This window comes from Dipteris shenzhenensis, chromosome 26 (genome assembly GCF_047967505.1).
Source record: "Dipteris shenzhenensis isolate YYH24624 ecotype China chromosome 26, Dip_SZ_1.0, whole genome shotgun sequence".
NCBI lineage: Eukaryota > Viridiplantae > Streptophyta > Polypodiopsida > Gleicheniales > Dipteridaceae > Dipteris > Dipteris shenzhenensis.
In genome coordinates this window covers 39,432,542-39,576,720 of record NC_141621.1, presented here as the reverse complement: position 1 = coordinate 39,576,720, position 144,179 = coordinate 39,432,542, and the positions used below count along the sequence as shown (strand labels likewise).

At 44.4% G+C, this 144,179-nt stretch overlaps 2 protein-coding genes across 5 annotated transcripts; both read right to left on the bottom strand.

The window, feature by feature from the left end:
- Positions 1-4,956: 4,956 nt before the first annotated feature.
- On the bottom strand, positions 4,957-7,497 carry LOC147885055 (uncharacterized). The gene is made up of 4 exons (XM_087397258.1): positions 7,337-7,497; positions 6,930-7,226; positions 6,035-6,419; positions 4,957-5,475 (listed from the first exon to the last, which is right to left on the bottom strand). The coding sequence occupies exons 1-4, from the start codon at positions 7,495-7,497 to the stop codon at positions 4,957-4,959; spliced, it is 1,362 nt and encodes a 453-aa protein (XP_087253384.1).
- Positions 7,498-44,101: 36,604 nt separating this feature from the next.
- Positions 44,102-136,420, bottom strand: LOC147885054 (Transcriptional coactivator/pterin dehydratase). 4 transcript variants are annotated; one of them, XM_087397738.1, is made up of 6 exons: positions 136,134-136,403; positions 130,144-130,258; positions 98,273-98,370; positions 90,728-90,851; positions 63,872-63,940; positions 44,106-44,371 (listed from the first exon to the last, which is right to left on the bottom strand). In XM_087397738.1, exons 1-6 carry the CDS (start codon positions 136,179-136,181, stop codon positions 44,265-44,267), a joined length of 561 nt encoding a protein of 186 aa, XP_087253864.1. In that variant the 5' UTR covers positions 136,182-136,403; the 3' UTR covers positions 44,106-44,264. The 4 variants fall into 4 exon arrangements, with proteins under 4 accessions (XP_087253865.1, XP_087253864.1, XP_087253863.1 ...); XM_087397737.1 differs by lacking the exon at positions 44,106-44,371 and adding an exon at positions 44,484-44,824 and having other exon boundaries at positions 136,134-136,420; XM_087397739.1 differs by lacking the exon at positions 63,872-63,940 and having other exon boundaries at positions 44,102-44,371; positions 136,134-136,413.
- Between the last annotated feature and the right edge of the window lie 7,759 nt (positions 136,421-144,179).

Sequence of the window (144,179 nt, the reverse complement as noted above, 5' to 3'; positions counted from 1 at the left end):
ACCACTTTCATCAGTTTTGCAGATCTGCCCGTGTGAGGCAAAAGCTGTGTTTCTTACAGTGACAGAATATTTTGCCGTGTTCTATAATGGCGTCTGATTCTCTTTCACAGATTGTCACTGAAAAGCTTGACAAGAACAACTTCCAGGCATGGAAGTTTAGAATGACGAATTTCCTTATGGGAAAAGGCTATTGGGAGTTCATTATAGGAAATGAAGAAGAACCAGTTCTTCCTAATGTTCCCAATCAACAAGAAATGTAGGCATTTAAAGGATGGCATGAGAGAGCCAGAAAAGTTATGTACTGGCTGTCTATCAGTATTTCGGATTCTATGATTGTGCATATTCAGGATGCAAGTACGCCAAAGGAGGCATGGGATACTTTGGCAAAAATGTACAGCACAAATACGCAAGCCAGGAAAATGCAGCTCAAATAGGAGTTGCACAATGTGCAGAGAGAAAATATGAGCATCAATGACTACCACATGAAGGTGAAGAAAATTGCAGATGCACTTGCTTCCATTGGGTCGCCAGTGGAAGATGATGATCTAGTTTCTGTGACCTTGAATGGTCTAGGAAAGGATTATGCACAGTTTCGGACATCCATTGCCGTCCGTGAAAAATTTTCTGATTTTGAAGAGTTGTTTGCTCTTCTAATTTCTGAAGGGCAGAGAAATGGGGGTGCATCTTCTTCAGGAGGAACTTCAAAAGAAACTGTCTTCTACTCAAATGTTGGAAGAGGTAGAGGCAGAGGTAGAGGAGGCCGAGATTTGCAGGCCGTGGTAGAAATCAGAAAATGCAACAAACTCAAGAAAACCAGTCCTATGGAGGAGGATGTACTCTAGAGACAGGGGGAGCCAAAGAGGCCGTGGTGGATGGCAGAGAGACCAAAATGCAAACAACAATGTTGAATGCTACTACTATGGTAAAATGGGTCATATGGCTAAGGACTGCTACAAAAAGCAGAATGACATTATGAATGGAAAATTGCAGCAAGGCAATTATGCATCTTCTAGTAGACAGGGTGATGACAAAAATGAGCATCTATTTATGGTGCAGCACACGACCAATTCTGTGACAAGTGCAGAAGAACGAAATGATGTGTGGTATGTTGACTCAGGTGCATCAAACCACATGACAGGTCATGCAGAATGGATGTAGGATGCAAGGAAAATGGAAAAACAGGATTTGTGGAGACTGGTGATGATACTGCACATCCTATTGTGCAGATTGGTAAAATTCCTTTGTCTATGCAGGATGGGAAAAAGAAATACCTGTCTGATGTATTTCATGTCCCGAACATCACCAAGAACCTGGTTTCTGTTGGTCAAATGGTTGAGCAAGGCTTGCAGGTCAGATTTAATCCTCATGGATGCTTTGTTGAGGATATGAAAAATAACAGTCGCTTGATAGCAAAAGGAAAGAAGAAGGGCAGGATGTTTACATTGGATGCAGACATGCTTGAATTGAGTGTAGCAATGTTTGCACATGGGACCGGTGTAGTTGCAGATATAGATATCTGGCATAAACGCATTGGTCATGTTAATATACAGCGACTTAAATCAATGCAAGCCCAAAATATTGTTGCAGGATTGCCTAAATTCAAGGTTGCAGAAATGCATAAGGTTTGTGAAGCCTGTCAATTTGGAAAACACGCAAGGAAACCATTTCCTAGGCATGTTCAAGAGAGTAAAAAGCCATTGGAATTAATCCTCTTTGATGTGTGGACTACTAAAGCTGCATCTATTGGAGGCTGTCACTATTTTATCACTTTTATTGATGAATTCAGCAGAAAAGTTTGGGTGTATTTTATGAAAAAGAAAAGTGAAGTGTTTGGGCACTTCAAAGCTTTTAAAGCTATGGTTGAAAAAGAAACAGGCCTGCAAATAAAATGCCTAAGGTCAGATGGAGGGGGAGAGTACCTCTCAAATGAGTTTGCAAGGTTCCTGCAGGAGCATGGCATAAAGCATCAATATTCATGCAGTCATACCCCACAGCAAAATGGACTTGCAGAAAGGAAAAACAGGCATATTGGAGAGGTATCTCGGGCCATGCTAAATGAAAAAGATCTACCAGATTATTATTGGGCTGAAGCAGTTGCTACAGCAGTTTACATAATGAACAGGACTCCCACTATAGCAATACATGGCATGATGCTAGAGGAGATGTATACTGGTAGGAAACCAGACATTTCTCATTTGAAAATTTTTGGTTGCATTGCCTATGTTCATGTGCCAGATGAGTTGAGGTCCAAGTTGGATCCAAAAGCTGAGAAATGCATCTTTATTGGTTATTCTCTGCAGCAGAATGGGTATAGATGCTATAACCCTTCTACTCGTAAGTTTACAGTGAGTAGAGATGTTGTTTTTGAATAGATGAGCAGCTGGTATAAACCAATAAATGTGATGATTGATGTAGATGCACAAAATGGTAATGCTGCACAGAATTCACAGCAGCAATCACAAAATATCAGTGGACCTGTAGTGTCCTCTAGCAGTGGTCCACATACTTCGCCATGGACAAGCAGATTGAGATCAGGAGAATGTCCTCAAAGCAATGTAGATAGTGGTACGCAGGTATCACGAAAAGGAAAAGAGAAGGTAGATCAACCCATGTTTGATGTGAATGCAGGTCACTCTTATGTGGATGGTGAATCGAGTGGCTCAAAACAGAGCATTGATGATGAGTTGGGTATTCCTTCTGTTGTTACACCTGGAGTAAGGAAGACCAGGGATGTTCTGAGAGCACCTGGAAGTGAGCCTATTTTGCGCAGGTCTACCAGAGCTAGGTATCCTGTGGATAGGTTGAAATATGATGGATTTACAGCCATTCACTATGCCTATATGGTCAAAGTGATATAGGAACCAGAACCCACTTCTTTTGAGTAAGCCATGGGAAATGAAAAATGGGAGAAAGCCATGGATGAAGAAATGGATGCCTTGGAAGCAAATGCTACATGGGAATTGGTGCCTTTGCCTAAAGACAAGAATGCAATTGGCTGTAAGTGGGTTTATAAGATCAAGCACAATGCAGATGGTTCTGTGAAGAGATACAAGGCAAGATTAGTTGTCAAGGGGTATGCACAGACATATGGCATTGATTATGAAGAAACATTCAATCCAGTTGCAAGGATGGCAACTGTAAGAGTAGTCATTGCGATGGCTGCATCAAAGGGATGGTCTTTACATTAGATGGATGTAAAGAATGCCTTCTTGCATGGTGATTTGCAAGAAGAGGTCTTTATGGAGCAGCCACCAGGTTATGTTCATGCTATTCATCCTGAGTTTGTTTGCAGGTTGAAGAAAGCCTTGTATGGCTTGAATCAAGCACCTAGAGCATGGTCTGACAAGATAGGCCAGTATCTTGTCACTATTGGCTTTTAGATTTCCAAGGCAGATTTCTCACTCTATGTGAGAAAAACAGAGAAAGGTATTATGATGCTTGTCATTTATGTTGATGATTTGATCATCACAGGTGATAGTGATGAAGATATCCTTCATGTGAAAATGCTATTGAAGCAGAAGTTTGAGATGAAGGATTTGGGAGAGCTGCATTATTTCTTGGGCATTGAGGTGATTAGATCACCAAGTGGGATACAGCTCTTGCAGAGGCAGAATGGATTGGACATGTTGTCCAAATATGGGATGACAGGCTGTAAGCCTATTTCAGTTCCTTTGGAGCAGAATGTGAAGCTGAGCACAGATGCAGGTGAGCTTTTGGAAGACCCTACTATGTACAGACACATAGTAGGAAGTTTGATTTATATGACTATTACTAGGCCAGATTCAAGCTATGCTGTTGGATTGGTAAGTCAGTTTATGCAGGCTCCAAGGAAACCGCATTTGGATGCGGCTAGATGCATACTCAGGTATGTGAAGTCCACATTGCAGTATGGACTATTTTATGAGGCTGGGGTTCAGATACAATTGCATGGATACACTGATGCTGATTGGGCTAGTAGTAGTTCTGATAGACAATCTACCAATGGATATGTGTTCTCTTTTGGGAGTGTTGCAGTCACCTGGAGCAGTAAGAAATAGCCTACAGTTGCCTTGTCAAGCACAGAGGCTAAGTACAGGGGTGCAGCAATGGCTGCATGTGAGGCAGCTTGGTTGCATAAGCTACTCTATGATATGCATCAGTCTACAGATGGGCCAGTTGTCATTTATTGTGACAACATGAGCAGTATATACTTGGCAAATAACCCAGTCTATCATGCTAGAACAAAGCACATTGAGGTGCATTATCACTATGTGCGGGAGAAGGTTTTACTAGGTCTTACTGATCTAGTTTATGTCAGCACAGAGGATCAGGTAGCTGACATATTCATGAAGGCATTGGACGCAGAGAAGCTGCGCAAGTTCAGAGACCTGCTTGGTGTGCAAGAATTGGGATTGAGCTCGAGGGGGAGTGTTGAGATATCGAGCTCCACTCGTGATATGCCAGGGTGACCGTTGTGCATTTATGTCACCGACTTGTTAGCTGCAGATGCGGTTGGTACACCGCCCATGAATAATAGCTGGATGATAGCTATCCTTATCTACTCTAGTTCGTGGCTCAGTTAGTATGCCACCTTAGTTAGTTGAGTTTGGTTTGAGACCCACATATAGGGTTCTTCTATTTCTTTGTACTAGAGTTCTTTTGGCTTTCACAACTAAGAAGAGGAAAAACTGTTTTCAGCCTCCACCTGTGTGTGTATTCCCCCATTGTGTATGTGAGAAAGCCGCAAGTGAGACTCCTTCCCTCTCTCCCACTATCTTCACAATGCTCGATTGGCGTAATTGCTTCTAGCCCAAATGCCAACTTGAAAGGAATCAACCTAGTCGCCACCTTGAACGATGTGCGGTAAGGCCATAATGTTGCCAGCAACTTATCATCCCAATCTGTGTAGTGCTCATTTACTAACAGTGAAATAATCCGCTTGAATGCATGATTTGTAGATTCAACCAATCCATTAGCCTACGAATAGTAGGGGGAAGACTTCTTGTGAATCACCATATAGAAGGAATTCATCTGCTTAATGACCTTGTTGACAAAGTGAGTCCCCCTGTCGCTGACAATTTCAATTGGGCAACCAAACCGCATGAACGCATCACGGTATAGGCATTTTGCAACCGAATTTTTGGTATTATCCCACAAAGCACAGGCTTCCACCCATTTGGTATAGTAGTCAGGTGCTACCAGTGTGTAATAGTTCTGTGTGCAGGCAGCAGCAGCAGCTAGCTTGAATAGACCCATGAAGTCCAGACCCCACTTCTGAAATGGCTCTAGTGGTGGTAAAATGGGGTTAAGCGGCATTCGATCATGATCTATGGGTTGGCCCAATGGCTGGCATAGGTTGCAACTCTTTGCAAACCACCTAGCATCGTTCTGCATAGTTGGCCACCATAAGCCTGCTTGCAATATTTTCTTTATGGTTATATCCCCTACAAAATGACCACCTAAAACCCCACAATGGGCTTCCATCAGCATTGCCACCTGCTCATGAGGTTGAACACACCATAGGAGGGCCTCCATCAGATGTTGCTGGTACAGCTGGCCTAAGACTGCTTCAAAAGATCGACTCCATAGTGCTAATCATTTCCTTTGATCTCTATTCATGTACTTGGGTATTATGCCAATAGTCAGGAATGAGAGCATCTCATTATACCATGACCATGGGCCTTTCGGAACCACTTCGAACTCCACCTCAATCAGATCCGCCCAAAAAATAGCCGCCAGCTCCGCATCAGGGAGCTCATCTTCCACTCCCGTTGGAAGCTCCCTAGACTCTAGTCAAGATAAGTAATCTGCTACCATATGCTACGAGCCCGGCTGATAAATAACATCAAAGTCATATTCCTACAATAACAACACCTATTGTGCCAATTGACCCATAAGACTTTGTTGTTTTACTAAGTACAACAATGCGGAATGATCAACATGGAACACAAACACGCCAGAATTTTTTGACTGAATAAATCATGCCCAGTCCTTCTCTTTCCGTGACAAAGTAATTGTTTTCGACAGTTGAGAGCCGTCGGCTTGCATAGTATACTAGACGATACCATTTATCTGCATCTTCCTGCATCAGGACAGTACCAATAGCCCTATCTGTAGCATCAACAAATACATGAAAATTTTTATCCCGATCCAAAGACATCAGCACTGGTGTTGTGGAAAGCTGAATTTTGAGTTGCCAGTAAGCTTGGTCACACTCCGTGGTCCACAAAAATGCCTTTAGTTCCACATGAGCATGTGCATTCAAGGGAATCGCCATATGAGCTAGGAACCACAAATGTTTGCCACGCCAACAAATTTGAATCAGAAAGCACAAGCAATCGTCAGGCATTGTTGGAGCAGGTGCTTGCATAATCACTACCACTTTGTTTGGATCCACCGCAATTCCTTCTGCCAAGATTGCATGACCTAGGAGTCGGCCGCTACATACTCCAAATGCACATTTCATAGGATTCAAGCTGAAGGATACCTCCCTGCATCATTAGAAGCACTTGCAAATGCTCCAAGTGCTCGGTGAATGTTCCGAACACACTGTGAAGTCTATCAAGTACGAGCCAAAAATCTCCTGCATTGCTCGTTGAAAAGTAGAGGGGGAATTCCGTAATCCAAACCACATGACTATATAGACATAGCCTCCCCATGATGTGATGAATGTTGTCTTGGGCTGATGTTCTAGAGGCATCCTGATTTGATTGTAACCACTATATTCATCCAAGAATGAGTATACCTCATGCCCTGCCACTTCATCTAGCATGGACGGTAGAGGAAAGGGATTTGGTACCATGGCCGCATTCAACTTCTGGTAATCTACACAAATTTGTAATTTCTTATTCTTCTTTGGCACGATGACAATAGGTGAAATCCATTCCGAGTTCTCGATTGGTGCAATGAATCCCATCCGCAGCAAGTGCTCCAGCTCCTCTCGCACTTACTTGGCCACATGCGGATTCATGCGATAGCATTGTATCTTTGTCACAGTCACATCCAGCTTTAGGTTAACCCAATGCTGGGAAAATTTTGGATCCAATCCTTTCATGTCAGCATAGTCCCATGCGAACACATTAGAGAAATCCCTCAGTAGGGCTATCCGTTTGCTGTAGAAATCAGGCGTCAACAACGTGCTAAGTTTGATTGACTTAGATGCACCATCATCCCCCAGGTATACTGTATCCAGAGCATCTTCTTGCACCTGCATGATTTGGCTCATGCGTTCCTCGAACTCTCTCTTGCTGCAAAAGATCTCGCAGAACCATATTTGCCTACTGCTGCTTGTTACTGAGGCTCAATCACCTCTAGAACTGTGCTGATGGAACCTGCCAGAAGATTTTGATGTAGGTACCTCTTCGTAATGCCTTCCATATTGATGGTGAATATCAGATTCAGCTCTGGATTTGCTTTGAGAAAGGATTCCTCCTCATCATCCTTTAGTCTGTCTGCCATGTTCACCGTCTTGGCCAACATGAGTCGTATCGGATCTACCAAGGGTGTCGCCACTCCCATTGTGACCCACACTTTTTTCTTGCCTCTATAGAGATGATGTTATGCTCCTAGTTATGCTTGACCATTGCTTGCTACAACCGGGGCCTGCTCAAGAGTACACTATACTCTGGTGTCGGGGCTTCCATATTGAGCACCACAAATGAGACCACGAATGAGATGCCCGCCACCTCCAAGATTACTACTCGTAAGATTCCGAGTGATCGAACTCAGCGTTGATTAGCCATGTGGACTAAGAATGGCACCGGTTCCTAGGACATCCATCCCATTTCTTGGCAGGTCTTCAAGGTGACTATATTGACCCTAGAACCTCCATCCACTAGAACTTGTGCAAAAATATGACCTTGTGCTTTTGCTAATATCACCAGAATTCTCATGTCAGAGGGACCGCCGGTATTGGAGAGGAATCAGCTTGGCACAGATCCACCTCTTCTAGCTCCGACTCTGTGTGGAGGGAGTGCAACAATTGCCAGTGGAATCCCCGAACCAAGATGAGTAATCTACCTAGCAAAATCTAGATTGGTGCTTCTATAATGCATTCCAACCCAGGCACCCTTTGTGGATAATTTGCTCGCTTCATGGCTTGGTTAGCCACTAACAAGGGAGCTCTTCGGGCCGTTCCCCAGTAAGTGAAGCGTGAACTTGTTGCCTTATGCTATCTTCGACTCTGATTGGACAACCGGCTCCGTGAACTGCACCTTGCATGCCCCAATGGGCGCCTTTGTGGACTCTGCCAGTTGCATCAAGGGTGGCTCCTCCATCACCAAATCACAGACTTGTCGTTGTACTTGTTCTTGTACTAGTCCATCCATCAGCTTGTCACCTTTCTTAAGGTTCGGCCCCTGCACCTTTGTACCCGCACGGGTGATTATACTAATCTTCGAGCACACCAATGGGTCATCCTCAACAATGTGCACCATGGAAGTGTTGGGCATTTTCCCCGTATACTTTTGTTGCTCTGCTCGTTGCCAATCCCATTCTTGAGCATCCAAGCATTCGTTTTGCCAATGGCCTTCACCCAAGCAGAACAAGCAAGTTTTTGGTCAATTTTGACCATGACCTCCACCTCCACATCCGCATCTATGGCTCCCGTCACCACCACCTCGTTGGAATGACTGTTGTGCTTGCTCCTCTTACACAAAAGGTGCACCCAAATCCTGTTGTTGACCAACTTCTCTTTGGCCATGCCCATTATAGTGGCATCCCACCATGTTGTGGGTATTTGTCAAGCAAATTGCGCACCAATTTGCATTAAGGGCACACTTGACTACAGAATGACAAGGATTGCGACAGTGAGTGCACCATATACCTTTCAACCCTTTGGGGGCTGATCCTTCTCCGGAAGCCACTAGAGTGCCCTTACCTCCTTTAGAGGCTCACCAGGACTTTGTCTCCACTTTCGAGTTGGATTCCTCTGAGCTGGTTTCTTCAGAGCTTTCATCAAAGCTGGCAACATCCGAACCTTCATCACTATCATCCAACTTCTTAGAATTTGCCAATTTCTTCTTGGTTTTGCTTTTTGAGGATTTGCAGTTCTTGGCTATCCTGTCGTGCAGAGACTCCCCTACTCACACTGCTTGTGCCATAATCACCGTGAGCATCGTTTGTGTTCGATTCACTATGGCCAACGCCATCCGCAGATCTCGAGACAGCCCTAAAATGAAGTAGCCGTTCAGCACCACCTGAAGCAAGACAATTCGCTTGTGGCACATGTTGCATGAGTAAGTTGAATTTGGATGCATAATCCTCCACATCCTGATCTCCCTAATCCAACCGTCTGCAATCTATCCAGAGTTTGTGGAATCATTTTTTCCTTATGAAACCATCTCAAGAATGCGTCGCGGACTAGATCATATGTGGCGAATTGATCCACCGCATACTCTGCAAGCCACCTTAATGCCTTGCCTACTAAGGTTGACTCGAAAATTGCCTCATGTCGCAGTGGTACCATGGGTAGCGGATTATTGACCGCATACACGTTCTCAAACTGTCGGACATAAGCATCCGGGTCATCAGATGTTTTTCTTGAAAACTTGGCATACTTGACTTGGCCCGCCATCGCAGCGCCTCCAATGTTTGGTGCTCCTTCTCTTGATGGTACTCCTTGCCCAAAGAGGTTGCCAGAAGCCGACAAAACTGCTGTTGGAAACAAGGATGCACTCAACACCTTGCATCCATCCAATGAGACCCGCACCTGCTACCTTGACCGTAGCCATGGCAATGAAAGTGAATGAGAAGGCATCCCTTGACACTAGTCAACCCCTCCCAGAGAGCCTTGGGGCATGAGGTCTCCATGCTCGAGATAACTCCTCCATCGCCGTAACCGTATCGTTGGTATCAAAGGGTTACGAGGGCCTTGCGAGCGTGTGCGCATGCATGCCTATTGGAAAGATAGCAACTGTAGAATGCATTGCCAAGACCACCAGATGAGATTCTTCATTGGGATTTCCACACTTGATCGACCGTAAGTAGGGTGCTGGGGATCAGTTCGCATCCTCTAGAGTTCATCTTGAAAGCCATGGATTTGACACCTCACCGCTACAATCTCCTCCTGAATCTCCATCGGAGTGCGTGCCACTACGTGCAAACCTCCATGTGAAGTGCCTCCCTAGTGACAGCAAGGAGTGGACCACATGAGCTTGCCAAAACACCTTGTCTAAAGCCAATCAATCGCCAGATCGCGAATCCCTTTTGTGATAGTAAGAATGTGCATCATGATCGCCAATTTGTAGCATCATAACTCAGCGCAAACGCTACAAGAAATAGAGATAAAACGATATGCACAACATCTACAAATAGAATACAGAGAATGCGAATAGAGGGACACAACACTATAGAACTTTGTATTCCTGGAGCAAGAGCTCTCTCAACAACTGCGTAAAGAACAGAGACGGAATGCTAGTAATAGCATGCGCACAAGAATCGACTGTCAATTAGAGACCATTGAAGACTCAACCGCCAATCGTTACGACTAACCTACCCTTGCACACTCGTCATAGTCACTACTGCTAACCCGCATGGTTATCCAATAACAACTACTCATAGAAAGATAATGAACTAGAGAGATATGGACTCAAGAGCCATTATAAGAGGATATGTACAAGAGGGAGAGAGAAGACTCATGGAAGAGGCTTGAGGAGACTAGAGCTATAGCAACATGAGGCTTAATGGTGGAAGAGATGTTGAATAAGGGAGAGGAGGGCTCCTTTTATGATATTGTCACGCTCCTTTACCCATTTACAATTGATGCATATAGATTCCTTTTCCCATCAATCACATAAGCTCGTATGTCACCATCGATGTCCTTTTTGGCTACTATTGACATGTGTCCCATCAAAATATGCTCATGAGCCTTAAAATATTGAGAGAGTCAAGGGTCTTCTCACATGGAGCCCATAGGCACCTTCTCTATTTCATATGTCCACATCCTCCTTATTACACATAGGAATTCTAGAAGGATTTCTCTTGACTCCACACACCTCCACATGCCTTCCACATGCTTGGCATGTGATCTCTCTTACATTATTGGAACACATGGACATGAGACCCACCTCTTTATATGACTCGCTCTTCCTATTTTCTAAAAACCCCACAATATCCCATACACAAATATCTCTCCCCCATATCAAGGTATTTATCATTCATACACATGGTATTTACAATGATCAATTCCATTCATCCTCTCAATTCTGCACAATATCTTAGAGAATGGAAATAAGTGAGCCACTAGGCTATCACTTGATACTCACACTCTTATCAAACATAGAGAAAAGCAACACCAAGGCCAAATAAAAGATATCAATTTTTGGCGTCACAATATTCGTACATAAGCATGAATAGACTAACCAAAAGCCATATGATTAACACTCTTATAAGAAAATTCTACCATATTGAGAGATTCTTTTCCCAATTAGATAGCCTTATGGAGACATATGCTCAAAGGAGGCTCAAAGCATATCTTTTATGATCTGATTTACCCCCTCTATTTTTCCTTCAGACTAAGGATGATAAATGAAACTCATACTTGAAGTTTTTCCCAATTTTGGAAATAATTCTTGCTAGAAGTACCAAGAGAACTTTGGGTCTTTGTCACTAACTATGTCACAAGGCAATCCATATAATTTGAACAATAACTTAACCTGGTGAGCCAATAAAGTATTAACCTTGATGACACTGCTTGATCCCTGCCTCTCCTACGATGCCTTCCCCTCCCTTTTCCATTTTTTTTTGCTTCTCTCGCCTACGATCTTGCCTCCCTCTCCTCTTTGATGCCATCTGGAGCAAGATTTTCCCTTACCATCCTTGTTTTCTTTGTCACAAGTAGGGTGGGGACTATGTGTAGGGCAATTGCTCGTTCATGGCTCACCTGGGAGCACATCTTATGGTAGTGGGCACCTTGCATTGCCTCTTTTCAATAGGTTATGGTCCTCTAAGTGCCTCTCTAGTAGGTGTAGTAAGGGGTTCTGAGAATGTAGACAATGATCGAAACTGCCATTGCCATGGTGGGTATGCCAAAACCCAGGGCCCAACTCACGGATTAGTACTATTTTGGACTGACATTGGCAGCTCAATGTGTTGGGCTTCAAGTTCACAGCTCAGTTAGGGAGTTGCCTCACAATTCGGACTTCCCAACAAGTGATATTGGCTATTCATATGTTGGGGCGGGACCTTGTTGTTAATTTTCTCAAGCTTTGAGTTTTTTGGCGCGGCTTTCTAGGTACCTTTTGGCAAGTATTGCAAAGGTTGGTGGGTCTAGGACCTTGGCTTGAGATTGGGCTTTTTGGCATGTTTAGGAAGAAGCTAGTCAAGATGGGTTCTTTTGTGGTTGAGTTCGTGGCAAGGCATTCATGGAAAGCTGCTTGGTCCCTTAGCTTTCCATAGCATGCTTTCTTTTTTAGGCTTCAAGGTTGACGTTCCACCTTGAAGAGTGCTTTTGGTCCCTGTTGTACGGTCGTCTTTGCTGAGTTTTTTGGGCTCTTTTTTCCCCTTAGTGAAGAACTAACAAGCTAGAGGCTCTAGCAGGTGTTGAGGTTTCTTTTGGCAGCTTCCCTCCTCCTTCCCCTTCTTTTTCACTTTCTTTCTTTCTTGGCTTGAGGGTTGGTGCCATCTGTCCTTTTCCAAGTGCTTTTCCCCTTTCTCTTTTCCTTCCTTTCCTCATCGCGCAAGCACAATTTTTAAGTTTGATGGTGAACTTTGTTCTGGCTAGAGAGGCTCTATGGCAGCACCCTCGATTCCCCCAACCGTTAAGGTTCTCCTCTCTCCAAATCATAAGAAATAGGTGGAGCACACAATACAATCACTCAAGGACGGGACAGTAGTGGGAAGAATAGTATGTTTCACACCCACAAGGAGATAGGTGCGACACTCGATTCAGGCAAGCTTGGCACTAGAAGGGAACCACATCTAGGAGGTCACCGACTACTATGGGAGAGGTCTTCCTCCTCTAGCTAGGCTCCTCCGACACCACCCTGCCACTTGTGGAGTAGATTCTCATCCTCCTTGGCCCCCACCTAGTGTATCTCTTCCCTTGGTACCATGTGTTCACATTGGAGGACATGGACTCTCGACCCATCATGTTCCTCATCTTCTAGTGATGCTTTATTTCTTGCCTCCCATAAAAGTACAAAGTCATCCTTCTGGCCATAGGTTGAGCCTTTGCTACCATGCTGGAGTCCCCCACATGGACTATAGCTTTGGTTGTGCAAGATGATGGTGTCCCCTAGCTCAAGATGGTCATAGAGGACCATCTTGAGCTAGGGGACCACATCTAGGAGGTCACCAACACTATGGGAGGGGTCTTCCTCCTCCAGCTAGGCTCCTCCGACACCACCTTGGCACTTGTGGAGTAGATTCTCATCCTCCTTGGCCCCCACCTGGTGTATCTCTTCCCTTGGTACCATGTCTTCACATTGGAGGACATGGACTTTCGACCCATCATGTTCCTCATCTTCTAGTGATGCTTTATTTCTTGCCTCCCATAAAAGTACAAAGTCATCCTTCCCGCCATAGGTTGAGCCTTTGCTACCATGCTGGAGTCCCCCACATGGACTATAGCTTTGGTTGTGCAAGATGATGGTGTCCCCTAGCTCAAGATGGTCATAGAGGACCCAACATCTCTTTCGATGAGACCCTTGAGGGGGGAATGCTCCAATAGAGGCTAGAGGTATTTGTGCTATGAGGTCAATGTCTACATTGCAGGCAAATGGGCCACCTTGGACCAGAGGTTAAGGTTGGGGTGGGACCCCTCCTCCTTCTCAGCAGTAGGGTAGACAGAGACAATAGAGGGAGCCTCAATAGTAGGATGAATAATGACAATAGAGGGAGCTTCAAGTGGACAAGATCTAGTGGCCCTACCAACATCAACAATAGGAGTCCTAGACCCTTGGGTGGAGCCCTCTAAGAAAGATGGACTAAGGTGAAAAGAATAAAAATAAATCAAGTGTAGAAACACGTGGGATAGAATAGATGCATCTTGGAAGAGGAGTGAGAGCACAAGATGTAACCAAAAATGTTGTTCACTATTGATTGTGAGAGAGGTGACTCTCTCTTATAGAAATGGGGAGAAGGTGGCCTAGATCAAAGGAACCTTCCCTACATCAGTGGCAATCAGTGGGACTGGCCTAAATCAAAGGAACCTCCCATGTGGGGGCCTTTGGCTTACATCATCACTTAGGTCACACATTAGACACATCATAGCACTTGATGTGCCTCTACAATAGACACACACACACACACACACACATGTGACTCCCTTAGATGCACACATGTACCATAGAGCAAGCCCTTGATCACACTTATCCCAACATACCCCCCCTCAAGGGCTTGCCTCTTGTAATGTCAAGGATACATCTAGTCTCATAGTTTCTCATGCCATCTCATGGTGGTCAAGGATAAATCTATGGCTAGGATCTCATGCTAGCAAGGGTTCCCAAGGGTGTGAGGTTCACAAAAATGGGATAGACAAAACACATATCACATGGCCTACATCATATGGTGACTAGAGGTGATTTACAAAAGACAAAACATATGACATTATTTTTGGAGTACTACTCCAGGCAGAGAACCTCAAAATTTGACCAAGTGATGATAAACAAAAATTCAAAAGACAAAGTGCTCAAAAAGCATAGTCTTTATCTTCTACCACCAAGTTTGATTCTTCATTTGCTGATGGAGTTCTTCCTTCAGCCAGATTTGCTTTGTTGTTGAAGTAGCCCTTCTTCACAAGAAATGCTTCATTCTCTTTGGAGTTGTTCTTCTTCATGGAATAACACATTCCCTTTTCCAATTGTAGCCAAAGGAACTTAATAAGCAAGATATATTTGAAGCATTTCCCTTGTGCACCAAATACTGTGTGAAGATGATCCCAAGCTTCATGTGAAGTTTCAAAGCCATCAATGTGGTGAATGTATGAGTCACTTAATCCCAAAGCAATGATAGCAAGAGCCTTCTTGTCTTTGATCAACCAATTAGCTTCTTCTTTTGTAGGCTTCTTTTCGTTTCCATTCACAGCATTCCATATCCCCTTTTTCATAAGCACAAACTTAGCTTTTGTTTGCCAAGTATGGAAACTAGTTCCATCAAACTTCTCTACTTGCTCGGGCTTAGTCATGTTTACAATTCAAGTACTCATCAATCATGGTCAAAGAAAATCACATAGTCATCATTCTAAATGCAAAGAATAAGGACACTCATGAGCTCCATGACTGAGTTCTACTACTCAAGTACAATCAAAACAATGAAAATTTGCAGTAAATAATAGAAGCCCCAAACTTATGGTGATTAGTCAACACCCTTGGCCAAAATATGAAGAATTCTGTCAGCAAAGACCAAGGTAGATTGGAGGCCACAATTTGCATAGCTCGTAGCTCTATTCAAGGGGATTTTTATGCAGAAATAAAGGCCTTATACCAGAGAAGGTCCTCAACCAAGGAAGTGCGCAATGTTGTGCCAGGTCGCCATAGCTAAGCTTAGTAAGTTTGACTAGTTTTTCATATGTTTCTCCTCCAATACTTGACCAAACAGGCTCAAAATACACCAGCAGCTTTCTTGTAGCGTTGCCCAACTCGTGCTTAGAGGAATTTGGAAATGAGTGAACACAGAGGCAGAATTACGCGATACATCGACGGACTATTTTCTTGTTGGCAGAGGCGATGGAGGCGCAATTTCACGACAAGCTTCGAGTTGAAGGTGCACCTGACAGAGATTGTTCTATAGCACAAAGGGCTTGGAGAATGGTGAAACGATAAGGGAGAACAAGCTCTCACAAATTTGGGGAAGAAATGGTGAAGATGGTAGAAGCTTAAAAAAGTCTAAGAATTCCTACTAGGGAGCATCTAATGCTAGGCTAAGCTAGATTTAGAACCTAAAGCTCTGATACCAAATGTAGAAACACGTGGGATAGAATAGATGCATCTTGGAAGAGGAGTGAGAGCACAAGATGTAACCAAAAATGTTGTTCATTATTGATTGTGAGAGAGGTGACTCTCTCTTATAGAAATGGGGAGAAGGTGGCCTAGATCAAAGGCACCTTCCCTACATCAGTGGCAATCAACCCCTACATCAGTGGGACTGGCCTAAATCAAAGGAACCTCCCATGTGGGGGCCTTTGGCTTACATCATCACTTAGGTCACACACTAGACACATCATAGCACTTGATGTGCCTCTACAACACACACACACACATGTGACTCCCCTAGATGCACACATGCACCATAGAGCAAGCCCTTGATCACACTTATTTCAACATCAAGTTGGTGGGATGAAAAGAGTTGTAGGTAGCAGGAAAACTACAAGAGGAGAGAGCAGGGAGCCTCCCACTCCCAAGAGGAGCAGATAGGATCCCGACCAGTAGGTGGCCCATTTCCTTGAAAGGTGGGATGTCTTCCTCTCTAGAAGCCTCCATCAGGAAAGGAGGCATGAGCATCCAGGCACCCATGTAGTAGCAGCAAGTTTTAGGAGTGGTTGAGGACTCAGAGGCTCCAAGTACCAAGACCTCTGGCATCCAATGTTGCACAACACTACGCATTTTCTAAGGAGAATGTCTTTGGAGGACTGGCTTCTCTTGTCCACCCTTCCACCATTTGAGAGGAGAAGGTCCAAAGTTCCTAGGCACCCCCACAGCAACAAGCCTCCTCTTCAATGATTGGTGGACATTCTCCTTGCCCTCAACCCTTTCTCTAAATCCCTCCCCCCTTCCTAGCAATCCCTCACCTCCTACTCCGTACTCTCCTCACCCCCCTCCTTGCCCCCCCTATTGTCATCACCCTAGTCATCGGTTCCCCGCCCCCCCTTCCCTAGTGCCCCCACCCCACCTGCCACGACAGGCTCACCCATTCCTTAGGCCTCTTGCACATCTTTAGGCCCTAGTCCTAGTTCCCATCCCTAGTCAAGTGCAAGGCTGTACCCTCTCCCCCTGCCTCTTCCTCGATTCAGCAACCCCCTTCCCCTCCCTTATGGGACTCAGCCTCTTCACAAGGGCCAGGGGAAGGGGATTCATCCTCTCATATCTCCCCTCCGAGTTGATGTGCTAGGCTTCCATTTGTCGAGGGGCTCGATCCATGGAACTATCTTGACATTCCAGACTTGTATCCCATGCCTCTAGAGTTGGTCTTGGTACTACAGCCCCTTCAAGAGGAGTTCACCTCCATACGTATGGAGAAGTGGACACCAACAATGTCAGATGCTATGATGGGATGCTTAGTTACATCAAATGATGGATGGGCCCGTATGGGGCTTCTGCTTATATGGATGATTGGATGGGCCCGTATGGGGTGGATCTCTGGCTTAAGTAAGGGGATTCTACTTACGTTTAGCTTGCTCCAAAGAGGCCGGGCTCTAGTTTGGCAGTAGGAGTGATTTGCTTGCCATTGTAGGTAGCACTCACACAACTACATTACTGGACACTATATAGTGCATTGAGATTTTTGAGATAGATATCTCTTTCATGGTGCAGTGGGCATAGTAGGTTGGCATAGAGACATTCGTGACCTTGGTTTGCATGCACACAAACACGGGTTACTTCCCCTACAAACACCCTCCCAAATCACAGAGATCTGACTCTTAGAAGTAGGCTCCTAGGCACAAGTGAGCCTTGCTCTCCACCACCCCCTCCTCATGAGTTGGACTGTGGTCAGTTAGATGGTCTTCGTGACCGTGCACTTACATTAGGGGAGAAATGGGGTCTCAAAAGTGCCTCATAAGGAATGGATTAAGAAATGGATTAGTCCTAATGAAAGGGCCATAGTAGGGCCCAAAAAGTCCTAACCCCCCCTCACCTAGGTGGGTTAAGCCCACAAGTGGCCACACCTCTTACACAACTCTTACTCCTAGGTGGGAACCAACAAATTCAAAATTCAAATTTTGAATTTTTATTCCCTCCCTCCTCTCTCCTCCCTCCCTCCCTCCCTCCCTCACCCTCCCCCCTCCCCCTCGCCCTCCCCCTCCTCACTCCCTCCCTCCTCCACGCCTACCCCTCCTTCCCTCCCCCTCCCTCCTCCATGCCTGCTCCTCCTCCCCCCTCCCTCCTGCTCCTTCCTCCCTCCTCCTCTATGCCTACTTCTCCTCACTCTCCACACCTGCTGGTCCTCCCACCTTCCCTCCCCCTTCATCTCTCCTCTTCAACTACTGGTCCTCCCTTCTCCGTCCCTCCTCCTCCTTGCCCTCCCCCTTCTTGCATGTTGCTCCTTCAAGCCTGCTTCTCCACACCTTCTCCTTCTCTACACTCTTTTACTCATGTCACCATTCAAGGACGTCTCCACAACAAGTGCGAGGTTCACTAAGAGTTGGAGGCTGAATATGCAAGCACACGTAGTCTGGGATTGAGGAGACCTTCCAAGATCCATAGTCTATGATTCAAGGAAAGAAGCATCTCGACCTTTGGGTAGAAGGATCTTTGTATCCTTTAGATCCTGCCAACCAAAAGAGCCCTCCTTTTCATACAATGCATGAGCTAGTTCAGTTTGTTGGAAATGGACATGCAGGTTTGCTTGGTTATTACAATCGGTTAAATAATGCTCATATAATGGCTATGCAAGCAAGCGATATGCATACAGTCTAAGCAGAGTAGCTAGCACATTTAGAAATAGCACCATTATTACAATTCATAACTCTATGCTGGAGATTCAAAGGTAGAACAAGGATCTTCAAGGGATATTCATGATTAAGCCAAAGCATTGGACTTGGAGTGACATAAATTACAAGAGTCACTCTATAAGGTAGCTGAAACCAAAAAAGGCTTGGAAAGATCTGTATACAATCAAGTTCAATGCGCCATAGAGAAGGAATGAGAGAAGGCAGAAGAACAAGTGCAAAAGATGAAAGAAACACCTTTGGGATTGAAGGATAGAAAAAGAAGGTTCTTACATAGCATGGATGCATTGGCACCCACTGGGGGTGCAAGAAAGAGGAGAATCTAGGCTACAAGGTTGGTTATCAAATGTTCCAATGACAATTACACTCTTTTGTGCTACACTATTTGTGACCGAGTTTTGCTCGTGTTCTTCTTTTAAAACTTTATGGAAGATGTGATGGGAAGAATGGACGGAGATGATATTGACTGTTCATATGCTCTAACAGGTTTATTGAAGTCAAGTGATATCATTGGGATACTAAGGGACCCAAGACACAAGCACCTATATGTGCAAGTTGTTGAAGAGGTGATGAAGGACTTCAAGGACATTGTGGATGCAAAGGAGATGCTTGCATCTTGTGATACTGCTGGTGTAGGTCGTGAAGCTTACACATCTGTTTTTAAAATTTTCAAGTCTGCTATCTTGAAAAAGTATAAGAGGTCTATGGTGCCCCTACCCCACCTTGGTCTGTGAGATGTGCACAACAAGAAACAAACCAACGTGCAGAAGTAAATGCTTGGAGGGTACCATTGCGTAAGAGGCACAATGACTTGGAAGAGTAAAAAGAAATCTGGTTTGCAAACCTTTGAGATGAATGCTTTCAACAATGTCTACTTAGATGTTGAGAAACTACAACAAGCAATGGTCAAATTCTATGGCATGAGAGAAGATAGTAAGAGGAAATCCATTATAGCATTGCACTTTACTTAGTTCATTTCCTATATCGTGTATATCCTAACGATTTCTCTCTTTTGTTGTATAGAATGCAATGGCAAGCTCATATTTGTCATCAAACTGGATGAAGCTCAATTGGTGAAAGAACACAAATTAGAGAGAGTGAGCATCTGCATTATGAATAAAGCCTTAACCTTTGTTCAAGGGAACGAGGAAGTAGAGTAATATTTCTCAATACAATTAGAGAAGGATATATGTTGGCTTGCAACATTTGAGACTCTGAAAGAGTGCCATAAGACATTGAAGTGGGTTCTAGATAGAACAGATTTCCCATCAACAATTTGAAAACAAGAGGAAGGAAAAACACTGACAATAGATGGCCATGGAACACTTCGAGCTGAATGGCATCTTGCTGGTGATTTGAAGACCCTCAAGTGCTTGCATGGTTATGATACAGGTGCAAATGCAATGTTCACATGCCTTTATTTCATGTGTTCTCAACATAAGCAAAAGGCTAGATTACAATGGGAGAATGGCATTCTATCTTGTAGCCAAACGCAAGCTCCCAATCATGACCAGAAGGATCCAAAGTGGGATCCCATCTTGACCATCCCACTAGAGAGAGTACACATATGTACTTTACACACAGAACTGTGCGTACTTGATAAGTTATTGTATTTGCATCTTATTTATTCTTGGAATTTAATTCCGCAAGAAGTATCCACACGGTGCATTGCAAAAGCTGAGAAGTTGCTCTCAAAGATGGGATTTCATGGAGGACATGTCAAACTTAATGAGGATAAGAAAAATTCTGAGGCAATATAAAATCTTCCTGCCAAAGTGTCCATGGGTGGAGCGAAGGCAAGAGATTCCTATCTAACCACAATCTTGACAAAGACAAACATACATTCTCCATCAATGATGAGGGGGGACAAGGACCATAAGTCTGCTTCTGGGTCAATGGTCTTCAATGCAAATTCTTGCTCTACTCTTGTTGGGGGCTCTTGAAGTAGGCTCAATGCTTGAGCTGCTTCCATCTCCTCTCTTGCATGGTCAAGACTCTCTTCCATGTACATGTTAGAGTCTAGTCTGCGGACAAGGATATCAGCAGTTATACTAGCGGGGGTGCCGGACGATGAGGCTTATTCCTCTAAATTTTCTTCTCTGAGAAGAAAGATGAATTTCATCTCCCATGAAAGGAATTTAGTGCATGTATTTCCCATGATCCCCACTTCTAGGATGTCTTTCATTGCTACCATCCTAAACCCTTCCTCTGTAAGATTATCGCAAAAGCAGGCCAAGCGCTTCACAAACTTGGGTTCATCTAGGAATAGATACTTGTTGTAATATACTGGAACCCATCTCTTTGAAGATTCGTCAAGTGTATATGCAAAATCAATGAAATTCACTTGCATGTAGTGGATGATCTATGAAATCATCCTTGGTTCACATATGTGTGCCCAGGACATCTAAAGTTCTATCAAACACAAAAAACAGCTCTTCCTTGTGACCTGCAAATGCAGTTTGTGAGATGAAATCATCAAACCTAGCTCTAGCTAAATCCATGGCAAATAGCGATGATGTGACTGATGGAGTTAGTTTTGAGGGTGGGAGTTTCTATGGCTCTCTGAAAGTGAAAGTGAGAATGTAAGGTAAAAATGGCTCTTACCCCTTTATATATATCAAAACCCTAAGAATTAAAACAAATCATAAAATCCCCAAATTTTTTGAAAAACATTTACCATGAACTCAAAGGGAAAAAACATCAAAAGAAATAACACATCAATTTAATTGTCCATCATCTTTTGAAACAAGAACTAGGATTTGGCAAAAAATTTAAATGCTGCACTAGTCAAACACATTGTTAACAATCTTCAAAGTTGTAGGAGGAACTATGCATACACTTCTCCACACGTCGGCTGATCTTTCCACCATGTAAGATAAATTTGATCTCTGACATGCCATCCTTCATGACCAATTAGTGTTCTCGCACATCCCTTAGAGTCCATTGCGATGTGACATTCACATTCTTGACATCTCCCTCATCAACATGAATAGACAAACTTACCCCCGTACTATCTTCATCATTAGAGTATAGGGGAAGCCACCGGCCATTTTTTTTCTTCTAGCACCTGTACTAAAAAGCTAAATACATATGGTATATAATAAGAGAGAGAGAGAGAGAGAGAGAGAGAGAGAGAGAGGAGTTGCAGCAAGTAGGCCATAGCAGGAGGGAGCAGAGAAAGAGGGGGAAGAGGACAAATGCAAGGAAGGGTAGCCTCGCATTTCAAAAATGGAGGGAATGGTAGGCTGGACCAGAATAGTGGGGGCAAAGACCCAAGAAAGAGGGAGGGGGGAAGAAACATTTTCCACAAGGGGCCCACCATGTCATTGAAAGTGGATTTGGGCTCATGTGGGGGAGGTGCACCTGGGAGGAGGGTCAAACATGGGTTAAGGGGGGGAGGAGGGGGATGGTTTGGGTGGTCCCTAGTGTAAGGGGAACAACTAATAGGGGCTCTCTGTAGGCCTGCCCACCCTCCACCTCAACATACCATTGCCCCACACCTTCTAGCACTCTCATTAGTACACATCAAATCCCTCTCTAATCCCTTGAAATTAGGAAACACTAATTGGAGGCCTTTTTGAGACCCCATTTCTCCCTGCAGCACCTAATACTATGGCACAAGTTGCAAAGAGTAGTGGTTGAATGGGTGGCAGATTTTCTTCTAATTCAAGAGCACACGTTCTCAGGAATAGACGTTGGACCTTGGCATCACCTCCTCCCATGGAGGAGCCTTGAGGTTTGGTCCTTGGCAGTACGTAGAAGTGGTGGGGTCTGTATCTCAGCCTCTCACGTAGTAGCCTTGGAGGTCTACGATCAGGGTGAGCTCATCACCATCCAAGAAATTTGGATCTGTAGTCACCGACATTGACTCACGCCTGGGGCGCCAACTCAATATGTATTATGTTACTATCCTCATCCAAAATCTAGGGTATGGGGGAACAAGGTCCATATATAATAATATGCATGGATTTCTTACAAAAGTTTTAAATATGCAAGGGAAAAATATGAAAATCTCTAGTCCTCCCTACCACAAAGCATAAGGATTATACTTCAAAAAATATGAAAGATTTTAAGATTTGTACATATTTTTCATAAGATGCAAGAACCAAAGGGGGGATCTTCTGGATGAGAGGGGTTAAAACAAAAAATACACTAAATTATAAAAACCCAACTTCTTTCAAAATCATGTAACTTTTCCATGTGTTACCCAAATTTCAAGATGTAAAGACATCATTGAAGCTCTTTTAGTGTCTAAAACAATCATGCTAATTTGACTAATTTTACTCATGGCATATTGCTAAATTCATCTCATACTCAAAATTTCATAGGTATTAGTAATAAAGTGAGTTGGCGCCCCAGGGACTCACGAGGGAAGGGGATCTTGGAGGAATGCCAAGGGAACTCTCCACTTCCTACTACTCCTTGTGGGAGCAATGCAAGCCCATGCAATCCATAGTATCACTTCAATGATTCCGGAGTTATAGCATTGTGAATCCTCAAGAGGGAAGGGAGAGAATGAGAGAGATGAAGAAAGGGGAGGGGTGAGGGGGAGAGAGAAGGGGATGAATGGAAGGATAAGGGGAAAGGTGGTGACAGGCATTCACAAGGCCAAGAGCATGAGAAACATAGACAATACCACTTGAAAAGAAGGAAGTCTTCTATTCCTCAAACTTGCATACTTACAACTGAAGACCAAAAGTCAACTTTCTAGCTTTGATACATAGCATCTTTTGAAGGGAGGGCCAACCCTACTCCTCCTCAACACTCTTCCTATTTCTTACTCTACAACCACTTGGCCATGCTAAGGTGAGAATGCCTTCCTATTCTAACATTCTTCTACTCTTGCTCTTGTGGTGTAACATGCCCCTCCCCTTCCAAAAGTCATTGCGAGATTTGGTGGAAATTTGGGCTCCCAAAAGTGTGTCATGCATGTCCTGGAATGTGCAGATGTGGTTCGCATCATGGAGATTGTGTACTTGGAGGTACATGCGAATGACTTGTTTAAAGGTGGGCACTTCATCCATGTTGAAGATTATTTCGTGGTGGATTTGCAAATTGCGTTCTTCGAGCATGGGATGGTGCTCTGGACCATCGCATAACAAAATAATGAGGTGGAAGTAACGGATGGAAGCAACTATGGTGGGATCAGGGACTTCTGTGAACCGATCGATGTAGTCCTGCATCTGTGAGATAAGGCCGTATGTTGTGCTGATGGGAGAAAAGTTAAAGCGGGGAAAGTGAAAGCGAGGAAAGTTGTATATGACATTAGAGTCATTATCCTGAATGGCCCAAAAGATAGACCACTTCCATCGGCGGGGCACTGGCATATATGTGGGTTGTATATGGTAGGAGTGGCAAGCATTGCAGTCATGTATCTAAAATTTTTGCTTCTTCAAGAAGGGTACCCTCCAAGTAGGTTGAATCCCGGCCGCTTTCTCATTAATGGGGGCACCATCGAGGGGTCCGACTCAACGTAGCCACCTATGTCCTCGAGTCGATGCATTGCTTCCCAATTATGGTAAGTCTGGCCGATGAAGGCTGTAAGTGCTTGGACTTCTATTATATTAAAGACCTTGAGGTCATAGCTCTATAGTTTTCCTTTCCACAAGCTTAGATTAGTCAAGTCCTTGAAGGGTCGGCACTTGTGGAGGACATGATATCACCTAGGATTTGCGGTTGGTATGTCTTTGATATGATCCTCGCTATTGTCTGGAAAGTAGTTGGAGCTAATGGAAGGCCGCTGCTGGCAGAAGGTCTTGAGGAGGTGTGAATGCAGGTCATTAGATTTTCTGGACCTATTCTAGCATGAGGTCACTAGGAGGGTTCTATGATGATTTGATAGATGCATTGGCCAACCCCATGTGTGTGGTAGTGGAGGGATGGGAAGAAGAGGGTTGTGTGGCAGAAGGCTATGTAGATGGGGTGGATGTGGTGGGGTGAGAAAAATTGAGATAAGTGTTAAGGGGGGAAGCAACGAGGCAGTTGGGATTAGTTGGTGGATGGGGAAGACGTATTATGTCGGCGTGGACTATGGAGTTGAAGATGGAAATGGCTATATTAGTTTCTAAATCAGTTAGGGAGTTGGGATAGGTGACATGATCCATTTCAAAATGGCTGAAGCCTTCGTCTAGCCTGTGCTGCATGGCTCTTAATACCCTATTATATAGTTGGAGTATTCTAAGGTAATTGTACCACTCCACATGCCAAAAGATATTTGTGGGTCTTATGTGCCTCCTCTTGACCATGTTTGCACATCGACCCGAGGCCTTTGGCCACAAATGTGGGGTGCATGCCTAGGTGGGGAGGCCATTAGGCTTAGAGAGTTCTATAATTTTAGAGTCTACGAGAAAAATTGAGGACTTGAGTAAGCATCTCCACCAACTATACAAAAATTGAGGCGAATGGGATGCAGAGGGAGATGACAGATGTCATGGCCCTCTTGGAATTGAAGGTCACCACTAAAAAAGGCCACGGCTAAGATTAGATGTGCGTGGATAGAATGGCGGCGGAGACATCAAAAATGTATGTGGGCGGAAGGGGGTGAGGGAGATCTAGGTGATGTTGAATGGAGGATATTTTAGGAATGTTAAGGTGAAAGTGGAAGGTGTCTTCCACTGTGCAGGGCTCAAGAGCATGGGTGTTGAGGTGGGCCAATGCTTCTACTATCTGTTCATATGCTTCCTCACTCTGACTATCCATTTCGACTTCCTCTATGGGCTGGATCCATGTGAGCTCCAATTGATGGTACAGTTGGTCATATTTCTCCAATGGTTCTCAATTGGAGGCGTGCCGTGACGATCCTTGATTTGGCAATGAATGGCCTGCTCTAACCTCTCTGCGTGCTGCTGTCAGTATTGCTCAAGGGTGAGCTCTGCTTCGTTCATCTAAAGGAAGTTGGTATCGGTCCAGGTTGTTTCTGGCCGCCGATAGTTCTTATTCGAGGGCCTCATTCCGTTCTTGTAATGTTGTAGCTAGCTCTCAAGATTTGCATGCTGCTTCCTCCGAGGTCTCACCCACTGCTTGCAGACTAATGATGCAACTATGGGCTAATTGGATCTCCTCGGTCAGCCTTCGGATCTGCTCTTTCTCTTGTGCCCACATTGTTAAGGCTTCCGCATGGATTTATTGCCACCTTTTATAAATGTTGTGTGCAATGTTGACCCTGTGGACTAGGAAGTCCATGAATCTATCCTCCATAAGGTCAAAATGTGCGGGGTGCCTGTTCCCTTAACTATTTATACTCTGACAGGGGGCCATAGGCTGGGGTTGGCGTAGTGACCTAAAGCTTCTTAAACGTCTATCCAACTGGTAGCAGATGGGCTTGCTGCTGCTCCAATGGTCTGCTTGCCCTTGAGAAACGCGAGGAGGGAGGCAATGTGCCTTGACAAGTCAGAGATGTGGGCTACTGGGACCGAGATGTGTGGCCAGAACCTGGGTCATCAAAATTTATTAGATCTAGTCCCTGTTTAGTTGTCCCCTTGCTTCTTCTCTTCTTGGTCCTACTGTTGGCCTTGGGGCGTTGTGGCCATAATGGAGCACGTAATTGACTGGGTGGAATTGTGACTCCCTTGCTTGGCCCATGCCCATGGTCTTTTGCTGCGTTCTTTCCTTCATGATTTGCTACCATTGTGAGGCTGCCCTTGCCTCCTCCTCCTGTTTGCACCTTTGTGCCTCTTCTTGTACCGAGAATGCTTGTGGAGCTAGGGCTGGCGGGATTCCCCGTATGGTTGGGTGTGCGGTTCCAAAGTGCCCCACTGGCCAGTTGGGTGGTCTTCATCACATCCTAAATTATAGGCATGAAGAGCGTAGGGTTTCCTATTTTCTATTGCGGCTTGTGGGACTGCACTTCTAGCTCTTTATAGAAGTAGTCCACCTAGTTTGTCTTCAATTGTACTGGCTCAAGAAGTCAGAGCAGGAGATTGGCGTGGTCTGACATTTTGACCTTAGTAAGAATTCTAAGTACTTGGGACGGCTTGATAGAGGCGGGGTTCTTTATGTCATCCAATGGAATAACCCCCTTGTGGCAAAAAACGAGCATCATAGTTGACCCATTTTACACGCTTCTCCTCCATCTACTAGACCTTGACGAAGGGCTGGAAAAAATTAGGAATCCATAGATTACCCTGATGGCATTGAGTCTAAGATAGAAGTGGTGGGTGATCCCTCGTTCATTGGTGAAAGACGTCAGCCTTGTGGATGGAGTGTAGTTGTCGATGAACTAGGTCACCAAATTGAGGTCCAAGTAGCAGGGGAGTTTTTGGACCAGCGACATTAGGCCAATGGCTTCAAGGTAGGGCTAAACTTTGGGGTTAGGGTAGGTTTCATAGTAGGTATAAGCGTGATAGGAGAGGTAGAAGTCCAGGTTGGGCTTGGAACAGAAGGAATCAAAGGCCTCTTCTTCACAGAACCTTCGACAAGCCGTAACTTCCAATCCAAGAAGAATTTGCATGTGCTCCAAAAAAAAAAAAATTGTCTTTTTGAGCTCTATGTATCAGTCAAGTTAGAACCATTGTATGCAATTAGAAACTTCCAATATTGAAAGAAATCAATTGGTAAAATTTTTGCAACAAATGACAAATCAAAGAATGAATGCACACATCGTTGTCATAAGCATGCCAAAAGAACAAGTGCATGAGATGACCAAACATAGAACATGGCATCCACACATAAAGCATTAAAGCACATGGAAGAACAAAGCATCATGCATCAAGCTACATCAAGCAAAGTAGAGAATGCCATCGACAACATGTATTGAGAAGCAAAAACCTTGCCACCTTTAGCCCACACGTTTGTAAATCAAGCCTGACCATGTGAGAGTAGCTATGAAAGCACCCAGGGGAGGTATTTAGATGTAGAAACCAAACTTGACCACCTTAAGTAGCAATGTATGCACTAAGGGGAGGTGATGGAATGTAAACTCACATCTGACCATCTTGCGGTAGCCAATGGATCATGGCACCAAGGGGAGGTGTTGAGATATGGTGCCATGAGCACATAGATTAAAGGCTAAGGTATGGTATAGGAAAGATTAAAAGTAGCCACCCTAGGATGTGGACTACTTGATGTGGAGATGTGGATCAAGGATATCCAGAAGGAGAGATGTGGATCAAAGGATCCCACAAGTGTTGACTATTCTAAGGGAACTCTCTATATAAGAGGCCTATCAAGGGTGCCAATGAAAAGCGTGGAGAGTTGCGTCATTGGAACCTGAGCGGATTTAAACTTCTAAGGGATCAGCATACCTAGCATATTTGATTAGGGCACCGGTGAAAAGCGTGGAGAGCTGCGTCCTTGGAATTTGCATACGTAGTGTTGATGTGTCGATATCAAATTGCTCCTGTCAAGCACCTTTTTCTATTGGCGGTAGGACTACTTGAAGTTCATTATAAACATGAGAAATCCACCGATCCTATGTAGTCCTTACAAGAGAATTGGTGCCTTGTTCTGATGCCCGTGGCGTAGAAGCAATAGTAGGTTCTTGTGGGTCTGTATCCTGTTTGAAAACAGGTTCTTGTGGATGGACTATGCTCATTGTTGAGGCTGAGGCTGAGGTCGAGGCTCGGCTCGATGGGAGGTCCTTTTTCCACAGCAGGTTCTTGTGTAACTGCCACGGTTGCTTGTATAGCTAATTCTTAAAGTAGGATCACACCAAGATAAGGGAGTTTCTTGTGGTCGTACCTTGGCTGTATTTGTCCTTGAAGTTCTCGCAGTAGGTTCTTATGGTGTTACCTCATTTTTTGAGGTAGGTTGTTTTCACCGTTGGGTGGTCTTGCGAGTGGAGCCCTGGTGGGTACCTCAATGGTGGGTCAAGTGGGGAGGTTAGGGGCCTTAGGCACCCAAATACACCTTCGTAGTAACCTTGGGCTTGGAGTAGCCATTTGGAGATCCATCAGGGATGATTTTTCTATTTTTGGCTCATTGACGTTCATTGTGTTGCTTGAGATGTCCTTGGTCTTGCAGATTGCGGGAGAGGCGGTGTGGGAAGCAAGGGGGGAAGTGAAGCTGCACTTAGGGAGTGAACCCTAGATACAGTGGGCTTTCACTTTCTTTGGGGGGAAAACAAAAGGAAGGGATACGAATGCAGAGGGTATGGTCGGGAGTATGGTTCTTGCACTGGAAGACACAAATTTGGACTTGATAGCCGTAGAAGTGGACAAGGAAGCCTTGGTTGTATTGAAGGGGATGGCTACCTTGCTGCCTTGGCTAGCATGGGACTGTATTTGTCAGTTGCCACTAGACCTCAAATACCAGAGCCAATCGAGACAATCGAGGTGCGACCCTCATTCATCAGTGTTGCTATGTGTTCATGCCAGTCAATTTGCCATTGAACGTCGAGCACCAAGTTCTACCGAGAATGATCCGTTCATTCATGGCACCTACAGGCATGATATAACATCTACTTGCCACATGGCATGGTTATTTACTGATATGGGTAATTGTATGCAGCCTATTGCAGGTGAGATCCTTCCATTCACAGTGCATACCATGACAGGAGTGGGCTACAAGGTTACCTCAATTCCTTGAGTTGGGTGCACATTTTGTAGGATGTAAGGTTGAGGCTCGCTCCAAGGTTGGTGAAGGCCTCTGCTGATCAAATTATCACCCTGCACAATAGAAAATCCACTTGTACCCTAGCAAGGGCAATGGTGACATCATCCAGGGGGTTTACCCTTCTACAGAAGCCTTACAAATTGTTGTTAACTTTGAGTTCTTTGCTTTAGCATGCCAAGCCCTAGCTTCCTCTATCGCTTGTCGCTTCATACGAGTGACTTCCTTCTTTAGCCCCTTTTCACGATGGATTGCGTGCAGTGTCTATAGGGTCAAGGGACCATAACAATGTCTAATCCTGCTGCCATTGAAATAACCATCCATCTCAGTACCTTCCAAGGTCGCAATTCTACATGACCCTTGTGGTGTTATTTCCATGACCCAATAAGGACCCATTTCTCGATATTTCAATTTGCATTTTGTGTTTCTCACGTTGTATAGTAGCATGAAATCACCTTCCTTGACATCCTTGTTTTGTGGATTACGATCAAATTACCTTTTGCGGTATAATTTCTCAACTTTTATGCCATAGGCCACTCTTAATCTTGTTACATCCAGCTTTTCTAGATCAATTAGCCTTTCGGGAATCACGTCCTCGGATAATCGATCACTAATCGCAACTCTGAGGCTTGGAACAACAAACTCCATTGGCATGACCACCTCCACCCCAAATGCTAGACTGAAGGGCGTGTAGTTAGTGGAGACCTTATATGCCGTCCAATAAGCCCATAGTGCCGTAGTAAGCTTATGCTCCTAGTCGTTATGACTACCCTCAACCGTGCATGTCATCATGCGGCTCAAGATCTTTTTTGAGCTCTCAGCTTGGCCATTTGCTCTGGGGTAATAGGATGTGGACTTTTTATGAATGATGAAAAACTCGCTCATTAAAATGTGGATTGTATCCTTAATAAAATTGTTCCTCGATCGCTTACTATTTCTAGTGGGAGGCTTAAGTGCGATATCACATTCTCATACAGGAACTTGGCGGTTGTTCATAAATCCACCTTCATGGTGGCCTAGGCCTCTACCCACTTAGTGAACTAGTCTATGGCCACGATTATGTATCAAGCCCGAGTCCCCTTGGCTGCCGGATTTATTGGTCCCACGAAATCAATGCCCCAGTTTTTGAAGGGCTGATCTCCTAATTTTTTGGAATGGAGGCCCATTGGCAAGGATCACAACATTTGACAAACTCGACCGTGTCGGCAAAGAGGGTTAGCCACCATAATCCTGCTTGCAGCACCTTACAAACTGTAAGTTCTCCAGCAAAGTGACCACCTCCGATGCCCGAATGGGATTCGTCTATTACCTCCACAAATTCATCCTCATAGACGCAGCAGCAGTGCATTATGTTGTCCTTGCCCATGCAATAGAGCTGGCCGGCTATCAATTGATAAGGATCCACATCCTTGATGAGTTTCTTGGCCTGATCTTTATTAAGGGCCTTGTCTTGAGGAAATCCATTGGCCAGGAAGTGTCCGATCTCCTGTTCCCATTTTGGTATTAGGTCAATAAAGAATAGTGGGGCATCTAAAAGATCATCTCCCACTCCCGTAGCCATTGGCGGTACAGGACATGTGATCTGCCATGAAGCGTGTGCATCCTTTCCACAACGATGATGAAATTGAACTCTAAAAGAATAAGCATCCACCGTGTCATGTGTTCAGTCATGCATGGTTATTGACCAAGTAAAGGAGTGCCTCGTGATCTACAAAGAAGACAAACTTGTTTGTGCCAACAAGTAATGTCTGAACTTTTTGATCGCATACACCATGGCGAGTCCTTCTCGCTCCATCATCGTATAATTCATTTTGGCCTCATTTAGTTGGCGGCTTGCAAAATATATAGGGTAGTCCAAGTTGTACTCGCTTGGTTGCGCCAACACACACCCTATCGCAAATTTCAAAGCATCGATATGGACATGGAAGACTAGGTCCCAATTAGGTGCTCGCAAGATTAGAGCTGAGGCCAGGACAAGCTTGAGGGTTTCATAGGAGGATTGGCACTCTTCCATCCAGTAGAAGAGGACCAATAGTTTGTACAATGGGCGGTCAATCTGGGCATAATTGTATATGAATGAATCTATGATAGGAGCCAGTGTGCCCAGTAAGCCTTTGTACACCCTTTGCATTGGTGGATGGGGGTAACTCCAATTTTATTATTATCTATGGAGATCAAACTTCTTCAACACTACATGTCCTAAGATGACCCCGTGTTTAACCCAAAACTAGCACTTTAAGGGATTGAGGAAAATCCAATAGATATGGCGCCTTTTGAACTCCAGTCTCAGGTACTTGAGATGGTCATCCCACTTGGAATGAATACACAAGTTATCTAGGAAACCCTCTAAGGAGGTCCCTCAGGTATTCCTTGAATGCCGTAATCATAAGCCTTTGGAATGTAGCGGGGGCATTAGTGAGCCCAAAAAGCATCACCTTTGAAGTATAAACTCCCCACCATTCCATGGCAAGTCCTGCGGCTGAATCCTGCGTCGATCAATTTTTGTATCTCCTCCCGAACGGTACTCGCGTACTTTGGATTCATAGGGTAAGGTCTTTGCCGCATTAGACTTATGTCATCCAACATGGGGATGGTATGTTGTACATCCTCAGGTGGCACACTCTTCATGTCGGTATATTTCCAAGTGAAGTAATCTTGAAACTCCTACAGGAGGGTAACCAAATCATCCTCTTGCTTACGGGAGAGGTCACCAGCTATATAGGCTGGCTTAGGGTCTCCATCGTCTGATGCAAGGTCCACTTCCTTGACCTTAGCCGAACCGTCATACCCTTGATGCTCTCCTTCTGCAGTTCGCTTGGCCTGCTCAAGAAGTATCTTGTGGTCTTGGATTGTATATGCCTTGAAGTGATTGGGGACTTGACGCAGATCAATCTCCTCTTCCTCCCCATCTTCCAAGACTTTTGGTGAGGGTTGCTTCTTTGTGGAAGGAGTCTGGGGGGTTTTGGCTTTTGGAGACTTACCCTCCGCGGTGGACCAACTTCCGGTGGGGGCTCAACTCCTATGCTTTTAAGGATCCTAGGGGAGCCTTGATTCTATCCAGCCTAGCTCCCCAATTGGTCGAGAACTCGTGGTGTGAGGTGATAGCACCCACATACCTCAACCAATGCAGATCCATCTTCACTTTCCACACCTCTTGGACCTCTTCTGGTGCCTTGAGGATGTTAATCATATTTAAGGGGACTATTTTTCTAGGCACCTAGGGATCTTGGGCTGCCATTTTTGTCCCTGTCCTTTCAACCGCATCTATTGTAGTGAGGACATGCATCCAGTTCTATGAAAACTCACGCTTTGGCAGCGGAGCATACTAGTGCTCGTCTCAATCCTCGCCCGGGTCCTTGTCTTTACATGCTAGGAATACATTCACGGATTGATTCTCTAAGTAGTATCCGACTCAGCGGCGACAAATAAGTTGCCGATCAGGGGTTGGGCCTTCCATGACTGGAGGTCGACGACCCATACGATTTGATCATCCTTGCACAAATAGATCCTATTTAAGGACCAGTCATGGACCAATCCTGCCGCACGCATGAAGGGTCTTTCCAATATAACATCGTAGCCATCTAGCTATCCATAGAGATCCATTACCACAAACCAGACACAATAGGTGAGGCTGGAGGTTTTGATCTTCATGTCCCTCCACGCCCCTGTCAATTGGGCGGTTGCTCCATCGACTAATTTGACAACTCGGTTGGTGTTTTTGAGGTCAAGCTTTTCCCATTTAGCCGAGCATTGTTTAGTGATGATGCTGACACTAGCGCCTCCGTCCAAGATTACTGTGGCATTCTTGCTTTGGTAGGTAATTGGTAGCACATCATTGGTGTCGTCGCTCTGGAAGTATCAGCCCAGTTTATTAATCGGGATCTTCAGTAGGCATGGTGCCTCTGTGGTGACTTCCACTACCTTGGTAGCCATCTCTTGGGGTATGACCATCTGCCTATTCATCTAGTCGAATAGGTCTCTCCTGAGGATAGGATTCCCCCTCAATAGGGCTGCTGCACCTCTGTGGACAAGAAGGTGGCGAGCCCTGCTACATCAAGGGGTTGGGTGATGGGTTCTCGGCCTTCCAATTGCAGTTCCTTAAAGTCATAAAAGGATGTGGGGTCCTCTTCTGTAGCCTAATGCCACCTAGTGGGGTAAGGCATGTGGTTTATACCTTTCCAATTACTTTTTTCCAAAGAAAAGAAACTTCTATTTATGCTTGAAAAACAACCCATAAAATTTAGCAATCCAAAAGCTTATGGTCATGGGAAATAAAACAAAACTAACTTGGTGGTCAAAAAGAGATTGGCCTATTTTCAAAGAGCCTAGTTGACTGCATAGGGAATGTTTGGAACATGGGATTACAACCAAGGTGGCAAATTGTACATCCAACAAATACCTCTTGGGGAGAGGGAATTAAAAACAAAATCCTTGCAAAACCAATCTCACCTTTTGGTGGTCATTCTAGAATCGATGTCTCGTGGTCCTAGATGGCATATAGGGTGTAAATAACATCTTGTAAGATGGTGTTCCTGGGCTAGTTGCCTTGCTAGCATAAGACACTTCTATAGGAGTGACAGGGAAGTTTACGAGTTGGTCCTTATCCTTTATATTGTCATCCAAGAGTACAACAATCTTGCTGCACAACTCGAACGATGTGGGTCCTATCCGTACAACAATCTTGCTGCACAACTCGAACGATGTGGGGTTAAGGGTGAGCAAATGGTCATACAATTTTGCCGCCCTTAACCCAAGAAGGAATAGAGGTAGGAGCCGTTCATTCTCTCATGAGGCTCGTAGCGAGAATTCATATGTTTAATCTTGGCAATGTATTCCCGTGGGGTTTCTTACTACTTTTGCTTAACCTCGTACAACTGGTTGATCAGATTCCATTTTGGGCTAATGGGAGCAAATCCCACTATAAAGGCCTTCCTTAACGTCTCCCAATTGATTAATTTGTCAGCTCCTAAAGCCATGTACCATTGGCCCACCTTACCGTCAAGGCTCAACCCAAATGCATTCACGTTGTCCAGGTCACTAATGTCTCCATAGGTCTCACAAATCTACTTGAACCTTTCCACGTGGGAGACAAGATTTCCTTCTCTTAGAAACTCGAACCCTTCCACGTGGGAGACAAGATTTCCTTCTCTTAGAAACTTAGTGATAAGCTTGGAGATGGTAACCAAACAACTTCATGAAGCGTTGACATCCCTCCCCTTAACTACTTGCGGCGCGACCCCCTTCCTAATGCTTGCACTAGGATCCTCATCGGGTAGTATTGTCTGTGGCACAAGCGGAGGTGCTTGGGAGACTGGCACAATACCATAGTTGGGTGGTCCTTGAGGTGGATTATAATAGTTTTTCGACCGAATAGGAACTATGTTTTCTAGTCCTGGTCTCATAAGACCTGGAACCGACACGTGTGGTGAGCTCAGGTTTACTAGCCTCATCGGAATGGGCCTTGGCATTGGTATGTTTACGTTAGGTGCCGGCCTACAAGGTGTAGCCATGGAGAAGGGAGTACCCTCTGGAGCTCCTCCCCAAGCCACATTCAGATTAGGTCGAGGGACCAACAGATGAGGCAAGTTGCTCTCCCCAAAGTTCATTTGATCAATACCCTACCCTTCGAGACTTGGTGTCTAGAACCTGGGTACCCAAGGCTCAGAATTTCTCGTAAAGGAGGCTTCACCCTCATAGAACTGAACTCAAGGCCATGAAGGCTCTTCAGTTGAGGCTAACAAGGGACTTCGTTGAGCATTACCTGATGCAGATCTTCGCGAAAAGTCTTGCTACTCTTTGATCATTCGAGTCTACCTAGCGAAGGGATTGACAAGGTCAAGATCAGTCAAGCTGAACCGTCCCATAATATTGGAGAATGTCTGCCTTAGACGCATGGCTGTAGTGGAGGGGGTGGGGGATTGGGGCCTAACCGAGCTGGAGTTGGGAGCCATAGGACCTCCCAGATTTGGGTTCTCCCCTATTTTGGCGTCGAAACTCATTAAGTCTTCCGAACTTGGAAGTGTCATCCTGTGGTGGACCATGTACCAAGTAGGAGCTAGGGACCAAGATTCCTAATGAGGCTAATACTAAGGTGATTCCTTGTGCGTGGAGTAGTTTTGACTCCTATTTTGGGCAAGATTTAGTCATTAATTATGCCACCTGTCAGAGATTATGTCAAGTGTGCGTTATCAAACCAAGTCAGAAGGTGTCAGAAATGTCAATAGTCCTAACCCAACGGAGTCAACGCTATCTCGACAAAGTCAAAGTTAACTTGATAGAGTCAACGATATCATGGCATGGTCAACACTATCTTGGCGGATTTTAACTCAACGTAGGTTAACCTAGCGCCTCTCTAGAACACTCTGGCCGACAAAATTTTTGGGATTCTCTGAGCTTCTTGGGTCTCTGTGTAATGTTTGGAGTGTGTAAGGACTAGTTTCCTAGCTAAACTACCTACTAAACAACAAGAAGCAACCAAAAAGGAGTCAAAAATAGCAAAAAACAAGCAAGTTTGGACTAAAATGGAAGGTTTCCTTCCCAAGATGGATTGTTTGTCATTCCCAAGACCTTGAAACTTCAACCCATTCATCACTTTTCAACTTTTCCAATGGGGTGGGACTTGATCCAAGGTTTAGCAATGATTCAAAACACTCCCTCCTAGATTTTGAGACCTCCAATGCACACAAACTACAACAAACCACTCAAAAACTTTCAAAAAACAACTCGAGTCTTTTCTCTCTTCCTTCTCGCTCACCTTTCTAGCTCTATCCCTACACTAAACTCCACAACCAAGCTTCATGGCAATGGGAATTAATGGAAGAAGCATGTGCAAGTAAAAGCATACATCTATCTCCTCGACAACAGCGTCAAAAATGTGGTCTTCAACGGTGACTCACAAGGGAAAGAGATCTTGGAAGAATGGCGAGGGAACTCTCCACCTCCTACTACTCCTTGCCAAAGCAATGCAAGCCCATGTGTTCCATAGTGTCACTTCAATAGCTTCTGGAGTTACAACAATGTGAATCCTCAAGAGGGAAGGGAGAGAGTGAGAGAGATGAAGAAAGGGGAAGGGTGAGTCGGAGGGAGCAATGCAAGCCCATGCGTTCCATAGTGTCACTTCAATAGCTTCCGAAGTTATAGCAATGTGAATCCTCAAGAGGGAAGGAAGAGAGTGAGAGAGATGAAGAAAGGGGAGGGGTGAGTCGGAGGGAAGGGGGATGCATCGAAGGAGAAGGGGAAAGAGGGTGAGAGGCATTCACAAGGGCAAGAGCATGAGAACCATAGACAACACCACTTGAAAAGAAGGAAGTCTTTTATTCCTCAAACTTGCACTTACAACTGAAGACCATAAGTCAACTTTCTAGCTTATATATATAGCAGCTTTTGAAGGGAGGGCCAACCCTACTCACCACTCTTCCTATTTCTTATGTTGCAACCACTTGGCCATGCCAAGGCAAGAATCCCATCCTATTTTAACCTTTCTTCCGCTCTTGCTCTTGGGGTGTAACAGGATCAGTCTTCGGGCAAGTGAGTCTAGGATCAGGATCCTCCCACTTGTAGGCAGCAACCCCCTACTTTTTACAGACATCTGACAAATTGTCTTCAAGGTGTGGACTCTTGGAATGTTGGAGGTGATTTCAACAATCTCCATAGACGACAAGCAAGGTGGAGCCTCCTTTGCCAAGATGCAAGCAACAGAGAGCACTTGGGTGCAGTGTATTTTCATGGCCAGTGGTAGAGAACCGTAGAGGGAGGTGGATTTTACTAGGCTCCCTGACAGCCTCCTTTTTTCTTTTGGACAAAGGAGACATGACGGCATGTTGAAGCACCTAGATAGATTTTATGTTGGGGACTAGGCGCTACACAAGGCCCCACCAGCATCTTAGCAAGTACAACGATGTCAAATCACTCTCCAATCGTCCTCCACCTAGAGTAGTCGTCGAGGACTTCCCAATGGGGGTTTTGCATTCTAGACGATCTCTTATAGGAGGCGGAGGTTCAACAGGCACTAGTTGAGATATTGAGGCAGCCAATTGAAATCAACGAAGTAGCCAAGAGTTGCAGTCCCAAGGCTTCGGCGGAGACATGCTCTAGCAAAAAGAGAGAGCAGTACGACAAGATCTGGAATCCATTGAGAGGCTTAGAGAGAATGACCCAAGTTTTTGACTCAAGTTCGAGGAGTTGTAGCCTCTTGCCATCCTTCTCTTGGATTTTGAGAAGGCATATGACAGAGTTGGAACTGGTTCTTTTTGGAGGGCACCATGTAGAGACTAGGATTCTCAAAGAGGTGGATCAGAGCAGAGGAGTCTTAGCTCTATATGCAGGGAGCTCTAGCCAGGTGATCATTGGGGGGCACACGGGTGAGGCCGCCTCTGTTCTCGCAAAATTCGACAAAGATGCCCGGCGTTGGCCTATTTTCTTCACTCTCAGGAGACTGGTCTCACAGGGATGAGGTTGCCGATCCGAAAACAAGAGGAGTTACTAAATTTAGAGTTTGCCGATGACAACATTGTATGTGGAGAGCTCAGTAGCGAGCCTTGAGTCGATCGGGGGAGGCTTGGCTATCTACTATGAGGCCTCTGGAGCCTGCATTAACTAGACCAAATCTATTGTCTTCTTCACAAACATAAAGGAGGTTGAGGACGTCCGAGACTGGGGGGTTGCTTGTGGTTTTTATTGGATACCGTTTGGACAGACAAGGTACTTTTGCTGCTAGGTTTAGCACAGCAACAAATTGTCATGTTCTAGAGAGTGTTTGGTGCAAGCTCTTTGTATTGGAGCTCAACCAAACTTTCCTTCACGAGTAGAGCATTGGTAGTCAATCGGGTCCTTGCTATGACCCGATACATAACCTCCTAATGGTGTTTTCACCCGAGATGCAAACATTGGTGCACAAGTACCTTTGAGCAGGTTCAGATGGCAAGATCGAGTGGCATGGTAGATTCTGATGATGTCGCAAACAGGAGGAGGTTTTAGCATCACTAATTCAGAGATTCAGAGCAGAGCCCTTGGGCAAGCTCCTGGTATGTGGTCTCACCCAAGGCGGGGAGCCTTGGAAGCTCCTCCTTCACCAGGGGCTCCTAGGGAACACTCCTCGCATAGTTGGATAGTGGTAGAAGTCCCACAGGTGGATCTTTTATGTGCCCCCCCCTCATGATGAGCCTTTTTCAAGGTCTGGCAGCAACTAGCTAGGGAGTTCATCTGGGCCAGCCCCTCATGCAGGGAGAGTTCGAGAGGCAACTGATCATTCGGCACCTGAAGGTTCAAGATACATAGGGATGTAAGCTAGGCCAACAGACACATATTGGATGGGCACAGTGGGACTATGGCCCGACCAAATCTTTTGGAGTTTGGCATTGACTTCCTAGGGATGAAGTGACTAGAGGACAAGCCCTTTCGCATTTGAGGGGGACAAGTACACGGATAGCATAGATTGATGCATCGATTCTCACCTCTTAGCGGGAAGGGCTACGCAGTCCTTAGACTCTCCATAGCTAGTCTAGACAATTCTCACGGACAGAGGTGCCTCTCAAGGTTCCCTTTTTTCGAAGACCCTTGTTTGGAGGTTTGTTGTAGGTTGAGATAGGTAGGGATGATCTAGATGAGGTAGCCCTGAATGTTTTGGAGGCGCAATTGATCAAGGTGGTGGGCCACTTAGGCAAGGGATGACACATCGATCCGGAGAGTCTTGTCAATCCCGGAGGGAGCAGTTTGGCGTTTTTGGCTCTAGGAGAACCGACCCCTCCGCGATATTCAGTGGGAATCAAGGGCACGGTTTTGGTCAACCAAAGTAGGACACGCGAGCAAGGTAGAGCAGGTGCCCTTCTCGTACACGACTCGCATAGGCCGTTGTCTTTAACAGGAGACAATGGCTTGAAAACCCTCAAGGAAGCACTACTGGGTCGAGCAGGAGGTTCCTCGAGAGATCGTCTCTCGGTTCAAGCCTCATCTTTGGACTAGCATGAGACCATGGACGATATCCTATTTCTTTTGGTTGTTAGTCCATGGGGGATTTCCTATCATCCCCCTAGAGAAGGTTCGTGGAGATACTGAGGTCTGATGACAAGATCGTGCTCTGAGACCCTCAGAAAGTGGTCATGGTAGAACTAGATCTTGGTGGAGAACTTCTCTCCCCCCCAAACCCTAGATGCATAGAGCTAGAGGAGGCCACCCATATGATACGGTTGATCTCATCTCGTGTGATCATCTCAAGTGGTGCATCTAAACTATACTTAAAGGAAGAAAGTATGTCCATTTGAATGCCGTGACTACCAAACCGCGTGGATATCCGTGCATACCATGCCGTATCAACACCGCTCTCCGCTAGTTGCCTGCAGGACTCTAATGCTAACCTCGCTAATCTTCACTGGGATACGGCCCAAACTCTATGGAGGAACGTGACTCCGAACGATGGCATCAACCTGAAGAGGGGTCATGGCAAACTCTACCTATATAATTTGATGGGGGACTGAGGGTTTATTCCGAATCATCCTAGATCCCGTAGTCACCTATAGCCTCTCAAATCACCTCCACTCTGTCACTGAAATATCACTCCCCTAGAAGGGTGTTGCATACATGGCAGTCAATTTCACCAGCATGTCAAAAAGCCAACCTTTCATCGGAGGATCTTGGAAGTATGCTTGGAAGCATCGCCTCTCTAGTCGGGCCAGAGCACCCTGTCCTCGTGTGAGTCGTGTTGTACCCACATGGATCATCGTGAAACCTGGTCCGATGAACACTATCCCCAAATATGTGTCAGATTGCACTATCTTCACAAGCTCGTCATAGTATGTAAAGCTATGGCGACGAGACATTGCTCGCGAGGTATTGAAGATCATAATCTTGATTTTCCCAAAGTAAACCGTCAAGTCGCTCTCTCTGCAAAACATGAGTCTCTACATGTTTCTGTAGTCTCTCTATTGAGGATGATATGAGGACTACGTAATTGGCGTACAACAATATTTGTACCATCAGATCAACCAGAAGCGAACCCTCCCCTCCTAAACGATCGACAAAAGAAGTAATCTCATCGATATAGAGCCTAAAAAGCATCGGTGATAGCGGGTTTAACTCCGATAGTGCTCTCAACCCTGTCTGATAGGTCTCCTCGAGCACGTATCCTCCCTCTAACAGAGTCATACAGAGTCATGACTCCCCAAATCATGATCTCTATGATCATGCAAGTCTTGTAACCTCCTAATCAAGCGAGAGCATGCGACAGTATCAAATGCCTTGCGAAAGTCCACAAAGCAAGTGTAGACTTTCTGATGCCTCGACTTCGCCTCCTCAATAATAGCCCTCAGGGTGAAAATGTGATCTAGGGTGAAGTGATGTCTCCGAAAACATGCCAACCTAAGTGCCCGCTCTCCGTGACCCTCTGTGTGGCTACAAATCTCTCTCTAGTACCGACCCATATATCTTAGCCAAAGTGTGGCCAATCATAAGAGTGCAATAGTTCCCAGTGTCCATGGGATCACCTATCTTGTGTATCAGTACTATGGTGGTGGTGCTCTAGGTAGGTGGGAAGCCATGGCCTACGGCATGGTTAAACAGCTGTGCTAGGATTGGGATCAAGATCTCTTGCCCATGCGCAAAATGCTCAATGTGTAGTCCCGCATGATCTAGTGATCTCTGGTTATGAAGCCGAAGGACAGCTCGTACATTTTGCGCAGTAAACAAATGACACGTAGTGGGTCTAGGCATAGACATATCAAGTGGTGCCTGACCTGGGACATCATACAGAGAGCATGCATATGTATGCCAAACTGCTGGATCTCTAATGGGGATGGCCAACTTCCCCTACAACAAGAGCCCCCACCCCGTAGTCATCATTATGTGCATGAGAAAAGCCTACTTCTTACACTGTGTCACTCAACGTGAGATCCATTGTGCCTCTAGTAAAGTCAAGTGTCCCAGTGCTCGCTCACGTGTAAGGTGGGCTCTCATCTCTCTGCACTCATCATCAAACCAGGGGTTTTGGGGAATCTACCCATTTGAAACACGTGCAAATCATGTTGTGGGAAAGGATCTGGTGGCAACATCATGCATCACTCAGATAAGGGTGTCTGATACATGTGCAAGGTCCATCCCCTCTCCAAGTAGCACTAGAAGCTCAGAAGCCAAGTGGCTCACGTACACCAGGTCAAGAGTATGATCAGAATGGATTTGAACACAAGTCGGTGGCAGGGGGGCCTCTTCATGGCTGGCATGGCGACCGATATACAAAAGATAAGGTATGAGTGGTCGGCTCCGAGTGAAGGAGACACAGTAAAATCATGTATCCATGGGACAAAGGCTAGTGGACCAAGCAAGTAGTCGACCATACTACTCCCCCCTCCATGTGGGAAACAAGTGAGCCCGCCAGATGATGGCCATCTTCGGAGACCGCTATATATGATCAAGTCATGTATAGCCCTCAACCCGAGTAGATGCCTCCCATAGGCTATCACTAATGCATCTGCACATCTGCCCATTGCCTCACGATCCCCAGCTCTGCTGCCTTCATCTCCGATACTCTGAGGAAATCCTCATCGAAATCTAACAGGCCCACCTGTCTGTTCCCAGTACGTGTATTGAAGTCACCAAGGAGAAGTGTCCCCGTGTCTGGAGAACTCAATGATGTCATCATAGATAGTCTCATATGGGTTGTGCCCGTCAGTGGTGACCTCTCGTACATAAGATGATGTGCCCGGGGGAAAGTAACACACTACAATGAAGATCAGTCATGCATCCGGTAAGTGAACACGAATCCACATGTGCCATGCGTGCTCCTCCCTACTTATCACAGAGCGGAGTGGCCTCAGAGGTGATCTAAAGAGAATAACCACACCTTTAGATCCTTGTACCCCACTATCCCTCCTTAGTTCCCTCCTATGAGCAGACTCCATGTGTATCCTATCATTATGGATAGCCTTCTCTCTAAGCTCTCGTGTGTCTCAGTGTAGAAGATCATGTCTCTGTTACTGTATGTCTCCAAGAGCCCCCCCAGGTCAAACCAGAGGGTGCCATTACAATTCCACACTGCCATTCTCAATTTGTTTTGCATACTCGCCCCATTGTTCAGACACCATCATGTGTTGTCCCCTTCTACTGCATCTTGTACTTATTTTTTTAACCCCTCTTTCCTTCTATGCTCCTGCTATAGGAGTGTGAGATCTTCATCCAGAAAGATCTTGGTCCCCTTCAGTGTTACCCGTGTACTCATGAGGGTGGATCTATCTGTGGTTGATCGTAGCTTTACAACCAAGGGCCTCGTCGGTGCATCTACTTTACTCACTCTCCAGGCTAATTCACAAGTAAGGTTGACTCCCATCTTGTCAAAAAGAGTTTTGGCATCTGACATGGGACTATCACCTACTGTAAGACCTCTGACCAGCACTTTCAGAGTCTTGCTGCCCCGTCATTTTTCTTCTTCAAGTGTTTTAGAGATGATCTTCCTTTCCTTTGGTGTTGTGGCTTTCTTTAGTACATCTCCTCTATCTCAACCTCCTGTGTGTCACATAATGTGCATAGGCGCCTCTCCCTTGGTAGACCCTCTGCTTTGCCACTCTTGATACGGAATCTATGTGAAGAGATCCGAAACCGCCCAATAGAGATCCTCATTGAGTGGGGTAAGTGGATCTATGTGTATCCTAGTGGATCAATGAAACCCTTATATGTGACATGCAGGCAGTGATTCCCATAGAAGCTGAGCTTCATTGAAAGCCCAAACAGGTCCGGAATGTGTGTAGCTATAAGAGATCCTCACGGATGACCTAGGTGACCTCGTGTGACAAGACGGGAGAAAACGGAGCATCCATACTATACTGAAAGGGGAGTCTATCCATGTGAAGCCCCAGTCGCTCGAACCATCTCTCTGTGCATGCATACGAGCATCTCTGGTCACCTCCTGCTGAAAGAGCCATAGAGAAGAACAATGCTAGCCATGGTAGCCTGCTACGCGCCAAAGTATAATCCCCATACTCCCTGACTCGGTACAGATACGTGATGACCTGAAATGCAGCATCTAGCTGTAATGGAGATGACCCAAATGATCTGGTGAGGAACGGATGGCTTACCGCGAATCATCCGTGATAACATGAGAACCTGTAGCCGCTCCACACGAGCCCACTCTATATCTGACAACAAGTCTGACCCCCAACAAAGACTGCCATACATCCCCGTTGGGCACACCAACGAGTCAAAAAGCAACCCCTTGGTCCATGGATCCTGCAAGTGTGAGCGGAAGCACTGCCTCTCTAGCCTGGCCAATGAAGCGTATCCTTTGTCCAAGCGAGTCTGCATCGCGGGTCTCATAGTGAAGATGGATCCAAAGAAGACAACCCCAAGATACATGTATGATGAAACTATCTCAACAGGTGACCCATCAAACGTGAACTGCTCCTGGCACATGACGACGACTCGAGATGTGTTGAAGATCATAACCTTGGTTTTACCCAGGTTGACCTTCAAATCATGACTCACAAAAGGACTGAAGTACGTCAAGGTGTCTCTGGAGCCCCTCTAAGGAAGACAAAAGAGCCACGCCATCTGCAAACAACAATATCCGGATCAACGTGTTCATCTCCCCTTGTGCCTGCATCACTGTCTCAAGCTCGTCTATGTAGGGGCCAAACAAGGTAGGTGATAAAGAACACCCTTGTTTGACCCCAATAGTGCTCATAATCTCGTCTGTCCACCCAAATCCTGCCCGGACTCCGCCTAAGACTCTCGTAAAGTGCCATGACAGCCTAAATGATCCCCTGCAAGAGAGAGAGAGAGAGAGAGAGAGAGAGAGAGAGTTTCTTACATCATAGCATCTTTTGCAAATACTACAAATAAGAAGCACACACCCACACTTTCTTTACACCCAACGAGCTAACCATCCCACCCTCGTAAGAGATGGCAGAAGATTTGTCTCGGACATGATTTATAACACACACACAAATGGGTGAGGTGTTGGGGGGGGGAAGGGGGGGGGGGGGGGGGGGGGGCGCTTAAAGACTGCACAGATTCTCAACCATTGTCAAAATTATGCATTCTTATCATCTATGACTTTTAATAAAAACTTCCTAATACACTTCAAGTCAAAACTCTCGGGTCTAAAGCACCACTTCAGGATTCCTCTGCTACAGTCTCTGTGGATCACAAAGGTTCATGAAACTGATAAGCTTCCTCGAGTTACAGTCTTCCTAAATAGACCTTCTACTTTAAGGGCATTTATCTTGGAAGCAAGAATGAAGTCATTTTCGGTGAGACCCCCTGCTCCAGAAAAAAAATAACCAATAAGAAGAATATGCGTAGATTAGAGAGCATACATGAATTTACATTGCAATATCAAACACACAAAAATTCAAAAGAATGCAGGGGAAAATTTGAGGCCCTCTAAGGTCAAAGTTAACATCTCACATGCCTTTACCCTGAGATATTGTGAGCATTTTCATTCCATTGACCGTAACATTCAAGCCTTCGTATGGCCTTCTCGACATATATGACCACCTCTCTTTGATACACAACAATCCAATTGGATTGACAAGATGTCTACTTCGAGGGAAAACCTGACCACTCGTACAAAATGGGAAAAAAATGCTGGACCCTTCAAAAGAATGTTATTTACTACAACTAGAAAATTCACTGACATAGAAGGTAGCAGCTTCTGCCCTAGAGATTTCATTCTCCTTTCTCGTACAGAAGTGTTGGATCTAGAGAAAAACCCTGAACAGAAGAATTTGCTGAGCAACTATTTGAGAGATCAAGCCAAGAATAAGAGGCAATTAGTATTATATAATGGATTCAAGAAGATGCTATCGATAATCATAATCTAAGCTTGAAAACCTCAGTTACGAGGATCATAGAAAATAGAATGTGAAATATATTACATCTTCAAAAAAGTAAAAGCATAAAAGCTTTTCTAGACCTAAACATATGCATCATGTGGGAAAACAAACCAATTTCACCCTTCTATAAGGATTTTGAAGACTAGAAAATTATACGGAGACATTGTACATAATCAATCAGCATTCTTACTTTGTTGCAGGGAATGCCTCATCCCCAAAGGAGGGGAGGGGGGAAGCACTGGCAGTGAAATCCCTGACTCTCTTGGACACAGCCTACAAGACCCAAGACCTTACTCCCGGTGATCCTTCCGGACTTGATCCACAAGAGGCAGAATGGGTTTGTCAAAGCCCGGAGAATCCTAGAAGATAACTTCACCTCTTCAAAGGAAATAGAATGACAATAGCAATATCAGCCTCTTTGTGCCCTTCTTTTCTGACTTTGAGAAGACCTATGATCGACACAGCTGGCACTTATTTGAGGCATGATAAGCACGATGGACTCCTCAAAGAGATGAATTCATGGAGCATTAATGCTATACATACGGCTCTCAATCCACGTGCTCATTATTGGAGAGGCCTTCCCACTAACAAGACACTCCGACAGGACTGCCTCATTACCCTATTCTGCTGTCGTGTTGCAGATGAGGCCTTGGGCTACTACTTATAATCTTGTAGCTCCAAATTTGGTTGTGCATGAGCTCCAGACACCGAGTTGGTAAATGATATTGTTGTGTATGTGGAAGGGACAGCCAAGAGTCTACTGCTTGTTCATTCACTCCTCAACCCGTATTGGATCGCATATTGGAGGGCATATAAGTCTTCCAAGTTCCTCTTGTCCATGACAAAGTCCCGAGCATATTGGGAAACGAAAAACTGCAAGGTATCAAGGTTGTCATACCTCAGGTTTGACAGCTCTGTACAACAACAGGTCACCCCAGAATGGGAAAGAATCTGGCATAAGCTCTCTTTTAGAGAACTCCAACCTCTCATATACAGGAAGAGTTTTGGTGGTGAGCTAGATCTTGTTGGCCATGGCATGGTATGAGTTTTATTTGTTGATGCTTCCATATAGGATGCATTAAATAATTTAACCTATGTGACAAACCTATTGTATTCCAAGGATATCCACCTCTATTCTCCTCAATTTGTGCACATGCTTATTGGTCACACACCTAAGTTTCTATGTGAGTTCTTTCAAGACTTCACACATCAGCTAGTTATCTTGAACAAAGGAGCTCATAGCGCACTTCTATGGCAACATGTGAAGTGTCAAATTTTAGACTACTTTCCTAATTACATGCCACCTATGGGCAACTCTGGAGTCTTCGAACCACTTGGTCATGTGGGTGATCTCCTGGTTGCTTGCGAAGCTCCATATTGCTTGGTCTTGAATCCCTCTTGGTACCTGCAATAGCGCACAATCACGACACCCATTAGTGGTCATCGCTTTGCATGAAAATAATAATATGTGGACTAATCCTAGCCATTGTGGGCGCCCCCACCAAGCAAACATGTGCACATAACATAAAACAATTTCTCTACTCGATCAAGGTCGACCCTCTTGATCATAATTAAGGGGATTGACTGACAGTCGAAGCGCCTTAATTATGGCCAAGTCTCTCCAATCGAGGTTGGCACATCTTGGTTAACTTTAGTCAACCCTCTTGGCGTAAGCCAAGTCTCGTTAACCGAAGTCAACACTCTTTGACCGAAGCCAACTATGTGGTTCTTTGATTAACCATAGTTAACCCTCTTGGGCCTAAGCCAAGTCTTTCTAACCGCGGTTAGGCTTACTTAACCAGAGTTAAGTATCTTTGACCGTAGTCAATACTTTGACCAATAAAAGATACATTTTTGAACATAATTAAATAAATGAAAGACTCTTTAATTATGATCAAATAAATGGTCAATTAGAACTTTGCCTTGGAGTATTTACAACTTGGTGACATCCCCTCGGCTTCTATTTAGTTGACCTCAACTGAAAAGCTTATATTCAAGAGCTGTGGATGATTAAACAACATGTCTTCATCCATCCACTTGGCATTCAATGATGAATAATTCTTGAATATGGTTCACAATATGCTCTAACTAAAGGACCTCCTCCAGCTCATCCACTTCCGGTGGAACCTAGGCTCCGGTCCCTGATATTTCTTTAGAAGACTCACATGAAATGCATTGTGAATCCTCCAATGCTCTTGCAGTGCCAATCTATATGCAACCTCATTAATCTCATCTGTGACCCTGAAAGGGCCATAATGCCTGAGAGAGAACTTTGCATACACTTTTTCTTTGCCCTTAAGCTTGCGGAGCCTAGCTTTTTCGAACTTCACAAACCCCACGCTTGAGATCTAGCTGTCTCATGTGTTTGTATGCGGCCTTCTTATGCTTTTCTCGAGACCTTTCTACGCTTGCCCAAACCTAGCTGAAAGCTGTCTAGAGGTCTCTGACATATTGATCATCTGCAAATATCTCGTCTTTAGTCCTCAAGATAGGTGGTAGAATCACCTTTCCATAAATGACCTCAAAGGGGGCCTTCCCTGTGGAGCTGTGAGTAGTATTATTATATGCAAACTCCACCAGTGTAAGGTGCATTTTTATATCTGAATTTTGGTCAGCAATGTAGCATTTCAATAAATCCAATACTGTTGAATTTGCTACTTCTCTTCGACCATCTATCTGGGGATGGAAAGAAGAAAAGAAATTCAGATTCGTCCCCATATTATCAAAAAGGGCTGTCCATAATAGACTGGTCATTCTAGGATCTCAGTCAATGACAATGGACTTTGGCATACCATGGTGCTTAAAGATCTGTGCCATGAAAACCTTAGTCATATGATATGTCTTTATAGTTTTGTGTACTGGAATGAAATGAGCGAGCTTGCTGAATCTATCAATGATAAATCCTATCATTCCGTGATTTTGATCTTGGCAAAGTCCATTGCAATACTTTCCCATGGTGCTTGAGGCACGGGAAGAGGCATAAGTAGACTAGGTGCCTTCCACTTGTCATATTTGACCTTTTGACAAGTGAGGCATCTGAAAAAACTGATGTCCATCCTTCCGCATAGCTGGCCAATAAAAAATACCTCTCTAAAGCCTGAGTGGTAGCTGCAATTCTTGTACGCCGAGCATATGGAGGTGCATGGCATTCCTCCAGAAGCTTTTGCCTCACCTCTCAGGTGATGCATAAGCAGTCATCTTTTATTAGATACCCATCTTTCAAGGAATAGTGACTGGTGGACTGCCCCTCTTGCACTTGCTGCAAAATCTCACCAAAATCTACATCATTGGCATATTGCTCTCTCATGTCTTCCAGATCCCTATGATAGCCAATACTTACATTATTCACCTAAGGTCTTCGAGACAGCATCTAACACTCTATTATGTGCTCCTTGAGTATGGACAATCTGAAAATGATACATGGAAAGCATATTTGCCCATTTCATGTCCGCTCCTAGAGCTTAGTCTGAGTCAAGAAATATCTCAGACTTTGATGATCAGTCTTTACAGTAAAGTCTGCACCCAAAAGATAGTGTTTCCATGTATGGAGGGCATGAATCACAGCCACAAACAACTCTTTCTCGTAGATTCCCACATATCTCTCGGCATCCCCTAGTCTCCAGCTTTCGTAAGCCACTACATGACCATACTGGTGCAATGCAGCCCCAACACACTCTCCACAGGCATCAAAAGGCTGATACAAGAACAATCAAAATTGGCTCTGTGGTCAGCTTCTCTTTGAGTGAAGTGAATGCTTTCTTCTATGGAGTGCCCCATCTAAAAGCTGCATTTTTCTTGGTCAAGTCATGGAGTGGAGCGGAGATATCTGCAAAATGCCTTATAAATCTTCTATAGTATGAACACGGGCCTAGGAAACTACGGAATTGATGCACAGTTTCAACTCTAGCCATTCCTGGATGGCTTGGATCTTTGTCGGATCCATCCGTATTCCTTCCCTGGATATTATATGCCCCAAATAGGGAATCTCTTCCACGAATTCACTTTTCTTGCTATTTGCATAGAGCTGGTGATTTTGCAACTCTTGGAAAATAGTAACAAGATGCACCTTATACTCTTCTTCGGACTTAGAGAAGATGATTACATCATCGAAGAAGGTACCTATGAATTGTCACTTTGCCAGAGATATTCCCCATTTGCTGCCCTTTATTAGTCCATCGTTGACTCTTCTAGCCGCAGAGAAGTCCTTCTAGTGGGGGACTTCAACACGAGGACAAGGGCCCGTCAGGTACCACTTCTTGATTTCAGAGATGATTCCACTCTACTGGCAGATGTTGACCTTGAGGAGGCAGGTATGCTACGGGTTTCCACTCACAGGTGAGGTCCATTCTCATCCTATGGACGGGCCCTATTAGACCTAGGCAGGATACATGATCTCATTATCTATAATGGTCTTGACAGATGGCCCGCTTCAGGTGGTTTCACATGCTTTCCAAATGGGGGGGGCTCCAGTGTTGTTGATTACATCATGGGATCCCCTGTCTTCACATCTCGCATTACTGACTTCACTATAGCACCTCTCCCCCCAGGGGCTGATCATACATACCTTTTCTTTCGCATCTCCACCTCCCTTCGCACAACACCTTCCACCCCACTCAGTGCTTACTCCACCTACCACGATATACGCTTTGATCGGGATCACTCACCTTCTTACTCTGGCCGTCTGTACATACTTCTCACTTATATTGACTTCATACCCCTTTTAGAAATTCGTGCTGTCCTTGTCACCCGCTCACTACACAAGGCTGCCATTCACGCTTTTTCCCACACCACCCACTCCACCCGCCCACCACCCCCTGAAACTGTACCCTGTAATAGTTGGTACGATGATGAGTGTAAGGCCTTACGCCATCAACTCAGATTCGACAGACGAGATCATGAGTACCATCGGGGTCAAACAAGGGTGTCCTTTGTCGCCTACCTTGTTTGGCCTCTACATTGACGAGCTTGAGACAGTGATGCAAACACAGGGGGGTGTAGGTTCTCTCTTGCGGGCACGCTGATCCAAATTTTGCTCTATGCAGATGACGTGGCTCTCTTGTCTTCCTCAACAGACGGGGTTCAGAGACACCTAGACGCACTACCGTTCTTTTGTGAGTCTCATGATTTGAAGGTCAACCTGGATAAAACCAAGGTCATGATCTTCAATACATCTCGAGCCATCATGTGTCAGGAGCAGTTCACATTTGCGGGGTCATCTGTTGAGATAGTTTCATCATACACTTATCTTGGGGTTATCTTCTCCGGACCACGCTTCACTATGAGACCCGCGATGCAGGCACGCTTGAGTAGAGGGTATGCCTCATTGGCCAGGCTAGAGAGGCAGTGCTTCCGCTCACACTTTCAGGATCCACGCACCAAGGGGTTGCTTTTTGACTCCTTGGCTCGCCCAGCGAGGATATACGGCAACCCTTGTTGGGGGCCAAACTTGTCGGATACAGAGTGGGCCCGTGTGGAGCGGCTACAGGTTCTCATGCTATCACGAATGATTCGTGGTAAGTCATCCGTTCCTCACCAGATCATTCAGGCTGAGTTTGGGTCACCCCCTTTACAGCTAGATGCTGCATTTCAGGTCATCACATATATGTATCGAGTTAGGGAATATGGGGATTATACCTCGGGGCATAGCAGGCTACCATGGATAGCTCTATCCTCTTCTATGGCACTTGCAGCAGGAGGAGATCAGAGGTGTTGGTATGCACGTACAGAGAGATGGTTTGAGCGACTGGGGCTCCACATGGATAGACTACCTCCCTTCCCCTATAGCATGGATGCTCCGTTCTCTCCCCTCTTATCACACGAGGTCAACCAGGTTATCCGTGAGGATCTACTACAGCTACACACTTTTCGGACCTGGTTGGAACCGAGTGAACTCCCAGTGAAGCTTAGCTTCTACAGAGATCACTTCTTACATATCACAGCGGAGGGTTTCATTGACCCACCAAGATACACACAGATTCACCTACCCCACTCGATGAGGATCTCTCTTGGGCAATTCCGGGTCTCTTCAAACAGACTTCGCATCGAGAGCGGCAGAGCAGAGCGACTACCCAGGGAGCGGCGCATATGCACACTATGTGACATACAGGAGGTTGAGACAGAGGAGCATTTCATCTTCAGGTGTCCTGTGTACTATGAGATCCAAGGACGTTTCCACTGCCTCTTCAGAGATAGTTATGGGATTTTAGCCCATTTCCTCTCCTACCCAGACCAACGGTGTTTGGTAGGTTTCATTCATGAGACACTTAGACACCGCGAGAGGATACTCCGAGCATGGAGACAGGAGCAGACTTCTTCCTCGGTTGATCCCTCTCAAAGCTCTATCACGGAGTTCTTTCAGCTAGATCACATGGACCCCAACGAGACGAGGCCTTGACATGACCGTGACCCGGAGCCCGTGACCCGATAGCTCAGACCGAGGGTCGACACACAGATCACACTTGGAGACATCCCCTCCTTGTTTAGAGTCAGAGCCCGACCGACGGGGGTCACAGTAGCCCTGGTTAGACGCAGAGCTACGACCAAGAGACGTGCCAGGACCGCACCTCTGAGTGGCCGACATCACTCTATTGCCGACTTCATGCCTCCACTGCCTCATCCATTCTGATATCTTATTGTTGCTAGGGATGATGATGATATTGATGATGCTGCTAAATTGATATATATAGTCGACCATCGACATGACTATGTTGTACTTAGGACTTAGTACTGCCATTCTGCATTTTTGCATTTTTTGCATTTTGCATTGGTACGGACGCTCATTCAGTAGCTCCACTACCACAGCTCGTTGTATCAGGATTTTCACAATCTCATAGACCCATCAGTCTTCCCAAGACTTTAATAAACTTTCTTTCTTTCTTTCTTTCTTTCTATAAGGTCAAGAGATACGATCCATCGTTTTGTTTTAGCCCAAAAGGCATCACAAACTCATACAGCCCAAAAGTAGTGTGGAATGTTGTCTTATGCACTGCCTGTGGCTATATTCTAACTTGATGATAACCACTCTTCAAATCTATCTTGCTGAAACTAAGCTCCATTGAGCTGGCCCATCATTGATGCGCGGAATTGGGAATCTGTTAGCACTTAGCCTTGGTATGTGCCTTGTAGGTCATATGGTTGACTTGGGGGCCATATAGGCCAGGCCTTTGTACTTTCTCTTTATCCAATTGAGCAGTACTACGTTTTGCTCTAGCTTGTTGTTTGCTTCCCACACTCCACTCCCGTTCCATTGCTTCCTGCACCCAACAGTGGTATTAGAGCATCTAGATCCCGACCTTTCTATTTCCCTTGCTAGACCCTTCCTTTTGGCGTTCGCTCGTTGTTGGAACAACTCGACATTCAAATGCTTGATGTTTCCATCTACTGGTCACTGCATTCATCGTCAACAACATCAACGTCCAACTCTACGCCAATCTACAGTAGTCGTCCGTACACAACGACCTGCTTGCCGTAAGTGTGTCATCTGCCATACCAAAGTCTGTACATTGATGTACAGCCAGGCGCCAGACGCCCGTACAGGCGTCCATACATCTACAAGTCAACATCCGTACAACCAGACGCCAGCTTTTGTACATCCGTACAAGTCCATACTTGCAAAACTCTCGTACACTCATGACGTCCGTATGCACACATACATTTACATCGTACACACATATCTTCGGTACCTGTCCGTACATGCAGATCTTTTGTGCGCCGTACGTTGTACACTTTACACTTGCACCGTACAATCTACCCATAAAATTTGTTTGCCGATTTCGCAACTAGATTTGGACATTGTAGATATTTGGGGCTTTCTTGGATTTTGTCCTCTTTTGCTGCAATTTTCCCTTTAGAAATTGGGGCTTTTTACATTGAGCTTCAATTTTGCAAAGGACTTGAGGCCTTTGGCAGATATGCAAGTACTTTTTCCCTCAATTTGAGTGAGAGAGCCTTACATTTGCTATCTCTAGCAGTCAGATTGGTCTATTTTGGCATTTTTGCAGGACATTGCAGTCACGTTGCAGGACATTTTGTCTCATTTTCTATATTTCAGCAAAATTTGGGACTTTTGGTCATTTGCCCCAATTTTGACATTTTTGCCCTTCCGAAAATTGGGGCCTTTGTCAATTTTGTTAAAATTTGTAGTGGCATTGGCTTGGTACAACCAATTTTGGGCATTTGGCAGACAATGCATGCAGGAACATTGACATTGGCTTGGAATCGCAGCACATTGAGTCACATTTGCAACCTGCAGCACAATTTGGGGATTTTCCCAATCTGCCCTCTTTTTGGCATATTTTCCCTCTCAGAATTTGGGGCTTTTACCAGATTTGCTGTCTATTGCAGTGGCATTTGCTTTATTCAGCTAAATTTGGGTGTATTATGCATTTGCCCCTTGATTTGGGCTTGTTGTCCTCTCAGATTTGAGGCACACAGCCTCCATCTCGGACATTTACAGCTCAATCGATCATTGGATACATTTGCAGACATTTGCCCCTTGTTTTGGGCTGATATTTTTGCAGGACAACTATCTTTGGCAGGGGGGTCCTTTGAACGAACTGCAAGTCATATTTTTGGGGACAGCACGTGCATTTAGCTCATTGTTTGAGCAGTCAATTTGCTGTCATTTTTGGACAGCCAGCTCATTTTGTAGTGAAAGCCTTGAGGCTACTCTTGAGCACGCATTTTTCCTTCAGGGATTTTTTTTTGCAATGGGAAGCAACGATTGGATGGTTATGTTCTCCGCTGAGGACAAGCTCAATGGACCCTTATCCCATGTGGTCATACACGGTGAAACATTTGCTAATTGCCAAAAAATTTTGGGGTATTGTCTCAGGATCGGACCTTTGACCTCCCTCTATGGCTTCCACTCCAGCTGCTGCTACAGCTAGTGCAGCTCTTACAGCCACCTCTGGATCTACTCACTCTTCTCCTACTACTCCAGCCCCTCCTCCCACACCCGACTAGGCTAGATGGGATGGTAAAGATGCCCAAGCACATTCTATCATTGCTTTTTGTCAATAGACACATCATTCCTCATGAAATTATTCCATATGCTCAGGTAGTGTCCACAACATCAATGGACTTCCTGAGTCCTACCAGCGATTTGCTACTACATTAAGGTTGGTTGACATGGCCAATCCCAACACTTCTACTTTCGGCCAGCTTGTTTCCCTTCTCCTGCAGGAGGAGCAGAGTCGCACAAATCGTACTACCTCTCAAATTGCAAATCAGGCTCTTGTCACTAATCACAAAAATAAGGGAAAGAACGGGCAAAATTACAGCAAACCAAAGCCATCTGGAGGCTCATCTACTACTGGACACTCATCTAATTCTGCCCCGTCTGATGCAAAGAAGAAAAATAGCAAACGTTGTAATTATTGCAGGAAGCCAGGACATGACATTTCTAAATGTCGCAAGCGCATGGCTTATGACTAGAAAAAACAGCAAAAGCGACTTGCTGTCAATACTACTGTTGCTGCCCCCGATCATGGTCAAGAGGCAGCAAACATTGCTCACCATGAGTGGGCTTTCACGGTGACATGCCAGTGCCATCTAGCGAAGCATGCTACAGCCTTGTTTGTCTTAGATTCTGAGTCAGATTGGTGCTTCAACCGTGGTGCTTCCAAGCACATCACTCTTTCAAACATTGGGGGCTGCTCCACATGGTGGCACAGTTATCCCGTGAAAGGGATTGGCCAGGTCGAGGTCACTTCAGTTTCACGTGATACGATCACGCTCATGGACGTTTTGTTTGTCCCAAGAATCAAGAAGAACCTCATCTCCATTGCAACCATATCCTTGAATGGCTTTCGGGTTCTCTTTGATGGTTATCGATGTGCCGTGTATGACAACCGGTATGATGAAAGCATAGTACTTACTAGGTCACTTTCTTCTGGGCTATATCATCTTGATGTTTATGAAAACAGCCTACTATAGAGGCAAATTTGGTGGCTGAATCTGTAATTTGAGATTCCCACTTATGGCATGCGAGGTTGGGTCACCTCAACTACAGAAGCTTGATTAAAATGCATTCACAGGACATGGTGGTTGCTCTCCCACCCATGCATGCACCGGTTAAACATGTTTGTGAGGGATGCTTGTTTGGCAAAATGCACCGTTTCTCATTTCCAAAGGATGGGACACTTGGTGCATCCAGGAAGCTTCACCTTGTGCATAGTGACGTGTGCGGGCCAATGCGGACAGCATCCATTGCTACCTTTACTTTTGTACCTTTGTGGATTACTACAACAGATTCACTTGGATATATGGCATGAAGGCCAAATCTGATGTGTTCTCATGCTTCAGACATTGGCTTGCAATGGCTGAAAATGACTCCGGGAACAAGCTCCTTGCTCTACGCACTGACAGGGGCGGGAGTACATGTCCCATGAATTCTCTGATTTTTTGGCAGCTCCGGACATTATTCATACTATGCCTTATACTCCGCAGCAAAATGGGCTCGCACAGAGGGAAAATCAGTCAGAGATGGAAATGAGATGGTGCATGCTCAAAGGGAAGTCTTTGCCAAATAAGTTTTGGTTGGATGTTGTCATGTGCTCCAACTATGTGCTCAATCGGGTACCCACAAAGGCATTGAAGACTATCACACCTTACGAGGCATGGCACGGCCGCAAACCTGAAATTTCTCATATGCAGGTGTTCGGGTCATTGGCTTAGCTCATGTGCCATCTCAGCTCAAGCATAAGCTTGAAGACAAAGCTCTAAAATGCATATTCATTGGTTACAACGCAGAGAGCAAGGGATATAGGTTGTATCAGCCTAGCACGAGCAAGGTCATTGTCAGTAGGGATGTTATATTCGCTGAAATTGTGCTTTTACCTTCGCTGGAATGCAAAAGAAAGCCTACTGTTGATGCCTCATATGTCTTTGATACATTGTTGCCTCTCTCTCAGTCGCCCACAGATGCAGAGCAGCAGTGCAGAGTGTTCTGCCATACAATTCTAGCAGTGCCCATCCTCTACCAGTAGCTCCTGCTCAGCCTGATATGTCTTTAGTTGATGACCATGCTATATGAGCAGGCAGTTGCACAAAAGAGTGTTGTCATCAGACAGCAAAAATCAGTCCCGAGATGGCTTTTAGACACACTCAAGGACAGCAAACAAGCTGAGCCTTTGCCAGCCCGCACCAGAGGTGCACATAAACAAATGCATGGCAACTATTTGGCTGTAGCTTTGGTTGCTACTACTTGCGAGGAACCTTTATGTCACAAGGATGCCTTTGGCAGCAAGGAATGGATGGATGCCATGAAGGTTGAGCTTGAATCCATTCATGCAAACAACGCTTGGGATTGGTGTGACTTGCCAGCTGGCAAGCATGTCATAGGCACAAAGTGCGTCTACAAGGTGAAAAGGAAAGTTGATGGCAGTGTTGACCGCCACAAAGCTAGCATGGTTGCAAAGGGCTATGCACAGGAGCACGGCATTGACTTTGAGGATACCTTTGCTCCCACACCACACATCACTACTATCAGGTGTGTTATTGCTATGGCATCTAATCGGCATTGGGAGGTTCATCAGCTAGACATCAAGACCGCCTTCCTTCATGGTGATCTTCAAGAAGAGGTCTATGTCACGCAGCCACCTGGCTTTGAATAATTGGGTTCTGAAAATATGGTTTGCCGGCTTAGAAAAGCCCTCTATGGATTGAAGCAGGCACCCCGGGCATGGTATGTGAAGATACATGCATTTTTGACAGCCCGTGGCTTTCAAAACAGCCCAACCGAGGCCACTCTTTATGTCCGAAAGAGTGCATCAGAATTTTTAATTTTGATTTTATATGTGGGTGACATGCTTATCACTAGGCCAAATATGGAAACAATTGCAGATTTCAAAGCTGATTTACAGCAGTCTTTTGCCATGACACATATGGGCCGGTTGCACTATTATTTGGGCATACATCTTGCATATGTTGAGGGTCAATCCTGTAGGATATCTCATGGGCTATCCATAGATGCCACTTATACCTTCGTATGAGCCTTGTAGGCATAGTTATAGTCTGTTAGGACTATTGGTACAGTTAGTTTATGTACCATCTAGGTCAGTTAGGACACTTAGTCCAGTTAGGACAATTAGCCCTAGGGTTTTGTTATGTTGGCTCTCCCTTGAGCCTCCACACTTCAATTTTGCAGCAATGTATTACAGCATCTCGTTTTTCTCCATTGTGCTTCCATTTTGGAGCTTCCATTGCTTCCAACACCCAACAGTGGTAACAGAGCAGGTCGGGAATCCATTCCCTCAACCATTGACAGCTTTCCCAAGCTGTTTGGCAGCCTTTGGAGCTCTCATTCTTGCTGGTCTTGCTGGTTTTCACACTCCCACGAGTGTTTGAGACCTTTCCAAGCACTTCTGTCGCGAAAAACCTCATTTTGTCGCGAGAAGACTGCACTTTGGAGCAACTCTCGCGAAGGGAACTGTTTTTCGGTGCATTTTCCAACCTGCTGTAGCAAAAAACGACCACACGCGAGCATTTACAGCATCTGTACCGAATTTTGAACCTGTCACACAAAACAGAAAATCCGTACATGCGTCAAAAATTGTACGAAAATCCGTACATGCGTCAGAAATTGTACGGAAATCCGTACATCTGTCAAAAATTGTACGAAAATTCGTACATCTATCAGAAATTTCCATACTTCTGTCCGGTTTGTCAGAATTTCAGTACATTCACTGCAGTACGGGCTGCCTCGAGGTGCGTGCCAATCATTTCTCAAAATTTTCCAGCATTTCGAAGCTGTCTCGAGCTGCACGCCAGCATTTTGGAGCTGCCTCGAGCTGCGTGCCAGCATTTTGGAGCTGCCTCGAGCTGTGTGCCGACGTTTGGAGCCATTTGGAGCTGCTGAATTGATCTGGAGACTTCTCTTTGAGCCCTTCCCTCCTCATTTGGCATCCCTTTGCCTCAGGCTGCGAGCTTCTCTCCATTGGATCTCTTTCTCTCCATTTCTTCGTGCTCTCCTCCCGTGAGAGCACTTCTTTTGCTGTAATTCTTATTTCCAACCCTCATTTGCTCAATTTCAAAGCCTGTCACTGCTGTTCATCATTGGGTAAGCCATTGTTTTATTGGCTTTTTCCAATTTCTGCTTCATTTGCATTTTGGAAAGGCCTCATGTTGCCTTGGAACGCCTCTTGTTGCCTTTGGGGATTTTTCTTGCAACAGGTACACGTTGGGACAGCAGAGTCTTTTGCAAACATAAGCTTTGAAGCTTGGGCAGTTTTTTGGCACTTGATTCTGAGAGGTTGCCTTTCTCTCATTTGCTTTGCCAGTTGGTGCATTTGCCTTGTATTTCAACACCATGTCTGATGGCAAAGATGATTTGTTTGGGCTGATTGGGGCCGATGACAAGATTGATGGCACCAATTACCCATGTGGTCATACATGATGGGACATGTTTTGGTTGCCAAGAATCTATGGCATATTGTTTCAGGTTCTGAGACCAGGCCTACACGCACTATTACTGGTGCTACATCTGCAGCCTCTGCTTCTTCATGTGATGGTTCTACTGCTACAGCCAAGACTCCTGCACCTCCTACTCCAAGTGCTTTGCCTCCTTCACAGGAGCGAATTCAGTGGGATGGTCGTGATGCCAAAGCACATGCCTTGATTGCTCTTTCAATGAAACGGGTTATTATCCCTCATATTCGGTCTTGCAAGACAACTAAGCAACCATGGGATCAGCTTGCATCTTTGTATCAGGTGCGGAATGAGGCGAGGGTTGCCTATCTCCACAGGCAATTGAAAGATTTAAAGCTTGATGAGGGTGGTAACATGGATGCCTATCTCACAAGTGTGAAGGATTTGAAAGAGCAGTTGGCCAACATTGATGAGATTATGCCTAATTCTCAGCTGGTTTCTAATACCCTTGATGGGTTGCCTAATTCATATCAAGGCTTTGCTACTATATTGAGGTTGATTGCAGGGGGTGATGCCAATCATTTCTCATTTGACCAGCTTGTTGCTCTTCTTCTTCAGGAGGAGCAAAGTCGTGTGAATCGCAATGCTCGGCAGTTTGGAGCCTGTCTTGTTGACTGTACCTTTACGCTTTTTTCGTACACAAAGGTAAAGGCAAGGTTTCAGCTAGAAAGCCCTCTCATTCCCATGTTGATCATTCACATGGTGCCTCTTCTTCAGGGAATCACAAAAAGAAGAGATGCAACTATTACAGGAAACCTAGGCATGATATTTCTGAATGCAGGAAGTGCATAGCATCTGGAAAGAAAAAGAAAGAGTCTGGTCTTGCAGTATTTGGTTCTAGTAGTGCAGAAGATCGACATGAGTCTGCTAATTTCGCACAAGACCACCATTGGGCTTTCTTGGTTACATGTCAGTATAATCCTGATGTTCATGATGCTTTTATGGCAGTTTCAACTGTTCATGATGCCTGGTTCTTTGATAGTAGTGCTAGCAAGCACATCACTTCCTACAGGAAGTTATTTAGCTCATTGGAGCTTACATCTAAGGGGGGCAGTGTCACATGTGCCAATAATGCATCATATACTGTGAAAGGTATTGGACAAGTTGCTCTTACTTCTGTCTCTGGTGGTATTGTCACTCTAGATCACGTGCTTTATGTTCTAGGCATTCGTAAGAACCTCATTTCTATTTCAGCCATTGCTACATGTGGCTTTCAGGTTATTTTTGATGATGTGAGATGTGCAGTGTATGATGTTACACATGCCTCTACCCTGGTTTTGACTGGCACATTGTCTAGCGGTCTTTACATACTTGATGCTTATGACAGATGTTTAGATGATGGTGCTGCACTTGCCAATGCAAATGCCTTTGCTATTGATTCTACCATGGCAGAAACTCATTTGTGGCATGAGAGGTTTGGACACCTCAATTTTGGAGCCCTGGTGAAGTTATATAAGGAAGATATGATTGTGGATTTTCCCAAAATGCATATGCCTACCAAACATGTTTGTGAACCATGCTTACTTGGTAAGATGCACCGTGCTGCATTTCCCAAGGATGGGAGAGTTGGTGCTTCACATAAGCTTTATCTAGTTCATAGTGATGTTTGTGGACCCATAAGGGTTGCAGCTCTTGGGAGGTTCTACTATTTTGTTACTTTTATTGATGATTTCACTAGATACACTTGGATTTTCGCATTGAAATCCAAGTCTGATGTTTCTTCATGCTTCAAGCACTTTATTGCCTTGGCTGAGAATGAGAGTGGGCTGCACAATGCTCACATTAATACAAACAGGGGAGTGAATACATGTCGAAGGAGTTTGCTGTTTTTTCGGCTTCCCATGGCTGGTCATTAACAGTCGGTTACAGTCATTGTGGAATGCTTGGATACTTTTACAGTTGGTCATGGACAAATGGTGAATGCCTTAGCTTTGCCTTGGCACTTGGGTGCTAGTGAGTGCACTAGGATGGAATGCAGGTTATAGCCAAGGTTTGGCTTGGACAGTGGAATTGCCTGTGGGGCAAAGCACAAGGGAGAGCCCTTGTTGTATGTACCAATTTCATTCCTAAAGAAATAAATAAATACCGGAAGGGGCGCCAAGTGTTTGGGGCCAGTGTGGTGTCTTGTACTTGGTTTCATTGAGCAGGGGCACTCTAGCCTCCATCTAGTTATTTCTCAAGTTGTTTCTAAGTGGTATTGTTTAAAGTTAAGTGGTTGGAAATGATGCAATGTGGCTGTGAATAATGAATATGCAATGCAAGTTATGGTCATCTGCCCTTTAGGAGACTTAAGGCCGGTTATAATATTGACCCCGATCCTCTTCTCCTTGCGCTAGGGTCTTGGAGACTCTCGTTATATGGTGGTTCCCCTATTAGGTTCTTGCAGTGGGACCCAGGGGAGTGGAAATGGATTGATGAGGGGCACCGAGAGAAGAGCTTCCCCTTCTTTCGCTATACAGTCAAAAATGCCTGGAGGTTTCAGCTTAGCAGTAGAGGTTGGAGGCCCTCCAAGGTGCCTCATTGGGATAGTTTTCAGATTTCCGTAGTTGTGCGAAAAAACTTTTGACGTAGGCTCTAGAAATCCCTCAGGAATAGAAAGATCACTCTTTTCTTTTGGCTTTCTATTCATGGAGGGATTGCAGTGAACCTGTGGAGATCAAGGTTCGGGGCTGACCCTACCTGTCCTCGTTGTCACATTGCAGTTGAGTTAGTACATCATTGCCTTTGGGAGTGCAAACAGGCGAGGACGATCTGGAAAGGTGTTGCTAGGATTTTCAGCATCTTTCATACAGCACCTTTCTATATGGCCTAGGGTTCAGTGGCTTGGTTCTCTCTTACTGGCTCTCAGGTGTTTCTCGAGCGACATGATCTAGATCCAATTCTCATTGTACAGCGACACTCAGTGGAGCCTTGTTCCCCAAAAAATGTTCCCTTCACTATTTTCAAAGCTGCTCATGCCTCAGTAGACACGTCTTGGGAGATTCTGGAGCTTGGAATATTTGGAGAGCCAGGTGCACAGAGGCGATGGAGGGTATCCAAGTTCACCCTTCCCAGGCTATGGCCAATATTTGGACCGACACAATACACACTCTAATGGCCATATGGGCGAGCATGCATGGATCCTCCAGAGCAGCCACTGCCAAGAGAGTTACTTTTTTCAAAGTTTGGAGAGGATCTCCTTTCTTCTCTGAGTCTCCCTCAGTGTTAAGGTGGCATTTTCAGCCTCCGCCTTGGTTTTTTATTAACTCCTTTTGAGCTGTTTTTTTTTTCCTCATGCATTGCATGACGTACTCCCGCATTTGAGCTTGCTCTCACAGTTTTCATTCATACTTCCTTTTTTTTTTTTTAATTAAATTTTCTTGAAAAAAAAAACTGCTATGTACACAAATGGTTACCATATAGAAAGAAAGTTTATTACAAGTTTTCGAAAGGCCGAAGTGCCTATGAGACTTGAAGAACTAGATACACTGTGGTGAATGGGTGGAGCCTCTAATCAGGCATCAACACCAAGACAAATATAATATAATCATGGAAACACTAATACATAAAAATATATGAGTTCATGGAGAGGATGGAAACTATGGTGTGGCATCATTGCGATGATCCTCTGGAAGCTGGCGGACAGGTCAACAATCCCAAGGAGGAGCCCAGTGTTATACGAGAATGTGGTGGCATTAAACTTTTGATAGAGGGCTAGCGGCAGTAGGTGTGTGTGGTCCACTATGGTCTCCTAGTTGTGCATCTACGTTAGACAAGTGCCAATGCCACCCCTGTCGATCATGTCTCCAATCTAGTGCACATGGAGGAAAGATTACCAAGCTTGATCGATGCCCAACCCATTGTTAGTCTATCATGTATCTCGCTCTCTAGACTTCGGCTCTGCCGTCTCCCTAGGACCTACTGGACCATGCTGTCTTGTTGGAACAACTCAGTGATCATGCTCCGAGTAGAGACAGGGTTGTACACCTTGACCTCGCCTATGGCCTATGTGTCTTGAGCAGATTCTCTCTACGTCAAACAGCCTCATGAATGAAAGTCACCAAGCATCTCTAATTTGGGTAAGATAGGAAACCAGAGAGGGGTCCAAAACCATCCCGGAAGAGACAATGGTAACGACCTCAGATCTCATAGTAGATAGGGCATCTAAAAGCAAAGTACTCCTCTTACTCGATCTCCTGTTGATCACATATTCAGCCAGCCCACTCTCAATGCGTAGTCAGTGTGATGAGACACTGAACTGTCCACTTGATATCCTCAAGGAATGGGGGACATGGATCCGTGTATAGCTTGGTGGGTCAATGAATCCCTCCTTCGATATTTGTAAGCAATGGTCCCTATATAAGCTGATCTCAAAGGAAGCTTACTAGGTGCCAACTGGCACCTGAGTGTGTAAATGTAAGAGATCCTCCCGAATAACCTGATTGACCTCATGATAGGTGAACAAGAAAGATGTACCTGGAATGCCACATCAAGTTGTAGTGGGAATGCTCCGAACTTGGCCTGAACTATTTGATGTTACCATCAATGACAACAAGAGAACCTAAAGCCTCCCCACTCGAGCCCAATATGCATCTGATATATCAAGCTCCCGAGAAGGATTGCCATACATACCCGTTGGGCGGACCAAGGAGTCAAAGTGAAGCAACTTGGTCCGAGGATCTTGGAAATGAGAGTGAAAGCACCGCCGCTCAAGTCAAGCAAGTGTGACGCATCCCCTGCTCAGTCTGGCCTACATTGCTAGGTCACATCGTGAAAAGAACCCCCAAGTTTGTGATGCGATGACCACCATCGGTAATCTATCGTACATGAAATGATGTCTGCACATGGCCGCTTGGGATGTGTTGAAGATCATGATTTTGACCCTACCAAATTTAACGTTCAAATCATGTGCCAAGCACAAGGTATGAAGTGCATCCAAGTGACGTTGAAGGCCTGTGCTGAGAGTAAGGCCGCATCATCTGCGTATAGGAGGATTTGAATCAAGGAGCCGACGAGAGAGCAGCCTGTTGCCCCTAGTGTCCCAATGAAAGTCTCCATCTCGTCTATATAGAGACCAAACAAGGTTGGTGATAATGGATAATCTTCTTGACTCCGACCCCAATAGTGCTCATGATCTCCTCTATCCACCCTGCACCCATCCAAACCCTACCTGAGACCCTCTCATAGAGCAAAACAGGTACGATTCCTTGGATGCTAATCCAATCCATGCATGCATGTAAATGATCGCACAAGTGAATAAGCTTGCACTTGAGGATAGAAAAGAAACAAAAATAACAAAAAACAGTTTGGAACAGCAACAAATGCGTAGCATGAGCAAGAGAATTCTCACATAAATATGATTCACATATAAATCAGCAAATAAGTAAATGTGCTTCATTTAAGGCAAGAAAATGAGATCGAGCCAACAGAAATTAATATGGGACAGCAAAGTTTAACCCAAAAAAGTGTAGCATACAACAACAAGAATATATTTTCTTTGAGGAAAAGATTTCATTACCAATAGCATGAGTCCATATCTCGACATTGACATCATTCCAGTCGACCAAATGAAGGTTGGGATGATGACCTTTGCCACATTCAAAAGACCCAAAAATCTGTTAATTGAGTGAATTAAAATCTTGTCCATAGTAACACAAAATATTGCATACCAAAACATTAAATTATTTATACCATTAATTGTTCAAACAATGCAAGTACTAGATTGACTCTAAACATAGATCTATAGACTATAAACTTTTCTTTAACAAGTGTCACACAGGATCAAAGACCCTAAAGATGACCATCATTAGCAATCACGAAGACTATTGTCATCCGTGGCCTTGAAGAGGATCATCATCACAAGAAGAGAGAATTGAGGACTGGGTATGGCAAGAGCCCATGGGTACGGATGAATTCATGGGACCTACGAAATCAAACACCAAGTCCACCGATTGGAGGCGAGTAGAGCATCTCAGAGGCATCGACTAGGGATGACATTAACGATAGGGAGTAGGGGAATATTGTTCATAGCCAAGAGAGAAAGAGAGAGAGAGAGAGAGAGAGAGAGAGAGAGAGAGAGAGAGAGAGAGGCTTAATCTATGACCCTACCAAAGTGAGTGAAAGGAGTTTTAGAGTGTGACCTTGGCCCATCTAGGAAGTAGTCTTGGTGTATGGTGATTGAATGTGAACATGGAAACTAGTGTTGTCTACAAAGATCTATTACGTTCACTTTTTCTTTCTTTTACGTTTGTGGGTTGCACTAGGTAGTACAAAGACACTTGTTCCACAGTAGTATGAAGACGTATGGCTGCATAAGTACAACCATCGACACCTTGCACCAATTGTTACGCTCTAGCCGAGGTAGCATGACCTCGGAAGAATCAGTCGACATTTCCCTTATAGGATCTATCTCTGTAATATATGTGTTTGCGCTTCATGTAAATGATCGGGAGGGATTTAATGTCAAGGTCCTAGGTGAGGGCTGATAGCACCAGACTAGATAGATCCGAGACCAAGGGCCTAGTGCAAAGATTGTGCCTAGGGGCAAGGAACTAAATGCATCCCAAGAGAGGGGTGAAATGTTGCATTAGGAAGGCCCTATATGGATGACATGTGGCATCTAGATCTATCTAGGGATTTGGGGTTTGCTAAGGCTAGAGAGAGATGAGAAGAAACGGATTCACGTGAATTTGAATGTTAGATCTCTGTCTCGCTTGGAGGCCTTAGCAGAATTGGCTGGGAGGAGAATCCTGGTGCTACTCCCGTGATATGCAACAGAGGTTAGTTTAGAGAAATTTGGTGACAATTGGTATCAGAGCACAAGGCTTGGAATGAGAGAATGGACGAACGCTGGTTTACGTAGCTGTCGCAGAGCGCAAGAAAGAAAAGAATCGACGTTAGTTAGCGGAAAGTCCAAGGGGAGACACCGATTGGATGCAACGGCCCGTGAGCGGCGAAATTGAAGGCTGGCTGGCCGACGAGCAGTAACGGGCTAACGGCGCATGCAAGAGCTCACAAGCTGGATCTTTGACAATTGCCCAAGGATCAGCCTTGGCCCGTCGCGTGGGCAGGGATCCATCTGAAGGTCGCGTGAGCTGTGGAGGACCTGGTATGCATGTCGTCCGGGGGCTTGGCCAGAACTGTCGATGCACAGGTTGGTGGCTTGGAGGCATATTTCATCACGGACTCTGCCGCTCGTCAATTGTGTCTTGGTTGGAGAGGGGCTGCGCCTTGGCGCCTGGCTTTCTTGACATGTGAGCTCGGTTGGAGAGGGCAGAGGGTTCCAAGTGACTCTTCCTACTGGTTAGTCACAAGGCCCTTGCTGGGCCACGTGTGGTGTTTCGGGAGTGCCATACATGAATGTTGGGCTCCACCCGCTGGTGGAGGACTGACTGATAGAGCTGGCGTGAGGCGAACAGTGTTCAGTGTTGCAAGTGATTCGACTGCTGGTTGTGTTCGGTAATCGTTGGTAGAAGTCAGAGTACGGATGATTGGTGAGAGCTGAGAGCAGCAGGCCGTACGTGCAAGCTGCGGGATTCGAATTCCAGGGAGCACTTTATCTATTTTCCCTTCTGGTTTTCATTATTCCTGTTTTGTCGGAAGCAGTTAGACTTTTGTGGTTTTAGCAGAGGTCGCAGTTTATGATGCTATAGCAAGAACAAATTATGCTTGAGCAGATGCCTGTGTGCTTCAGTTAGAATTAGACTGCAGGAATTTCCCTAGTATAGGGAAAAGCGCCATCTGTGATATATGCCTGTATTAAATGCTTGATCAGTGTGAATGTGGGATTGCAGGTATTCCCTAGTATAGGGAATTATGTTCAGAGTGTTAGTACTGTTGGAGTACTGAAAGGAGAGAGTAGAGTTGACACAAAATCAGAATACTTTCATATAGAATGAAGAAGAAAGAGGTCCTTAAGTAGGCACCTCATACAAGGTCACTGACATCACTGATGACCTCAAAGCTCCTCAATCATCTCCTCTCCTAGATTCACTCAATCATCCTATGTGGCTTTTCCACCACCTAACTGTGCCTCTAGCACTCACACATAGAAACATAAGGTGTGCCTGAGGCATACACCTTGAGATATCCCAACAAACCCCCCCTCAAGGAGATGCCACAGGCTATGTCAAGGATACATCTAGTCTCATAGTTTCTCATGCCATCTCATGGTGGTCAAGGATAAATCTATGGCTAGGTTCTCATGCTAGCAAGGGTTTCCTTGGGTGTAAGGTAAACAGAAAGGGATACAAAAAGACCTTCCAATGGTTATCTCCCCTGCATGTACATGCACACAATGTCTGCAGGAGGTACCATGGAACAAAACATACACATGGCCTACATCATAAGGTGACCAGAGGTGTTTACAAAACACACACAACACAACACACAATAATTTATTTTCATTCATTTTGGAGGACTATCCAGGCTGAGTACCTTGACATAAAAAGAGTGATCTGGAGCATACATAGAGATGATTTAAAATGCATAATCTTCATGGGATGCCTCATCTTGTGGAGGCAAATTCACTGTAAGTAGATTTGCATTTTCTGTCTTTGCTTTGTCTCTGCAGAACTTCTCACTATGGTTGTTTTTGCCACAGTGCTTACATGGATTAACTTTGAAGCAGTCCTTTGAAAGGTGATTTGTCTTTCCACAGTGATTGCAAGGAGAGTACTTGCCCTTCTGGAATTTCATAACATAAGCAGTGTCATTGCCTTTCCTTAACTCCATGTGTCTTTCTTCTTCTTGGAGAGCTGAGATAATGCCTTCAAGGTTTGGATTGGGAAGATTCTTCAAAGTGCTTACAATGTGATCAAAGCTTTCAGGCATACTCTTAAGTAGTACTGCCATAGCATCATCAGGGGTGATAGGAGAGTTGATAGAAGCTAACTGAGTCATAAGACTCCGCATATAGTTGACATGGGCAGCTAAAGTAGTATCACTTGCCATCTTTAATTCAAAGAAAGAGATTTTAAGTGATAGTTTAGAAATATGAGAGCTTGCACCAAAAATCAAATCTAGCTTCTGCCATGCTTCCGATGGAGACTCCAAGTCAGATATATGATGTATGTAATCATCACCCAACGCGAAAGCAATTATACCATATGCTTTTTCTTCTCTTGCTGGATCCCTTGCCGGTCGTGTCGGAGCTGAAGATTCCCCAGCATTTGAGGCCGTAGAAGAAGCGGTAGGAGTAGATTTGACAAGTCCCCATAAGTTCTCCCGCATTAATGCAAATTTTACCTTCATTTGCCATGTATGGAACCCCTTTCCATTGAACTTCTCAAGATTATATAAAGTAGCCATGAGAGGGTCTAACCCATGGGCAGTGTCTATCTCTCTTACAAGGCAAAAAAGAACTGCAATACTTCCAAAGTATAGCCAATTGATGTAGCAAATAGTAGTGACTAGTTTTCAAACAATGATGCTACTTTTTATATGCTTCATAGAAGTGGATGAAATAACCACTTTCCAATCACAACCAGGTCTAGCAAGTCAAAACAAAACTGAAGCAACACTTGTAGTGAAGTTATTAAAAACTTCAAAAGACCAGAAATGCTAGAGTAGCATTTTATGTAGCATCATTTTCAAAAGCATGTAAAAACTGTCAAAACTAGAGAGCTGAACTTGGAGGGCTCATAGCACACTCTTCAAAGCAAAAGAAAGGGGGCTTTCTGAGGCAAAAGAAAGCTGGTATACCACAGTAGATCCTCTGGGAAGAAGAGGTGAAAAAACGCGTCAGGTCGCCTTCACCTTCTTGAACAAAGTCGACTGGTTTTTCTCTGTTTTCTCCTTCAATATGCAGCCATTGCTGCTCAGATTTCAGCACAAGGTAGCTCTAGGTATGTAGAAGCTTGCCCTGGAAGGAATTAAGAAAAGACAGAGCAGGTGCAGAGAAAACGCAGAAGAGAAAATCGACGACTTTTCTACAATGGCGACCAGCAGCGCGGGTTGTTCTCCAATTGCTTGCAGCCCGAAGTTCGCCCTAACAAGAGGGATCTACAGCAGAAAGGGTGTGGGAAATGGTTGAGGATTGAAGGCGAACAAGCTCAAGCAAAATTTTTGGAGAAGAGGGAGAGATGGTGAAGAAGAAGAAGAAGAAGATGATGATGATGTGGCAGAAATGGGCTCAAGGAGGATCAAATGGCTCTGATACCATGTTGGAGTACTGAAAGGAGAGAGTAGAGTTGACACAAAATCAGAATACTTTCATATAGAATGAAGAAGAAAGAGGTCCTTAAGTAGGCACCTCATACAAGGTCACTGACATCACTGATGACCTCAAAGCTCCTCAATCATCTCCTCAATCTGCTCCTAGATTCACTCAATCATCCTATGTGGCTTTTCCACCACCTAACTGTGCTTGTGGGCACCTAACTGTGCCTCTAGCACTCACACATAGAAACATAAGGTGTGCCTGAGGCATACACCTTGAGATATCCCAACAAGTACACTGAATTGTGTCAGCCTTTGATTACAGTGTTCTAAGGGTGTTTTATTTATTTTTTTTTAAAAAAAACACACAAGCCCCAAAACAAAACACCTACTGAACTAAATGGAAGCAGAAGAAGGGGCTTCCAGGAGGGAGCCTGGTGAATCAGGAGTCCGGCCGACCCAGCAGGGATCGCGCCCAGTAGCTCACACTTTATCTGGCAGAATTGCATTGCTGGAGGATGCCTTGCAACAGTTGTTAGCACAGCAATTACAAGCCAATGCAGGGCAATCTGAACTTAGGAGAGCGTTACAAAGTATGTCTGCCAGACCTTCTCGAGAAGAGAAGGGAAAGGCTCCAATGGAACTGGAGTCTAGTGTCCATACGGTCGAGCCTAGGAAGGCTAAAGTGCCAAATATTGCTAATTACAGACCGGAAAAGTATTCTGGTCGGATGAACGACCGTAGCTCCGATGTCATTGAGACCTGGTTACACAAATGGGACGAGGCGTTCGCCATTTGTGAGATCAGAAATGACATCAAAAAGATCCGCGAGGCCACCCATATGTTTAGTGAGGCTACGGATCGGTGGTGGATTAAACAACAAAAAGATGGCATAGCATCCACTACCTGGGAGGGGTTTAAAAGAGAGTTCAGGAAACACTTCTTACCTCCTGACGAGGCATCCCGAGCTTGGGATCAATATAGGAACCTTCGTCAGAGAAATTTATCAGTAGCAGAATACACTGATAAGTTTCGAGAGAGTGTAATGAAGGTTGACGAACCCCTGCCTCAATCAATCCAAGTGAAAGATTTCATATTTGGATTGAATGATCGAATAAAAATGGAAGTTCGGGCTAAGTACGCGAACACGCTAGATGATGCAATAGCTATAGCCCTGAACTACGAGGATGCCAAGGGCAACAAGCCAAGTGGGTTTGCACAGGTCGGAACCCAGTATGGGTATCCGAAGAAATCTGGGTTTAAGAAGAAGTGGGCTAGTAGAGGGAGTGGTTCGCAGCCGAGTGGTCAAGCCAAGCAGGCAAGACCGGCTGAAACTCCTAAACCAAGTACCACCATTGGAGTGAAGAGGAAAGTAACCCCAATGGCAGCTCGGGCTTGGTCTAAGTCTCCCTTGAACCCAGAACAAAGGGAAAAAGCGAGGAGAGAAGGCTTATGTTTTGGTTGCCTTCAACCTCATCAGTGGAGAGATTGTCCACGTAACAAAGATCGTCGGATGGCTGAGATGGTGATCTCAGAGTGCGACGTGGAGATGCAGGGAAGTCCCAGAGCGGAAGAGATGCAGATTCAGCTAGCGGGATCTTCTCAGAGGTTAGTACCTTGTGTGTCTGTTACTAAGTTAGTGACGAGTGCACCTGATAACATCCTATCTAAGCCCGCAGCAACGGGGTATACAGCCTTCAATGATACGGAGTTAATCAAAATGAAAGGGCAAGTGGCCAGTCATGATGTCATTGTGTTGTTTGACTCAGCGTCAACTCACAATGTGATTAACTCCAAGCTCGTGAAGAGGCTGAAATTAAAGACAAGTCCATCTGACTATGCGTATACAGTCAGGATGGCCGATGGAAGTTCAACTAAAGTATGGGACCAAAGGGTTACCCAGTTAGAGCTTCGGATTCAGGACTATGCTGAGAAGCTTGATTTTGAAATAACCAAGCTTGCTCATGCGGATATAGCCCTGGGAATGGCGTGGCATTCTAGGAGGAATCGAGCCATTGATTGGAAAAAGCACGTATATCAATTCAAGATGAATGATGTGCTTTATGTCTTGCGAGGTGAAAAAGATATACCTCAGGGACCGTTGGTTTCCGTGATGGAAATCAGAAAGGCTCAAGTAGAGTTTTTATACCTTTGCACAGCATCGGTAGAGTCGGTGGATGAGTCTTCGGCTAGCACTGATGTTATGCAAAGTGATGAGATGGCCAAGCTGGCTAATCTTATAACAGAGGAGTTCTCTGAATGTTTTAGGGATGAACTACCTTATGGGTTACCTCCAGAGCGGAAAGTTCAGCATAAGATTGAACTGATCCCGGGGGCAGAACCTGTAAATAGACCTCCCTATAGAATGAGTTTTACTGAAGAAGCGGAGGTGCGTAGGCAACTGGAAGAATACCTCAAGTTGGGGCAGATTCAACCAAGTTTCTCACCTTTTGCTTCACCAGTGATATTAAAGAGGAAAAAGGATGATACGTTTCGCCTCTGTATAGATTACAGAGCATTAAATAATATCACTGTTAAGCACAGGTATCCGATGGCTCGGATTGATGATTTGCTAGATGCATTACATGGAGCCGTGATTTTCAGCAAGATAGATCTTAAGTGCGGCTATCATCAGATCCGGATTAGAGCCGAGGATGTGCATAAAACCGCTTTTAGAAGCAGGTTTGGTCATTATGAGTTTTTGGTAATGCCCTTCGGACTTGCCAATGCTCCAGCGACCTTCGTAGTGTTCAGTACTTTGAGGAAAGCCAGTCTTTACGTGAATAAAAAGAAAACTATACTGTGTATGGTTAGGCTTGAGTATTTAGGGTTCATAATTACTCCACAGGGGGTAGAAATGGATCCGAAGAAAGTGGCTGCGATACTAACTTGGCCAATCCCTCAGAGTCTGACCGTGTTGCGATCATTCTTGGGATTTGTCCAGTTTTATAGAAGGCATATCAAAGGATATTCCGGAATAGTATCGCCATTGACTGATCTGACCTCAGATAAAGTACCTTTTGTTTGGGGACAGAATCAACAGGAAAGTTTTAACACCATAAAGCAAGCTGTGGTCACAGGACCGGTGTTAAAAATAGTTGATCCCCAAAAACCGTTGTTCCTAGAAACCGATGCAAGTGGCATTGCGGTAGGAGCAGTCCTCCTTCAAGAGGGAAGGCCAGTAGCCTTCGAAAGCAAGAAGCTTTCTCCCTCTCAAAGGAATTGGCCAACTCATGAATTGGAGTTGTATGCTGTTATCCATGCTTTGAAAACATGGAGGCATTATCTGTATGGTTCAGAGTTTTATGTGGATGTGGATCATGATACTCTGAAACATTTCTGTAAACAGCCTGACTTGAGGGGCCGCCAAGCTAGGTGGGCAGAGCTCATGCAGGAGTTTAATCTAACGATTCGGTACCGAAGAGGAAAAGACAATAAGGTAGCTGATGCGTTGTCTCGCATTATGCACAACCTGAGTTTCACGGTATTAGAGAGTGCTCTAATGACCGAGATCAGAGAAACTCAAAAGGTGGACGAGTTTGTCCAGAGCTTATGGCCTAAGGCTCATGTGTTAAAACCCGGGGAAAATGAAAAGGATGACCTGGCATCCAGAAAAGGCCAAACTTATGCAAGATATACCATAAGGGATGGTATGCTAGTTAGAAATGGCAAGGTTGTAGTACCTGGTCAGAATGATCTCAAGCAGAGAGTCATTCGACAATGCCATGATAGCCCGTGTGCGGGACATCCAGGAGTCGAGAAGACATATGACCTCGTGAAGCGAGATTTCTTTTGGCCAAAGATGAAAAAGCATATTCATGAATATGTGACACGGTGTTTCTCGTGTCAGGTAAGTAAGGCCGAGCGGGTGAAGCCACCCGGACTTTTACAGCCCTTGGAAATACCACTAAGTAAGTGGGAGAGCATTTCCATGGATTTTATTGTAGGACTACCTGCGACACAAGGAGGGTATAATTCTATCCTTGTGGTGGTTGATCGTCTAACCAAGATGGCTCACTTCATTCCGACTAGAGAGTCTATTAGTGCCCCGCAAGTAGCGGATTTGTTTATTAGGCATATATTTCGTCTGCATGGATTGCCTAGATCCATAGTGTCAGACAGAGATGTCAGGTTTACCGGTCACTTTTGGACAGCGGTATTTGAGACACTAAGGACTGAGTTGGGAATGAGTAGTGGGGATCATCCTGAGACGGATGGTCAGACGGAGAGAGTCAACCAGACTTTAGAGGATATGCTGAGGGCATATGTGTCATTGAGGCAACATACATGGGACAAGTGGTTGCCATTGTTGGAGTTTGCCTACAATGACAGGAAACATTCATCTACTGGGTTCAGTCCGTTTGAGCTGAACTATGGTTATAGGCCAGCCAATCCAACTATAGTTGGAGTACCTCAGAAAGTGCCTAGTGCCGCGAACTTTGTAGTTCAGATGCGGGAGATGCTAGCACTTGCGAGAGCTAGTATCCGTCAGGCTATGGATAGAGCCAAGGTGTATGCGGATGAAAATCGGTCTATAAGAGTATTTGAAGAAGGAGAAAAAGTTTTTCTCAGAATTCCTTCGCACTCGAAGTCGTTGACTTCAGGAGAGTGTGCTAAGTTATCACCTCGATACTGTGGGCCGTGGTTAATTCTAAAGAGAATAGGCAGTGTAGCCTATAAATTAGAATTGCCACAGGGGTGTAAGGTGCACCCGGTTTTTCATGTTTCACGTTTAAAGAAATTTTTACATACTGGTGACTCACTAATCGAAGGTGTGGTTTTGTTTCAGGAGATAGAGGATATTGCAAGGCGCAAACCAACAAGAATCCTGGACCGAGGAACAATGCAAATACGAAATCGGAAGATACCCACGGTGTTGGTTGCATGGCATGGTCAGCCTCTATCCGAAGCTACATGGGAATCCGTATATCAGTTGCGGAGAGTGTTCCCAGACTTTATCATCGAGGACGCTGATGTCTGAAGAGGGAAGGAATGTTACGCTCTAGCCGAGGTAGCATGACCTCAGAAGAATCAGTCGACATTTCCCTTATAGGATCTATCTCTGTAATATATGTGTTTGCGCTTCATGTAAATGATCGGGAGGGATTTAATGTCAAGGTCCTAGGTGAGGGCTGATAGCACCAGACTAGATAGATCCGAGACCAAGGGCCTAGTGCAAAGATTGTGCCTAGGGGCAAGGAACTAAATGCATCCCAAGAGAGGGGTGAAATGTTGCATTAGGAAGGCCCTATATGGATGACATGTGGCATCTAGATCTATCTAGGGATTTGGGGTTTGCTAAGGCTAGAGAGAGATGAGAAGAAACGGATTCACGTGAATTTGAATGTTAGATCTCTGTCTCGCTTGGAGGCCTTAGCAGAATTGGCTGGGAGGAGAATCCTGGTGCTACTCCCGTGATATGCAGCAGAGGTTAGTTTAGAGAAATTTGGTGACACCAATGGCCTTTAACCTCTGTTAATACCTCGGAATAGTGCATAGCCCCACCTCGCATATTTTGGGGATAATGGAGTGATGAGAAAGAAGACCAGAGGGTTTTGCACCACATCATCATGGGGAACCATCAAGGGGTACACCAAGGTGTTGTGGGGATGCACCATGCTGTCAAATGTCTGCACCAATGTAGTTTTTCAATGCATTGTCATTCAAAAACACCATCCCATCTTGGGTGATGAGGGAGCTCAGTAGAACTAGTCAGAGTGCTATAGCACTAGCAAAGAATCTTGTGTTTCATGCTCGCACGAAGCACATTGAGGTTCATTATCATTATGTCAGAGAGAAGTTGCATGCAGGGGAGATCAATATGATCTATGTATCAACACATGACAATGTTGCAGACATCTTCACCATGATGGGATATCTCAAGGTGTATGCCTCAAGCACACCTTGGGTTCTATGTGTGTGTGCAGGAGGCATAGTTAGGTGCCCATAAGCACTGTTAGGTGGTGGTAGATGCCACATAGGATGATTGAGAGATTCTAGGAGCTGATTGAGGAGATGATTGTAGAGCTTGGCGGCTCATGTGAGAGGTGCCTACATATGGACCTCACCTTTTCTTCATTCTATAAGCAAGCAAGCATTCTAGATCCCACAATCGGTATCCCATCTCGCCTGAATCACCATATCCAAGAAAAATGCACTTCCTTGACTTCGTGTTCAGCTTCATGCTTTCCTTTCACTTCTTCAACATGGTATCAGAGCACTATGATCCTCCTTGAGCCCATTTATGCCATGTCGTCTTCTTCATCTTCTTCTTCTTCTTCACCTTCCTCTCCATTTTATCCCTTTCTGCCCAACCACTTGGAGGGCTGAGTTCTCTACCTACAAGCAACCATTCCCAAGGTCCTTCTGGCTGGAGAGACCCTTCATATGGACAAACTTCCACGTCAAAGGAATTAGACAATGGTGCCCACGAAACCGCACAACAGTCGTCTTCTTCTCGATGCCATTTCGTTCAATTCGACTTGCTGGAGCAGCCATTCCGAAATTCCTCTGAGCCAAGCTTGCACAACAGTATGAGCTAGCTCCTATCCAGATTTGAAGGGAAATGGTCCACCAGGGAGGGAGAAACAGCCGAAAAACCAGTCGACTTTCAAGCTGCTGGCTATGGCGACATGACGCGGCATTTTGCCTCTCTTCTTCAGTGGCTCTTCTCTGGTATACCAACTTTATTTCTACCTAAAAAGCCCTCTTTTCTTTGCTTTGAAGAGTGAGATACAAGCCCTCCAAGTTCAGGCCTCTGTTTTGGACAGTTTTGACAATGTTGTGAGTTTGGTGCTACATTAGATGCTACTTTAGCATTTCTGATGTTTTAAAGTGTAAAATAGCATCAGTACAACTGTGGCTACAACTTTCCTTTAGGTTGCTATACCTGGATTTGCTTGGAATACTTTCATTTAGCCACCTCTATGAAGCATGCAAGTTGAAGTATCATTTCCATTATGATTCTTAGTATGGAATTTAGTTACAGGTCTTTGCTACACTAAATGCTTGTACTTTGAAGCTTTTCAACTCTTTCTAGCCTTGTAAGAGAGTAGACACTGCCCATTTTGGGTTAGACCCTCTCATGGCTACCTTCTTGAATATGGATAAGTTCAATGGTAAAGGCTTTCACACATGGCAGATGAAGGTTAAGTTTGCATTAATGAGGGAAAACCTCTGGGGGCTTGTCAAACCTGCTTCAACTTCTTCTTCAACAGCCTCTAATGCTGGAGAATCCTCAGCTCCTACACGCCCGGCACGAGATCCTGCTAGAGAGGAGAAAGCCTATGGCATTATTGCTCTTGGCTTAGGAGATGACTATATTCATCACATTTCTGATTTGGAGTCTCCTTCTGAAGCTTGGCAAAAGCTTGATATTATTTTTGGTGCTAGCTCTCACATCTCAAAACTGTCACTTAAGATTGCTTTCTTTGAATTGAAGATGGCTAGTGGCACTCCCTTGGCTGCCCATGTCAATCACATGTGGAGTCTCATGACTCAACTTGCTTCTATCAACTCTCCAATCACTACAGATGATGCAATGGCAGTATTGCTCAAAAGTATGCCTGAAGATTATGATCATGTTGTTACCACATTGAAAAATCTTCCTAATCCTACTCTTGAAGGTCTTATTAATGCTCTTCAAGAAGAAGAAAGGCACATGGAACTCCGGAGAGGCAATGACACAACCTATGCCATAAAAACTCAAAAGGGCAAGTTTTCACCTTGCAAACATTGTGGGAAGACTAATCACCTCTCAAAAGATTGCTTCAAGATCAATCCTTGCAAACATTGTGGCAAAAACAATCACCATGAAAAGTATTGTAAGGCCAAAAAGGAAGCAACTACAAAACCAGAAACTGCCAATTTACTTTCAGTTGATGTGCCTCCACAAGATGAGGCTTCCTTTGAAGATTATGCTTTTTGAACCATCTCCATATATGCTCCAGATCTCTCTTTTATGTTGAGTCGAGGTACTCAACCTGGATAGTCCTCCAAAATGAATGGAATAAACTATTGTGTTCTTTGTAAACACCTTTGGTCACCATATGATGTAGGCCATGTGTATGTGTTTAGTTCCATGGTACCTCCTGTAGACATTGTGTGCATGTACATGCAAGGGAGATAACCATTGGAAGGTCTTATGTATCCCTTTGTTGACTTCTTACCCTTGGGAACCCTTGCTAGCATGAGATCCTAGCCATAGATTTATCCTTGACCACCATGAGATGGCATGAGAAACTATGTGACTAGATGTATCCTTGACATAGCCTGAGGCATTCCCTTGAGGGAAGGTTTGATGGGATATCTCAAGGTGTATGCCTCAAGCACACCTTGGGTTCTATGTGTGTGTGCAAGAGGCACAGTTAGGTGTCCATAAGCACTGTTAGGTGGTGGTAGATGCCACATAGGATGATTGAGAGATTCTAGGAGCTGATTGAGGAGATGATTGAGGAGATGATTGTGGAGCTTGGTGGCTCATGTAAGAGGTGCCTACATATGGACCTCACCTTTTCTTCATTCTATAAGCAAGCAAGCATTCTCATTTCGTGTTCAGCTTCATGCTTTCCTTTCACTTCTTCAACACACCAAAGCACTTCCACGTGAGAAGTTTGAGGCATTTCGCAGTGCCCTGAACTTATCTCCTTTTTGTGATTGATCACTTCCTTGTACATCATCACATTGGCACTGCAGGGGGTGTTAGAATTATTGGCATATTCTAGGCAGTGACCAATGTAATCCATAAGTGAGTTAGGGGCACTTTCCCCTCACTAGAGGTTTTTCCCCCCTAACCACAGTTAGAGGGTTAGTGTGGTTTTGTCACTTAGACAAAACCACCTCCAGACTTGTAGTTCATTCATCTTATCTATTGCATTCTACATTTTTCTCTTTGCTCCCTTGCATCTCCTTGTGCTCCCATTTCAACACTCTTGGCCTTCCACAAGGAGTCTCTACAGTCGCCCTCTCCAAGCGACCATTATTTAGCCCATCTTGTCTTGTTTATTTTTGCTTTGTGGTCAGGAGGCTGACCAGATTGTGTTCTCAGTTTGCTTGAAAGAAGCTGGCTTCACATGTTTTCGGGGAGCTTGGTTTGCTCACCTCAATTTGGCGCATCAATAGGGAAGAGAAGCCGATTGCTCTACCACTGAGCTTATCACTCTTCTAAATCAACGTTGAAGGTGATCACAGAGAGTACTATATGAAAGTTTTGCTCGCCCGAGTATATATTGGGTGGTGGATTACAGGGTTTTTTTGGTTCGAATCTATTGTTTGAAAGTGGTGAAACCTCTGCTAACTCCAAAGGTTAGTGGATGTCTAAGGGAGCTTGTGGATGCTCTTGGCGGCCTATCAGTGTCACAATTGATCAAGGGAGCCTTGCTCCAGTGCTGTCTTTAGTGCAAGTGGTTAAATTATTACCACAAGGAAGGTTTTGGATCAGTTCTACGGGGTGGCAAAGTTTGAGCTCTATTCAACAGTAGCTAGTCATATTGGTTCAGGGATAGAAATAATTTTTGGGATTTGCTCTTGAGAAGCCAGAGAAAAGCCACCTTCGCGGAAAGTAGACAGATATTGAAGGTTTCGTGGAGAAGTTGACGTTCATGGCAGTTTGTGGCTGGACAACTTGCTTCCATGAAGCCTTGATTACCCGTCTCCATTTTGACTCGTTGCTGGCAAGGGCATCCGGGTTGAGAATATTGTCAAGAAGCGCTGTGATTTCTGAAGTTGAGCCTGGGAGATTTTGTGGTCAATAGAGGGGGTTCAGCGTTGCAAATTTTCCTCATCGATAGTGTCATAGGTGATATAATTCTTGCGGACGCACGTCTCTTGAAAGGCAATCCACAGTGACAGATTATGGTCGATTGTAGAAGCCCAGGTTGCATACCAGTTCAAGGTACCAAGCTGAGCGCAGATCTACGATGAATTTCCAAGGAGTTGGCTCACTCGGTGAAGGTGGATGTTCGATACGTGATTGTGAATGGTTGCTCGTCGGCTAGATGAGCATACTTAGTGGCCTTGATTCTTTGTTACGTCGTGAGATTTTAGTGAGTTTTTTTGGTTGATTCTTAATAGAAGACCACACAATGTTGTTGCAGGCTGCTGGTGTTGGCCGTGTGTGGATCCAAGGGTGCCTCTTGGCCTTCCACAAGGAGTCTCTGCAGTCGCCCTCTCCAAGCGACCATTTTCAGCCATGGCAGAGCCTATATCTACTACCTAAAGTGTTCTACTGCAGTAGGTTGCATGTGGGAGCTGGAGGATATCACAGGCGGATCAAAGGAAGGGGTGGGGTGATCAGTGGATCAAGCCAGGAGGGGAGCATTCAACACAAGTTCCAAGGTCCCATTCAGGCTCATTGGCATCTAGTCGGTCTTTGGCAAGCAAGGTTCTATCTGATCCTATAGGGAGTTCTATCTACAAGTTCATGGTTCCTAGAAGTTATTGGTACATGGTATTTCTCGGTGTTTCCAGTTTATATAGTGATTTGAGCTTGTGTTGGGATTGCATTTCTTCTCAGTGTGTTTGTGAGTGTGACTGTTGTCCTAGCTAAAAAGGCATTTCTGAGTTGCTTTGCCAGTCTCATCAGCGTGACCGCAAGGAAACTCCAAAAAGAGGCGATTTGAGTCGTGGCTGCAGGCGAAAAATGAAAACAAGCTGAAATCGCGGTGCGGGTACAAATGCAAAATTGTGTGGCAAGCAGGAGCTGCAAACTTGTCGCTGAAGTCACACAGTAGGTTGGGGGGCATGCCTGACTCTATATTTTCTGTTCCCGATCCCTAAGTTATGCTTGAACAAGGCAAACAGAAGCCACTCTCACCCTTACTTCATCGCGCATCGGGTTGGCTCCCATCTTCACTTATAGTGTTCATTCCTTGAGAGGAAGGATGGCTGAGCAATAAGCACGAGGGGAGACAAGTAGGAACAAGAGATCCTTGCTCTAATACCACTGTTGGATGTAGGGAGCAATGGAAGGAAGCTAGAATGCAAGGAAAAAACAAGCTGAAGAAAAGAAGTAAACTGGCAAATGGATAATGTGAAAGTACAAGAAAGGGCCAATATAAGGCCCAAAGTCAACTTAGGACTTAAATTCCCTAAGTGTGCTGGGTGTCCCCATAGGACTAATTGCCCTAACTAGCCTACAAGGCATACCAGACTAAGTGTCAACAGATGTAGCATTTTGTTCACCAGGAGATATGTATGCCACATTACAGCACTGTCGATGAAGTGAAGACAGCACGCATACAAGATTGGTATGCTTAAAAGACTCCAATCTAAGTAACTGGTTTCTACACTTCCATAAAAAAATGTAACCTTTTACGTTTAACTTACTTTTAATGCAAGCGTCTCCAATCTCAGTCTCCTCCACCAGTCATTGCCAAGGGTATAGTGGCTGCAAGCAGCCCTTCTACAACCTTATGCCCGTACAATAATGTCCCTTGTATTATCCTTACTCCTTGTCTGATTTATGCAAAGCATATTATTGCTGTCCCTGCTCACTCTCAAGTCCATGTAGTAACATAGACAGTGATATGAGCTCACTACCTATTCTTGCTTATTGACCTCCCTATATTTCTCCATGTGTACATGTCTAACCGGCCTTCAGTTTCCTAAAGGGCAGTAGACCATAACTTGCATTGCATATTCATTATTCACAGCCACATTGTATCATTTCCAACCGCTTAACTTTAAACAATACCACTTAGAAACAACTTGAGAAATAACTGGATGGAGGCTCAATGGAACCAAGTACAAGACACCACACTGGCCCCAAACACTTGGCGCCCCTTCCAGTATTTATTTATTTCTTTAGGAATGAAATTGGTAGATACAACAAGGGTTCAACCTTGCACTGTTCCTCTCTGCAAATCCTCCACTTGTCTTCAAGGCATCTAATCCCAGTGCACCACTAGAATTCCCACTGGCAAGGCATATTCAGGCATTCACTTCTGATCTGACACAACTTAGAGGCATTCAGGCATCCAAACTATTGGCAAACTGAGCTCAAGGCAGCCTCAAGGCTATCACATGCATCCACACTGTCCTTAGGCCTTCCACAGGATCACCCTGGCCTTTGGGTGCTTACTAGAACCTGTTGGAGTCCTGAAAGGACTGCACACAACACGCATGCACCGCAAAAAGCTACAAAGCAAGAAAGAACAAGGAAAAACCGAACCTAGAACCAACTCCTGCTAACTGTGGCAGAGGGGTGAGCTCCTTCCTCGCACCTATCCTATATCCAAGCTCCCCGCAGGGTGCACGTGTCTTCCAGCAATCAGGGGAAGAAAGAAATGAAGGTAGAGAGCGGAGGGTGAACAAGAAAGAGCTGTAGAGGAAAGATGGTTCACAGATCTGCCTCGAAATGATTGCCTCGGGATCTGTGCCTGAGTCCTCCTAAGAGAAGGTGCCAAAAGCAACAGGGAAAGTTCCTCATGCAGCCTGCACTGCTCCAGAACAGCTCCAGAAGCCACCACGCAGCCAAAAGCATGTGCACAAAGGTCCGGCACAGCAAAAGACCACCTCGGGCACCTGCTGGAGGCAGCTGAACACGTCTGTACGGACGTCCGTACAGTCCGTACGAAAATTTTCCAAAAGTTCAAAAATGAGTCCTTGCACTTCCTAGAAGTGCGTACTAGCCTTGGAACAGTCAAAACACTGTTAAAATGACTGAAAACACGCTTGAAACAGCTCAAATAGCTCCACTGCACAAGAACAACTAAAAACGTCCTACACCTCTGGGAGAGTGAGGGGAGAGAGATGGAAGGTGGGGGAAGGGCATGCATACACATGCTTGACAAATGGCACCTCCTCCTTGCCATTTTCCCCTTCATTAAAGTCCTAACCCCCATACCAAGGACAACGTTGGTTGTCCTTGGGCCCAACTTTTAGACCCCTCTTTTAAAGCCTTTGCCTTGCCCCTAGGACCTAGTGGTGCACCTAGACTTTGCCCTTAGGAACTTCTAGGAAGTGTGCACCTCCTCTAGCCAATCCCTCACGGCCAAACCATTACCACACTTAACCATGGTTAACCCTGAATTAAGCGTAGGTTGAGTTACGAAGATACTTTACATCACTTTTCACGTCCTCGTGACAACATGTCTTGCACTCAGATCCTCGAAGAAAGCATACTTGCTTCAACTATCTTAATAGCTCTGCTGGTTCTCAAACTAGACCACAGACACACAATCTAACTATAGCCTAAACAAGAATTCACTGCATTCATTTCTCTTTTTGCTGCCAATTTTATATCTGTATGCACACGAACAACTAATTCAGGAAATCCCCAGTTCATTCAGTAGATTTCATATATTTTATATCTACTCTCCAACTGCAACAGCAGGCAATCCGTTTCCTGCTTGCAATCAGGTGACCTGATGATTGACTCATGCATTTGTTACTGCAATGTATTTTATTGGAGCACTCTTTTGCTGGAATTATTCCAAATAGTAGCTGTGCAAATGGATGTCAAGCTTGTCTGGAGGCTTTCTAGAAACCTTGCAGATGGCAGACCAGCCAAAAAGACAAGAAGAGCTGTCCTGTGTACTGAGTGCACATAATTTCAAGGTTGAATGTTTTAATCCTTAATATTGTCTTAAGGTATTGCTCTATTGTGAAAACAACAATCATCGAGAAGTTCCATCTTAGAAATTAACAATTGTGGCAATGATAAAGTGGAGACATTCTCCCACTAAAATGTGTGGAAGACCAGACAGCAAACATTAATTTAAGAACAGATGGGATGAGGTCCTCAGGCCCCTTGGTCTCCTTTCCTGTACTAATCATTCAGGAAAGGAATAGAGTACTCTTTTATCTTGCAGCTATTGCCACCATCATGTAAATATCCTAAGTCAAAGTACAGTTGACCATTTATTTGATCATAATTAAAGAGTTTTCATATATATTAATTATGGTCAAAGAGTTCTTTTAATGGTCAGAGAATTGACTATGGTCAAAGATACTTGACTCTCGTCAAGTAAACGTGACTTCGGTCGGGGAGACTTGATATATTACCGCGAGGGTTAACTACAGTTGACCAGAAAACCACAGAGCTGACTACGGTCAGAGAGTGTTGACTTCGGTCGACGAGACTTCGCATGCGCCAAGAGGGTTAACTACGGTTAACCAAGATGTGCCAACTTCGGTTGGAGAGTTGTGCCAACTTCGGTTGGAGAGACTTGATTATAATTAAGGCGCCTCGACCCTTGGTCAAAGCCCCTTAATTATGATCAAGAGCGTTGACTTCGCTCAACCAGAGAATAAATTTTTTATTTTTATATTTATTATGTGTGCACATGTGTTCAGTGGGGACGCCCACCATGACTAGAATTAGTCCACAGTGTGTTATTTGCATGCAAAGCGCTAACAATTAATGGGTGCCATGGTGGTGCACTTTAATTAATTGTTGCAGGTACTAGGAAGAGTTGTTTTCCTAAGCGCTACGGGAGCCTAACAAGAGTCTAGGAGATGGTTCGCGTGACCAAGTGCTTCGAAGACTCCACAGTTGCCCTTAGCGGCATGTAATTAGGAAAGTAAAGTAGAAATTGACAAGTGGCTTGTTGCCAAGAAGGGGAGCCTGAGAGCTCATGTAATTGAAATTCACGTTCGAATTTTGTATGTACAGCTTCTACGCTGAACTCATGTACTCCATCTTCTCTCAAGTAATAAAAATCCTTCGGGGGGGTCCAGCCCGACGGTTGTCCTGGGCCCTAGTGTCTCTGTAGAGAAAGGGAGAGACGGAGAGCATTTGAGAGTGTTTCCTTGCTGTAATTTATGAGCTGTCGTAAGACTGCACAAGCAAGAAGGTTGAGAACCAGCGAGACGTTTACATTGGTATCAGAGCCAAGGCAAGGATTGCCTTCTATGGCGTGCCTTCTATGGTGACCACGATCAGAGGAGCTTGTGGGAGATGGCAGAAATTGGAACGACATACAGCTCAAATGGCTCACGTCAAGTTGGCTGACATACGATTTATGTCTGTATCTACTTTCATTGGCCTAGTATAAGCTTAGGTGTACCGCAGCTCTATGCAACAGGCAAGGGGCAGAATCCAACGACGGGTTGCAATCATAAACTGAAAGGAGGATCACAAATTGTGAGCGCCTCTATGAGCGTCTCTGTTGCGTGGCCGGTGACGCTGATTTTTGGTAAGGCGTTATGAAAATGCTCATGCTCAGAGCGATGGTCACCAAGGCGCGTTCTCGTGTACACAGTGAATCCATGAGCGGACCTTGTAGATGGAAACTTTTGCCGGATTTTCGTATTCGACGCTGAGTGCTGACATAAGTCCCGCGACGGAGGTCTCTGGAAGGCACGACGCGCGACGCTGCCCAGCCAGCCAAGGTCTGAAACCTTAGGCATACGTGGCTTTTGCTGACGTGGCCAAGGTGCCAGCTAGGAGTACACGTGGCAGGTATGCCCAGCGCTGACGTGGTGCTCACATGTGGCACATAGGTGACGTGGCGGGCACATGTGCGAGCTGACATGGCGCACACGTGGCAGAGGTCTTGACAGGTCCAACTGACGTGGCAGACACGTGTGGATGCTGACGTGGCAGTGGGAGCTAATGCTGATGTGGCAGCACATGCAAGGTGATGACATGGCAAGACACATGGCAGCTGACTTGGACTGCCAGCTGGACTGCTGAGGTGGCAAACCAGTGGCTAGACTAACTCTGGTTAGTTAACCTTAGTTAGAGGTTCAGTTAGTTGGTCTAACCAAACTAGACTGGTTAGTCAAACCAAGTATGACCAACTAACCTTAGTTTTAGTTAACCAAACCATAGCTGGTTAACTAGACTACAGATGGTTGAGGTCCAGTTGAGAGCCAACCAGACCAGAGCCAGTTAGTCTGGTTAGAGTAACCAGCCGATTATTCATCTAGTTATTGTCCCCAAAAAAAAAAAGTTGCAGAGAGTGTTTCTGCTAGCAGTTTTCACCTATCTGAGAAAAGTATTTACTGTCAGAAAAAGCAGAAATCAGAGGAAAATCAGAAAATTGCACAAGTAAAGAGATGCATGCCTTTGTGCTCAGAAAAAGGGAATCAAATGCATACTCAGTACTTTGTGGGTATATGCCTTGAGTTGACAGCCCGGTACTGGCATAGATTGTGAATGCAAGACACCTCTTGTTGAGGTAATTTTTCTCTTTGAAAAGCAAAGGTTGCGTGCATCAGTTGCATACACAGTGTGTGTGACAAACTTGCAGATCTCAGACGAGTCGTAAGAAAATGTCCCAATCACCTATCCAGAGGAATTCCCAAGATAGGGATGCACATCAAAGACAGAGAAGTGAGCAACAAACTCAGCAAGAATTAGAACAGATGGTACGCACTCCTATGCAGGAGATGGAAAATCTCAGAAAAGATCCAAGAGCTCAGCATTTGTTTCAAGCAGAAACTATGCCTAATGCAGCGTATGATGTGCCAATGCCAAAGGCACACTCTCGTGTACAACCAGAGAAAGAGAGAATTCATAGGGGACGGTCTCATAGCAGGAAGAGATCGAGGCATCATCACCGATCTCCCAATCCATCACCGTCTACCTCGAGCTCGACTTCTGTATCTTCTTCTTTATCAGATAAACCAGCCAGGAAAAGAAGGAAACACAAGAGGTCTAGAAAGAGAAAGTCTTCCAGAGAGACTAAGGAATTCAAAGAGGGAGGTAAATCTGTCAAGTTTATGACCTATAATGGACAATATGGTAAATCTGTCAAGTTTATGACCTATAACAGACGAAGCATTGCAGTTCATCAAGCAGTTTGATGCTGCATTCGGTACAGAAAAGTTCAGAATCCTCCAAGTTAAGAATGGTCAGTTTGCACTTGACAGCAACAGCTAGTGCATGGTGGAGTGCACAGACCACAGATGGGTCAACCCCAAAGAAGTGGAAGGACTTCAAGAAAGCCTTCTACCAGCATTTTATGCCTAAATAGTTTAGAGACCATGTTCTTCAAGATTGGGACAGTTTGCATATGGATGCAGGAGATACAGTGGATGTGTACAACCAAAAGTTTTGGGATGCTTATTTACAGGTTGCACCTTTCAAAAAGATCTCCAAAGGAACCCAAATGAGAAAGTATAGAGCAGGTCTCAGTCCAAGAATTCAGGCAGTAGTGAATGCTTTGGGGGCAAAGAACATTCAAGACCTTATGCATTCAGCTTCAGTAGCTAGTCTTGTGCCGTTACAAGATCCATCCACAGTACTATCCTTGCATGCAGGATGTGCTGAAAGAAAGAAAACTGATTTTTCAAAATCAGAAAAGAAAGAGTATCCCAAGGTTGAAAAGAAAGGGTTTCAGCCTCAGAAGCTGAGGGGTACTCAGTTTTCAAAGACATATAAAGGCAAATCCCCATTCACTCCTGAACAGATAGCAGAATTCCGCAGAGATGGGAAATGCTTTAAGTGTGGGAAAGAGGGGCATGTGGCTGCCCAGTGCCCAGAAAAGCCTTCAACTTCAAAGGGAAAAGAGGCAGAGAAGCCACGGGGACCGCAAAAGCCAATGGCAGGAGGAATTCCTGACATACTGGGTCATGTTTCAAACCCAGAAGAACGAGAATTGTTGCTATCATGGGGAAAATCAGAGACCAGCAAGCACTGATTTTATTTGATCCAGGGGCTACTGATAATTTCATATCTGAGGACCTAACCCTGAGGCTGGGAATAAAGATGGAGGAGTTGGGCAGGGCTTTGGATGCCGATCAGATGTTCTGCGGAAACCCTGTGCCAGTCACTCCCTTGATAGGGAAGCTCCGTCTTCATGTACAGAGTTATGTGGATCAGGAAGACTTCTTCATTTCTCCACTGAAACATCATGATGTAGTCTTGGATATGCCTTAGTCTCATCGCAAGGCACTGAAGTTGACTCTTCCTGAAAGAGTGCTGGAGTTTGTACATAGGGATGAAGTACATTGTGTGGTTGCTAGGAATAGAGGGGAAACTATTCCCATTGTATCGAATAGTTCTGTTGGAAAAGAAATAAAGTCTGCAGTTTCAGCTTACATGATTTTTGCAAAAGAGAGAGATGTGGAAATGCATGCTGAAGCAAGTGAGGCAGATCAGAATAAATTTCAGTTTCTTGAAAATTTTAAAGATTGCTTTTCTGACACTTTGCCAGGGGAGCTACCCCCTGAGAGACCTGAGGATCATGGCATAGAACTCATTCCTGGCAGCGAGCCACCCAATAGGCCCCCATACAGAGTTAGTGCAACTCAACGAGAAGAGATTATGACTCAAGTACAGGGCTTGTTGTCCAAGGGGTTGATTCAGCCCAGTTCTTCTCCTTTCTGTTCCCCTATACTGCTAGTACAGAAGAAAGATGGCTCATTCCGTATGTGCGTCGATTACCGCGCACTGAACAAAATGACCATTAAGAATAGAGTCCCTATTCCACGCATTGATGATGTGCTGGATCAGTTAAATGGAGCTTCAGTTTTCAGCAGGATAGACTTGAAGAGTGGCTATCATCAAGTCAGGATACAACCGCAAGATGTGCATAAGACAGCTTTTCGCACTACATTCGGGTTGTATGAATACTTAGTGATGTCTTTTGGATTGACAAATGCCCCAGCTACTTTCAATAGGATGATGGATCGTATCTTCCGACCCTACAGACAGTTCACTGGTACCTTCTTCGATGACATAATTGTCTTTTCGAAGTCCGAAGAAGAGCACAAGGAACATCTTGCTATAGTGTTTCAAGAGCTGAGAAATCATCAGCTCTATGCAAACAGCAAGAAAAGTGAATTCTTCTTGGAAGAGATCTATTACCTGGGGCATATATATCCAAGAATGGGATATAAATGGATACAAAGATCCGTGCCATTTAGGAATGGCCAGAGCTGAAAACAGTGCATAAAGTTCGAAGTTTCCTAGGCCTATGTTCTTACTACAGAAGATTTATCACGCATTTTGCGGATATAGCCGCTCCACTCCACGATCTTACTAAGAAAAATGCAGCTTTTAGATGGGGAATTCCTCAAAAGACAGCCTTCACCACACTCAAGGAGAGACTGACTACAGAGCCAATCTTAATCGTTCCAGATTTGTATCAACCATTTGATGTGGATTGTGATGCTTGTGGGGAATGTGTTGAGGCTGCATTGCATCAGAATGGTCATGTAGTGGCCTATGAGAGTAGGAGACTCCGGGATGCAAAGCGATATCTGGGAATCTATGAGAAAGAGTTACTGGCTGTAATCCATGCCATCCATACATGGAAGCACTATCTTTTGGGTGCAAATTTTACTATTAAAACAGATCACCAAAGTCTGAGACATTTTCTAACTCAGACAAAACTTTCCGAGAAGCATATGAAATGGGCAAATATGCTGTCAATGTATCATTTTCAGATTGTCCATACCCCAAGAATTTGGAACAGAGTGGCCCTAGGTCAATAATGTGACTATTGCTTATCATCGGGACCTAGACGGCATGAGGGAGCAATATGCTAATGATGCAGACTTTGGCGAGATTTTACAGCAAATGCAATAGCAGTCCACCAATCACTATTCCCTAAAAGATGGGTATCTAATGAAAGATGACTGCCTATGCATCACCCAGGAGATCAGGAAAAAGATTTTGGAGGAATGCCATGCACCTCCCTATGCTAGACATAGAGGAATTACAGCAACAACTCTAGCACTAGAGAGCTATTTCTTTTGGCCAGGAATGCGGAAAGATATACATCAGTTTGTTACTGAATGCCTTACGTGTTAGAAAGTGAAGTATGATAGACGGAAGGCCCCTGGCCTACTTATGCCTCTTCCCGTGCCTCAGGCACCGTGGGAAAGTATTACAATGGACTTTATTTTTGATTTGCCAAGATCAAAGTCAAGGAATGATGGGATTTAGACTATCATTGACAGATTCAGCAAGCAAGCTCATTTCATTCCGGTTCGCAAAACCATAAAGGCAGATCATATGGGTATGCCTAAGTCCATTGTCAGTGATCGAGATCCCTAAATGACCAGTCTATTCTGTAGAGCTTTATTTGACAACATGGGGACGAATTTGAATTTTTCTTCTTTTCATCCCCAAACAGATGGTCAAAGTGAAGTAGCAAATTCTTTAGTATTTGATATGCTGAAATGCTACGTGGGTGACCAAGGTTCAGACTGGGTAAAGTACCTACCATTGGTAGAGTTTGCTTACAATAATACAGTACACAGCTCTACAGGGAAAGCCCCCTTTGAGGTCATTTATGGGAAGGTAATTCTGCGACCTATCCTGAGGACCAAGGATGAAATATTTGCAGCTGATCAGTTTGTGAGAGACCTCCAGACAGCTTACAGCCAAGTTCGGACAGCAACTGAAAGGTCTCAAGAGAAGCAAAAAAGAGCTGCAGATATGCACAGAAGATAGCTAGATCTCAAGGAAGGGGATTGGGTACTTTTGAAGTTCGAGAAAGCTAGGCTCCATAAGTTTAAAGGCAAACAGAAAGTGTATGCAAAGTTATCTCCCAGGTACTATGGCCCTTTCAGGGTTACCGAAAGAATAAATGAGGTTGCATACAGGCTAACAATGCCTGAGCATTGGAGGATTCACAATGCATTCCATGTGAGTCTTCTAAAGAAATTCCAGGGGCCAGAGCCTACAGAGCCCGTATCAGAGAATCCACCAAAAGTCGATGAGCTGGAAGAGGTCCTTCAGCTAGAGCAGATTGTGTACCATACTGTACGCAAAGGCCCTCAGGGCAAGGAGTTTTACAGGTATCTTGTAAAATTCAAGAATTATACGGCATTAGATGCCAAGTGGATGGATGAAGACATGTTGTCCAATCATCCACAGCTTCTGGATGGTAGGAAGCTTTTCAGTTGAGGTCAACTGAATAGAAGCCGAGGGGATATCACCATCATGTAAATATCCTAAGTCAAAGTACAGTTGACCATTTATTTGATCATAATTAAAGAGTTTTCATATACATTAATTATGGTCAAAGAGTTCTTTTAACGGTCAGAGAATTGACTACGGTCAAAGATACTTGACTCTGGTCAAGTAAACCTGACTTCGGTCGAGGAGACTTGGTATATTACCAAGAGGGTTAACTACGGTTGACCAGAGAACCACAGAGCTGACTACGGTCAGCAGAGAGTGTTGACTTCCGTCGACAAGACTTCGCATGCGCCAAGAGGGTTAACTACGGTTGACCAAGATGTGCCAACTTCGGTTCGAGAGACTTGATTATAATTAAGGCGCCTCGACCCTTGGTCAAAGCCCCTTGATTATGATCAAGAGCGTAGACTTCACTCAACCAGAGAATAAATTTTTTATTTTTATATTTGTTATGTGTGCACGTGTTCAGTGGGGATGCCCACCGTGACTAGAATTAGTCCACAGTGTGTTATTTGCATGCAAAGCGCTAACAATTAATGGGTGCCATGGTGGAGCGCTTTAAGTAATTGTTGTAGGTACTAGGAAGAGTTATTTTCCTAAGCGCTACAGGAGCCTAACAAGAGTCTAGGAGGCGGTTCGCGTGACCAAGTGCTTCGAAGACTCCAGAGTTGCCCTTAGTGGCATGTAATTAGGAAAGTAAAGTAGAAATTGACAAGTGGCTTGTTGCCAAGAAGGGGAGCCTGAGAGCTCATGTAATTGAAATTCACGTTCGAATTTTGTATGTACAGCTTCTACGCTGAACTCATGTACTCCATCTTCTCTCAAGTAATAAAAATCCTTCGGGGGGCCCAGCCCGACGGTTGTCCTGGGCCCTAGTGTCTCTATAGAGAGAGGGAGAGAGGGAGAGCATTTGAGAGTGTTTCCTTGCTGTAATTTATGAGCTGTCGTAAGACTGCACAAGCAAGAAGGTTGAGAACCAGCGAGAGGTTTACAGCTATTGATTCAGTTAGTTGTAAAAATACTGTGAACAGGCACAACCTTTCAAGGGTTTTCCCTTAAGATATTTTCCATTCAAGACGTTTTAGGAATAGGTGCAAAGGTTTATGAGGCAGTATTAACAGAAGAAGTAGCACACAGACTGTGAGTTCCTTACCTCCCCACGACTAGAATTTTTATGCTTTCCAATAGCAGTTCAACATTTCCAAAAATCTCACTTTGCCACAGTTATCCCTACGTTCCTTTCACTCATGAAAAAGATACGATCATGAGATCCAGTACGAAATAGATGCAATAATATTTAATAAGATCTTGTAAGGAAAAACAATTCATTTGCTCCTAATAGAATAATGCTTCAGTTGACAATTATTAAAAAGAAGGTCCATATTGTATCATTACCTTCAGCTTCAGCAACATCTGCAATGGTTTTAAAGAACTCAAGACCCTTCATAAAAGTCTTAGCCTTCCAAGATCTTTGTAGCTTTAAATGGCCAGATTCATTGAGCAAATTCCAGCCAGGCACCTACACAAGGACAAAAATAGGCTTGAATCGAACCTACAAAAGCTTAGACGTATAAAATGTAACCAAGGAAACAACAGAGCTTGTTGCAGAAAAGAGCCAGGCAACTACAAAAGGCACCTTAGATATATAACAAGTACCAAAGAGATGGCAAAGCTTGTCGCAGAGAACAACCAGGCAACTACAAAAGGAAGGAAAAATATTCGTGTTATTTTTTCATGAAAGAGACTTCTATTAAGTATGGAAAAAGCCCCAAGAACAACGTGCTCAAGGCAAGAGTACACCATGCGTAGGATGAGAAAGACCTGAAAAGGTCAAGCCTACTCATCCAAAAATCCCAGTAAAGATCCAGGGCTTGCTGACTGATCCTTCAAGGTGCAGCAATAGTTTGTTAATTTGGGCATGGTGCATGGGTAAAAACGCAGGGGAAATCAATTGAGGCTCCTTAAGAGACCAATGGTGATTCACACCAGGCTGATCTAGGCTGCAGGCTGAAAAACAAGAGCAAAGAAAGCTAGGGAGCTTTCGGAAAAGCTCAACCAAAATCAAGGTTTGATTTTGGAGCTTTCTTTTCACAAGCAAAGAGCCTAGAGCTCTATAAAATCTGTGAATTTCATTAGCACAGCCATAAGTAATTGAACTGTGATTTAAGTGCTGCCCCTCTCTATCATCAACAAGGAATTTCGAACCATTGCATCAGGACCTGAAGAACAGCCCATCTTTCGCAAAGAATTGTAGCTGATTGACTGCTGAAAGGATATGCGGACTGTTGCTGCTACCTCCCTCAGAGCTACAGCAGGGAGACCGGACCTGTCCACGACTGTTTTGGCCTCTACAAAGCCCTTCTTTCCCTCTCTCTTCTCAGTGACTGCCATTGTGCAGATTCCAGCTACTCTTTCTCCTTTCTTCCCTCATCTACTTGCTGAATTCTCTCTTTCTCTCTGCCTCCACATCTCTCTCTTAGTATGGCTTAATAAACTCGCATGCATGAGGAGGCCACAAGCAGCGTACCTCCTCTTGAAGAACCTCAAGGAGAGAGGACGATGAGCTGGAATATGGAGCAGAAAGCATCGTAACAAAGGCACAGCATGCAGAACTAAAGAGCTACTTCGAAACTCAGATGAAGGACTTGAAGGATTTGATGACAGCCCAAACGCAGATAGTCGCATTGCTACAACACTTATCCATTTTCTGATGCTTCAAAAATCCAAATGGCACAAGGGATGTTCAAAGGCAAGGCATTAGCTTGGTGGAGGGGTTTGAAAACGAAGCCAAAGACTTGGGGCTGAATTCAAACAAATGTTTAGAGAGAAGTTCCTTCAACCTGAGGATGATTTTGATCTCCTCACTAAGTTCACACACTGAAACATGGACAAACTACCATTTGAAACCTACCTACAGAAGTTTAGGGACCTACAGTCCAAAGCCTCGTACATGGATCCTGCCACCTTCTATGGGTTTTTCATGAATGTATTGGCAAAAGAACACAAGCTCCAGGTGGAGAAGAACCGAAGCAAGACCTTGAGGGCGCAATTAGATACACCAAGATCTATCATGATACTATGGCAAAAGGGAGTTCTTCACAAAAACCATAGGCTATCACAAATTCCGAGCAAAAGACTTTTAGGAGGGAGAGGCACTTTCGACCTCCTAGGAAAGTGCAGACTCAAAGCCCGAGTCCTTCATAGACTCCAACTGAGGCGATTGCAAAGCACATGAAGAAGGCCGAACAAACCCTTTAGTAAACCTAAAGGAAGGCCGTTGCTTCTTTTGTGGACAAAAGGGGCATATGCAGATGCAGTGTCCAAAGTTGAAGGGCAAGGCAAAGAATGCTTCTTTGACCGAAGGGAACACTATTTGTTCCATTCATACCACTGTCTTAGGTCAAAGTCCTTGCAGGAATGGTTGTAACTTCAAAATGAAGGTGTTCAAACCAAGTGATCTTATACGTATATATGGGTCGATCATGGGTAGGACAACACACATTTAGTTGACTCTCGGAATTCTCACAATTTCTTGAAAACTTCAGTAAAAGTTGGGGGTTCCAACACAACCGAGTGACCATGTCTCCAAGGTGGACATGGCAGCAGGAAAGCAAATATGGGATTGACATGCGATACAACCATTATCTCGATAAGCATGTCGAGCATTCTCTCGGAAGCATGTAAGATACAACCATACTCTCGACAAGCATGTCGAGCATCTCCACATCATGTTAGCAACACTAAGCCGTGAGAAGATGTATGTGAAGGAGTTACAAGCGAGATCTTTCGTAAAGAACTCTTATACCTAGGACAAAAAAAATCCCAATAGGGCATGAGCATGAATCATGAAAGGATCCAAAAGGTGTTGGAGTCGCCTATTCCTCAAACGGTGAAACAACTTCGTGAGTTCCTAGGATTCCCTGTCTTCCTTAAGAAGTCAATGAGGGATTATTTGAAGCTAGTTGTTCCTCCTTAAGCGACATGGACTTCGGTCCAACAGTCCTATCTCCTAGAATGATAACTTGGAAAAGCTTTCCAGACTCTCAAGTTTAAGGTGAAGAAAGCACCTGTATTGGCCTTACCGGATCGCATTGAAGAGCTAAGCTCTATGAGATAGGATATGACCTTTATGTTACAAGAGGGCTATGTAGAACCGATGGTCATTTCAGGTCAGTATTCGCAGCGGGTTCAGATAAGGAGCTCCACACGAATAGACCAAGACTCGGGCCCGAGGTCATACCACCTACTCAGGTGGCGGTTTGTTAGTTCTACATTTGGAATGGCTTACGAATCCAGCGAGAGCATGATGCTGTTTGGGTTGTGGTGGATAGATTGACAAATATTGATAGATTTTTATCACACAAAAACAACTATAAGGGCTATTGAACTAGCAGTTTATTGAGCAATTGTTCAAGCTGTATGGGTTGCCTTGTGATATAGTCAGTGAAAAAGATCCAAAGTTCTCTAGGCACTTCTGGCAGGAAGAGTTTATCAAGTTAGGAACCACCTTGAGTATGAGTTCCGTTGATCATCCTGAGTCTGATGGGCAAACAAAAAGGATGAATTAGGTCTTGGAAGATGTGCTTTGAGCATAGGTGTCCAAGAGACCATCTGATTGAAAAAAGTACATCTCAATGGTGGAATTCACCTACAATATGCTAAGCATACAGCTACTAGTTTTAAGGATTCAAGGATATTCATCTAGATGCAGCTGAGGATTTCTTGCAAGACATGCAAGAGATGTTAGTGACTGCACCTTAGGATAGAGCACAGTTTTATGTTAATAGACCTCGTTCGCCCACATAGTTTTGTGAGGGAATGCGTGTATATTTGTGAATACAAAAGGATTCAAAGACATTATGGACAGGGTTGGTAGGAAAGGTATTCCCTAGGTACTGTTTCAAGGTTATGAGGTTGCATATAAACTAGAACCGCTCCGCATGTAATAGTCCAGTCTTTCATCTCAGTAGACTAAAAGGGGCATTGTGGGGGCTGGAGATACTCTTGTCTCGCCCCACAAACTTATAGAACTTGAGGATTTGACCTATGCTTCAAAAGAACCTGAAAGAGTTGTCGCTTTCGAAGAAAGGAAGCTCAGGAATAAGTAAGTTTCACAGTTCAAAGTTAAGTGGAAGGATAGGTTTGAGGAAGGCTCAACTTGGGAGTCAATTATTCGTTTGCATAAGAATTTTCCCAATTCCATTTAAGACTAAATGCTTAAGGAGGGGAAGAATGTTATGTACCTGGATTCTAATCCTCAGATTAGTGGATTTAAACAACAGGTTAGGGGGCCCTTGGGATTAAGAGAAGCAAGCGAATGTAGGGCTAGAGAACTTAGAACAATAGCAAACGGCAAATTGGTTATATTTAGCCAGGATGCATTTTGGAAAGTGGGATGCTCTTCTATATAATAGTGGCCAAGGCTATTGGATTGGCATTCAATGTGTTGCCACCACTAGATGGTCTGGTCTGGATCGTGAGCCTAGCTTCTTGCCTTCTGCATGGTGGATCATGAGATACTATGATGAAGGTTCCTTGCGGACGAATCTGATAGTATGGGACATCAGATCTATGGGCATAGCCTTATGGGAGTTTGATCTCTAGCCCACGTGCATGAAAGTGGTTAGGAGGCGAGTCGCCTTCTAATCTTTATGTTGTTTTGTTGACTATTTTGGACTATGTCTAGGGTTAGATCCTAGTGGGGATGCCTCACACCATTTGTCCAAGAATCTCTGCCACTGAAATGAAAAAGAAAAGCATCCTAGGCAACTGTCTCAACAGAGTGAAGGACTCCTTCCCTTCCCCTCTTTTTATCTGAGAGTAGCTCCACGATGTTGAAGCCACCCCTGATAATCCACAAGTCTGCAATGGGGGACTGGGATAGCAGTTTCTTTTAAAAAAAGACACGTTCCCCTCTATTATTAGGGGCATAGAGGTTGAGAAGACCACCTTACGTCCATCAATCAAAAGTAAAAGCTTTTGTGCTCTAGACGGAGTAATGATGCCGGGTCAAGCCACAAGAGGAGGAAAGAATCTAAAACTGAAATACAAGTCCCTTTCCTAGTGCCAAAAGTAAGAGACCTAAAAGTGTGACCTAAGTCGTAATTTTTTTGCAATCTATGTCGTCCGACTTGTGTTCCTAATGGATAAAAAGAACGTCAATACGACCCCCAAAACACCTGGATGAAGCTAATTACGAAGCTGCTACATTTGACAGCAATGAGAAACACCACCAAAGCCCTAAATGTTTTAGCTAACAATCCTCATGGAACAACCTCCCCTAACCTTGGCAGAAGCTACTCCCCCTTGCAAAGGGGATCTCTTGGAGTAGTGGAGTGGAGTGAGGAGAGGAACTCTACTCGGGAAAGGATTCCCAAACTAGTGGAGGTTGATGTTCTATCAACATGAACTAAAGGAGCGGTGTTGACAAGCACAAAATCTACCAATCTCCACATGGCTGAAATGGAGCTGGAGCGTGTGAAATCCTTGCCTATCAGAAGTGGCAAAGGGGCAGCCACTCTAGGTTCTCAATTAAGCGTGAGGACTTGTTGTGCAAAAGGAGAGAGGGATCAACGTGAGATGGTGGGCCAAAATCTGAAGGAGAGAGACATCAAGGTGAGATGGTGGGCCAAAATCTAAAGGAGCCAAAATCTGAAGAAGAAGCCCACCGATAGGCCGGCAATGAATCCGAAAGTCTACCATCTCTAATAACAACCCATCTTGGTCGAGGGGTGGTAGGGGCAGGGGGTGCCACAAGAGCATCCTGTGAAAAGGAGACACCACCTGAAGTCTTCTTGGGATTTTTCTTCTTCTTTGGGAAATCTCTAGTGAACTGTATGTACACCCGACACTATTCCTATTGGCCCGCAATCTCGACTCTCTGCCAAAATAGAGAGCGATTTGGTCATTAAAGCATAATGTGGTCATCGGACACATTAGGGTCAACAACAATGACCCTAACTCCCTGTTGGCCTTAACTGCCTTTGCTGCGGAAGAAGGCAAACTAGGTAGAGGAGGGACCTCTGTGACCAAACTGAAAGAGGCTCCAATCGTGGCAAGGAGCCGGTGTTAAATCTCTGGAAGACCAGGTAACCTAATAAACAAAGACATGACCCATCTACCCTCCTCCACTGGGTCGAATCCAAGTGAGTAAGGTGAGAGGAAGATCATCTTGGAGCCAAGTGCTAAAGAGAGAGTCTAAAGCACCATTGCTACAACTCCATGGGAATCAAAGACCACTTCAAAAAAACCTTCCCCCAACAAACAAACGTCAGAAAGGTGTGAAGAGAGGTCAGAAGAAGGGCAGCAAGCATCTAGTCCCTATCCTAAGTCCTAGAGGGGTGGGACCCATGGATGCATGCAAAGAGGGTAGTGGAACTCTCAAGCTCCACATCCTTTTGAAGCTGCTGCGGCAGCTTGTCTTTGGAAAAAGTGCATGCTCTCATGGCTGGTGGAATGGTTCGCTGAATGGGTAGCCATTCTCAACTAGAACAACTTAAAACTTTTTGGAGGTCCTTCCGTCCATTGAAATCTCCGATGGAATATACTCGATAACCGGATTTCCTGTGCAAGCATCACTTGGAAAGAGAAAAGAAGAAGAAAGAATAGAAGGAGTGAGAGTGAGAGAATGGGGGAGTAGAGTGTGTGTGAGGGTGAGTGTGAGTGTGAGTGTGAGTGTGCATGTGAGTGTAAGTGTGAATGTGAATTGCGGGAGAAGTAACCACAAAGAAAATTCTGCAAGCAGGCTTATGGTGGCCAACCATGCAGAAGAATGCACGCGTGTGTGTGAGTGTGAGTGTGAGTGTGTGAATGTGATGTGTGTGTGTGTGTGTGTGTGTGTGTGTGTAAGAGAGTAGGCTGAGAGGTAGAGTAGGCTGGAAATATGGGCGAAACTGCAGAGAAGAATGGGAGGAGAAGCAGAAATGCAGAAACAGAAGTTCAGAGCAGAAGTGCAGAGAGGAACGAGAGGTGTATGGGAAGGGCAGATGATAAGTGGAAAAGCAGTACACACAGGGAAGAAGAAAGAGAGAAAGTGGAAGTGCAGCATTGGAGATGCAGAAAAAGGTTCAGAGGGCACATCGGATAGTACGAGCAGGGAAAAAGTTCGAGGGAGAGGATGTACGAGCAGCACAAAATGGGAGGGACAGGATGTGCCGGCCGGCAGAGGGGATCAAAGGAAAAGAAGGACACAGTACGGGCAGGGTGGAGAGGGTGCATCGCAAATGACATGGAAGAGCAGCAGCTCCAGCCGTGATTAAGTACAACAGCTTCTTGTGAGGACAAATACTGGTCTCAATCCAATGTGGAAACTAAATGTTCAATACATTATACACAGGAGACTTGAGAGCTTGCCCCATACAAAATACGATGATCGCAAATGGGAGGATTTCCAAGCAGCTATCCCTCCAGATGCCTCTGCCCCAAAAGAAAACTACTTGAACTGACACATTTGCAGCTCTGGCATCCAAAATGCCCTTACCTCAGAAGGCATTTATTTTCTCACAAACATGAACTGCCATTGTTTATGTGTTTCAAGCACCAAGATGTGCAGACCAAGCAGCCAATAAAAGCGGATATTGCAGAGGTTCAAGAAATTAGATTGAAAATGTTTTTCATACCCCTTTAGGCAAAGACTGAGGTGCATTGTATGCATCCAAGATTGTGACTGTCTCTCTTTCTGTGAGCCTGTGATTTTTCTCTACATCTATACACTGCCCTTGCATTGTTAATCTGCCTATATCAATGGCTGCTTGAAATGCTTTGTCCCACAACAGCCTCTGACTTGGTTAAATGTCTTAATTTCTAGCTTCTAATAGCTCTCACAATAGAAAGCTAATTCCCTAATGTGCTAACAATGGAAATTTTCCATTTTACTTTATGATGATCGCCCATTTATGAGGAAGACCTCAAAGAATCATTTCACTAAGCAATGTAGCACACCTTTTCCAAAAGTACTTTAGCAGACTCCTCGTCCATAGGCCTCAATTCTTTTGAATTACATGGCACACATTTCTTCTTTCCCAAATCGACATTTGTATCTGTAATTTGTACAAACAAAATTATTTCCAGGCATCTGCAGAGCATAAATGAATACATTTTATTTACAATAAAGACAATCCTGAAGACTCTCTTCTTCAGCGTGACCAACTAGTCATCACGCACTCTACCATTATCCTACTCTCTGTCCCCCAGTTTTTTGAACTCTTTGAGCAGATCGCACCTCTTGCCACCCTATTGTCCTTCCCTTTCCATTTTTCCCTGATTCTCCCCATTTTCTTTCCTATAAAATCTCTATTAAGTACGAAAGAACCAATACATGAGTACAAAGACTCAAGATATCAATACACCATGAAAAACATGACAGAGCCAAGAAAGTGGCTGAAAACGCCAAAACAAACCAAAGGGAAAATCAGAGAAGGAAAGGGCTGTGTCTCCATTCTCTAAAAAATTCCCCCTCTTTGCAATTGTTAATCTAAAAGAGCCCTGAATCCTCAGCCATGTATCCATCAATGTATGCATAATGTTAATCCAGACGCAACAAAAAGTTTGAAAGGATGGACTTGTATGCTCTCTAGTGCCTTTGTGCATATAGCTCTCCAAATGTGCCAGGCTGTAATACTAGTAATGGTCTCCCAGCTCATATCCACTGGTTTTCAAGATGGTCTAAAGAGGGAAACTGGAACAATGTCCATATGACAGAATTGAATAGCATGATGGTGAACCTTGATAGCCCATAATAAGTATACACTCTCATACAATACCTGAGGCCTAGTCAAGGACACCCAGGCTGCTAAATCTGAAGAAGCAAGACACATAGTGGAGGAGATGAATCTAGCCATAAGCGCTGTAATCCTTCCCCAAATAATCGTGACCTGTCTGCACTCTCAAAGGCAATCCTGGATAAACAGTGAGCACCGTGGGCCTGAAGGATTTGCTTTGAAAGCCTCCCTCCAATTATTAATTGCAAATCCTTGATGAATAGAAAGACAAAAGAAAGGAGAAATATTTCAAGTCCTCAGGAATCTCCAATGCCTCCTCCAAAAGCATCTCTGTAAATTCACCTCTCCCAATGAGATGTTCTAGAGGGTCTCTAGTCTCTAGATGAATCTGAAATTTCTTGACATTTCCCTCTGGTCGCCCTCCTCTTCTCCTCCGCCTTCAATCTCTGCTCCCCTGCACGATCAACTCCCCTCTCCCTGGTCCCTTCACAGCCCGCTGCTCCACATTCGCTGCTTTTCTTCCCATTGCTCTCCCTCCGCCTTCTGTTTTGCCTCCCTCCTCAAACCCCCGCCTTCCTTTCCTGCCTCTTTGCCTCCCTCTTCTCGTCGTACAGCTTGTATGGCATCCATTTGGCGCTACAGCCCCTGCTCTCAGCCCAGTGCCTTCCGCTTCTGCTTCACTCCTCTCTTCTCCTCTCCACCTCTCCCATCCTCCCCTCTTCCTCCACCTCTCCCTCTCCCCATCCTCCCTACTTCCTTTCTTGGCTTTCCCTCCCCTCGCAAGCCCTCAACCTTTTAGTGTTTTAGTTTTCCTCAAGTCTTGCACAGCAGGCGACCTTTTGTTAAAGTTCAAGTCAGCCTCCCACCTCAAGATCGGCGAATGGCTACTCATTCAACCAACTCTTCTTCCCGCCTCACTAGCCACAAGAATGTGTTTCAGATGAGAAGAGGTGTAACAGAAAAGTTCCACTACCTTTTTTCTCGCTATCCATGAATCCCACCCTTCAAGAAGTCAAGCTCGCAATCAGATGCTCTCTGCCTTACCTCCTAACCTCTCCAAGCACTTATTGTTATGCTCTAGCCGAGGTAGCATGACCTCGGAAGAATCAGTCGACATTTCCCTTAAAGGATCTATGTTTGTAATTATTTGTTTGCGCTTCATGTAAATGATCGGGAGGGAATTAATGTCAAGGTCCTAGGTGAGGGTTGATAGCACCAGACTAGGTGGATCTAAGGCTAAGGGCCTAATGCAAGGAATGTGCCTAGGGGCAAAGGATATTAATGCATCCCAAGAGAGGGGTAAAATGTTGCATTAGGAAGGCCCTGTGATGATGACATGTGGCATCTAGATCCATCTAGGGAGATGGGGCTTGTTGAAGCTAGAGAGAGAAGAGAATGTGGGATTCACGTAATGTTTTCTGATTGGTAATTCTCTATCAGCTTGTATGCTTCAGCAAGGTTGGCTAGGAGGAAAGAATTGGTGCTGCTCCCGTGATCTGCAGTAGGAAATAGATGTCTGTTTAACATTTGGTATCAGAGCTCAAGGCAAGGATTAGAGAGACGATCTGGGTGACGGAAGACCAGAGTTTCAAGAAAAGGCGTGGAGCTATGTCATCGAAGGACCAGAGCGCCAAATCAACGGAGAGTCCATGCGGAGTATTAGACAAAGATCGACGTGAGCGCGGGATCCGTGAAGTGCATGGGAGCGTGGAGCGATTCGGCTGCTCATAACCTCCACGCGACGGACAGACTGGATCGGCGTTGCGACGTGACGACGAAATTGTTGGCGCTGCCCGTGGTCTATGACGAAAGGAAGGCTTATTGTTAACCTTCCAGCGGGGGATCCCGTAAGGCAGTTGACGAAACGCAGGTTAAGAAGGACGGACTAGCGGGGTAGATGGACGCACGGGTGGTGGTTCGTGAACGGGGAGGCCTACAACGCGATGCGTGATCGTTGAACTTTGGAGTGGACGACAGGCTTGGAGCACAGAGGTGACGCAGAACAGCGTGGTGGCTCGTGTGCATCTTCGAGGAGATTTGTGGATGGGCGATCCGTAGCCAAAGAACGTAGGCTGCAGGCTTCGCGATATCTGCATACATGATTTGCCAATAGATAGAAGTTAGTGTTTGACTTGATTCCCTCAGACAGATTTCGATCAGACAGCTACGCCTTGGCAGACAAAAAGAGGAGCGAACAAGATCAGGGAGCACTTTATCTATTTTCCCTTTTGCTTTTCGTCATTCCTATTTTGTCAGAAGCAGTTTACGCTTTTGCGGTTGTAGCAGAGTTTGCGGTTTATGATGCTATAGCAGGGACGGATTATGCCCGTGCATATGCCTGTGTGTTTCAATCAGAGTTAGTTTGCAAGAATTTCCCTAGTATAGAGAAAAGCGGGAATGGATATATGCATGTGTCAAATGCCTAGTCAGGGTGCATGTGGGATTGCAGGTATTCCCTAGTATAGGGAATTGTGTCGGAGTGTCAGTACACTGAATTGCATCAGTTTGTAAATACAGTTTTCTAGCAGTTTTTTTTTTTTTTTAAAGAAAAAAAAACAAAACAAAACACCCATTAAACTGAATGGAAGCAGAAGAAGGGGCTTCCAAGAGGGACCCTGGTGAGTCAAGAGTCCGGCCGACCCAGCAGGTGTCGTGCCCAGTAGCTCACACCTTATCTGGCAGGATTGCATTGCTTGAGGATGCCTTGCAACAGTTATTAGCGCAGCAGTTACAGGCCAATGCAGGGCAGTCTGAACTTAGGAGAGCGATACACAGTATGTCTGCTAGACCTTCTCGAGATGAGAAGGGAAAGGCTCCAATGGAACCGGAGTCTAGTGTCCATACGGTCGAGCCTAGGAAGGCTAAAGTGCCAAATATTGCCAATTACACGCCTGAAAAGTATTCTGGTCGGATGAACGACCGTAGTTCCGATGTCATTGAGACCAGGTTACACAAATGGGACGAGGCGTTCGCCATTTGTGAAATCAAAAATGACATCAAGAAGATCCGTGAGGCCATCCACATGTTTAGTGAGGCAGCAGATCGGTGGTGGATTAAACAACAAAAAGATGGTATAGCATCCACTACCTGGGAGGGGTTTAAAAGAGAATTCAGGAAACACTTCTTACCTCCTAACCAAGCATCCCGAGCTTGGGATCAATATAGGAACCTTCGTCAGAGAAATTTATCGGTGGCAGAATACACTGATAAGTTTCGAGAGAGTGTAATGAAGGTTGATGAACCCCTGCCTCAATCAATCCAAGTGAAAGATTTCATATTTGGATTGAATGATCGAATAAAAATGGAAGTTCGGGCTAAGTACGCGAACACGTTAGATGATGCAATAGCCATAGCCCTGAACTATGAAGATGCCAAGGGCAGCAGGCCAAGTGGGTTTGCACAGGTCGGAACCCAGTATGGGTATCCGAAGAAATCTGGGTTTAAGAAGAAATGGATTAGTAGAGGGAGTGGTTCTCAACCGAGTGGTCAAGCCAAGCAGGCGAAACCAACTGAAACTCCTAAACCAAGTACCACCATTGGAGTGAAGAGGAAAGTAACCCCAATGGCAGCCCGGGCTTGGTCTAAGTCTCCCTTAAACCCAGGATAAAGGGAAAAAGCGAGGAGAGAAGGCTTATGTTTTGGTTGCCTTCAGCCTCATGAGTGGAAGGATTGTCCACGTAACAAAGATCGTCGGATGGCTGAGATGGTGGTCTCAGAATGCGACGTGGAGATGGAGGGAAGTCCCAGAGCGGAAGAGATGCAGATTCAGCTAACGGGATCTTCTCAGAGGTTAGTACCTTGTTTGTTATGTGTGTCTGTTGCTAAGCTAGTAATGAGTGCACCTGATAACATCCTATCTAAGCCCGCAGCAACGGGGTATACAGCCTTTAATGATACGGAGTTAATTAAAATGAAAGGGCAAGTGGCCAATCATGATGTCATTGTGTTGTTTGACTCGGCGTCAACTCACAATGTGATTAACTCCAAGCTCGTGAAGACGCTGAAATTAAAGACAAGTCCATCTGACTATGCGTATACAGTCAGGATGGCAAATGGAAGTTCAACTGAAGTATGGGACCAAAGGGTTACCCAGTTGGAGCTTCGTATTCAGAACTATGCTGAGAAGCTTGATTTTGAAATGACCAAGCTTGCTCATGCGGATATAGCCCTGGGTATGGCGTGGCATTCTAGGAAGAATCCAGCCATTGATTGGAAAAAGCACGTATATCAATTCAAGATGAATGATGTGCTTTATGTCTTGCGAGGTGAGAAAGATATACCTCAGGGACCGCTGGTTTCCGTGATGAAAATCCGAAAAGCTCAAGAAGAGTTTTTATTCCTTTGCACAGCATCGGTAGAGCCGGTTGATGATTCTTCGGCTAGCACTGATGTTACGCAAAGTGGTGAGATGGCCAAGCTGGCTAATCTTATAACAGAGGAGTTCTCTGAATGTTTTAGGGATGAACTACCTTATGGGTTACCTCCAGTGCGGAATGTTCAGCATAAAATTGAACTGATTCCGGGGGCAGAACCTGTAAATAGACCTCCCTATAGAATGAGTTTTACTGAAGAGGCGGAGGTGCGTAGACAACTGGAAGAATACCTCAAGTTGGGGCAGATTCAACCAAGTTTCTCACCTTTTGCTTCGCCAGTGATATTAAAGAAGAAAAAGAATGATACGTTTCGCCTCTATATAGATTACAGAGCATTAAATAATATCACTGTTAAGCACAGGTATCCGATGGCTCGGATTGATGATTTGCTAGATGCATTACATGGAGCCGTGATTTTCAGCAAGATAGATCTTAAGTGTGGCTACCATCAGATCCGGATTAGAGCCGAGGATGTGCATAAAACCGCTTTCAGAAGCAGGTTTGGTCATTATGAGTTTTTGGTAATGCCCTTCGGACTTACCAATGCTCCGGCTACATTCATCATGCTTATGAACGATTTACTACGTCCGTATATCGGAAAGTTTGTAGTACATTTTATTGACGATATCCTGATATTCAGTAAAAGTATTACTGAGCATCATGAACACTTAAGTGGGAGAGTATTTCCATGGACTTTATTATAGGGCTGTCTACAACACAAGGAGGATATGATTCTATCCTTGTAGTGGTTGATCGTCTAACCAAGATGGTTCACTTCATTCCGACTAGAGAGTCTGTTAGTGCCCCGCAAGTGGCGGAATTATTCATTAGACATATATTTCGTCTGAATGGATTGCCTAGATCCATAGTGTCAGACAGAGATGTTAGATTTACCGGTCATTTTTGGACAGCGGTATTTGAGACACTAAGGACTGAGTTGGGAATGAGTAGTGGGGATCATCCTGAGACGGATGGTCAGACGGAGAGAGTCAACCAGACTTTAGAGGATATGCTGAGAGCATATGTGTCATTGAGGCAACATACATGGAACAAGTGGTTGCCATTGTTGGAGTTTGCCTACAATGATAGAAAACATTCCTCTGCAGGGTTCAGTCCATTTGAGCTGAACTATGGTTATAGACCAACAAATCCAACTATAGTTGGAGTACCTCAGAAAGTGCCTAGTGCCGCGAACTTTGTAGTTCAGATGCAGGAGATGCTAGCACATGCGAGATCTAATATCCGCCAGGCTATGGATAGAGCCAAGGTGTATGCGGATGAAAACCGGTCTATAAGAGTATTTAAGAAAGGAGAAAAAGTTTTTCTCAGAGTTCCTTCGCACTCGAAGTCGTTGACTTCAGGAGAGTGTGCTAAGTTATCACCTCAATACTGTGGGCCGTGGTTAATTCTAAAGAGAATAGGCAAGGTAGCCTATAAATTAGAATTGCCACAGGGATGTAAGGTACACCCGGTTTTTCATGTTTCGCGCTTAAAGAAATTTTTACATACAGGTGACTCACTAATCGAAGGTGTGGTTTTGTTTCAGGAGATAGAGGATAATGCGAGGCGCAAACCAACAAGAATCCTGGGCCGAGGAACAATGCAAATACGAAATCGAAAAATACCCACGGTGTTGGTTGCATGGCATGGTCAGCCTCTATCCGAAGCTACCTGGGAATCCGTATACCAGTTGCGGAGAGTGTTCCCAGATTTTATCATCAAGGACGCTGATGTCTAAAGAGGGAAGGAATGTTACGCTCTAGCTGAGGTAGCATGACCTCGGAAGAATCAGTCGACATTTCCCTTAAAGGATCTATGTTTGTAATTATTTGTTTGCGCTTCATGTAAATGATCGGGAGGGAATTAATGTCAAGGTCCTAGGTGAGGGTTGATAGCACCAGACTAGGTGGATCTAAGGCTAAGGGCCTAATGCTAGGAATGTGCCTAGGGGCAAAGGATATTAATGCATCCCAAGAGAGGGCTGAAATGTTGCATTAGGAAGGCCCTGTGATGATGACATGTGGCATCTAGATCCATCTAGGGAGATGGGGCTTGTTGAAGCTAGAGAGAGAAGAGAATGTGGGATTCACGTAATGTTTTCTGATTGGTAATTCTCTGTCAGCTTGTATGCTTCAGCAAGGTTGGCTGGGAGGAAAGAATTGGTGCTGCTCCCGTGATCTGCAGTAGGAAATAGATGTGTGTTTTACACTTATCTGATGTTCCACTCTTGGGTAGAGGTTTCTTTCTAGTGGTCTTTGAAACCAACCCGTGCTCTCTCTTAAGAAAATTGCATGATTTAACTTAATTTGCAGGAGGAAATGGCAAGGTATAATTGAATGACGATTGTGGAAGCGACTCTTTTTTCAGAGAGCATTACATAGATGGCACTTGATGCTAAAAACATAAATATAACTTTGCTTCAAAGAAAAGTGCACAAGATTGAGGGGCCAGGACACGCGCCCCCCCCCCCCCCCTTTATCCAGGCTCTCTTTTATTCAGGAGATATTAAACCAAGGTGTAAATCCAATTTACAAACTTTGAGACCAAACTTTTGCAAGACTTAGGACTAGACAAAGACTATGCACATTGCATGGACCAATGACTCAGAAGTGAGTATTTACAACTGAACAATGACTCAGCAAGACTAAGGGAGCAAGAATTCAGTGGCTTTCCAATCCGAGGGCTCTCCAATCCCTAAGGAAATGATTCCACTGATACTACACATTAGCAACTTCCAAACAAAGCTTAAAATTTGCAGAAATACTTCTAGTCCTAGATGCAACTTCGAATGCCAAGAAAACACTGCTTTATCTCAAGTCTTGAAGAGAAAAGTAGCTAGAATGCACAGGATAGCTTTCACCACAAAAGGGAACAGTTGGAGTTGCAAAAATCTGCCAAAGAGATGCTGAAACTGTAGAGAGAGAAAAGCTGCAGTACAGAAAGAAGACTAATGGCAGAGGAGAGAGAAAGCTAATGCTGCTCCAAAGGAGGGAGGATGGAGAGGACGATCTGCTGCAGCAAAGGGGAGAGAGTGGTAGGGAAAATCAGCTAGTGTTCTGAGAGAGAGCTCTGCAGTAGAGGGAGAAAGACTGCTGCTGCAAGGAAGAGGAAAGAGAAGACTGCTGCTAGAGAGAGAATGTTGCTGGCCCAAGGATGAGGCTGGGGTTTTGCTGCATCCAAGGAGAAAGAAGGAGGCTGATCCACGAGTTTTGAAGTGTGGGAATTAGGAGAGGAGCCTCTTTTTTATAGATATAGGAGGCCTTTTTGCTAAGGGAGAAAAGTTGTGCCCCTTTTTGGAAAGGGAGAAAAGTCGTGTCCCTTTTTGGTAAGGGAGAAAGAGCTATGCCCTGTTTTAGAAAACAAGAAAGTGTTGGCCTCATTTGGAAAGCATGGAAAAGTCCATACCACCTCATAGATGGCCAAGTCAGACTGCCATATCAGCTTGCCACATCAGCATGATTCATCCTAAGACTAGAATCGAAAAATTGTGATAACTTCGTTATATAATTCATATTTCACTTCTGATTTCACCGTTGGAATCCTAACAACTAGCTCTACAACTTCACGATTTTGGATCGGAATGAAATTCTTGCTATTTGCGAAGACTCGAAATATCGAACCGATATACTCCAAAGGCAGTTTGGTTGGCTTTCTCAGACAACTTATAAGCCATTAGTTTGTCATCTTATTTTACTCTTGCATATTCATAGGCCCACACCGAAGGCTTTTATAAATATTCTCTTCTCATAGTGGCTGGGTCGGTATTAAATCTGTGCATTTGATTGGTCCCGATTTCGGGTACTCACGTGTGGTGTGGTTTCTGATATCCCTCTTGGAAGAGGGCATCTCTCTTGTGGGTCACTAATGCCCATAGCCCCAAGCCAAGGGGCCCACCTTCAAATGCTAGACCCTAAGCCATCTAGTACCTGACTGAGCAGTAGGAAAACATTTGCATTCTATGTGAAACACATACTAGATTAAATTTCTTGCACTAGATAAATAACTTAAACAACAAAAGAAAAATGTGCATAAAGAAAACTACCAAACAAGTGGATACAACTTCTGTAGAAAGGTGACAGTTTTTTATTCAGAAAACATCGCAGCACAAGTGCTTCAGGCTAGACCTCTCCCCTTAGACACGAACGAGTGTTGCTTGAAGCTCTTGGGCTATTGCATTATCCATCCTTTACAACTCATACCTTCTTCAGTTCAAAACTTCATCCCCTAGTTCCCCTGATTCTCCTATTTCTTCTTCTTTGTCCTCAGAAGACTTTGAAACTTAATCTAGAAAAATGGGTGCTGGCTAGCTTCCTTTAGATCCTTTTGATTTTCTTGTGGAGAAGTAGGATCCAAATGTTGTATCAACTAATGTGACTTCCAATGTAGCTAAAGAGTTGGAGAGACTCTCAGCCCCGGCAGATTTTTGCAAGGGCACTCAAGTTAGGGTAGTGTCAAACCAAAAATGTATTTTCCCACATGATCCTTCTTAGGCTTCAATATTTTTGCAAGGGCACTCAAGTTAGGATAGTGTCAAACCAAAAATGTATTTTCCCACATGATCCTTCTAAGGCTTCAATATTTCAACCATAGAAGAGGACCACTCAAGTCTAAGGCACTGCTAACATGAAATTCATTTGATGACTTGCGATACCTCTATAAAGTTATCAACCCTATCCAGGGCCTGATTAGCTATGTCTTTGCATGTGTTTTGCAAACCTATGCCACTGCACTCTCCTTCAGAGGTAAAGTTGTCTCAATGGGTCCATTTCCTATCGAAGGCCTAGGAAGCTATGTCTTTGTTGTTTGAGCTAGCTTTCTTTCCATATCATAGCACTCTCCCAAGAGACTTTCAGCACATTTTTGGACTTGTGTAAAGAAGAGCATGCATGACTCTCCTTTTATGCATGGGCACTTCTAGTTTCACGTGTCAATGATACCCACACATGCAAAGCTTGCTTGTGGCAAGCATGCACACTTCTACTTGTGCATGTCGCATCCATGGCTGCTACTTGTCAAAAAGAGACATGTAGAAGCCATGCAATGCATGTATGAAACACTAATGATCCAGCATGAGACTGCATGTTGCCCACATGGCAAATCAGGCACAAGCATGTAATCCAAAAGTACACTATAATGCAGCCCTCAACTAAACAGCAGGTAGGCGACCAAAATCATCCAGAAGGACAGCGCTCCATGCATGTCTAGCATGTCCTCAAAGGTGTGAATATGATGGGCATGGAGATTGCACATGGGGAGGTATATGCGGATGACTTGCTTGTAGGATGGGACCTCATCCGGATTAAAAACTATCTCATTGCGGATATTTAGTTGCTACTCTTCCCATGTCGGCTGCTGTTCAAGAATGTCCCTCAATAATGATCAAGAGCTAGAAAAAATGGATGGAGGCCACAACAATTGGGTACGGGACTTTGGCATATGTATCAATAAACTGCTGCATCTGGAAGGTGAGACCATATGCCATGGCGGCTGGTGGAAAGTCGAAGAATGTTTCTGTTGACGATCCCGCACTACCTCTGGAGCTGCCGTAGCGCAGCAAGGATCTAGATGGGAGCCCTCAGGATCATGACCCATATGCAGAGTCTTCGGAGGGACTACACTTGGGGGATGGTGGCCTAGTTGACTGAGGGAGGACACGCGTTCCAGATTGATGAGATCTCCCCAACTTACCGGATACAGGGTCAGAGCATTCAGAGGATTGAGCTCCATGAGGCGGTCCCTCCTGATAGCCTGGTTCCTCCTCCTCCTTCAGAGGACAGCATATGGGAGGTAGTAGCCAGTATCACTACGTGGAACATTTGGGTTGCTCGCTGCAGTCTGGTGATGGGTGAGCATCCAATTCCACTCTCGGCTACCCTAGTCGCCATCTGGCAGGATATCATCTACACCCTCCGCTCCACCTGGGAGCGTGGGAGCTCACACTCTAGGGCAACGGTCGCGAGGCGTGCTCGTTTTTGCAAGGCTTGGCCTGCAAGGGTTTTTTACATTTTCACTCCGCGAGGGATTCGTTGGTTGTATAGTCCCCCTCCCACCTGGCTGTTAGCCCCAATACCAGAGATCCCCTAGGCAGTGAACTAGGTTTCTCTGGAACAGGCCGTTTTTTTTTTCAGCCTTTTCCCGGTTTTTTCCATACTCAACACCTTCGGGGCTGCTGTTTTGTACGAAGTTTTTCAAGCATTAATAGAAGGTTCTTTTCTGTGGGGAAAAAAAAAGAAGAAAGTCAAAGAATGGAAAATTGTATATTACATTGGGATTGTTATCCCATATTTGCCAGAGTACACTCCATTTTTATCTGCGGCGTAGGGGCATATAAGTCAAATGGATCTGGCGGGCTTGGCAAGCATTGCAATAGATTCTCCAATACTCAAGCTTTTTCAAAAATGGAATCCTCAAAGAGGGCTGTAGACTGGCATCTGTATCTGTGGGGCACAACTTGGGGATCTGGATTTGTATACACTCCGCGGGCCTCTAGTTTATTAGATGCCTGCCACTTAATGTCGACTACCTTGAGATCAAAACTCTATAATTTGCCCTTCCATAGGATTAGATTGGTCAGGTCCTCCAAGGGTCTGTATTTGTGCAACACATGGTACCACCTAGGACGTTGGGCAAAATTTCTTCCAAAATAGTATGGACCTATTGTAGTGTGAATTCATGTTGCAGGTCATGTTCTGAGGACCCAATGTGCATGTTGGTAGAGGGCTATGAAGTGGATGGTTGTGTAGATGAGGAGGAGGTGATGGGGTTGGGAAATTTTAGATATGTATTGAGAGGGAAGCGGGTGGGCAGTTAATATTAGGGGAGGGGTGTGGTAATTGAGAAGTATTGGGATCGGCCGTGGAATTGAAAATTGCTATAGCTATATCAGCTTCTTCCTTATTAAGGAGTCTAGGGTAGGTGACATGCTCAGTTTCAATTTTTCAAAACGTCTGAAACCTTCCTCGAGCATGCATTGCATGGCTTCTAGAATTTTATTTTATAACACAATAATGCCAACCGGGTGGTATTGGGTAACCTTGTTGGCCAAAAGATAATATAAGTTTGGTGTGCTTTCTCTCTACTCCATTCTTGCAACCACCCGAGGCCTTTGGCCACCAAATGCAGAGTGCAAGCCCATGGCAAGAGGTCGCAAGGTTTAACGAGTTGTAAAACTTTGGCTCCTGTGGGAAAAAGCGAGGATTCCATGATACACCTACACCAATTGTGAAAATTTAGGATAATAGGGTGAAGTGGTAAGTTTTGGATGTCTAGGTGTTCAGCAACTTTAAGGTCACCGTGAAAGAAAGCCATGGCCAAAATTGGGTGGGTGTGAAGGGGAATGGTGGCACATCACATCCAAAATCTAGGTTAGGGGAAGTGGATTGGTGAGGTCGAGGTGGTACTAGATGTAGGTTGGGGGAAGTGGATTGGTGAGGTCGAGATGGTAGTGGAGGGAGGTGAGCCTAAGGATATTGAAGTGAAATTGGAAGGTATCTTCCATTGTGCGGGGCTATAAGTTATGTGTGCTGTGGAGACCTCTAGGACCTGCTCATACTCCAATTCTTTTTTACTATCAAGTTTGATCTCCTCCGTTGTATATCTGTTTCTCTTCCGAGCGATGGATGAGAAAAAACAATTATTGGATTCCATTGCAAGCAGATTAAAAAGCTATTTTGCCTCTCCAGATATGCGTAACATTGCCCAGTGGTGCAATGGAGGTTGTAACTACAATTACACATTGGAGCCTCTTCAATATTAGGGAGCAGCTTAATGTCATAGGAGGTGAGGATATTAATGATGCAGAATTCAAGGTGAAAAGTAGAATGATTTGAATGTGAATGGAGTCCAAGATCCTCATAGAGACGGATTAGGAAATTGATAATATATACATTATTTAAAAAAACAAGCCTTGTAGGCATGTTAGCCCTTTGTTCTTGGAGCAGTTTGTCATTCTTCTTGGATGAAAAGAAATCATTGTTTGGTAATCTCAATCCAAATCTTTTGTAAATTGAAATGGAGAAGTGTTTTGATCACAATGTGTCTTGCAATGCATTATTGACATGGCTTTCTTCCCATCCTTGTTGAAAGGTTTTATATATGCAAGTCCCAAAAATATATCTTAGTGGATAAAAATGTATTCAATACAGACTTATAAAAGTAATAAAAACATAAAATCCTATACATCAAATAAAGTGGGGGAAAAGGGGGGACTTTGAAGTGTTTGTATGTGCAAGGCTGCCCGGGCCTTCTCTACACCATTTTGTAATGTTCTACTTAGCTTTGGCAATTTGAATGAGGAGCATATCTATCTTTTCTAGCGGTCTCCTCTAGGGTTTCCCCGATTGCTTGGAGACTTAGTACAAGGCCCCTCTCTAGATCGAGCTCCTATGTGAGCTGACGGATTCTTTGTTGTGCTTGGGCCCCTGTAGTGGCTTCCTCTAAAAGAGTCTCTTGTTGCCGCTTGAAGATATTATCAGCCGTCTGAGTGTCCTAGACAAATAACTCCATAAACCACTCTCCATTAAAGCAACTTGAGCCAGTGTCTCCTCCCTTAATTGCTTGTACTTTGTGAGTGAGCCGTATGCAGGGTTGGCACAATGCCCCAGGGCTTCCTGAACTTCAATCCAGTTGGTGGAGGAAGGGGCTATCAATTCCATTACTAGGGCCTTGCACTTGAAAGATGACAGCAAAGCGAGGCCAATTACCTTGAGATGTCCCTACTACTACTAGTGAGTACTTGGGCTATCTGAGTCATTCGCCTCTGTTCTGGCCCTTGTTCGAGTCTGGAAGAAGCCTGTCCAGCAATTCACCTCTATCCTGGCCCTCCAATCACTTGTTCAAGTCAGCAAACAATCCTCTACCAAGCTATCCATCGATTACGCAGGAGCGATTGCTTTGCTGAAACCTTGAAAGACTCGTTCATTTGGAGGATCTTAAGACTTATATCCCCCATGAAACGAACCGAATGCAATTCTGGATTATCAGGAAAAATCACTTAGGAATAGGAGTATCCTAAGTTCCTTATTAAATGGAAGGATTGCTCTGATGATGATAAAACTAATTTTTGGACTTTCTCACCCAAAACTTCCTAGTGTAAGTTAGTTTTGAGTTGGGAGGATGTTATTTCCCCTTCAGGACATAATATGAGCTGGCACTAGAATGAGGTTAGGTCTTAGCAAATGACCCATTTAAAGGGGTCCTTTAGAGTAAGTTAACTCTAACTAGGTATACTACACCCGGTATTCAGGTACCTTTCAATAGGGACACCCTTGGGTGAGTCTATAAATATGAGCCATGGGCTCATATTTGGGAATCCAATAAGGATGGACTCAATGGGACATCAAGACTTAGAGCAGGCCTAAGCCTAGTCAATCCCTATACCTAAACTTGTTCTATGGTATGGGATGTAGATGCTTGGGAGAGGACAAGTTTCAATATGTAAATGTGACACTTGCTTCATAACCTATGTATAGAATTCTTGGGCATAGATTCGGCCTAAGCTCCAACTAGGTCATGCTATCACAAAGCCATATATATCCCTACAAATAAAGAGGAAAATATTTTATGACTTTGGTCAAAGAGTACTGACTCCGGTCAAAGAGTACTGACTTCGGTCAAATTGAATTGACTTCCGTCAACTAGAAAAAGTTCTCTTTGACTATTTTTACTTAGTTGCACAGTGGGGACGCCAATAGAGGACTAGGATTAGTCCAGAGAACTATAATGCATGCATTGACTAACCTTTAATGGGTGAAGCATGTTTGCGGTAGGTTTTTGAAGAGCGCAAAAATCCCTATGTTATAATGCGTAAGGATATGCAAAAGTGGACATCCAACTCCTAGGGGCCACAAGTGCAAAAGTGGCTCTTTTTAGACAGGACTTCAAAAAATTAGAAGGCAGCTCGCTTCTACTTGTGAGGCGGGGTGTGAGGCGGGGCCGATTTTGAGAGCGATTCAGCTCAGTTGTAGTGGCAATTAGATCTGGTTTCTTCCCTGAGCTCCGTGCATGATAAACTTTGTAACAAGCTATGGAATTCTGAAATAAAAACCTTCAAATGCAGGACCGGGGGGGGGGGGGGGGGGGGGTAGCCCTTATTTTTGGCCCCGTGCATGTGCGTGTGTGTGTGGCCTTTTCCCTCACCCCCTCTTTCATAAACAGTGATACTAGAAGAATGCTGCTGTTTTTCCACCAGACGAATTTATAAGGTGCATGTACTCTTGTGAACCTCAAAATTTGAGTTGTTCAATGGCAGTAGTCTGCTCTGAATTGATTAGGATTGCTGCGAACTATGGAGTTCTGCTCTATGACTTGCTGAAAGAGTGCTGCGATTTAGGGTTTGGAGTTGTTTACAGTGCTATGATGTATTAGAGCAGAGATTCACCACTTTCCTTGGTGGTGGCTATCCTAGGCTGAGAGAATTCTAGAGCAGGTGGTCGACATCCAAAGGAGCAGGCAGGGACGGAGAGGGAGGCTGAACTTTGTAACAAGCTATTGTTTTCTGGAATAAAAACCTTGGGGAGGGGGGGGGGAGATGGGGGCGGGGTGGGCAGCCCTTATTTCTGGCCCCTAGTCTTTCCCCTCACCCCCTCTTTTAATTGGAAGTGATGCTAGAAGAATGCTATTATTTTTCCACCAGACAAATTTATACAGTGCCTATACTCCTTGTGAACCTTGAAATTCGTGTTGTTCCGTGGAGATAGTCTGCTGCGAAGTGATTAGGATTGCTGCAAACTGTGGAGTTCTGCTCTGTGACTTGCTGAAAGAGTGCTTTGATTTAAGGTTTAGAGCTGTTTACAGTAGGATGTATCAGAGCAAGGATTCATCACTTGCCTTGGTGGTGGCGATACTAGGCTGAGAGGATTCTGTAGCAGGTGGTCGATGTCCAGAGGAGCAGGCAGGGAGAGACCGTGACTTATTAAAAGAGTGCTGCAATTTAGGGTTTGGAGCTGTTTACAGAGGTATGATGTGTCAGAGCAGAGGTTCACCACTTTCCTTGGTGGATGGTCCTAGGCTGAGAGAATTCTACAACAGGTGGTCGACGTCTAGAGGAGTAGGCAGGGAGAGATAGGAGCAGAGAAGTCAGTTCTACCACAAAGGGGTTTGCGTAGATAGCACTCGCTCTTGATTTCACAATCTTTTGTGGAGGAGAGAACCCTTGGCACAGCTTTTGAATCAGTTTCAATATTGATTTTTTGTAGCCAACAAAGCTAAGCCCTTGACCTAGCTGATCGCCTGGGCAGTGATTCGACCTATCCAGGTGTGGGAGCAGATTGTGATTTTGTTGTCTAAGGAGCAATTCGAAATTCAGAACAGCTTGTCTAATGGCAAGACCGGGAGAGCATGGAAGTTTGTGTTAGATATCAATGCTCCACTCTCGTGTAACTACGTGGGAACCAGCTACTCTACTTGTAAGCCCCCCATATGAGGAGAAGGCATTTGAGTAGCTCGGTTATCCGATAGGTCCTGGTTTGGACACCAGATGGGGGCCATGTGTGGCCTGATGGCTGGACGGCTTCAAATAGAGTTGGCACACTGCCAACTAGGCTACATGCAAGTGTGGGAAGGCATCCCATGACTGACCGCACTGAGGGTGGACGGAGCATTTCCCGGGGCAGCCCACTCTCGCGTTGCAGGGCCCGTTTGGAGCCCCAGATGATCCCGGATGGCTCTGGGCCGAACAGAGACAATAGGTTAGTTGCTCTATTTTGCGCCATGGTTCTAACGTGTGGTCAGTGGCCTATTTCGGGACCGACCTCCAGTCGGCTGTTTTGGCCCGACTGGGTCGGTCTCCCAATTGGGTCTAACCGACTACGACTGGTGGCTATATAAGAGCAAGCTTGTGAAGCCCATATTCATCACTCGCTACAGCAACCCTGATTCCTTAGCATTCAGCCTCCGTCCTCTATTGTTTCCAGCACACCATCGAAGCTCCTACACAAGAGCGCATGGCTGAGAGGCAGCGCCATCTATTGTATCAGTTTTACAATAATCAAATTTTTTATTCTCCATACTATCTGCTTTTCTCTCTTGCATACGAGATCCTGTTATCTGTTGAGCACAGACGTTGTATTATTTTCTTACATAGTATCAGAGCTTGGGCTCTAGTAAGAAGATTTGGTAGTGTGTTTCTGTTTGCGAGTAGATTGTGAGAGATGGCCCAGCCCGCAAGACTACGAATCCCACCGTTCGGCGAAAGCGAAAAGTTGGGCGGCACTAACTATCCACTCTAGAAGTTCAAGATGAAGACCATCCTAAGCGCATACAAGCTTTGGGATACTGCTACTGGGGTGGATGTGAAGCCGGTTGCGAGACTGAATCCAACCAATGCAGGACAACAAATAGTACCAACTGCGGATGAGATTCTCGCGTGGACAAGATGCGCTGTGTTCTATTGTCTGCAGTGTAAGTGATTCTGTCATGGCGTTAATTCAACATGTCACCACAGCGGAGGAGGCATGAACGGTCTTGAAAAATCAGTACGAGACCACCAATCAGACGCGGATTCAGAATCTGGAGACTCAACTCGTGAACAAGAAACTGTCTGAGTCTGAAACGGCAAAGAAGTTTATCACCAGGGTGAAGAATCTGCGCGATCAGATGACTGCGATTGGCATCACCATCACCAGCGAGAATCTAGCACAAAGGTACATACGGATTCTCTCACCAAAGTACGATGGTCTTGTTACGGCACTAAATACGCAGAACAGAAATCCACCCCTCAACTTTGAGGATTTCAGCGCGATGCTTCTGGAGGAGGAGATGCGTCAAAAGACGAGGACTGGAGAAGATTCAGCTTTCTCGGCTAGATCAAAGAAAGGTAAGGGTAAGAACTTTGATAACCCATCTTCTTCTGATGATAAAAAGAGAAAGAAGAAGATCAAGTGCTTCTATTGCAACAAGGCAGGGCACAAGCAGAATGAGTACCGAAAGAAAATTGCAAATGAGAAGAACGGAGTAAAGAAAGAGTCCAGCAACAGCGCGCAGGCAGTACCAGTAGAGCTGTTCGTAGCAATTGAGGAGATCTGCACGGAGGCAGTTCATGTACCTGCAGATGAACCTTGGATTATTGACAGTCGTGCACCGCGCCACATGACCAGTCATAAGGATTGGTATACCTCTCTACATCTGGTAGGGAATGACATCTAGATAGCAGTCGGCAATGATGCAAAATGTCCAGCAAAAGGAAAAGGTATGATTGCTCTTAAGTCAGATGGAGTTGTAAAACAGTTGTCTGATGTTCTTTATGTGCCAGATATCAAGAGGAACTTGTTGTCCATCTCTGCGATCACGGATCGGAACCTGAAAGTTCACTTCGATAAGAATGGCGCACAGATCTTGGATCTTCAAGGGAAGGTCATCGGTAAAGGTACACGGCGCAACCACATTTACAAACTCTCAGCTTTCAGTGCTCGAGCCAATGTGAGCAACACTAAGCTGTGGCAAGAGAGGTTTGGTCATCTAAACCTTAGTTCTTTAAAGGAGATGCATAAAAGTGGAATGATTGTAGACCTACCAGAAATTACAGATCTGCCTGATGTATGTGAAGCTTGCATGATGGGCAAGCAACACCGGCAGCCCTTTCCTAAAGAGGCCAGCAGGGCAAAGGCTCCTCTAGAGCTCGTTCACACGGACCTCTGCGAAAAGATGGAGACGGAAGCTTTGGGTGGTTCCTACTACTTCATGACGCTGATCGACAACTACAGTAGAAGGATATGGATATACTTCCTGAAGACTAAAGATGAGGCTTTTAGTAAGTTCAAAGAACGGCATGTAATGGTCGAGAAAGAAACGGGGAGAAAGATGAAGAAGTTGAGACCAGACAGAGGTGGTGAGTTCACATCAAGTGAATTCGAAAGTTACTGCAAAAGTCACGGGATCAAGAGGCAAAAACCCCCGCCACATACACCACAGCAAAATGGAGTAGCAGAGCGCAAGATGCGCGTCATCTGCGAAATGGGCAGGAGTATGATGAAAGGGAAAGATTTGCCAAAGACTTTCTAGACTGAAGCATGTAACACGGCAGTTTACATTCTGAATCGTAGCTACACGAAGGCTGTGAACAGGATGACTCCACTGCAGGCCTTTTTTGGTAAGAAACCTTCAGCTGCACATTTCAGAGTTTTTGAATGTGACTGTTTTGTGCATGTCCATGATGCTAACAGGACCAAATGGGAACCGAAGAGCCGGAAGTGTATTTTCTTAGGATACAGTGAAGAGGCGAAGGGTTACCGTCTCTATAATCCTGTTACCAAGAAGGTAATAGTAAGTCACGATGTAGTCTTCTCAGAAAAACCGCATCAATTGGAGGAGGATGCTTCCTTTCCAGACAACCGAGACCAGGATATCCATCCAGTACAACCACCAACAGCAGACCAAACTCTTCCAACGTGCTTGGGAGGATTCAAGATAAAGAAGAGAAAGAAGAGCATGCAGAACCACAACAGCAACGGCCATTCCCGAGGTGGGTAAAGCAGCTTTTGAACGGCAGAGAACCTCCAACCATTGAGGAGGAACCATCCGAACACCGCCGGTCCAAGAGATTAGAGAAGCAAAGAAGGCCACAGGAACACTTGGTCAACTACGCTTTGATGACAGAAGTGATCCGTGCTGAAGAACCCAAGTGTCTTGAAGAGACACAGGGTAATGATACGTGGATGGAGGCTATGCAGTCGGAGTATGGCTCCATAATGAAGAACAACGCTTGGGACCTTGTGGATCGACCACCAAAACGCAAGGTGCTCAGTACCAAGTGGGTGTACAAGACTAAGTACAAGTCCGACGGCACGTTGGATAAGTACAAGGCTCGGCTCGTGGCAAAAGGATTCGCACAGGTACATGGTTTTGATTATCAGGATACTTTTGCTCCCACAGCTCGACTAACCACAATTCGCAGTGTCTTGGCATTAGCAGCACAGGAAAGTTGGCCCGTGTTTCAGATGGATGTAAAATCCGCCTTTCTGAATGGAGATCTCAAGGAGGAGGTATACGTGGAACAATCACCAAGTTTTGTGATCCCCGGTTCAGAAGGTAAACTCTGTAAACTGAAGAAGACACTTTACGGGCTGAATAATGCCTACTTTCTGCAAAACGGGTTCAGAAGGAGCCCATCTGATGCAAATTTGTATATCTACAGAGAAGGAGGCAGGTGTATGATCGTGGTCCTTCATGTGGACGACCTTGTCATAACAGGGAACCATGAAGAGAAGATCTCACAGACAAAGCATTTGCTAGGAAGAGAGTTTGAAATGATAGACCTCGGACTGATGCATTTCTGTTTGGGGATTAGAGTTTGGCAAGAGCCAAAATAGATCTTCATCTCACAGGTGAAGTATGCTTGGGAGATACTGAAGGCATTTGGCATGGCTGAGTGCAAGACAGTTGGCACCCCTATGGAGGTTGACGTGAAGCTCTCAAATGAGGATTCATCACCACTTGTGGACGAAGCGAAGTACAGAATCCTTGTGGGCAATTTGATTTACTTGTGCAACACGCGGTCGGACATCAGCTTTGCGACTAGTGTACTAAGAAGGTTTTCCAATAAGCCCCGGAAGAACCATTGGAGGGCAGGGATGCAGGTGTTGAAATACATCAAAGGCACACTTGATTATGGCATCACCTATACCAGGGGCAACATCTTGACCGGATTCTATGACTCAGATTAGGCAGGAGACGTGGACAGCAGGAGATCAATGACAGATTACTGTTTTTCACTTGGATCTGGAGCTGTGTCATGGGTCAGCAAGAAGCAACCTACAGTGCTCTTTCTTCTACCGAGGCTGAGTACAAATCAGCATGTTTTGCTTCTTGTGAGACAGTGTGAATGAGGAGGATTTTAGGGAACATGGGTGCAGTGCAAAACAAGCCTACGCAGTTATCATGTGACAATCAGAGTTCCATGGCAATTGCAAAGAACCCTGTGTTCCACGCTCGCACAAAACACATTGAGATTCAATATCACTTTGTACGCGAGCTCATCATGGATGGAGAGGTCGACTTGGTGTACTGTCCGACTACAGAGAATGCTGCGGACATCTTCACGAAGGCTCTTGGAAGAGACTTACTGGAGAGGCATCTTCATCGACTTGGCATTGGGCCGAAAAAGTAACTTCACTTGCGGGTGGACATTGAGGGGGGGCGCTAGATATCAATGCTCCACTCTCGTGTAACTACACGGGAACCAGCTAACTCTACTTGTAAGCCCCCCATATGAGGAGAAGGCATTTGAGTAGCTCGGTTATCCGGTAGGTACTGGTTTGGACACCATATGGGAGCCATGTGTGGCCTGATGGCTGGACGGCTTCAGATAGAGTTGGCACACTGCCAACTAGGCTACATGCAAGTGCAGGAAGGCATCCCATGATTGACCACACTGAGGGTAGACGGAGCATTTCACAGGGCAGCCCACTCTCGAGTTGCGAGGCCCGTTTGGAGCCCCAGATGATCCCGGATGGCTCTGGGCCGAACAGATACCGTAGGTGAGTTGCTCTATTCAGCGCCACGGTTCTAACGTGTGGTCAGTGGCCTATTTCGGGACCGGCCTCCAGTCGGCAGTTTTGGCCCGACTGGGTCGGTCTCCCAATTAGGTCTAACCGACTACGACTGGTGGCTATATAAGAGCAAGCCCGTGAAGCCCATATTTATCATTGGCTACAACAACCATGATTCCTTAGCATCCAACCTCCATCCTCTACTGTTTCCAGCACGCCATCGAAGGTCCTTACACAGGAGCGCACGGCTGGGAGGCAGCACCATCTATTGTATCAGTTTTACAGTAATCAAATTTTTTATTCTCCATACTATCTGCTTTTCTCTCTTGCATACGAGATCCTGTTATCTGTTGAGCACAGACGTTGTATTATTTTCTTACAATTTGAGCACTAGGCTGCCCAATAAGAGAGGATCTAAGAAACCGAATGATGATCTTGATGAAAATCTAGTCAAGGCAAAGATTCAGGAGTATGCATTCTTAAAAAAGAACCCACGATTTCAGCATCTTTTCAAAGCAGGTCCCATGGAGAAATATTCTAGACAAATGTCAGCTAATTCCCCCAAGTAGAAGGGGTTCTTCTAGCCCCTCGTCGACTTCTTCAGCAAGTTCATCCAGGAGATGAAATAAATCCTAGAATAGAGGGAGAAGTACAACACTTAGAGCCAGATCTTCAAGTCCCACACACAGGAAACGTAGAAGGAGGACTCCCAGCAGCAGTTCTAATTCATCCTCATCCTCTTCCACTGACTCTTCACGAAGTAGGCATTGAGGCAAAAGCAGGAAGCACTGCAAGGCCAAGGAATTCAAGGAGGGACCTAAATCTATCCCTTTTGTAATGATGGGACATACAAGACAACAGAAAAGACTATGCAATTAATACATCGGTTTGACGTGGATTTGGTACAGAAAACTATCAAGAACCATCCAAACTCCGGACGATGAGTCTGCAGCTTAAAGGTACGGCTAGTGCTTGGTGGAGTGCCAAGCTGGGAGATGGGACTGCTCCCAAGACCTGGAATAAGTTTAAGAAGTATTTCTACCACAGTTTCTCCCAAAACAGTTTATGGATGAAGTCCGTATTGCATGGGAGCCTTCATATGAAGGAAGGGGAAACAGTGAAGTCTTTTAATCAACGATTTTGGGATGTATACTTACAGGTAACCCCATTCCAAGGGATTTCAACTAAGTTTCAGCTTTCAGAAGTATGGTCAAGATTAATGTTCGAGCCTCTGTGAAATACGATGCCCCATGCAGAGATTCAGACCTCATCCATTCAGCTTCTGTTGCATTCATGATGAATATGAAGGACTCACCTTCGTTTCAAAAAGAGAAGAAAGATGTCTCAGAAAAGAAAATGAATGTACCAGAAGGATTTCCAGCCAAATCAGCTTAAAGAAAGGGTTTCAGCCTCAAAAACCGGGGGGGGGGGGGGGGGGGGGGACCAAAACCAGAGGCTCCATAAGGGAAGAGCTCGCTTTACGCTTGAGCTTAAGACTTTCCAGAAGAAAGGGAGGTGTTTTCGATGTGGGAAAGAAGGGCATAAGGTCTTTGGGTCCGAAGGAGCAAAAAAGACCTCAGGATAAGCCTATGGCAAGAGGTATCCCCAATGTTTTGGGGGGAGTGGTTGGTCTGGAGGCCAGAGAACTTTACCTCTCTTGGGGCAAAGTGAAAGAAAGAAAGAAAGTTTATTAAAGTCTTCGGAAGACCAATGGGTCTATGAGACTATGAAAAACCTGATACAACAATCAGCTGGTAGAGTGGCGCTACTAATCGAGCATCCACTCCCATATAAAGCAAGAAATGCATATCACTACATGACCACATACAAAATAAAGCAATCATGTACAGATCAATATCACTAAGGTCTCTCAACTCCCCCATCAAGGGTGAGCAATTAGAACATGATCACCCTTTTTTACCCATGGGCAATGGACAATTTCATTTCCAAAGAGTTAGCCCTACAACTTGGAAAAAAGATTGAGGAGTTAGGAAGAGCTTTGGATGCAAAACAGATGTTCCATGGGAATGTCACACCTATCATTGAGAAGCTTCGTATTGGATCCAACAAAGATCCAAGCCATACAGGAATGGCTTGAGTTGAAAACCATACATGAAGTATGCAGTTTTTTAGGTCTTTGTTTGTATTGCAGGAGATTTATCAGACTTCTGCTGATATTGCAGCCCCGCTCCATGATTTGACTAAACAGAATGCTGTTTTTCAGATTGGTGGAATGTCAAAGAACAGCCTTCAACACTCTTTAGGAGAATTTGATTTCCGATTTGTATAAACCATTTGATGTGGATTGAGACGCATGTGGGGATTGTATCACAACTGCTCTACATCAAGAGGGATATTGGTGGCCTAAGAAAGGAAGTTACGTGATGCAAAAAAGCACTTGCAGGTTTATGAAAAAGAATTGTTGGCTACCTTCACGGTCAAGACGGACCACCACCGTCTCATGTATTTCTTGACCCAAAGACCAAGCTTTTTGAAAAGCACGTGAGATGGGAAAATTTTCTATCCACGTCCCATTTTCGAATTGTTCATACACCAGGAGTGCAGAACAGAGTGGCAGATGCCCTATCTCGGAGGCTCTGAGTAAATAGTGTTACTATTGCTAATCACCAAGATAGATGTAGACACAATACACACAAGATCCAAACTTTGGGGACATTATGCAAAAGCTGCAAGCGAGTGAATCAACCAACCACTTTTCCTTGAAAGATGGATATCTTATGAAAGATGATTATTTGTGTGTTACCAAGAACATAAGGCTGAAAATTATGGACGAGTGTCATGCACCACCTTATCAAGGTGATAGAGGGATTGCTTCCACTGCACGAGCTCTGGAGAGCGATTTCTTTTGGCCATGTATGCGCAAAGATATTCATCCATTTGTATCTGAGTGTCTCATTTGCAGGAAAGTCAAATATGATAGGCAAAAGACACCTCAACTATTGATGCCTCTTCCAGTGCCCTAGGCACCTTGGGAGAGTATAGCCATGGATTTCACTTTCGATCTCCAAAGTCAAGATACGGTAATGATGAGATTTGGACAATCATTGATAGAATCAGCAAGCAAGCACATTTCATTCCTATACGGAAGAACATCATGGCAGACCATGGCTTAAGTGTTTCTAGCACAGGTTTTTTAAACATCATGGTATGCCTAAGTCCTTAGTCCATGATTGAGACCCCAAAATGACCATTGTTTTATGGAGAGCTTTATTTGATAACATTGGAACCAAGCTGGACTTTTCCTCTTCATCTGGTGGGCAGCCAATTCCACAGTATTAGATTCGCTGAAACCTTATGTGACTGGCCAGAAGGCTAAGTGGGAAAAACATCTTCTATTGGTTGAGGTTGCATACAACAATACAGTCCACAGCTCCACGGGAAAGGCACCCTTCAAGGTAGTTTATGGAAAGGTGATTCTTCCACTAATCTGAGCACAAAAGATGAAATATTTGCAGCTTATCAATATGTCCAAGACTGCGATACAGTCTTTGCTCAGGTCAGGACAGCAATTGCAAGATCCCGAGAAAAGCAAAAGAAAGCTTTAGAAGAGCATCGAAAGCAACTATATCTTAAGATTGGTAGATTGGTTACACCTCAAGTTTGAAAAGGCTAGACTCCAAAAGATGTAGGGTTAAAAATATGTATATCCAAAGCTGTCCACCAAATATATGGACCATTTTGGACCAGAGAGGAGATCAACGAGGTAGCTTATAGGCTAGACCCAGTTGAGCATTGAAAGATTCATAATGCATTCCATGTGCGTTAGGACCTAAACCTACTGCAAGAGCCAATAGAGGTGGATCAGTTGGAGGAGATCCTCAAACCATAACAAGTTGTCTACCACACAAAAAAGAAAGGGCCCAAAGACATAGTAACCCTAGGTATCTTGTCAAGTTTAAGAATTACTCTGCACTAGATGCCAAGTGGGTCGATTAAGACTTTTGCTCAAAATATCCATAGGTTCTACAAATGTATAAAGAAGCCTTTCAGTTCGGGACAATTGAATAGAAGCTGAGGGGATGTCACAACACCATATTTATCCCCATAAATAAAGAGGAAAATATATTATTTTGACTTCGGTCCAAGAGTATTGACTTCAGTCAAAGAGCATTGACTTTGATCAAAGTGAGTTGACTTCTGTCAACTAGAATCTTTTTTTTTTTGTTTTTGCTTAGTTGCATGGTGGGGACACCCACAAAGAACTAGGATTAGTCTAGAGAACTAGAATGCATACATTGACTAACCTTGGATGGGTGAAACGTGTTTGGTGGTTTATTTGTAGCAGGTTCTTAAAAAGTGCAAAATCCCCATATTTTAATGGAAAGAACATGCGAAAGTGGACGTCCAACTCCTAGAGAGGCCACGTATGCAAAACAGGCTATGTTTAGCTGAGACTGCGAAAAATTAGAAGGCAGCTCGATCTTGAGAGCAATTCAGCTCAACTATAGTGGCACTTGATTTGGCTTCTTCCCTCAGCTCCTGTGGGTTGAACTTTGTAACAAGCTATTGTTTTCTAAAATTAAAACCTTCCAGGGCGGCTTCCCTGTATTCCTTGTGAACCTTGAAATTTGAGTTGTTCTGTGGAGTTAGCCTGCTGCGAATTGATTAGGATTGTTGTGACTCGTGAAGATCTTCTGCAACTTGCTGAATGAGTGCTGTGATTTAAGGTTTGGAACTGTTTACACATGCCCCTAAGCTTACTTAATTTTAGGTTAAGATTGTTTGGTTGCTCTTTGCATTAGTATTGGTTCACTTGCGATGGCTCAAGACGAGGTAGGATGTATGTGTTGATTGTCCAAGATGCTATCGACCTTGATCATCGCATTGATGGTCCAATGTGTTTCTTGATCATTGTCCGCGGTGTCAATTTGCCACATTTTAGCGAAGCTTGGGTTTGACTGTCACAACCTAGTTAATACCAAACATCAATGATAATGGCCCTGCCGGTTTCTGCTGGAGGGGAGAGCAACAAACTCTATTAGTCCTAGAGAATTCTCAACTTGGGCTATTGTACTGGAGTTCTGCCCTAGAGGTATAGCATTTGTCATTAGTCAAGTCATATGATCCACGGTCTAGTACATTGCATCTTGCTGGTGTTTCCATAGGCAATGCATGGGACAGCTTCAATGCCTTGGCCACAACTTTCTTTGGGCTGGTTTAGTAGGCATCCAAGATACTTGAGCCGAGCAGCTTGGAGGTGGTCATCCTTCGGCACTCTGAGCGGAGACTTGGCATCATTGACCTAGAGAGATGTAGATAGAGCCCTCTTGGGCAAGCTTATAGTGTGAAGCATACTCCACGTTCTCAGCCGTGGAAGCTTTTACCATAGCATGGTCTACTTCGCACAATTGGTGAAACAAGGGGGCATGGCACCCTCTCTCAATTAGACTTTTCCATATGCTTCCCTACGGGATAGGGTTTTCTAATGAAGAGTTTAATGAGAGTGGGGCAGCACATTTGCATCGATCTTATTTTAGCCAGCCCTCAGTGCAGCGAGGAGATAAAGAGAGCCTCTCATATCACAACTCAAGGTTCATGATCAAGAAAGGCTCATCCTCGGCGCAAGAAAGTGCATTGGTTGGGCACAGTGGGACAATGGGCCAACTAGGTTCTCTAATAATGGGCGAGATAACATTAGTTGTCTGAGAAGTACCCTAGTGCCTTGTTGACTATGAGAGAAGTAGAACAACAGATAGAGGAGATTGTACGCAAGACATCTATGAGGCTTGGGGAGAGCCCCTATACCATGAGGATGAAGACCCTATAGCAATGTAGACATGATAGTTCTCTTAGGGTGGAGTCCCTCTTAGAGTTTAGTACCTTGACTACCACTATAAGTGGAAAGAGGATGGTCATTTCTGTTGGAATCGGAGTCCTAGTGTGTGTGGTCCTAGAGCCCTAGGAGTGTCCTACAGTTGTGTGAGTGTAAAGAGTCTTGAGGCAACTTGTGCCACCTCATGTGGTAGGTGTGATTCCTCCCCTAGATTATAAAATCTAGATTCTCTTGTGTGTGACCTCATCTATGAGGTGTCAGTGTGGGAAGATAAGGCTTGCCCAACTTATAAAAGAGGCTATGTACTTGCTGTGATTACACAATCTATCAACATCAGTTCGTGCCTCAGCTCTTGTCTCTAACCTGTGATTGAGTGTCTCTCACCCTCTCCCCATTTTCAACAGTTGGTATCAGAGCGGGTCTTCCCTGACTGAGCCTTGTCTCTGCGATAACATTGCTGTATGTCTCCACCGCTCGTCAAGATGTAAGAGAAAGGTGCATAGATCCGGAGACGTGTCTTGGATAAGCGACAAAAAGTCACGCGGCGAGCATGAAGCTGGCCGTGGCCATCGACTCGCACGTCGCCATCTCCACGTTGCTGACCAGCAGGCCGTTCCAGTCCTACCCATTGCTACTGCCGCCTCTCAGCTCTCCTCTCTTCCTGTTGAAATACGTTTGCAATCGTTTGCCTCGCTTGTCTTAGTTGATGAAAGCTCATCCTCACGACAAAGCATGCCTGATTATCGGACTAATTCACGCTATTCCAGGAAAAATTACCTTCTCAAGTTCTTCCGTCAACGCAGAAGCTACAGTCGCTGAAGACTGCAACGCGAGGCTTTTTGTGGAGGTTTGGCGGTGGTTTGAACCGATACTGACGGCTTAAATATGCGGCAGAGATTCATGCGTCAGTCAGATATAATTAGCTGCCTTGCCATCACTATGATTCGTAGCAAAGTTCTTTGCCTACTTGTAAAATCCGACTAAAAACTCTCTATCTATTCTATCATCGTTCTGAGCATTGAAATATAAGACCTGATTACACTACATCATCAGTTGGGTCTTTGTCATCGTCAGATCGTGTGTATGATATGTTTCTGTTCAACCACGGAGTTCATTTCAACAATGTCGTGGGAGTTCTCCAACAACATTTCGCTTATTGTTTTAAGATCCATGTCCACGATCTGAAATCTCTCTCCGACAACAGCACGAAGGTAGAAATTGCAGATTTGCTCTTTCAGTTCGTGGGTTCACTCTTGCGGTCTAGATCTTGCTACAACCTGTACTATTTTGCAACAAATTGGGGCTTTTCTGTTTGTACTATCTATTGTTCGCAAATATACATTGATTTTACTTCCTTACCCAGAATTGAAGCCTCAGGCATGTAAAATTTGGGGCTTTTTTTGCAAAATTTGAGTAAACATTGTAAGGGATTTAGACACTGGCTGTAATAACAGCTAAGACCTTCCCACCAATGGATAGCATAAAAAACTCCTCGTTCATCGAGAAATTCTCGGGGAGCAATTTCCCAACTTGGCAGACGAAACTCCGGCTTCTTCTTATGCAAGAAGGGATATGGAATATCACCAATGGCAAGGAGCCAAAACCCCAAAGTGATGATGCTAGAATCAGTTGGTGGGAGAACCAAAATGATAAAGCAATCGCTATCATTGGCCTAGCTTTAGCTGACAACCTTATCCACCATGTGGATTTTGATAAGACTGCAAATGACGTTTGGGAAAAATTAGAGAATTTGTTTGGAAATAAGATCAATAATTCCAAAGTCTTTCTCAAACAAAAACTCTTCAAGCTCAAGATGAAGGAAACTGAAACCCTCAATGAACACTTGAGCAATCTTGGGTCAATTCTCCAACAATTATCTGCCATCCGAGCCATTGTTGAAGATGATGATAAAGTTGCTGTACTTCTCTCAAGTATTGAAGACATTTCCAAGTACAATGAGATCCTTGCTGTCCTAAGAGTCAGCCGCAATATGAGCTTTAAGGATATGGTAGCTCATCTCATTGATGAGGACCGTAGGCTTACAGAAAAAGCAGAATCTTCCTTTGAATCTGGCAAAGCATTCTTTCTCAAGAATAAGTCCAAGAAGAAAGGAAAACCTCTTAAATGTAATTACTGTCAGAAGCTTGGCCATCCAGAGGATCGTTGCTTCAAGAAGATGGCAAAAGTACAAGCCAAAGAACATGCCAATCTGGTTGCGGAGCAGAGCAATGACGAAGACGATGAAGCTACACCTTCTGGACCTGAGGAACAAGCCTGCACTGTTGCTGTTTCTGGTCTATCCCTCCATGAGGTGATAGATGAAGAGTGGGCTTTCTAGAGTCATGTGTGTTAGGTACTTTGCCTTGGGTAGTCCCCCTAAAATGATGTAATAATTTGTCATTTTGTGTGCCTTGTCCTATAAAAGGCTCCACTTATTTCCATGTACCCAGTTAGGAGACAGGGGGGTTGTTATGTCTTTCCTTTATCAGGCCTGGCCGAGTTCCAGGATGTTGGTGTACTCCCTAGACCTATGAGTTGGTCATGCATCCATGCTCAGATTTGAGTCTCTGATCACGTTGACACCTAAGCCATGAGAGTGCTTGGTTCAACCTCTGAATTATGCTCAGTTGTTAGCCTCTGAGATTGCCTGGGATGCACAGTCTGGATGAGGTCATAGTTTCTCACCCTAGCTCCAAAGGGGGGTTTGTTGGAATCGGAGTCCTAGTGTGTGTGGTCCTAGAGTCCTAGAGTGTCCTACAGTTGTGTGAGTGTAAAGAGTCTTGAGGCAACTTGTGCCACCTCATGTGGTAGGTGTGATTCCTCCCCTAGATTATAGGATCTAGATTCTCTTGTGTGTGCCCTCATCTATGAGGTGTCAGTGTGGGAAGATAAGGCTTGCCCAGCCTATAAAAGAGGCTATATACTTGCTGTGATAACATGATCTATCAACATCAGTTCGTGCCTCAGCTCTTGTCTCTAACCTGTGATTGAGTGTCTCTCACCCTCTCCCCATTTTCAACAATTTCTACCAAAGACTTCACTCTTGTTTTATAGTATAAATTCTGGAGGGACCCTCCAACTCAATTCTCCCTCTTTACACAAGGATGTTGTAGACGACCACTCTCTTGACACATAACATTGGCACAAGACCAGAGAAGTGGGGAGTGCTATTGACCCACAATTGCCTAGAGAAAAGTATGCACGGCAGCAACTCTAAATCAGCTCCAAACCGAACTGCAGCACTCTCACTAATTTGTAGCACGTCTCCACAACCTACAGTAGTTTATCTCAAGAGAACAACTCGAATTTCAAAGTTCACAAGGAAAATAGGCGCCTGATCAATTCATTGGTGGAACAATGGCAGCGATTCTTCTAGGAGCCAACGAGCATCCACACCAATGCAAATGCAAAAAAAGCAGAATGGTAGTACTAAGTCCTAAGTACAACATAGTCATGTCGGTGGTCGACTATATATCAATCTCATCATCATCATCATCATCAAGACATCAGGGTGGATGAGGCAATGGGGGCATGAAATCGGCGGAGTGCTGTCGGCCACTCAAAGGTGCAGCCCTGGCACGTCTTCTGGTCATAGCTCTGTGTCTAACTAGGATAATGCAGGATAAAGATTTTTCGCAGAGACTAATGGAGTTTCCTTTCTTTTTTGAGACCATCACAAGCATGATGTGACACGCCCAGTCTCGGTTATTATCAATTTTTCCATTCACTCAAACTTTTTGAGTGGTATATTACTACAAATTTTTCATGCTTTGCATGATGCATCTATGCCTTGAGTTCCTTCTCTCGGCTGTTTGTTTCTTACTTAATAGAAGTCTATTTCGAAAAGAAAGAAGGGAGGGGGGGCGGGGGGGATGCAGGATGAAGGTGACAACCACTTGAATAGGGTTCCCACGCACGTGGAGAGGTGAATTTGGCCCTATGGAGAATTACTTTAGTACATGAAAGAGACAATCTCTTTCGCTATGCTACTTTAAAAGCTCCAATGCTATGGCTGTTCTCTGTTAACGTAAACTTCAACAACTTTCCAGCAAATCTGACTAATGCAACCATTGCTTGGGGCTTAAAACTATGCATGTGCACACATTATGAATAGTAATTGGCAAAATACAATACAACCCTTGTAGACTATCCATTCAATGCCTACACTATAAAATGGAATATACCAATAATCTCATTTTCAAGCAACACATGCCACTGACATACTTTCACATTTCATGTGCATGCCTATTCATATCGTTCTTGTGAAGGCCCACAAAAAAAAATAGGCAGCATCTGCAATTAGATAGGTCAGGACTATCTTCTAAGCGCCACATAGGTCTCTACAGTCCTACATCCAAAACTTCACTTTCTCTATCAGCAAAAGCTCAGACCTTTTACGTTTGTATTATAAACTACAGCTCAGAAATGTTCTGAAGCGTACCATCTTCAGCTCGATGATGACTCTGCATAACTAGATTCTTCCAAGGCAATCTCACGACCAAAGGTACAGCAGTTACGTTTGTTGTGCCAATACAATGCACTGGAGTTTTATACAACTGAAAAACCCAACAACAGCAACAACCAAGAACACAACGGTCACATGTATACATCAAATTGTAGGGAATAAATATGGAAGTAGGAGCAAAGATGCACAATTATACATTCACAAGCAGAAAGGCTTTGATCCATGTCCAAAAGACAGTCATTATACGAATAAAGATATCTGGAAAATCCAGAAATATGTTATTCAACAAACAACAAACAGTGCAGTTTCAACCTCACCAGTCACCGACAAGGTTGAAAACCATAAGTCCATCACAAATGACAGGGTACTGTGACATCTGGTAGCTTCTCTCCTGCTCACTGCTCGCTGCCCCCCACCCCTCGCCTCGATCTCCTTCTGCCTCTCCTCTCCCCCAGTTCCCCCTCCTCCTCCCTCGCCATTGGTGCGCCACCCCTTGCTGCTGGTGTGCCTCTGCTCCCGCCCCTTTGTTCTGCCTTCCCCCTCAATGTGCCGCGCTGGCCTGTGCAGGCCTTCCGCCTCTTGATCGGTGTCAGGGAGGAAACTAGCCACCTCCCGGGTTCTGTGGAGCAGCTGTGCAGCAGCCACCTAAGTCGTGGCTGCCCGCAGCCAGGTGTAGCCCAGACTCCCCCTGATGATGGCAAGTTCCCTAGAAGCTGTTCGCGTGCTCCCCCAGGCCGCTCTTGGCGACAATTTTCTACAGCAGGCGGCTCCTCTGCCGGCCACCTTGGTAGCTGGCCGCTTCTCTGGCAACCAAGGGTGGCTGGTGCCTTTGCCATAGGTTTCTTTCTTGGGGGGACCTGTTGTAAAAGGTGCCCTTCAGCCCTCTGCTGTATGCTCCCTTTGGAAGGATTTGGGGAGGTGACGGTCCCCTTTTTCAAGCTGTTTCTTGCTGTACTTTGCAACCTGGAGCAGCCCCACAACTGGTCCCTCCATGGCTGGTTGTGGTTTTCCTAGAGTTTTTTTGGCAGCGGTTTTCGAGGGCCCGAGCCTTCTTACCTTTGCTGAGAGATTCCATTTTACTGATTTTTTTAGCGACCTTTAGGGGGCTGTTGAGAGGGCCTCAGTCTTCTCCTAGTCTCCTCTTTTTTCATTTTCTTTCTCCTTTTGGCACCACAACATCAGTGCTTATTTCTTCTGAACATCGAGTCTTGGTGGTGACCGTTGGTCTGGCTAGAAGGGCTCACATGGAAGCACCTTCGACTCCCCAAGCCGTTAAGCTTTTTCTATCTCCACAAGACAAGCACCAGGTGATGGAAGCAGTTCAGTCACTTCAGGATAGAGCAGTGGTGGGCAGATAGTTGGCCTCATGCCAATAAGGAGCCAAGTGCCTGATTCGATTCAAGCGAGCTTAGCGCTAGAGGGTGACCACAACCAGGAGGTTACCATCCTCCATTTGAGCTCTCCTGACACCACCCAGTCACTTGTAGAGTGAAGCCCTCTCCTCTTGGCCCTCATGTTATTTATCTCATTCCCTAGTACCATGAGTTCACAATTGACGACATAAATTCAACACACAATGTGCCTCGCTTTCTCAGTGACTCTTCGCTTTCCAGGGCTCCCGAAGGAGTATCAGCCCATCCTTCACTCCATTGGGGGAGCTCTTAGCACGGTGGTAGAATCGCCACCTCAGACACCAGCAACAGTGATAGCAAATGATAGAGTCCCCTGACTCAGGCTGATAGTTGAGTACCTAGAGACTGTTCCAGAGAAAAGAGACCCTTGATGGCAGCAAGTTCAGGCAGCACCTTGAGATCTCGGGGCTGCCAGGACAATGCCTACGGTGCCAGTAGATGGGACACCTGGCTCGTGACTGCAGGAGGGGTCTGGGCAGGGATGCCCCATAGCCCCACACAGATCAGAGGGTTGCTCTCCCAGAGAGAGCACAGCACGGGGATGGAGTCCCACACCCCCCGGGTAGAACCTTCTGGAGGGGCCTGGACGAGGATGAAGCGTTAAGACTCCTAGCAAGCAGGCTCCAAAAAACTGTAGCCAACATGCCTGACTCCGTGAGCGCAAGAGGGCAGAGAACCCCCGGTCCCAGGATAAGTAGTCAGACGATGCCTCAGCAAACTACCCCCGTACCCTGGAGGATGAGACTTTTTTCAACGTTTAGGCAGATCCCCCGGCAACAGGAGGACAGACCACCCCAAAGACGGCACAGCAACAGGATTCGAGAGGCCCCTCAGCTGCTGTTATTTTTCCAGCACCACATTAACATCAGAAGAGAACGACACCAATGGAGGTGTCACACAGGACATATGACATGGTCGTGGGCCAGATTTGTATTTTTTAGCCGTGGGAAATATTTTCTTTAAAAGGCTTAAAGGAAGCTATGTACATGGATCCCTTCTATTTGTGGAGAAACTGCCTAGTACTTCTTCTATTCCAAGGCAGCCTACTCCTCATCTGGCCATCTCCACCTCCTAGCACATGCTCCAAGTGCCTATGACTTGCTGCCTACATGGCTATTGCTGATTGCAATTTGCTGTTAGGCTCTTCATACTAGGTCACTTTCACAGTTTCACCTCTTCCAACCGCTCTGTGCTCATTCTAGCTTCCTCACAATGGGTTTTACCAGCTTCTACCTATTCCTTGCAATCCTACTGTCAAAAAGCTAATGGCCATTTGTCGGCAAGCACTTCCTGCTTGACATTTTCACAGTTCTACATTTTCCAGGCTATCTTTGGAGAGTTCTAGCTTACCCACACCTGCAAGTGTCAGCTTCTACCAGTTTCTATCTATTGCTTGCAATCCTACGGCCAAAAATCTGATCGCAAACAATTTGACAGTTTATGGCTGTTTGAGCATTGATTCAGCCTCCGGCTGTTATTTGGATTTCTATATATACCTAGATGAATCCAGGAACATTCCCAAACTCATCCTCTAAAAACACAACACAGTGCAGTTTCAATCTCACGATAGTCACTCATAAGATTGAAAACCATAAACTCCATCACGCATAGTAGGGACTAGCTACTATGACATCCCCACTGACGTCATCAGCACCCAACAGTGGGTGTAGACCATAGTATAAAAGTATGCTCTCACACATAAAAATCCACACACCCACACATACTTGAGCATCCATTTATACAAAGTCTTCGTACTGAGTTTCTGTCGGCACTCCGAAGGTGAAGGGCAAACTCAGCCATGACGAAGGCTAGCACTAAAGGAGAAGGCTAATCAAAAAGTAGTCCAAATCTCTTCAATCAAAGCTACAACTGCTTGTGAAGTCTAAACGATTTCATTTGAGTCTCTCCCAAACGAGCATCTAAATCTAAATCTAGCTGATAGGGCAACGCACCATTTAACATAGAATTATCGCAATACCAGCAGACCGCAACTTGGACGAAAACTTCACAAGGTGAAATTTGAATGTCCGCTAATACGGCAGAAGCATATACCTAGATGAATCCAGGAACATTCCCAAACTCATCCTCTAAAAACACAACATAGTTCAGTTTCAATCTCATGATAGTCACTCATAAGATTGAAAACCATAAACTCCATCACGCATAGTAGGGACTAGCTACTATGGCATCCCCACTGATGTCATCAGTGCCCAACAGTGGGTGTAGACCACAGTATAAAAGTATGCTCTCATACATACAAATCCACACCCCCACACATACTTGAGCATCCATTTATACAAAGTCTTCGTACTGAGTTTCTGTCGGCACTCTCGAGGTAAAGGGCAAACTCAGCCATGACGAAGGCTAGCACTAAAGGAGAAGGCTAATCAAAAAGTAGTCCAAATCTCTTCAATCAAAGCTACAACTGCTTGTGAAGTCTAAACGATTTCATTTGAGTCTCTCCCAAACGAGCATCTAAATCTAAATCTAGCTGATAGGGCAACGCACCATTTAACATAGAATTATCGCAATACCAGCAGGCCGCAACTTGGACGAAAACTTCACAAGGTGAAATTTGAATGTCCGCTAATACGGCAGAAGCATATACCTAGATGAATCCAGGAACATTCCCAAACTCATCCTCTAAAAACACAACATAGTGCAGTTTCAATCTCACGATAGTCACTCATAAGATTGAAAATCATAAACTCCATCACGCATAGCAGGGACTAGCTACTATGACATCCCCACTAACGTCATCATCGCCCAACAGTGGGTGTAGACCACAGTATAAAAGTATATGCTCACACATACAAATCCACACACCCACACATACTTGAGCATCCATTTATACAAAGTCTTCGTTCTGAGTTTTTGTTGGCACTCCGGAGGTGAAGGGCAAACTCAGCCATGACGAAGGCTAGCACTAAAGGAGAAGGCTAATCAAAAAGTAGCCCAAACCTCTTCAATCAAGCTACAACTACTTGTGAAGTCTAAACGATCTCATTTTAGTCTCTCCCAAACGAGCATCTAAATCTAAATCTAGCTGATAGGGCAACGCACCATTTCACATAGAATTATCGCAATACCAGCAGGCCGCAACTTGGACGAAAACTTCACAAGGTGAAATTTGCATGTCCACTAATACGGCAGAAGCATATACCTAGATGAATCCAGGAACATCCCCAAACTCATCCTCTAAAAATACAACATAGTGCAGTTTCAGTCTCATGATAGTCACTCATAAGATTGAAAACCATAAACTCCATCACGCATAGCAGGGACTAGCTACTATGCGTTGTAGTTAGATCTTGCTTCCAGGATTGAGACTGACTTGGATATTGACTGTGGCAGTGCCTTCGTGGAAGACTAGTTGTGGAATCTTGAATTCTATATGTTCAGCAAATGCTTTGGCTGAGTTTTGGCATCATAATCACCTTTGTGGTTGCCATTGTCTCCTGGATTCCCCAGGATATTTAGATAGATTTCTATTGATATATTCATTGGCAGTAGTCTAAATTTCTGAGTTCTGGAATAACATTGTATTAAAAAACCATCGGAAATGCAAAATTATGTCAGATCTTAGCTCTGACAAGAGGTAATCCTCGTCCACACCCCATGCAGTGGCACACTTTTTTTGTTTCCATTCACTTTAACATATGTTCTAGACACATGGAAGGAAAGTTACTGTTGTTATTATCTTTCAGTTTATGGTTATTAATTCCAACCACTACATTATCTGATTGTACTACAATCCCTAAATTCCGCCTTCTAGACTGTGGGGGCTGTTTACTGAGCCCCAACTTCCGAATCTCTATCCCCTAAATCAGATATTACCATGTTTCCCTTTCCTGCGTCCATATTCCACCTCTTCATCGAAATTTAAAATCCCTACACAGTACGTCTTGTTGGATAGACTCCATAAGGAGCCCTTGTTGGAGATCAGGGTGGAATATGGAAGGCTGAAAAAGGACCTGTCCCTAATTATAAATCGCCTCCTTTTACCAACTGGGCTTCACCCCTTTCCCTTGACTTCCACGATATCAAATTTATGTTTTACTGATGAAATCCCGGTTTGTGCTCAGAGCTGCCTATTTGAAAAATCGTCACCTCCGTGACTTTCTGCTGCCACTGCTCCGCCTGAATAAACTTGTCATCCTTGGAGCCATTGTGTGCATCATCCAACATCCCATCATTTTCTTGGGCTTTGCTGATTTATCCCCTTTCCATTGTAAGGTTCCTGATGGCAATTAAGGGAATCGGATAACCCCCCCTTGGCATCCACCTGGCTACGTAAGAACACCTTTCCCTTTTGAAGAAACTGATAAAGCGCCAGCTAAACGCTGCAAACTCGATCTAATCAAGGACCAGACTTTTCAGCCCTATCGATGTGAAATTTCAGCACACAAAAGGAGGGCACATTACGTAATCGTTCGTAGCTTAACTGATGGGTTTGAAATCTTGGGCAAGCTTTGAGAAGAATAAACTTCCACGAATTCTATAGATACCCAAACAAGGAAGCAAGGAAGAGAAGGGTAAAATCTATCAGCTCACCCGAAGGTGTCGAATGCGCAACGAAGCCAGAAGCTGCAATGCTGCCATGGCCAAGAACCCACATTCCTTTTGTATGCACTTTCCTTACTCGGCCCCCTTATAGTGGCCACTTGGCAATCCCCTTCCTTTGGCCACGTTGCTTGGTACCAACAATTCGTTACCCAAGTTGGCATCTTAAGGCGGGAGGGGTTTTGTGGGAAATTGTATCTCTCATACGTTCAAATGGGCTTTTGGGTTAGCATCATTTCTTTTTAGTTTGTTGAGTCATTCACTCCTCCTTCTCTCTCTCTCTTTGCTACTCATCCCATTCGCCTTCTTTTTCATTTTGGATCTCCAAGGCATGCCACTTCAACCTTGTTCACCTTTTACATGAATTTGGTGGGAAATTCATCCTATATGGTAGGTTGTAATTTCCCACCAATGTCAGAGGAGGAGATCAGAGATAGACACGGACCACTTGGACAGATTGCTGCCACCAGATTATTGATCATGAGAGCTATTCCGCAGGAGTGGAGGGATACGCTTACAGATCCAGCCTATGTTCATCCCATCTCTACTTGGTCAGGTTGTTTTAGTGAGGCTGGGCTATGCATTGGAGTTCGTTTAGGACCGGCACCGTTTACTTATTTCGAGTCGGACTCCTCTCACAGATTGTATCCTACTCAGCCATTGGATCGACAGGAGCTCCTTTGGCAGATGGTCAGGGTCATTGGTTGCCTGGGTAAGGAATGGGTCACAGATCCCTCCAAGTTGACCATTGCAGAGGATCCTAGATGGAGACTTTGGATTTTTCAGGGTCGACCTCTTGCGGAGCTCGACTAGGACCCAGGTGACCCTGTGTATTTGTGGGAAAAGAGTGAGGGCCTCCTAGCAAAAATGTCCACATCATAGGAACTTCTAAAATTGGTGGGGATATAATACTTTTTCCCATGTTCCCAATTTCCCATTACCCCTTTACTTGGCCACTTCCAACTCAACATGGCACATTTGCTAATAGCATGTGAAAGAGAGAGGCTCAACAAGGAGGAGTTTGCCCTTAGTATGGGAGGTTGTTTGCTAGTGAGGGGAGAAACCATCTCAATGTTAGGCCACATTTTGCATAAATATGGTGGCCACAACTAGCAACTAGTACCCAATACGAGCATGTCTGCTAGTCCATTAGCACCTGGTGCATTTAGGGGAAAGCGTGATTTTTGCCTTATGTGTTGATGGAGGGTCTAGCTAGTCCGATTAACAGCTAGTGCATTTAGGGGGAAAGGGTAGTTTTTTGCCTTATGTGTTTGACTTCTTAATGATGGAGGGGGATGATGGCTTGTTGATAATCTATGCACATATGTACAAGCCTACCATCTATGGTAAATGGTTCAATTAGGCATGATCCACATGATTTTTCCACATAGTTAAGGTCATTTGATAAAATAATGCTTCAAGGAAAATGTATGACAAAGACAAAAGCTTGCATGATTTATGTTAATGGCATATGAAGGTGGAATTTATTATATTTGACACAACATTTTGCCTTTGTTTGCTATTTTTGCCTTATCAAGCAGTGTAAGGCTCCTATTGAAGTGTAGGCCACACACTTCTTTTTTTTTTTTGTGAAAAGATTTTTATTTTATATTATAGAGTCACAATCCCAAAGCAGGATGTGCTCAAGTATAGCAAGAGAAGATGTCAAGATGTGACAAATATACATCAATATCAAGAGTTCCTGTTTGCAAGCAATCAAAAAAAGATTGCTGCAAAGAGTGCCTAAAGAAAGAGTATAGGGGGGAAACAGGATCACCAAAGACTCTATGATTTCTATCTTTCTAGAGATTCCATAGTGCCTAATAAAGAACCCATACAAAAAACAATTCAAAACCCTGTCTGTGTGGGTGAATCCCAAATAACCAAAAAGCTTTTCCAAAAGTAGCATTGGAAAATCTGGTGTGTAAACGCTAGTGCAGCAATCCCAAAAAATCACGTGTGTGAGAGCAATGCCAAAGAAGATGAGGCACTGACTCTCGTGGAGCCAAGCATCTATGACAAACAAATGGAGCAACATGTTTGCATGATAGAAACTATCTAGATAGAAGAACTCGTAACAATATTCTCCAGAGAAAAACCTGCTGTCGAAGTGAATTTTAGATTTCCAAATCCCTTGCAATCTCCGTTGCCACCATTGTGCGGAACGATTCATATGCCAAAGGTTGTTTGCCCACTGCGAAACCCAAGGCAAGGGGGCTAAAGAACTTTATACAAAGAAGAAACTATTATGTGAGACAGCTTTAAGGGATGACATGCCGACCCATGCAAATGAAGTGTCTAGTCTTGAAGCCGATCCTAAATTTGCAAAGGAGGTATTGGAATATAAGGCTGAAGCATGTGAGTAATAAGATACCAAATAGGACGGTAATGCATGCCAAGACTAAATTTTGCAACAGCCTGAGGAAAAGAAAGGGGTCCCATCATCATGAATCACATCTGCAACAGAATGGATCCCCTTAATACTCAAAAAATACGAACTTCAAGGCTCCTGCAAAGCCAACGAAGGGGAAAATGCTCTTAACCAATGTATGCTTTCAGAACGTAAAGAATTGCCTCTTAAAGAATCCCTACCATTCCATTTCAAGTGAGATAGAATATGCTTCCAGTCGAGCAACATGTTGGAGATTAGTGGGCAGCCTTTGATTTTTCCCTGAATAGAATGTAAGATAAAGTCCCATGGAGTGGGCTGCCAATAACCAAAGGCAGGGGTAGTAAGTTGAGAGAGCAAATGACGCATCATGGCAGCCCATGGCTAAGAACCCTGCATAAATCACTGCATCAGTTTGCCTTTATGAGCAAGAATATGTACATGAAGATTCAGAATACTAAGTCCTCCATGCATCTTGGGAGAACACAGATGCTGCATCGAAGGTAATCGCAAGCTTTTTTTGCCATGTTTAGAGCACCAAAAGGCTTACATGACTAGAGACATGAAGACTACAAGATGCCCTTTGTTGAACACGATTAAGGGCAAATAAAACCGAATATATGCCATAAGAATGGATTGAACAATCCGTAGCCTACAAGGCAAAGGCCATGTGGCAACAGTATTCAAGTTTCTTCTTCAGTTTTGCCAAAACCCAATCAGATTGTTGTCAACGAATAATCATCCAACCAAGAGGATGACCCAAATGAAGAACTAGTTAATTAGGTTGGACAATTTCACCAAGCCATAAAAGAGAATGCCATTCCTTGGAATGCAAAGGTAACAATTTGGATTTTCGAAAATTAACATGAAGGCCAGCAACCAAACCAAAAAGAGAGAGTGCTTGCATGAGAGAGGATAAATCTTGTTGAGTATTCCTTGAAGTAAAAAAAGAATCATCAGCATATGCCTGAGCAATCAGTGTACCACTGCTAGGAATGTCTAAACCATGAAGCATATCTGTTGCTACCAGATAATCCATATACTGAAGCATGGGATGTGTAGCAATAGCAATGCACTAAGTGGATAGCCTTGACAAACTGAGCACCGAAGAGTCCATGCCTCAAAAATATCTCATGAGAGTATCCAAGCAATCTTACTATCAGTATAAAGCCATTAAATAATATTCTGCAATTTTTGACCAAAACCCAATATACACAGTCTGTGAAATGAAATCCCATTGGATTGTGTCAAAAGCTTTAGCAATGTCAACTTGCAATAGTAAAACATCATGCTCTGTATATTTGTCATATTCTATACCCACATATGCATTAGTAATATTATCTGTAATATGCCGTCGAGGAACAAAACCATATTGCGCAGGATGAAGGCCATCATGCAGATACCCTTTAATACGATCAACTACCATCATGGTGATGATCTTGTAAACTACAGGCATAAGGGTAATTGGCCTCCAATTAGCCACGGATTCACATATATTCTTTTTTGGAATGAGCTTAACAATCCCTTTTTTCCATGAATCTGGTAGATGCTGATTTTCCCAAGCAAAATTGATCATGCATAAAAGAGGCAGCTTAAGAATATCCCAGTATGTAAAAAAGAACTCAAATGTGAGACCATCCCATCCTAAAGATTTCCATCTGCCACAGGATTTTAAAGCATTAGTCAACTCTATTTCAGTAAAAGGCATTTCCAACTCAATAGCCTGCATAGGAGAAACAATGGGAGAAGCATACTGAAGGAGAACATTCTTGGCTTAAAGCACATCTTGTGAAGGAAGATCTACCATCCCAAATTGACACGAAAAATGATCAACACATACTGCAGCAAGTTGTGCTCTTGAAGAAGTCCAAACCCCATCAGGCATAAGAGCATGACAAATATTTGAACATTGCCTCTTGCAATGCAGACTTTTAAAAAAATCTTTAGATGAGCATCCTTTGTCCAGGAAGGATTTTTGTCTTGATCTTGTCTCCCACTTATAGATTTTCCTATGATCATTAGATTGGCAAATCTTTTTTGCTTGAGCTACATTATCCCGCAGAGTCTTGATGTAATTCTTACCATAGGTCTTGATTACAGATTGCATGATGTGAGAAATGAAAGCATCCCAAGCATAATCTATAGTAATAAGACTCTGACGGCGGGAAAGAGGCTGACATGCATCATAAACCATGTCTTTGTGGGCATTATGCTGCAAGTAACTGTTGTTTATGAGTAGCCTTCTATGAAATAATCGATCATCTGGCATATCATGTAAAGATATTCTCAGCTAGACAAGATCATGATCCAAATGCACAAAGGTATAATCCACCCACATTTTTGAAGTAATATTATCATAATGCTGTGGATTAACCTTGCACCAACAACGATCCAGACGTGCCTGATAAGAGGAAACTACATTGTGCTGAAATCTGAAACCTAGCATAAAAGGTAGAGATTCATTTCATAAGTCAGTCAAAAGGAGCATAATCTCTTACAGGGTTAACAATATCATTTACCTCAACCATAAGCCCGACAGTAGGGGCTGAGTCATTCCAATATTTCCAGGTGTCTTCAAATCCCTCATGCATAATATCATAAACCAGCTTAGCTTCCAAAGGAGGTAGTTGATAGAGCGAGTGAGGAAAAGCGAGCGGGCCCAAAAAAGCGAGCGAGCTTCTCCACGATTTCCTTGCAGAGGTACTCAACATAGCTTTGTGGAAACCACTATTTGGGAAGATTCTCAAAAATAAAACTTATCTTACTATGTGTAACTATACCAACATTGCGAATTATAGCATGCCTTAACTTCCAATTGGCGAATAATATGTGGGTTTGAAAGAAACAAAATTTCCACTCCAAAGCATAGGATTCCATTACTGATACAACAATTCTTTCTCATTTGAAATGGGTGCTATTATCACAACTACTTTAATAATCAAAACAAATGCATTGCCAAGATATGTTGAACTTAGTAACATAAACATCACTTCACCCGTATGCGGGAAGAACAAACTGCCTGTAGACTTCATAGCATGGGATTGCATCAACACTTATGACATTCAAAATGGTTCTTCTTATTAAAAGTGTTATCAACCATGATAAAATAGTTCACCCATATGTCAAAAAATCCAAGTGTCATTTATGACATTCAAAATTGTTCTTGCAACCATCGTGTAGTTCCTAGAGATTTTGCTTGTACTTCCCACCCCTTCCCTTCAACCACTAAGAGGTACTTAATAGTTTTGTAGAACACTTGAGATATCATCACCTCCTAATGCAAAACCATTACTACTATTTGTAGAACACTTGAGATATCATCACCTCTTAATACAAGACCATTCTTACTATTTGTAGAACACTTGAGATAACATCACCCCTTTCCTTCAACCACTAAGAGGTACCTTATAGTTTTATAGAACACTTGAGATATCATCACCTCTTAATACAAGACCATTCTTACTATTTGTAGAACACTTTAGATATCATCACCTCTTAATACAAGATCATTCTTACTATTTGAGAGATTAATGGATTGAAGGTTTGAGGCTCATAGGAGATGAAGAGAAAGTCAGTTTCAACATGAGGACAATAAAACTAATTGGAAGATTTTGACTTATGTATCATACCTTTTTGAAGACTATGAATTTAAGTCAATTTTAACATTAGGATAATAAAACTAATTAGAAGATTTTGACTTATGTATTATATCTTTTTGAAGACTATGAAATGGTTATAATAATTCATGTCTTATCTCTTCTCTATTCATGATTAGAGGTTGAAGAAGCTTGTGAAATCATTACTGTTGAACTATGTATAGAAAATAGAATGCGGAATGAAAGATTTGAGGCCACACAAAGGGACTTACAATCATATTTCATGTGGGGATGCATGAGCACTCTTACCAACTCTAGTCTTGTTGAGTGCATGGCAACCACCTGTTCAATATTACATCATCCACGTTTAGATTTGTCATGAGTGGATGCATGATCTTTGAATTTTGTATATTGATAATCGTATTTCACATGGGGATGCCTGCTCTTCTTCTGCCCCCTTCTTCCTCCTCCATCTTCGTTCTCCCTCCTCCGAGCACCAGCAACATTTCCCAACATCTCTTCCATGCAACATCTATGCATGAAAGTAGAGAAATGGCCCTGTCCCCCCCACATGAATGATTCCTTCCATGCTCCTTCTACAGCTCCCTCCTCCCAGTTCTCCTTCGATCCTCCTTCTGTAGCTCCCTCCTCCCATCCTACCGTCATGATAGTGTTGATGTAGCATTTAATGTCGTGTTAAAAAATTGGCTTAGGTCAGTGTAGTCAATTATTTGCAGGAAATGCTTGGATTAATGCTACAAATGCCATTTTTTTGGTGTGTGTTTTGCAGCATGAAATTTTATGGCATTTTCCTGTAAAAAATTACAACATTGTTGTGATTAATTGCACTACAAACAACTCAAGCCATAAAGCACCATGGATTAGTACAACAATATACATCATGAATGGATGCGTACACTCATGCTCACATCAATTTCCAATATTGTATTAGATGGACCCTTAGCATACATGTGCGCATAGAAGACCATTTCGTACATTGATCCCTGATTTCATAGTTAAATTATTCCCTTTCTCACATTTGCATTATGGGCACATTATATTGCATTTTACGACTAACTTTTTTTACAAATGCTTGATACTTTTATTTGGTCAAAGAAGGTATATTATGTTACTCTATGCTCCATTTTATCCTATATTAGAAACTATGATCACTAGATATTACATAAACATATTGCTCCATTATATCCTATACTAAAAAATTTTGACCCAAATACATAACGCCAATTGAGGTTAGTACTTATGACAAGTGATGAAAACATTCTAATGGTATGAATGAGATCTTGTCAATTTTGGATATATAATATGGGTACTATGTTGATTGAGCTATTACCATTGTTTAAGGTAATATTTTCAACTTAATTACTAAATACATACTTACAATGGTGAACTGATTCCCATCTATATATATATTCAAGTTTTACTCTGTTAAAAAAAAAGCTTTTGCATAAGGTTAAAATTCGAATAGTATTTATATTTGTTTAAGACTACCCATTGAGTTGGCTCCTATCCTTATATCGAACATGATAATGTTCATAAAGATTTCATGAACACAAATAGATAGCATTGGATCCATTTTTAATGGTTGGGAACAAACCCTAAAGCACCCTAAAATGACTATGTATTCCCTTATTTATAACATGGAAGTGATCATGGTAGAGTGGCGTACTCCCTAGTTTCCTTTTTCCACAGGTTCTTTTGCTACTCATGGTTGGTAGATACACCATGGCATAGATCTGAATAGATATTTGGTTTTTTGCTTCAACTTGCTTGACTAGACTTTCCTTGATGATTGTTCGATTGTGCCTAATGAGTGGTCACTGGCTTAATTGATGCATTAAGTGCAATTTTTTCCTTAAAGTTTTTCATACTACAGGATACGAGTTTGCTAATAGGGGTGGAAATAGAAGCTTGTTAATGCCTAGTGCATGTTTTTCGTTAGATGCAGCAGGATACTAGTTACAGAGTGTCTTTGCCAATTATTTCACTTGAATCGTGCTCCTCTTATGCTTGAGTATGTGGTCATGTATTGAG

Bases quoted from the DNA above. Each gene is read 5' to 3' on its own strand.
- LOC147885055 (XM_087397258.1), bottom strand. From the start codon at position 7,497: ATGGGAGTGGCGACACCCTTGGTAGATCCGATACGACTCATGTTGGCC. The intron at 7,227-7,336 runs GTACCTACATCA...GATCTTTTGCAG, and splicing joins ATGGAAGGCATTACGAAGAG to CAAGAGAGAGTTCGAGGAAC. The intron at 5,476-6,034 runs GTATACTATGCA...CCTCATGAGCAG, and splicing joins CAGATAAATGGTATCGTCTA to GTGGCAATGCTGATGGAAGC.
- LOC147885054 (XM_087397737.1), bottom strand. From the start codon at position 136,181: ATGGCAGCATTGCAGCTTCTGGCTTCGTTGCGCATTCGACACCTTCGG. The intron at 130,259-136,133 runs GTGAGCTGATAG...TGGGTTTTTCAG, and splicing joins TGCGCATTCGACACCTTCGG to TTGTATAAAACTCCAGTGCA. The intron at 63,941-90,727 runs GTAATGATACAA...AATGTGGCAAAG, and splicing joins AGATGTTGCTGAAGCTGAAG to GTCATCATCCCAACCTTCAT.